Genomic DNA, 144,179 nt, shown 5'->3' on the forward strand with positions numbered 1-144,179 from the left:
CTATTCGGGGTCTTTTTTGGTTCCATATGAATTTATGGAGTATTTGTTCTAGGTCTGTGAAATATGTCATTGGTATTTTAATAGGGATTGCATTGAATCTGTAAATTGCTTTGGGTAGTATGGCCATTTTGATGATGTTGATTCTTCCCATCCAAGAACATGGTATTTGCTTCCATTTATTTGTTTCTTCCTTAATTTCTTTCTTCAATGTTATGTAATTTTCAGAGTACAGGTCTTTTATCTCTTTGGTTAAGTTTACTCCTAGGTACTTTATTTTTCTTGTTGCTATAGTAAATGGTATTTTCTTTTTTGTCTCTGTCTCTGCTATTTTATTATTGGTGTACAGAAATGCCTTAGATTTCTGTATATTTATTTTGTACCCTGCGATTTTGCCAAATTCACCTATTATATTGAGTAGTCTTTTAGTGGAGTTTATAGGATTTTCTAGGTATACTATCATATCATCTGCATATAATGAAAGTTTCACTTCCTCTTTCCCAATTTGGATTCCTTTTATTTCTTTTTCTTGTCTGATTGCTGTGGCTAGGACTTCCAACACTATGTTGAAAAGGAGTGGAGAGAGTGGACAACCTTGTCTCGTTCCTGAGTTCAGGGGGAATGCTTTCAGTTTTTGTCCATTGAGTATGATGTTGGCCTCAGGCTTCTCATATATAGCCTTAATTATGTTAAGATATGCTCCCTTTATTCCCATTTTGCTGAGTGTTTTCATCATAAATGGGTGTTGAACTTTATCAAATGCTTTTTCTGCATCTATTGATATGATCATGTGATTTTTGTCTTTCATTCTGTTTAGGTGATGTATTATATTTATTGATTTGCGAATATTAAACCATCCTTGCATCCCTGGAATGAAGCCCACTTGATCATGATGTATGATCTTTTTGATGTGTTGCTGGATCCTGTTTGCCAATATTTTATTGAGGATTTTAGCATCGATGTTCATCAGTGATATTGGCCTGTAGTTTTCTTTCTTTGTTGTGTCTTGACCTGGTTTGGGGATTAGGATAATACTGGCTTCATAGAAAGAGTTTGGGATTTTCCCTTCTTCTTGGATTTTTTGGAACAGTTTGAGGAGGATAGGAGTTAGTTCTTCCCTGAATGTTTTGTAGAATTCGCCTGTGAAGCCATCCGGTCCAGGGCTTTTGTGTGCCGGGAGATTTTGGATTACTGTTTCAATTTCCTTCTTTGTTATTGGTCTGTTGAGATTTTCCACTTCTTCTTGATTCAGTTTTGGAAGGTTGTATGTTTCTAGAAATTTGTCCATTTCTTCTAGATTGTCAAATTTCTTGTCATACAGTTGTCTGAAGTAATTTCTAACTATCATTTGTATTTCTGAGGTATCAGTCGTGATTTCTCCTCTTTCATTTCTGATTTTGTTTATTTGTGTCTTCTCTCTTTTTTTCTTGATTAGACTGGCTAGAGGCTTGTCGATTTTGTTGATTTTTTCGAAGAACCAGCTCCTAGTTTCGTTGATCTTTTGGATTGTTTGTTTAGTCTCTATGTCATTTAGTTCTGCTCTGATCTTGATGATTTCATTCCTTCTTCTTGCCCTAGGCTTTGTTTGTTGTTGTTGTTCTAGTTCTTGTAGTATTGTGGTTAGGTTTTTTATTTGAGATTCTTCTAGCCTTTTCAGATATGCCTGTATTGCTATAAACTTCCCTCTCAGGACTGCTTTTGCTGTGTCCCACAGGTTTTGGGTTGTTGTGTGCTCATTATCATTAGTTTCTAGAAATTTCTTGATTGCTTCTTTGATGTCATTGTTAACCCATTCATTATTTAATAGCATGTTATTCAATCTCCATGAGTTTGGGTGTCTTTGATTTTTTCCTCTGAGGTTGATTTCTAGTTTCAAGGCATTGTGATCTGAAAAGATGCTTGATATGATTTCAATTTTCTTGAATTTGTTGAGGCTTGTTTTGTGACCTATCATGTGGTCTATCTTTGAAAATGTCCCATGTGCACTTGAAAAGAATGTATATTTTGCTTCTTTGGGGTGAAAAGTTCTATATATATCAGTTAGATCCATGTGGTTTAGTGTGTTGTTCAATGCCTGTATATCCTTGGTGTTTCTTTGCTTTGATGATCTGTCTATTGTTGATAATGGAGTGTTGAAGTCCCCTACTATGAGTGTGTTGTTGTTGATATCCTTTTTGTGGTCTTCTAGTATTTGCTTTATGTATTTGGGTGCTCCTATGTTGGGTGCATATATGTTTATCAAAGTCATATCTTCTTGATGGATTGTTCCTTTAAGTATTATGAAATGTCCTTCTTTGTCTCTTTTTATTGTCCTTGCTTTGAAATCCATTTTGTCTGATATGAGAACTGCTACCCCGGCTTTTTTTTCCGGTCCGTTTGCTTGGAATATTTTTTTATATCCCTTTACTTTCAGTCTGTGTAAATCTTTTGTTTTGAGGTGTGTTTCTTGTAGACAGCAAATATGTGGGTCCTGTTTTCTTATCCATTCCGTTACCCTATGTCTTTTAATTGGAGCATTTAATCCATTTACATTTAAGGTTATTATTGACGTGTATTTATTCATTTCCCTTTGTACCTCTGTTCCTCTCCTCTCTTGTTTTTTCCTTCTTTTTTCTTAGAACAGTCCCTTTAGCATCTCTTGCAATGCTGGTTTGGTGGAGATGTATTCTTTCAGTCTTCCTTTGTCTGAGAAACTTCTTATTTCACCTTCTATTTTGAATGAGAGCCTTGCTGGGTAGAGTATTCTTGGTTGTAGGCCTTTGTTTTTCATTGCTTGAAATATTTTTGACCATTCCCTTCTGGCTTGTAATGTTTCTGTTGAGAAATCAGTTGATAGCCTTATCGGAGCTCCCTTGTATGTTATTTGCTGCTTTTCTCTTGCTGCTTTTAGGATTCTCTCTTTGTCTTGGAATGTCGCCATTTTAACTATGATGTGCCTTGGAGTGGGTTTTTGGGGGTTCCTCTTGATTGGAACTCTCAGTGCTTCTTGGACTTGCATAGCTTTTCCTCTCATCAGGTTCGGAAAATTTTCTGTCACTATTTCTCCTATCAGATTTTCAATTCCATGTTCCTTTTCTTCTTCCTCTCGTATTCCGATGATCCTTAAATTATTTTTCCTAATGCTATCCTGTAATTCCCTTACATCTTGTTCATATTTTTTCAATCGTTTTTCATTTTGCTGTATTGTCTGGGAGTTTTTCTCTACATTATCTTCTAACTCACTAATCCGATCCTCTGCTTCGTTTAGTCTGCTTTTGACTGATTCTACTGTGTTTTTCAGTTCAGAGATTGTATTCTTAAGTTCTTCCTGGTTCTTGTTAACAATTTCTATGTCTTTTTTTATGCTGGTGTAGTTCTCTGCAAGTTCCCTGTAATTTTCTTGGAGCTGCTGGTAACTTCCTTGAAGGTTGTCATAGTTGATTTTAAGGATGTCAAGTATATTGAGCTTCTTTACCACCATTGTTTTGAATTCCATGTCTGACATTTGGGCTATGTCTATTTCGTCTATCTCTCTTTCTGAGGATTCCTCTTTTCTTTTCATTGAGGGGTTATTTTTGCGTCTTACCATGTTGGATTCTTTTTGTTTTTATTTATTTATTTATTTATTTATTTATTGGGGGGGTAGTCTGCTTTGACTTCCCTCCTTTGTGGTGTAATATTCTTTATCGAAGGTCTGGGAGTTTCAGTGGTGCAGTCTCTTTGATATCCTGAGCTTGATGGTCTTGAGTTACCCTTTATGTTGTTTGTTTATGCTGTTCGGTTATATTTCAGATGTTCTTTGATAGGATCTTCCTTCTGGCTACTTGGTTGAGAGTCACTCTATCTGCTTTGTCTTGAGTTCTTTTGTGGCTATGCTGTTAAAGACATAAACACACAACCCAGGCAGGAGACCCACACCCTCAGAAAGTATCCCCCACTCTATCCTGCTATCGTTAGCCAACTAGCCCGTATTAATATAAATGTAAAGAGATTTGAGCTTTTATACTATAAGAAGAATAGATACGAGTTGTTTTGGGGGAGGAAAAATATAATTTTTGATAGAGAGGTTGATAGATTAATAATAGTTGAGACTGTGCAAGCCAGTTAGTAATATTTACATTGTATGTTAAGAAAAATAGAAGAAAAGGATAGAAAAATACTTAGTATAGTAAGAAAGTGGGATTGTATTGTATTTGGGTTTATATAGTAATTATATTGTATTATTTAAAGTAATAGGGGGGCTAAGCTAGACACACAAACGAATAAACCACTATTAAAGAGAAAGGATGAGAAGGAGAGGTTATATGCAACACGTTAGAGATAAAGTTTGTTATTATTGGAAGAGGTGGAGGAAAAACACCCCCCCCAAAAATCCCCAAGAAAATAGAAGAAAGAAAAGAAGAAAAAGAGAAAGAGAAGAAAATAAAAAATTTACCACAACCCCCCCAAAAATACCCCAAAAGGTAAGCAAGAAAGGAACAAAGAAAGATAGAAAAGAAAGAATACAGAAGAAAGAAAGAAAAAAGAGAGAAAAGAAAAAAAAAATTGAACCAACAACAACAACAACAAAAAAAAAATATATATATATATATACCCCCCAAACCCCCCCCCAAAAAAACCCCAGGAAAAGAATAAAGAAAGAAGGAAAGAAAAGAAATTATTAAGAAGAAAGAAAGAACAAGGGAGAAAAAATTTGGGAGAAAAAATTTGGAAAAAAAAAATGATGTTTTTACTCCGTTTTAGCCTTGGTGTGTTGCCTTCTTTTTCTGGGTCCGCAGCTGGTCTAGTGTGGCAGGTCAGAGGTTCTTGTTCTTTTGCCGGACTGGTGTGCGCACCCGGTTGCCGCTATGGTGCGCGCCCGCGGTTGCCGGCACGGCGCGCTACCTTGCTGCCCGCTGTAGCCAGTTGAGGTCCCCTTGCGCGCAAGCCCCTGCGCGCTCGGGCAGCCCGAGAGTTTGCCCCGCAGTTGGAGCCCACTGCTGCCGGGTCGCGGTGGTTCCCCGTTCGCGCCGAGGTGTCCCTGCCTGCGTGGGCGGCCCGAGCGCTTTCCCCGGGATTGGCTCCTGCTTTCGCTGGGCCGCAGCGGTTCCCCGTTCGCGCCGAGGTGACCCTGCCCGTGCGGGCGGCCCGAGCGCTTTCCCCGGGATTGGCTCCTGCTTTCGCTGGGCCGCGGCGGTTCCCCGTTCGCGCCGAGGTGACCCTGCCCGCGCGGGCGGCCCGAGCGCTTTCCCCGGGATTGGCTCCTGCTTTCTCTGGGCCGTGGCGGTTCCCCGTTCGCGCCGAGGTGACCCTGCCCGCACAGGCGGCCCGAGAGCTCCCACTGACCCCGGGCTGAGGTGCTTTCGCGCTCGCGCGCTGCCCCGTGCCCTCAGTCCTGCTGAGCCGAGCTCCGGGAGTTGGTCTCTCGCCTCTTAGGGCAGGGCCGGGGACACTTGTGCTCAGTGGAATCGAGCGTCCGTGGGTCGCCGCCTCTCGCTGTTCCCGTGCTGCAGCCGCCCCGTTCCCTCACCCGTCTGGGTGGGCACAAACAGAGCCTGCGCTAGTGGTCTGCTTTCCGGCCTAGGGCCCTGCGCCCACGGGAGCTGTCTAGGGGTGTCTGTGCACAGTCCTCTGCGTGTTCAGTGGGCCCTCCCTGTGCCCGTTGGGGCACTGATCTTATGTCCGTTGGGGAGTGTCCGAGGGACGCCTGGACTCACGGCCCGCGCACCTGGGCCAGTGAATGAGAGCACTTCCCTATGTGCGCCCCCGCAACCCAATGGTAGGGTTGAGGAGTGGATTAGCGCGCCCCTGCGCCTGGGCTCCTCCAGAACGGCCTACCACCCCCAAACTTTCCTCCCCTCTCCACCGTCCACTAGAGAAAAATATAAAGGAGAATTATGTTCTCACTTGCCCGGCAGCACGCTGTCTCCTGTCCTTCAGCGCCAATGCCACTTGGTCGAGTCCCGTCTCTGCCAGCGGGCAGAGATCCGCTCTCCGCCTGACTCCTCTCTGGGGTAGCCTGTGGTCGCCAAAGATCCTTTGTGTGCTTCCCGCCACAGCTCGGGCAGCCGCCCCAGTCAGGAATCCCGTTTCGTCCCCTTTTTCTCCGCTATCCTCACTAAACAGGTTGTTCCCAGATGGATTTTCTCTAATCCAGCAGTGCCTTGGCTCAACTCCCGCCAATGTCCAGCTGCTCACTGAGATGTTCTGTCTGCAATTAGCCCAAACTGCAGACGGGTCTCCGGAGCCTAAAACCGCAACCTCTCCTCACTCCTCCGCCATCTTACCTCTACCGCATTAGGAATTTTATTGAATGATTTTTCTGCGTCTATTGAGATGATGATATGGTTTTTTCTTATTTAGTCAGTTAATGTGGCAAATTACATTGATCTATTTTCAAATGATGAATCAGTCTTAAATTCCTATGATGAATCAATCGTGCTTGGTTATATGCTGTTTCATCATTTTTTGTATTGCTGGATATGATTAAGTGAATATTTCATTGATTTTATTCATGCATATTCAACAGGAATATTGGTCTGTAGTTTTCTGTTCTGGATAGATCTTTTTCTGGGTTTGGTATTGAGTTAATGCTGGTATACTCTTCTTGTTTCTTCTGGAAAAGAATGTATAGCATTCATGGTATTATTTTGTCCTCGAATGTTTAGTACAATTTGGTATATTTTGAAAAAGTAATTTTATATAATTTTTATATAACATTCTATTTTTATTTTAATTTTTAATTAAGTGAAGCTTAGTTAATATTCAGGAAAGTTAAACCTATTCTTTGACTGAAAATCTAAATTATTGATTTAGAATCAGTTATCAAATATGCAAACTAGATTCACATCAACTTCGGGAAGCCTGAGAGGTGTGTAGCCCATCATTTTATGGGAGCAATCATGAATTGGTTTTATTTTTGACATCTCATAACATTCCTTTTCTTAATGGCTTCCTAGCTAAGGGTATAGAAATATCTTGCATGTGTAACATGTTATTAAGGAGGATGTTTTATCCAAGACTTTATGAATTTATTTCTAAATATATTTGTACAGAAATAACATATACTGCCTGGTTGTGTTTTCTTATACCTAGAAAGTACAAAGGTACTTGTTTCTGATGTGTAGAGCACAGAAGTGAACACAAACCCACTTAGATGAACTTTTAATGTCCTTACCTTGATCATTTTGATGTGATCTTGGTGCATTTCTCTGTGTCAGAGCATGAGGACAAAGAGGACATCAGATTCTCAGACTCATTTTCAGAATTCCCAAGGATAGTGATAGGGTTCTCAGGTTGAATTTGGGAGTAGAGAATGGTCGTGTTAGTTTGAATTGTCTTGTTTTGCTCAGAAATATAAGTGGTCTTGATTCTGGAATAGTGCTTCACTCATATTAAACTAAATATTGAAATATAACTTTTTTCTGCATCAAATAACGCAGGCCTTCTAGTGGTCATTTCTTATATGATCTTTCAAAGTATTTGACACATTTAACTACTTCCTACATGTGAAACACTTCTGGGTTTTCTCCTCATTCACTAGACACTTGCCCTAGCTCATTTGTTTGTTTTTTGTTCTGTTCTAACTCTCAATATCTAGTATCCCGGGGATCTGTCTCCACTTTTATTTCTCTTTTATTTCTAAACTTGGTGAATCATCATCTCACTTCCTCCTGGGACTTGAAATGCCATCAAGATTCCGGTGATTCCCAAATCCGTAGCTCCAGTCCCAACCTCTGCAGACTCACAGATACCATTTCACAGCAGACATTTCCACTTGGAAGTGTATCTAGAATCTCAAACTGAACATATCCCAAGTAGAATGTTTTTTTTTTTCTTCTTTCTCAGTCTTGCTCCTATTCCAGTCACCTCCATCTAGCCATGCCCTCAAGCTTAACACTCGGACATCTCTCTGTTTTTCATCTTGAGCCCTATCCCAGCACCCAATTTATCATGAAGCTTAACTGATGAATCTGTTCACACATTTCCATGCCCAGGTCCTGAATCTGTTCGTTCATTTTGACTTCCATTAGACTCTAATCCCGGCTGCCATCCCCTATTCCATAGCAGTTGACTTTTAATTGCTGTTTCTGCTTCCATGTTGCTTCCCTACTGTCCATTCTATACCAGCAGCCAGTTATTATTTTTGAATAAAAACCATATAATGCCATTCTTGTCCTAAACACTATCCATTATGTTTAGAATAAAATCTCAGCTTATCTTGGCTTCCCAGTCCCTACATGGTCTGGCGTCTGCCTGTCTCTACAACCTCATCTCCAACAACTCCGGCTGCTCCTCCCGCCCCCCGCCACGCCCCGTGCTGCTTCAGCCTCCTACTTCTTCTGTTCTCGAAACATACTAAGCTTTCTTTTTTCTACCAAGTGCCTTTGCACCAGCTGTTCCTCTGGCCCCAGTGCTCTTCCCATGAGCTTCCCATGGCTCTTTCTTTCTTGTCATATAAACCTCAGCTTAAATTTAGCCACTTAAGAGAAGTCTTCTCTGAAACCCCATATAAATTAGTTACACACTCACTGTCATGTTAGCATATTTTAGTTCTCCATATAACACCATTTTCAGAAATTCTTTATTTGTTTATTGGTTATAAGATCCGCAATAGAGTAAACTTATCTGTCTTGTTCGTGCCTTATCCCAAGTACCCAGTATAATTCCTGACATTGTAAACCTTAAGAAATATTTATTTCAGTGGCCCAACTATATTTACTATTTTCTCTAAATGCATATATTTAGTAACATTCTGCTTTTTTAATACAGGAGGAGTTATTCTCACTAGTCAACTTCAGAATAAATATCATTCTTTTTGATGATATTTTTCAGTGCAATGAATTCTGGTAATGAGCAGAGCTGTTTATATTTCTATATATATTTGAAGTTTCTTACATTTGTGTTACTGCAAATGCCTGAACAGATTAATTTTTCCCCTTCCTGGAAAATAACCTACTAATTGTCTATAAAACTTTATTCTTTCCTTTTCTTTAATTATCAAATGTGGAAGTGAGCCTAGCCCAAGTACTAAATGCCCTAACTGCGGCTGCAGATGTAGGTGGCCTCTGACATAAAATGTGGAAGTCCTTAGGTGAAGTCCTCGGGAAAGCTATTTCTAAGGTACTAAGGAATTAGGCAGATAACCTTTTACTCTTGCCTCTGTTCCTCTTGCTGCTTAAAAACTGGACCTGATGGCTGGAGCTGGAGCAAACATTTTGTGGTAAAAGGCAACTACAAGGAAGGAAAAGATGTAAGAACAGTGGAGAAAAAAAAGAAGACGAAGTCTGGGTTTCTAATGACTGAATAACTGTCATAACAGCCTTGGACTTCTAATCTCTGGATTTATGCATAACAGAAAAGTTAATTTTTATTGTGTTTAGTCCAATATTAGTTGATTTTTCAGCTCTCTACATACAGCTCAGGCTGATACTAATTTCTCTCCCCAGAGGGATCTATGACAACCCTTTGGTGCATATATCAGAACGTCCATTTTAGTAAACTGTTCCATAAAATGTTATTCCTAGTCATTTTAAATAAGTAAATAATTTGGTCTTAGGTTTTTCCCATAAAATGTTGATTTCTATATTCTTACTACCCTTTCTTTTGATAAAGGCACTGTGTCTTAGTGTGAAGGATGTAGTCTCTGCAGTCCTGATGATCATGAGTTTGAAATAGTCTTGTCAGTTATCGGACCTCTGTCAAGTTTCTTAACTTACCTGAGCCTCACCTTCCCATCTCACCCTATTAATACCTCATACATTCTAATGACAGTAAAGTGAGGTGCTAGAAACGGTCTATCTCCTGTGGAGAGTTGTGCTTCTCTGCAAGTGTCTACATGTGTAAAAAGTCATTGGGCTTGACATTTAAAAATTGCACATTACTTTATGTAAATTATATTTCAGTTTAAAAAAACCTAGCATAAATAAATATACCATAAATGGAGAAAGAAAAAGTAGCCCACATATGCCCATGATTTAACTGATTATCTGATTTCTATAATAAAAAGCACACAGTCATTCTGGGGAGTATATATAGGCATTTTAAGTTTTAAAACTTAGGAATTGATATGAATGCATTCTACTGGAAGTGTTCACATTTGATATTCATGTCATGCTGCAGTTTTCCAATGTCTGACCTTTTAGAGTTCCTTACCCTAAGATGGATGAGATTCACAATTGTTGTCAAGATGTGATGCGACTTTGTTTCCTGTGCTAAAGTTTCGAGGTTGGGAAGCAGAATCCAATAAGTTGGATTTTCCCTTAAATTAGGGAGTCAGTGTCCCCTTTCTTGGGATAAATACCAAAGAATGAGTGTTCAGATGGGAGGAGCGATCCTCGGATTTCTGTGCAAAAACGTTGGCCAAGGTTAACCCTGCAGTGGTGGCGCTTCCGAATGGAGCGCTAGAGGCCATGTGGATGACGTGTGTCATCAACTCTCTCTGTCGCAGAATTCCGGGTGAACTGCACGGCATAGGCGCTTGGCCGGAATATTTTGAAGATTATTAATCTGAGCGCATGCAGCGTTGCCAGATTATTGTCATCCACGTGACCACTCGAGGGTCAAATGCGTGGGTGTGACACCCTGTGAAGCTCACCAGGAGCCCTGGGTTCCTGCTCCCTTTAGAATCAGTGTGGTTTCTTTCCTGAGTTTGCAAGTAGTCATCCCTAAAGGTTTTCTCCTTCTCCTGTCCCTTGTCCCATTGTTCTCGAATGTACTCAGTCTCTCAGTCTACACATGTGGAAGCAGTTCCCCTCGTCCATTGGGAGGGGTGAATTTACTTCTGTGAGAGACAGGCTTGTTCTTACATTTTGTTGGCCACTCGTGAAGACTTAAAAACAAAACAAACAAACAAAACAAAACAAAACGCTGTGTTGGTGCCAGTTGCTCTGCTTTCAACCAAACAACTGCTGCTTCAGGGGTAGAGTTTATAAATCCTTGGAGATTGAGTAGCTTTTTGCCCACCCTTTTTGTGAGTTATGAAATCTCTAGGTTCTGAGCTATGTGCATCACTCCCACTTCTGACTGAATCACAGCAGATGATGTTCTGTGCTGGCCAGTTTAAAATGACTCATCCAAAGATCAGGCTAGGCAGATGTGTACGTGCACCAAGAGTTATATGAATCTGGTTATTCTCCTATTTCTCACCAATTGCACACCAGGCTAAAATTAGAGAATTTTTTGTTAGAGAAACACCTGTTTTTTCCCAGGTTATTTTTGAAGTGACACAGTGAGAATAGAAACAGGAATCCTTTTTGTGGAATATGGTGTTGAATGACATATTTTTGTCGGTGAGAGAGAGAGAGGAGGCCAAACACAAGTACACACACACACACACACACACACACACACACTCACACAGAACCATCTCACATGGAGTGAGATATCTTTATTTCTGTATTCGTGAAATAAACTCTAAAAACCATGGAATAAACTCCATTTATTTTTGCTCCTTTTACCTCCTCACCTGTACGCTGCACAGTAATTTAGCTCCCCAGGACAGCTTTTAAGATTCTAATCTTGTTCCTGTCCAGCACTTTCCTCACAGCAGTAAGGAAAGGATTGGCATTCCTCCACTATTGTATATAAAGGAGAATCTGTTCTCGGAAATAAGAACATTGTTTATGTTGAAATTCCCTTAGCTTAGTTGAACCTTCGATTATACCGCCCATTCAGATAACCAGATTTTTACCCCCTGTGGTCTGTTTCCATTCTCAGAGAATTGTCAACAATTTATTTCTGCTCTGTCGATTATTTTCAAGAGTGAGAGAGAGAGAGAGGGGCACATTGGGAAGATTTTGATAACTGAGTCATGTATATAAAACTCTAAGCACACTTCTAAAAGATACCGTGTGAGAAAACAAAAGCTTTTTAAAAAAGAAGAATTGAACTTAGTTATTGTTTAGGTGGCATTTGTAAGCTGTGACTATTTATTTATATAATTGTACTGTTAGCTTGACTCCAGATATCATGGAAAACATCTTTATTTGTAGTCCATATATCTAAAGAATATTATTTGAAAAAAGTCCAATATGTGTATTATAATTTCTAATGGTTCCCAAATGAAAACTATGAATAATTCTATTATTTTCATGGAAGATTGGGGAATTTTGAAGTAAATTCTATAAACTTAAAAGTGTTATAGTCAATTTTATGCTACATATTATTGACAATGCAAACCCGTAACCACAAGCTTAGATTTGTGATTTAGCTCTGTAACGTTTGTTTTCCCTGAACATTTATTTTATTTATTAGTCATTTTCTTCTGAAGCAATAGAAAGTTTGCAAAGACATGTAATGGTCAGTATATTTTGCTTAATGGAAAACACTTCTGATCATGCCTTTAGCAACTGGGGAAATGTTGCTTCTGACACTGTCATTTCCATTGCTGAATATTTACAAAAACCAGAGGCTATTCAAAGCAAATGACATTTTTTTATTTTGTTAAGTTTCATGTTTATGTCATTGTGTACAAACTACACAAAAAAGGCACTTTCTTATCTAGTCTGTTATATTAGAGAAGTTGATGCCCTACTCTTAGCATTTTCCAACACAGCTGTAGAGTAGTTTAAAGCCTATTTTTTAAATAAGTGATGCTCAATTTGTCTTTGATGATCCGAATGATTCAGGTGAGATGGGAGCACGGTGGGCCCTTATTTGCATAAAAATTAATCACATAAAAATGTAAATTGATAAAATTTTGCCTGGCTTTTCCCCCTATTTGAGAACCCATGGATGGCTCCCAGAAGCAATCATCTCAGCATGGGGCCGCATTGGATGCGGTACAAATGATCACATTTGTGTTGAATACTCACTCATTTAAATGTCAGCACTGATGGGGTGGTACATCAGAAGAAAAAATGAAAAATAAATACACAGCAGCTGAATACTATCAAATCTGTGGGCACTCTTTAGAGATATATGATCTAATGTGAAAAAATTGCAGATTAATTATCCTTTTTGCAAAATGGTAGTTGTTTTAGTATCACACCAGAAAAAAAATCTGCAATTTTCTTGGAATCAAACATAAACCAGTAATGTGAAATACGTCATTACATCATTGTGTTTATTAGAAGCCCACAATTAATTCCTAAGAATCCTTCGGTCTTAAAGCTGCATAAAATGAAACAAAAGAACATTGCTATTAATTTTCAAACAAATGCTTATCTTTCAAATAAGTGTGATTTCTGTGAAAAAGAAGGTAATGTTGTGAAGTTTGGTGGATAATGGGTATTAATTTCATTGTGAGGCTGACACTTTTGATAATATATTCACAGGTCCCGTTGAAGTTGTAATGTTAAAATTTGAAGGTTTTTGTTCAGTGGTATGTAACTTTAACTCACCATTGAAGAAGTTGTAAAGTGCTTTTTTAACAGAAGGTGCTTTAAGAAAACAATAACAGTACTAACAATGGGGAGCATAGAAACTATTTGTAAGACCCCCCCCAAAATAGAAATATTTTTAGATTCCTTTTACTGAGCCATTAACATGCATGAGTTTACACACAGGTAATTTAAGTGAATATTTGGATTAAGAATTTATGATTAGCTATTTTAGGGAAAATAACAAAGTCCTAAAATTTTCTTAAATAAAAACAGATATAAGCGATGTCATTTTCACTTTAAAAGATGGACGAAAGACATTATTAATTATTGTTATTGTCATTATTATAGTTTATACAATCCATTTATCTTTGTTTCCAAGTAACTGTGCTTGAGTCCTGTGTTCCAGCTGCGTTGGGGTCTTTAGTGTGCATGTAATTTGCATGTAGCATTCCCATACAGATAGAGGCTGGTTTCTTTCTCATTATCCTATAACTTTAGCATCGGTTTTAAATGATAGAAACTTTGAACATACATCTTCACCAGCCAGGGAAGACAAAGTTAAAACACAGCCTTTCCACCTCTTGACTCATAAAACTCCCATTGAATGAATGTTACATTAACCCAAATCGATTGTGGTAACACACTAAAAATATTTTGAGATAGTTGAAACCTGCTGTTATTACCAGAGTTGCTTTGTAGTTAGCTTAGAGAACAGCATCTAAAATTTAAATTGAATGACACTTAGAGACTGTGCCTGTTTTTGAGAGTAAATATAATTTGGCATATAGTAAGAATAGCTAATGCCATGTGTCACACACCATTTATGTCATTTAACAGTAACGTGACATTTAGCTGTCGAAGTCAGCCTTCCAAAGTGCTGACTATGAGCTGGACGCTATTCTGTTCCTTTACAAATAATGATGAATTTAATCTTTATAACAGCCCTCCGAAGTAAATATCTCATAATCCCAAGAGGTGAAGCCAAGATTTAATCCCAGGGACCTGACACCAGACTGCTTCCTCTCAACCACTTTGCTCTGCTGACAAATGCCTGGTGAGCACATCAGAGTCCTGATGAGAGAAAGTGCTTTATTTTGGAGAATTTAGTATTTTCTTTTTATAATTGAAGTTGGAATCTATTTTGATTTCAAGAGAGCATGTGTTGAGTGACACATTTTAAAATTTTATTTGATTGAGAACTTTATTTTTAAAACTTACTTTTTATGTAATTTTTAGGCTGAATGTTAAAAAATTACCTTTTGGCCACTTTATGATATCTCATGAGCAGTCACATTTTTCTGGAAAATGTTTTTACTGTTGAGATGGATCATGAAAAACACTGAAAGTGGTCCTGTCCAATCAGCTATTTATTATCAGAATCTTTGCAAAAGCCCATGTGCCCCCATTCATTTCTCTTTCCCTGATATAGGTCATGGATTCATGTAATGACATTGTTTTCATTCATTTATCTATCCATGCATATATTCATCCAGCCAGCCAGGCAGCCAGCCATTTATTCAACCAAGCCTGGGATAAAAGCACAGATGCCCTTGGCCTACCCACTTTCCCCTCACAGCCCCAGGTATATCTAACACACAATGGGCGTTCAAACGCAGAAGTAGCAAGACCAGCCTCTGTGTGCCATCTCTGCCCCAGACCAGACAGAGCTGTCTGTTGGCCATCTTTCAGCACTGGGGCTGCAGACCAGCAGCATGATCTTCAGTGGAGAGGAGGCTGTTCCAGTCTCTGGAAGCAAGTTTGGGGATATTCGGTCAGTGAAAACCCTGAGGTCTCAGAGAATTGTCTAGAAGTAGGAAGGAGGCACATGGACTCCAGGCAGACACTTCCCCCTGACCCCATGGACCTCCCCCCACACTGAGTAAAGTAGGAAGAGGGCAAAGTTGAGGCCCAGGACAGGACCGCTAATTGCCCAGTTCTGTAGTTGGCACTACGTTTTACCACAGTTTATTTAGTGCAGGTTCTGTCCCAGATACTGTTCTAGGCACAAACCCCCATGAAGATTACAGTCTAGTCAAACAGACCCATTTCTTACAAACCGAATGTTCTGTATCCACAGTATAACACCGTGACAAATCTAGGATTGTTCACACGTGTGTTTATTAAGAGTTTCCTTTGGATAACGTACTGCATTAGATGGAAAATATAAAGGACCATTTCGAGAGGCTTGGAGATGATGGGAAGTCACTGTTGATTCTTGACTATCAGAGAAAACTCACTTTTTTCACTTTCAGATTCAAGAGAAGAGTTATCTGGATCTGAGGATGGTAAGGGAAGCATTCTCTAACCTCCACTGGTCACAGCAATAAGAAAGAAAGCATTAAAAAGCATTGTGCTAAGTGAAATAAGTCAGTCAGAGAAAGACAAAGGCCATATGATTTCACTCAAATGTGGAATCTAATGAACCAGCTGAACTAACAAGCAAAATAGAGACAGACTCATAGATAGAGAACAGGGTGGTTAGGGAGTGGAAGATCAAGCAAAAAGGAATTAGGGCTCATGGACATGAACAAATGTGGTGATTGCAGAGGCAAAGGGGTCTAAGGGGAATAAATGCTAGGGGGAAAATTCAATAAAAATGTACATTTACAGAAATAAAGAAGTGGGTGAGATGCAGTGGACCATCCCTTGGCACGTGCTGGCTCAGGATTTTACCACACTTAAAGAGTAGTGCAAAGGTCCAAGATTTATACAACTTTTCATCAATTATTTGAGTACATCTGGGTGGGTCAGCTAACCCTGCTAAGGAATATCTACAAGATTTTAATACTTCCGCTATGGCCTAATTCGACATGAAAGCACTTGAGAGTCAGGTGCTTCTGACTTGCTGGATGCTGTGAGCTGGGGCCCAGAACAGGAAGGCACACGATGGTCTGGCAGCAGCCACAGGGACGGGGTTGGGAAGGAAGTGATCTGTGAGTTTATATCTAGCATTGCTCCACAGGGCTCCTTTAACACAATTTTTAGGGGCTATCTAACATTTAAACTTTTGCCCCTTAGAAGGCATAGTAAAGTGTGAAAATGAAGAGTCTTGTGTCAAGGTGACTAATATTTTAGTCATAAAGGAGTACAATGCAGACCCCTTTAGGCTATTGAGGACATTTATATGGCAGACACTTTCCTAATCCACTGGCTTATTAAATCATTCTTCAAATTTCCAATGAGATTTTTTTTTTTTTTGCTTTTCTTCAACTCATGAAGTATTCTCTCCTATGGAGTCAGTCAAATGGTTCTCCCTCATTGGTTCCCACCCCCACTCCCCTCCCCCACCTCAGCTTCTGACCAAGTCTCTGCCTCTCAGATCTTATTAATTTGTCTTATACTGTTTCGCAGTGATGAGGTGTTGAGCACTTCAACTGTGCATAGTATGACTGAGGAATGCATTTTTGCTTTAATTTTAGCTCATTCAAATTTACATTTAAAGAGCCCATGTGGCTAGTGGCTACCTTATTGGGTAGCACAGCTACGTTGTATCATATTTTACTGTGTATGTCCTGTCTTTCCATTGAAATAGGCTGCAGGCATTGCATTTTTTATACTTCTTTTTAAGTCCCCCCAAAACTTAGCACTGGGTTATATACATGTAGTATATGTAAGGTACTTGATGACTATGCTTGTATTTTAAAAGATTATAAGAAATGAATTACTTAAAAGTGTAGAGTTGGGAACTCTAACTGGGGTGTTTGAGCTCTGAACTAGATGACCGTCTTCACTAACTTTTATTCTTCTATTTATATAGGGAATATTTTTCAGTGTCTCCTCTGTCTCCTACGTTTCACAGACCGTGCTAGACTCTGAGATACAACCATGTGCAAGGAGCTCAAGACCTCTGTGTTCACACACCTCGCAGGGGAAGAGAAAATTAAGTGTTGCTTGTTGAAAGAAGTCCAGTATACAGAAGTACTGAATCCAGACAGGGCTGGGAATTTATCACTAAGTCTTTAGATCAGAATAAGTAGGTCACCTACAATTGACATGGCTGCCCATACAACTATTTGAGAATTTATTTTTATTTTGGTCACTTCCCAAATCTGAGTTAAATAATTTTGAACAATATAGCCCAACCATAGATATTAGCCAAATGACTTTTTTACAGAAAAGAATTCCAGTCAACCCTGCCCCTTTAGAAAACAATATGGTAATATGCATCAAAAATTTTATGTCTTAATATTCTTCGACTTAGAATTATTTTTCTAAATTTCTAGCTTAAGGAAGTACAGTTGACCCTTGAACAACATATGTTTGAATTGTACAGGTCCACATATACATGGGATTTTTTTCCCCCGATAAATCCAGTCAGCTTTTCATATCTGCAGGTTTCATATCCTTGGATTCACCCTCCTGCTGATGGAAAACGGTATTTTCACATTCCCAACCTTGGACCCTTGCACAGAGCAGCATAAATGTAGACGTGTGTTAGATGGTGGTGCTTCCCAAGACTGACTTTAGGCCAAAGAGCCTTTGTCATTGATTACGTTTGTGTACTTCCTATTGATATTTATTCTTCTTCTAGTGTGCTCATACCTTATCATTGCTCTTCTCTAGATAATGGCTCTTGTCCTTTTCATATGGAACCTCTACTGTGTTCTTGTTTCTCAGCTATCTCTTGGAATCTTTTTCTGATGCAGAACTAAAATGTTGCTCACAATAGACAATCTGTAGACCTTAATAGCTGTTTGGAGAAATATTTCTGAAGAGGAAATACTTACAAAAAGCTATCATTTATTTCCTCATGGCTGGCAGTCTCCAGGGACCCATCCTGTGTCGTGATGTAGTGATGACTAAAATCCACCCCATGATTCCCTGGGGACCCACACAGTACCATCTAGACCAAGTAGGTGGGGTCCATGTTTTCAATGCCAGTATTTCTGAAGAGCTATCACTTACTGCCTCTCAGAGCATTTACTGAAGAAGTCAGAAAAGGTCACCATTGGATAAACCAGTGGGTGAACAACAAAGGAAGGAAAAGACAGGACAGGAATGAATGAAAGTAGCAATAAGAATTAGGAAAGATAATTATCAATGGTGGCCACAACTTATGAAAGTTCCTCAGAAGTAAGTGACAGAGAAAGTGGTAAAAGGTTCAGAGAAAACACCGGAAAACATAGAAGACTGGAGCAATGAAAATAGCCAGGATTATACTGGAAAGCATGTAGGTTAAGCTGCACAAACACTGCAGAACTTTAGGCCTTTATAGAAGCTCATTCCTCTCTATACGACTGTTTATAGATAAGGTGATACTACGGAGCCGAGTAGGCAGCTCTGCCGTTATTATCACATGGCTTCCACCTACGGGTCTAAAGTGGCTGTTCCAGCTCTTGACATATTCCAGCCAGTGGGATGGAGAAAAAGGATTAGGGAGCACATGTTCCATTACTTTAAGGATAACGTCTGCAAGCCACATCCACTCAGCTCATTTGGCTAGAATTTTGTTTGGTATATGGCTACACCTAAATGCAAGGAAATATTATCTTTAGCTGGATAGTGTTGTGCCCATCTAAAAAGCTATTACTACTGAAGGGAGGGAGAACTGATTTGAGGGATAACTATTCCTTCCTGCTATGGAAAAATAGTGGCAATCGAGAACTTTCAATTGTGGAGCACTTTACTTTGAGCAAAAGAGTGGGCTACACATAACTGAGACGAGAAAATGAAAGGCTATAGGTATGAATCACCTTCTCTTTTAGCTAGAATTCTATGTCTTTAAGAAATATATATTTTGGAGTTGCTATATAATAGTAAAGATTATATTCTTCTTCATCTCTTGAAATGGCATCTGTCTTCTTCCCTTTCACTCTTCCAAACTCTTTATTCTTCATAACTAGAAAATTTATAGACCCTTCAAAGACTCTCCACTCCCCCATATTTTATTTTATTTTATTTTTAGGGAGAGGAGAATGGAGGGCAAAAGAGAGGGAGAGAAACATTGGTCAGTTGCCTCTTGTGTGCCCCTAACCGACCGGGTACCTGGCCTGCAACCAGGCTTGTGCCCTGACTGGGAATCAGACTGGAGACTTTTAAGTTCTTAGGCTGGAGCTCAATCCACTGAGCCACACCCGCCAGGGCCCAGCAGTTTCTTTTCATAATAAAAACCTCATTATTTTTAGTTCTACCTGTTATGTCTCCTATTGAAAGTGCCATTTTTCCATTACATATTTTTGTCTTGTTTTAAAAAACTTTCATATATATATATATATATATATATATATATATATATATATATATTCTTTCTTCTTCTTCTTCTTCTTCTTCTTCTTCTTCTTCTTCTTCTTCTTCTTCTTCTTCTTCTTCTTCTTCTTCTTCTTCTTCTTCTTCTCCTTCTCCTTCTCCTTCTCCTTCTCCTTCTCCTTCTCCTTCTTCTTCTTCCTAAAATGCCATAATTTTTCTGAGGAGAAAAGCCCTCTCCGACTTCCTGTGGATTCCCTTTAGTGCCTAGCATAGTACTGAGGACAAAAAGCAGGTTCTCAATAGATGTTTCTTCATTTGCTGTGTTTGCAAAACAGAAGAAACAAAAAATGACACAGAAACTTCAGATAGTGGATTCCCTAAAGATCTGAGATATCAAACCTATCAGATTCAAGGTGATAAAAAGATTCACGAACTCAAAGATTACATGGGGCTCGACCATAATCAAGTACTACTAAAGGAAGCTTTTTTTTTTTTTTTAACAAAGCTTGAGCTTGATGGAGATTTTACTGTAGTTGCAAAGACAGCTCTGCTTTTACACAAGTATGAAACTCTATGAGAGATAATGATAGGTTTTTAATGCTGAATATAGATTACTTCTATGTATCCAGAATCTAAATAACCAGGAAGCTCAACCAAGTAGAAAAACAAAACAAATAGAGCAGATTTATTTTAAAAAGCAAACTTGCAAGAGATGTCAGGTTTGACTTTATAAATATCTCTATATCCATATGCAGAAATGTATATTGTTGGTAATTACCATTAATGCACTATAGGTTTCCACCATATTTCACAACTGATCTCCTAAAGTAACTTTGGATTGTATTATAAGGCTTAATTAATGGTCTTCAATTGAGAGGAATATAATATAAAATTTTGGAAATTATTATGAAATCAGAATTGCTTTCAGCATAATTGTTGGAACCATTTCTCATTTTAGAAATTCCCAGTTATGCAAAGTGGAAACATGATCATAGAATTCTCCCTTTTAGCATTTAGTTGCCATTGAAATCCAGGCTCTATCCTGGTGGGTAGCTCTGTTGGTTAGAGCATTATCCCTATATGCCAAGGTTGTGTGTTCATTCCATAGTCAGGACACATATAAGAAGCAACCAATGAATGCATAAATAAGTGGAACAACAAATTGATGTTTCTCTCCTCCCATTCTCTCACTCTCTAAAAATAAAAAGAAAAGAAAGGAAGAAAGAAAGAAAGAAAGAAAGAAAGAAAGAAAGAAAGAAAGAAAGAAAGAAAGAAAAGAAAAAGAAAACTGAAGGAAAGAAGAAAGAAAAAAAGGAAGGAAGGAAGGGAGGGAGGAAGGAAGGAAGAAAGGGCTTTGTCTTAATTAATTTGCTAGTTATCAAAACAAAATAATGTAAAGACATGGGCAAATGGGCGTATATAAGAGAGAAGAACAAATTGCAAGTGCATTTATTAGTTTGTACAACATATTCCAGCAATAAAGTAGAATAGTATTTAATATGCAAAAATTGCTTGATCTTTGTGAATTTAGGCTTCTAAATTAACACTGCAGTCTTCAGTTTCTGTTAAAGTTCTTTAAAGTTTAAATCTTAAAAGTAATTATTTACATAGACTATTACATTTATTTTTAACATTCAGTGTAAATTGCAAAATAAATGTGGCCTAAATATTTCATACAGTGGTATTAATGGTAAGAGACTAGAGATTGATATTTGATGGGTCCAGGTGTCCAGCTCTGTATCTAGTCTTTTAACATTTATATAATGTTAAGATTAGTTTGTGTGCATAGTTAGTGATTTGGAACGATTTCTTCCCTATCTACAGTACTGACCTTTAGAAAGCTTTAAAAACAGTTCAAATCCATAGGAACTTGTTGGGCTATTATTTAATTCTATTGAAGCCAATAGTTTTTATATTATCATTGTTACAATAGGCTCATTTCTTTCTCCTATCCTCTTTTTTCCTGAGACTGAGAACTTAAAATTAACCTTATAAACTGATTTCTATCAAAATAAATCTATGGAGTGTATTATTGTTCTGTATGAAAAATGTGCTTTCACTGTTTCTGAGGAACCATGCAATTTTAAATTAATTATAGATGAATTCTAAGTGTTTTAATCTTGTGGCTTAGATAACCTTAAAAAACAAACAAACGAAAAATGACCAGTTAAATAAATAGGACGTAGTGTAAAGCAAAAAGAGTTTCTTTGACAGCTGTACAATGTGAATTGAATATTTACATGTGCGTTTGTTAAACATTGCAGATTTAGGTTCTAATTTGCCAGAATATTTATAATTTACTGTATCAAATTCAATTATATATTGTATCATTTTATTACTGTTCATTACATTTTTGAAAGCAGTATAATTTTGACCTCCTGATACAGTATTAAAAAAGACTGTATTTCTTCAACTGGGACACATTTAAATTTGTTTTTATTTTACTTGATTTCCAAGACAGCAAAATAATACCTTCTGTCAAAGGCACCGGACTCCAGAGAACATTATCTCAAGTGTTTTGTTTCCCATTTCTTTATAAAACTAATTGAACAAAGCACTCTGTTGCATCCATTATTTCATTAATTAGACTGAAATTGATATGATCAGTTCTGGACTTAGTTTCTGAGGGAGGAGATAGCTATTTGTCAATGAAAATACTGAAGAATTATTTTAAATTTTTGATCTTTAGGTTCAGATATATCTAAGAGGATATTTTTACCTTTGGTCATACTCTGGGGTAGATACTCATGAAGTATTGTAAATAGAATTTTACTTTTAATAGAAAGGCAGAGTTAATAAAGACATTATCTTAAATAAATAAACTTGCTTTTGAAGCTTATTTGGCTACCTTGTAGGGTATATGTGTTTTCAAGTAAGTTTTTCTAAAGCATGAAATATTTTGTTTTATAAAATCTTTCTATTAAAATAATGATTGTTTAGCGACACCCTTTTTCACACTGAAGAGAAGAATGGAAAATATTAAGTAGAAATAAGTTCTTGAGGGACAAGAAAAGGCTGCCTGCAAGCATGCATGAATCACTGTCTCCACCTAGTGCTGGCTTTCAGGAATTAAGATTTCAAATGTCCTTACTGATGTTGTAAAGTTCTAATTTATATTATGCACATGTACAGTCATTTTAGCTGGGCATGCTAGTGCCATTACAGTTAAGGGTCTTTCAGTTCTTCATTTATAAAACAGGATATTAAGAGGCCTATTGCTTTTACATAAAAGCTCATGCTGGGCTGGAACTCTGCAATCAAATAGCCTTTGCTCTATATGAATGTTTATTAGCAGTATAAGTTGAACTTGACCAGTTCCTTTTAAAGATACCCATTGATGGATTGAAGTTATATAGGCACTGCAGCCAGGAAGATGAATCTTCTCATCAGCAACCTGTCCTTTACCTTACAGCAATGCATCAGACAAGTGGACGTCTAAAAACTTGATTGATGTGGCAGGCCCTGAATTTCCAGAGCATTGATTTCAAACCCTCTGGCACACAAGAGGAGACTAACAATTTTGGCTACTCACCTGGGAGAGAAACCAGGAGGCTGTGGTTTCACAGAAGTCAAGTGAAGTCAAGTCAAGAAAGTGATCATTTGTGAGCCACTGCTTTTAGTTCAGGCTGCAGAAATGACCTTTGATTTTTGGTAATGTTAAACCTGATGGCTTAGTTTCATTGGAGTTTCAGAGGTGAAAATCTAATTCAAACGAGTTTATGAGGAAAAGGGAGGAGAATAGGAGATGAGCCTTTTAAGGAATTGGCTGTAAAGGGACACAAGAAATAAGACAATAACTGGAGGAGGATGTGGAGTATAAAGTTTTTTTTCTTTTTTAAGATATCAAGCTATCACACATTATAGGGATGAAATGACTCAGAAGAGCAGGAAAATGATGACTTCTAGATGAGAGAGGACAAGAACCTAGGTACAAGCAGAAGTGTTGGCTTCAGTCAGAGCACAGCTAGCTCTGCAGTGTGGAGAGGCAGGCTCTATGTTGTTAAAAGACAGGTCTTTCCTGCCACCACCACCTCCTGGTGTACAGGCTCTAAGAATTTTCAGCAAGCTTAGGGGAAACCTGGGCCCTTGAACATGAGTTTGGGTACTACAGGTGGTTCTGATGAGGCTGAGAAAATGTTCAGGCCCAGGTGACCATCATATTGCTAGAACATTATGGGACTGCTCCTGTGTTCTCAAACTTTAATCAGTGATTTATTTATTACATTAATAAATGTCATTATTTTATTTCTAGACTCAGTATTGCTTAACTATAGTGGTTGTGCTCTTGCCATAATGTTACATTTTATTGGTTAATATTGATTTAAATTTTTTACATCTTTAATTTTAAGTGATTTCTGTATTACTTTCTAAATTGCCAGTAACTGACTTGATTATGAAGCTTATCTCCCCTTCATGAAATGAATTAGCTAGTTTTTTGTATCTTTACGGTTTAGAATAGTTTATATTACATAAAAATGATCTGTTCCATCACCTGTGAAGTCCTATGAGCAAGGCCATATTTTCTGTTTTATATTTCATCTATGAGATTTTTTTTTAATTCATTTATTTTATCAGAAATTTAGCATTGAGCCCTGGCCACTGTGGCTCAGTTGGTTGAAGCATTGTCCCGTAACTGAAAGGGTGAGGGTTCAATTCCTGGTCAGGACACATACCTAGGTTGCGGGTTTGGTCCCCCTTCAGGGCGGGTACCATCCCTGGTCCAAGTGGATAGGGGAGGCAACCAGTTGAGTCTTGCATCAATGTCTCTCTCTTCCCCTTCCTCGCTCCCTAAAAGCAGTGAAAAAACATCCTCGGTGAGGATAAAAAAAAAAAAAAAGAAAGAAAGAAAATTTTCATTGATTAACATACACATGCAAAATATACCCTTGTAATCTTCATGATAAATATTTACCTAAATTTTTTCTACTCAGTTTGTATTACATTTTTATTAATCTAGACTTATATGCAAAAGTTTGCATATTTTTATTTCAGAAACATTACTTTATAAAAGAAAAAGAAAAAACAAATTTTTAAAACCATTCTACTGATGTTCTATTTTTTAAATTATTTATTTACATTTTAATCTTAATTATTTTCTTTTATTTTGTTCCATAAGATAACATAAATAAAATAAATTGAGTTGAAAGCTTTATTAATTTTCCTTCCCTAGTTCTTAATAAATAAGCATTTAACATTATGAATTTGCCTTTGACTATAGTTCTAGGTGGATCTTTTAAGTTTTCATGATTATTCTTTTTCTTGCTTTCTAAATAGGTATTGGTCTTTTATTTTATTTTTCTATGTAGTATAATAGTATTTTGGGAGGAGAATCTGTTTTTAAAACTATCTTCTGATTGAAATAGTAAATTTTAAACTTTCATTTATTTCTAATTTTATTCTATCATTTGCCACAAAGAGTGGCTTGTTCAATTTTCACTTTAAAACTGTATTGAAATTTACTTGGTTAGTGACAAATATTATAAATATTCTAAGAATTGTTGAGAAAGATGTATTTTATTTAACAGACTACAATCTACATAAAAAATCATACGCTTTTTACTTATAACAGTCAGATATTTTATTTTTCTCTTAGTCATATTTCTTTCTTTCTTTCTTTTTTATTTTTATTAATTGTATTGGGATGACATTGGTTAATAGGATCATATGGGTTTCAAGAGTACATTTCTATGATACAGAATCATATATTGCATTGTGTGCTCACCACCCAAAGTCAGATATTTCAGATCCTTATTTATTACTTTAAAAAATATTTGTCTAGTAGATTGTAATCTGTTGTCTAGGTTGGTTTTCTCTTTGAATGTCTAAAAAGTTTTGCTTGAATTTTTTTTTGTTAGTATTGTTATATATGTCATAGTTATTATGAAATGACTTTGTTATTTTAATTGGCCTGTCTCAAATTCCACTGTCAATTATAACATTGCCAATTCTTCCAGATTTTTAAAAATTTATTATTTTATTTTAATATTATTTTGATATGTTCTCTTGTATGACACAGTAAAGCTATCAGATTTGGGTTTTTAATTCTTTGCCTAGCTCATAGTAAGTACTCAATAAATATTTTGAGAAGTGATATTTTACTTCACTAAATTTCTTTTGTCTTTTATTTTGCTTTAGGTGGGCCATAAAACATGCAGGGACCAGTAAGCCAGGCCAGTGGAAGCGTTCCAAAGTTGAAAATCCTCTCTGGAATAAGCTTACCTACATGTGGCCAGTCCTTCCCAGCGGCCAACTGAATGAGGTTGTATTGCTTAGTATAAGACGTGGTTATTGATACTTAAAGTTTTAAGGCCCAGTCAATGTTTGTAAAAATTTCCATGTAGCTTTTTGATTTTCAGCTGTTAGGTGCAAGAAGTTAATTAATTCTGTTGTTCTAGCAATCAATTGGAAACGTTCATTTGAGTCTTCTGTTATGGAAATGAATTTATTTTTTCTTGTATGCTGTTAAGTTTTATTTTATGTATTTTGAAATTTAATTCTTAGACACTCACACATGCTCAGAAATATTGTATCTCCATGGTGAATTGAAATTTTATCATCATGTATACTCTCTTGAGCTTTAGTAAAAGTCTCAATTATTCAATACTAATAGAAATATTTTAATTTTTTTGGTTGTTTGCCTCATATTTCTTATTTTTATCTTTTTAGTTTATTTGTATATTCTTCTATTTAGGGGGTCTCCAATAATCAGTATATAGTTCATTTTAAAAAGTGGTCTGATAATCTTTATCTCTACATAAGGATTTGGTCTTTTCTATTTATTGTAATGACATATATTTAGGTTACTTACTTTATATTTGTTCTGCTTTTTATTTGTTTCATTTTTTTCTCCATTCTTTTTTTTTTTTTTTATTAGAGTTGTGTCCTCATATGTTTCTTATCCCCTACTTTGGAAATTATATCCTCTATTTTTATCTTTTATTTTTGTTATTCCCAACATTTTAACTTGCATATGTAAATGATCAAAATCTAACATTAACAAATATATTTACTCTTCTCTCAAATAACTGAGAACATTAGAATACTTGAATTTCAATCATTTCATTTGTAACTTACACGCTATTATTGTCATGTATTCTAATTTTATCATTTAAAAAATTTCCACAAGATATTAACATTGTTGTATGTAATCAATATTTATTTAGATTTAACCCAAAGTTTTCTTCTTTCTTCTTATCAATTCATCTTATGTCTCCATCTTTCCAGCTGGGGTTACTTGCCTTTTGCCTAGTACACTCTTCTTTTATTTATTGGTAGGAAACTTCATTTCTACTTATCTGAACAAGTCTTAATTTTGCCCTCATTCTGAGGACATCACCACTGACTTCTACCTTTCATTGTTGTTACTGAGGAGTTAGCTATCACTCTAAATGTTATTCCTTTGAGGGTAATCTGTCTTTTCTCCCTGACAGCTTTTAAAATCTTTCCTTTTCTTTTGTTTCTTAAGTTTCATCATAATATGCCTGAAAGAGGATTTACTTTTATTTCTCCTGCTTGGAGTTCTTGAATTTATGGATTGGTATCTTGCATCATTCCTGAAAATTATCGCCCATTACCTCTTCAAATATTCTTTCTCCTATCTCCTTTCACTCCATTTCTTTAATAAAAAAGCTCTGATTAGAGTTATGCTAGACCTTCTCACTTTGACCTCCATGTCTTTTAACCTTTCTTTTATACTTTCCTTTTTTTTGCCTCTTTCTGATGCATTTTTGCAACATGTTTTCAAACATTTTTCTTTCAGATTATTAATTTTCTATTTATCTTTATCTAAAGTGTTTTATACTCCAAGTGATGGTGGTCCTGTAGCGTGAAGATTATTTTTTTCTTCCACATAGAGAAAATGTTTGAGATGGTCTATTTTACTTAAACCACCTGGAGAGATATTCACTCTCGTTTTCTTTTTAACGGCATTCATCTTATGGTGATTTTGCTTTATGAGGGGAGAGATTCTACTCTTAGGCTTCCCATTTTTGCTGTGCCCTGAAAATTCCCTCCTGTGCTCTTCTCCTGTAAGACCATGGAAGCAGAAGTTCACTGGAGTTTGGAAAATTCCCTTAAGATAAAGTCCAGCTTCAGCACTCTGTTTGTCCCTCTGGGTCTCTAGTATCTCTTGCTTTATTCCTACGTCAATGATATGTTCTAAAAGATTTTTTAAAATATTTATCCCAATTTGTTTAGTTGCTTTGTCATATTTTTCGGTTTAAATCTAGGTTTTTCTTTTTTTTCCTTTACCCTGAAATTACAATTCCCTATTCCCGCCCACTGACTGAATCAATGAGTCTTGGCACTTTAGGGGAAGGGCTGATGGGGTCTGAAACCAAGAAGTCATTGCTTAGGGTCCCAAACACCAATCTCTTTAGACTTCAGTGATGCAGCAATCTAGAAAGCTTAATTTTGTTGAAAGAGAAAGGAGTTCTTCAAAATACCAAAGGCTGTGGGTTGGGTAACCTGAGCCCATGGCCCAGTGAATTGTGTGTCTAAGATTCAGGGTTTGCAGCAATAGTGAGAGCCAATGTGGAAGCCAGAGTGGAGGGGTGGCACAGAAAAACCAATAGACCCAGCATGAGACCAAGAAAAAAACAACAAGAATTGTGCTAATTATAAAATTTTCTTCAGCGATTCAGGAAGGGCAGAGGCCCAAACCCACGGAGTAGAAAAGATAACTTACTCCTCAACTGAGGTGAGCAGGTGCCAGCAGGTGGCCCGGTGGCCAAAGAGGTCAAGAGGCACATCCTCAGAGGCCTATAAGGGTCAAAAGCAAGTATCCACCTATAGACTATGGTCCCCCTTTCCCAATGGTATATGGGTTATTGAACTTTCATCTGTACCCAGAAACCATAGTGAGAAAAGGGAAGGGAAAGGTATATTATTGAGGACAAACAACAATTCTGGTATAAAGTTTGGGCCTTCAATTTGATTGAATATGTATATAAAATATAGAGCTACAAACAAACAAAAAAGACTTTTCCAAGTTGGCAGGAACTAGGGTACCCTTAGTTAGACTATCAAGCTTCCCACCAACTTAATGGGATGGAGAAAGCAGGGACGCCTCAGAAGTAGGACACTGCCTTACGTAGGAAAAGAGAGAAAATTATAATGACTGCAAATTTAACAGATATTGCACTTACATTTTTTAAACCTTGATATACAAGTAAAGTAATTTAGTTAATCAGTTAATTTAAGTAATGATGGTAATTATATTAGGAACCTAAGTTAACTGCATTCCTTTTAACATTTACCTTTAAAAATAAAATTTTTGCCAGTAGTCTGGGCTTTGACAATTAAATGACCTTAGAGATAAAAATGGACTACTCCAAAGTTCTCGAGCAATTCAAATGGAACAGTAGTTTTTGGGTGGAGTGAATAGGAAGTTGGCCTTCACTTGTAAACCGAAGGGAAAAGTCAAAGGCACAAAATTAGCTAAGATGAGACAAATTGATCATGTGTTGCAAAAAGACCCAGCCTAAGAGTTCTGTTATTTCTCTAAATATTTAAGTAAGAAAAGAAAATACTTACCAAGCAGAAAAACTCAGTTGTCATTCAAATTCAATGTGGTCTATTTCAATTAAAATCTGAATCTATCTTATCTGAAGGAACCACATTGTCTTTCAATTCCATTTCCATATCATTTATTTCTTAAGCAAAAAGATAATTTTATTTGTGTATAATTAAATGCAATTACTGTTTTGCTTAGAAAGGAGACTTTCCGTTTAAATAAACGGCAATTAGAAATGTTACATATTGTGGGATTCAGAACACTGTGGTCACTGTAAGCATATGCATTAATTTTATTCTAGATTCAATCTTCCAACTTGACTCTAATACTCATCTAATCATTATTATATATTTAGGCAGTGCAGATAGAGCAAGGAAGGAGATGGACGTGGTCTCTACCTTCATGGTACTGACAGTTTAAGAAATATTGGCCGTGAGTCAAAAGGAAGGACTGGAAAAGGAAGAAGGCAGACTTCGTGAATAGAGCACAAAGATTGGAGAAAGAAGAAACATATAAAAGTCTAGTGTCCCAGAAATCAAGGCTGTTTGTTGAGCCAATTCATTACGTTATAAGGTCAGTATGAGAAAAGTTAGCCAGGCTAAGAAAACCATCTAAGAAGCACTATCCTGAGTGAGACTCACATTCTCCCATTAATTCCTTGATCCAAACTTTTCAAAGCAGGATGAAAACCAAGGGAAGATTTAGGGAAATATGGACAACAGGGGTTATTTTGTGGGGACTGAGACTACACTGATACCAAACTACTTACCTCTCAGTGGTGACAGCTGGTCTGAGGACTGATTTCATGCTGTTCTTGCTGTTAAATATCATTCATCCTTAAAGGCAATTAGTACTATGTTTTGAAAGCAAAGAGCATTTTATGTCTTAGGATATCAGTATTTTAAAAATAGTCAAAACCTTCTAAAAATAAGATTAAATAATTATTTTGTTTTTTTTCTGTGTTGAAGTTCGCTGGAATAATTTCCAGGAACTCAAATTATTTTCTTGGGGAAATGTTGTAAATTAAGAAGTTGTACTTCTAACTACTTAAAGGTAAGGAGTAAAAGATTTTCAGGTTCCAGAATGAAATCATTACAAAAACTGAACCTGAAGAGACTTAAGATTTTGGAATGAGCCACTGGATAGCGATTTTAAAATTTCTAAGTTACTGAATTAAAATATATGCACTTGGAGGGGCACATGTTAAACAAAAGAAACTTACAAGCAAACATCGTATTAATCTGTTAAGAGATGATGATAATTAATTGTAACTAAAAAGGGGAATAACAGATATGTAGGAAGGCCCAAGAGAGAAGATTAAAGCATCTTTAGTTTATTAATAATAAATAGATGAAGGAAGGCCAGTTGGATTAAGAATTCAAATGGCTGGTTAAGAACTGGACTCCCAAAGAAGCACAGGGGCCTCTGGTTATGAGAGAGGGATGAAGAAGCTAAAGGAAAATCATCCATTCCCGGGAGGGAGCACCATGGCCCAGCAAGGTCTCCTACGATGCAGCTGTGCCATGGAGTTGTGTGAACACAGAGAAAATGACTAAAGAAATGAATGGGAACATAAGAATTCCAATGGAGAAAATGGAGGGTGGAGGAAATAGCATTCAGTAGGTTGTTTTTTTTTTTAAATAATTTATTTATTTGTTTGTTTATTTTATTTTTAGAGAGAGGGGAAGGAGAGAGGGAGAGAAACATGACTGTGTGGTTGCCTCTCACTCGCGCCCCCAACTGGGGACCTGACGTGCAACCTAGTAATGTGCCCTGACTGGGAATCAAACTAGCGACACTTGGCTCACAGGCTGACGCTCAATCCACTGAGCCACAGTAGCCAGGGCTTGCACTCAGTAGGTTTAATCCATGTTTTTTATCGTCCTTCATTTTCTTGACACCATATTTCTCTTTCTATGAAGAACCTTCCATAAACCAAAGACCAGACACCTTGGTCTGTATTGGTCTAACATACCAGCACATCTCTCCAACCGATACGTACCTTTACTTTGGTCATGTCCATTGGACCTGCCCGGACACTAGGACCAGCTCTGTAGTGATTGAGCTTTTTGCCTGCTCAACATGACTTGCCCCTTCTTTGGGTATTTGTACCCATATTCCCTTTAGGAAACTTCTTCCGCTTTTAGTTCATGAGATTATGATGCCTTTGCTTGGGCTTCTCAGAAAGCAGAGCCTGCAGCAAAAGGCTTCTGTGCTACCACTTCCTTAGAAAATGCAGTCCCAGGGAGCAGCAATAGGGGCAAGCAGGGAAGGAAGGAGAGCCAAAGTGAGAATGTGTTATCAAACTGTCCTCCAAGGAGCCACTTAAAGTGTTCTTAGGAGAGTCTCTCCTGGAGGAGAAAGAGGGAAGAATTTATCCATCAGCTTCCATCTCTTGGGTCAAAGGTTTGCCCAAGGTCACGCACTCCGTGATGGGTCAAAGATTCAAATGCAAGAATTCTGGGTCCCAGAGCCCAAGCTCTTAGCCATTCACAAGGTGTTCTCATGAACATTAGTCAGTGTTAAAGAGAAAGTAGAAGCAAGGGGAGGGGGTAGGGAGTGCTGGGGAGTGGGGCAGGGCAGGGCAGGGTTTGGAAATTTTCAATTGACCTGGGGAGGATTCTTTTAGGTGATAGTTGAATAAAGACTTAAGGACAAGCAAATCCAGAAAACAAGCATGCCAGGAAATGCAGAGGTCCCGAGATTGTGTTTTTGAGGAGCAAAGAGGTAAATGTGGTAGCAGCAGTGTGCCTACGGGGAGAGCAGCAGCAGACAAGGTCACAGGGAAAAGATGGGTGCGGGTCACGCAGAGCCACCTCGGGCCCTTGTAAGCCCCTTGGCTCTTACTCTGAGATAGGCAACCGTTGGAGGGTTAGGAGCAGGAAAGTGATATGATCATTAGAATAATAGGGTGAAAGGGGGCTAAGTTAGAAGCAGGAATAGGCAGTTGGAAAGTTTTTGCAATCTCTAAGCGAGAGGAACTAATGTCTTCACCCAAGGTGGTGGAGCGGAGGTGATCAGAAGTAGCTGGATCCTTGATATGTTTTGAAAATGAAATCAAGTTTTGCTTCTTATTAATTTATAACTAAATAACTAAATAAGTAATTAGAAAAAATCTTATGTTGGTAAATTTAAAAAGATATTTTAACTAACTCATAGGCCAATGAAGAAATAATGAAAAATTTAAAAGGAAATGTTTAGAACCAAACAAAATATGGCTAAAGCATACTTGAAGGAAATGTATAACTTTAAATACTTACATTGAAAAAGAAGAGAGGTTAAAAATTAATGAGATTGCATTCAACCTGAGAAGTTAGGAAAATAATAGCAGAATGGGCTCAAAGAATTATAAGAAAGGAAATATGATAGTAAGTTAGGGGAGAAATCAATACGTGATACATATGAAACAGAATCAACAAAGTCAAAAATTGCTTTTTAAAAATATTAATAACATGGATATATCTGGCTAAACTTGTTAACAAAAAAAGAGTAAAGGTAAATATATTGGGAACAATATGTAAGTATAGATGCTAAGAGATTTAAAAGTAATGCAGAGATGTTATAAATAGCTTCATGATAAATAATATACATAAATTCCTGGACAAAAGTAATTTAACAAAATGCAATCAAGAAGGATTTGAAAGCCTGAATAGTCAAATAATCACAGAATTAATAGAGTCAATAGTTAAAATATCCCCACAAGGAGAACACCATGATCAAATAGTTTTATTGGTAAATTCTACTAAATATGTAAGAAACAAATATTCCGACTGTTATAAAAGAAACAAGACTTCCCATTTTATGAGGCTAAGATAAACTTGACACTAAACCATGATGAGGATAGCACAAGAAAATTATGTGTTAATTTTATTTATGAATGTACATGCAAAAATCCTGAAGAAAATATCAGCAATTGAATTCAGCAATTTCTTTAAAAGATTATACATTGTGACCAATTTTGATTGATTTAGAAATACCAAATTAGTTTAAAAAAATTTTTTAATCAATTAATATAATTAACACATGGCTGATGAGAAGGTAGGTAATCATATGAGCACATTTCAATAAATGCAGGGAGAAACCTTGACGTGATCCAACACACATTTCAGAAAATAAATCATGAGATTAATAGGAAATTACTTAACCTGCTACAGAGTATTTATGTCCCAAACAAGCTTTTAAAAACTAACCATGCTGATTCTTAAATGTACATGAAATAGCAAAGGGCCAACAAGAGCCAATTTCCAAAGAAGAATAGTAAAGTGAGGTTATTTGCCCTCCCAAATATCAAAACTTACCAGATATAATCAAGGCAGCATGGTACTGTACTGGGATAGAGAAATGGACAAATTGAAGAGAATAAAACACACAGAAACAGACCCATACTTAACGTAATTATGATATTTTACAGGGTGGTTACTGCAGATTAATGGAGAATTAATTGCTGCCAGGGCAATTGTTTATAGAGATAGAAAAAAAGAAAGAAAGAAAGAACTTGGACCTTGTCTCACATCATCTCTGATCATCCCTTTCCTCATTTACTCCTTCCACAGACATCTCTTTCTGAGAATGGTAATGCCAGTCACCCAAACTACAAACCTGGGAACCATCCTTACTTCTGTTTATTCTCCCAAACATCATGTTGTCTTAAGCCTCACGTCTGATCCATACACTGCCCCATTATTTGAACCCTCTTTTCCTACGCTAACTCCTTCTAAGGCTGCTGGTGAGTTACATGGCATTTCTGAGTTAGCTTCTCCTCCTGGGTGGTCCCGTCACACCTCAGGCATCCCCTGTTGCTATTCTACATGCACTATTTAATGGCCAGTTTATTTTTAGGTAAGTTCCTGAGCACCCACTAGAAATTCCTCATGGAAGAGTGTCCTATTTTGTTCATAGTTTTATCTCCAGTGTCCAGCACTGTGCCTGGAATATAGTAAACAACATTTGGATAATGCATGAATTAATAAGTCAATGAATATATGAATAAATGAATACAAATTAATTGAATCTTACACCCGAAACGTGAAATTTAAGTTTTATTATCTCACTATGCTTTTTGGAGAGTTCCCCAAATATATTCTTCTTTGCCAAATAGGTTTAGTTTAGATAATATTATCTTTTACACATTCTTACTTTCCTCATATTAAAGATATTTCACACATGAACAAAAACATTCCAAGTTAATTCAGTTCTGTTTTCTTAGAATGATGTTTGTCTGAAAGGGAATAAATCTTCCATGTTGTAACCCAACACAGGTTTTACATACACTTAAAAAATTACTATCCTTCCTCTTTATTAATAAAACATTAATTAGACTTGTCTGGAATATCTTAGGTGCCCAATACATGTTTCATGGATTAATGAGCAATTCAAAGTATAAGCAGTGTGTTACACTTTTATTATATCTAGAAGTAACTCTTCTTATTTATTGTCAATTTTTGTGTCATTTCTTTCTGAAGGAGTTTGATTGGCCAATAGAAGGAATGCTCGTTCCAAATAGTCCTTCCATGAAGAAACCCATCTGTAAGTCACCGGAGCAACACGTCTCTATAAGACTCAGAGTTTTGAGGAATGGAGACAAGAATACAAACAGAGCCCTTATTATCATCAGTCCAGACACCTCACCTGGACGAAAAATGCAGTAAGAACAGCATGTTCATTTTTCTCATTAAATACACTTTCTAATGTCTACAAATTTTTGTCTTCTTGAGTACTGATATTTTTCTATGAGAATTCTGTGTTTATTTTTTTATTGAGTACTGATATTTTTCTATGAGAATTCTGTGTTTATTTTTTTATTGATATTGGGAGATGAAAATAGATACTAAGAATCATTTAGTTCCTTGATGTAGATTAGACATGGGATAAAATGAGTTCGAAATGAGTAGTTCTGAAAAAAGTTTTATATCAATGTCTATTTTGAATTAACAATTTTGAGTTTTATTAATGTATTTTGAAGCAACTGAGCTCTTAAGTGGCTTCTTAAATATAATTTTACAATTCCTTATTAAAGTCATTATACAGAATTATTTGTATTTATATCTTTGGTGTATTTCACAACTAAATATAATTTTCAAAAGATAACTATATAATTTTATATCCTTGACTTCATCATTGAAAGGCATCAATCTGCAGTTTTGCCTACGTTACAAGATTTGAATTAAATCTTCCCAAACAGCCAATATTTCTCTAGCATTGGAGGAAAATTACCTGCTATATTTTCATTACATTTTATGACAAAAGGAATCATAAATTAGGGAAGAACTCTGATATAAAGAATGAGTTAAACACATTGTTTCTCATATGATTAGCAGTGATATTACCTCTTGACCTTTCTTTTGAGATGTTTAGAATATTTGAGGCTGCTGATAATAGTTTAATATAACTTTCTTCAAATTGATTAAATATACTTCATACATCGCTGAACAATGAGTAACATTCAGATCGCTGTCCACTGAACTGCCTTGTAAAGATGATAAAGTTAAAAATTAATCTTCAAAGTAAAGTCAAGCCTGAAATTGAAATCTTTGACGCATACGTTTCATAATTAGCTCATTCTGTGAGATGTAAAATGTAAGGGTGAAACCCTTAAAGTAGTGCATGACTTTTTTGGCACACAAACTTAACAAATAATTTCTGTCCCTTCCTACATTTATTGTTTTCTTATTCTATATCTTTAACTGTGGCTCAAAATTATATATGGATTTTGTCTTTTCTCATTAATGTTTTAAAATGCATGGTTCCGTAAGGTAATCCAAGCATAATTTGAGAGATTTGTTCATTTGGACAGCTATTCTAGCAGAGAGTATGTGAAATTCTCTGCTGTCTAAGCTCATGGCACAGTGTGTCCTGGTTAATCAAATATTCACTTTATTCACTACATGAATTAATTATTCCCAAATAATTAAATTACACTGCATACACTTGACTCTAAAACTCCACTGAATATGGTTTAATTTTTCTTGGCTGATTCAGAAAGTTTTCTTCAGCGTCATCAATAGCATTTTCCCCCAGAGCTGTGTGTTCAGTCCTGGTAACAAAGAGTTTAAATGGGAAGAGATGTGGCTGACATTACAGGGAGGCTGTGTTCCCCAGCCCCAGTGGCCACTGTTCACATTGTGGTCTATATGAATGGCACCCCAGAGCTGTGCATGGTGGAAGCCCTGCTGTGCTCCTGTCCATATATCCAAGTCAAATATCTTCTCTTCTACAATAAATAAATGCAAATGACATGTAGGGGTAACTTGCTTGCATTAACCTGAAACTTATTTATAAGAAGAAAGAGGGTTGGACTCGTTAGTGCCTTTACAAGCAAAATCAGGCTAGAATAATGAAATATAGATCCATTTTAACCAAATCCTGCTTTGGTAGCGTGCTATCCTTTAGTTATTTAATAATTCATTCTTGACAGTTTGAGGAGCTTTTGTCATTGATTTTGTTGATTCCTCCATTGACAAAGCCAAAGTAAAATCAAATAGCATTTGTTCATTACTTAGTTGTTGATTATCTTAGTAACAAAAATCTTGTCAAATAGTCTTGATAATGGTTGTCAAATTTATATAAATTAAGGCCATTGTGATTTCTGTGTCACAGGTAAATTTCCTCTTTCTGAACTGTAAACAAAGTTAAACAAAGGACATTTTGCAATTGATATTTTAAGGAATTATAAGAGAAAAATGCTTAATTTGAAGCTATATTTTAGATAATTTTAATGGGAAAGTTTTTAGTAAGTTATAATCCCTGGATTCATTCAAGATCCTTTTATAGCCCTTTATGACCTGTCCCTGCATATTTCTCTAGCTGCATCTTTTATCAGTGCCCCCTGCCCCACAGTTTTTACTCCCCAACGCTTCCCATATGCATCAGTCATAAAGGTCTTCTGAGAATAAGTTTGGACTTCACTGTTAGATGTTGACTCTGAATTTGACACTTCCCTCCCCATCCCTATGTACTTCCTTGCTTTCCATCATCAGCACTCTTATCACTCTGTGATATGTCTGCTTATGTCTCCATCCCAGAGATAGAGACCCAGGATGTGCTCTTCATCCATATGTGTACGGTCTGCTGTGGTATGACCATGGAACAAGGTGTCCTGGTCAATCAAGGATTAAGTCACTTTATTCACCACATGATTTAGGGAACACAATAGGCCCTAAATCAGTGCTTATTAAATGAATAAATTAATTAATGATTAATTTTGATTACTATATTAATAAATTAATGAGTAAACATCTACATTTAACTATTTCTTCCATTTAATAAAATGTAGAGATTTTAAAAATACACAGAATAGTTTCCTAACTTGAAAGTTTGAGGAGATGTGTATTCCAATTAAGTATCCTTTTTTGATGATCATTATTATGTATTTTCCATTTTAATAATTTTAGGTGTGGATTGATTGCTTATGTTATATAAATTATATATGAATAAACATATGACTATGAATAATATATGAATAAAACATCCCAGGAAAAAATAAACTTCATCTCTGCATTTTCTTTAAACTTGATAAATTCATATCTCAGAGTGCTCATTAATAAAACAAGGTTTCAATATTCAAATTTATTTTCTTATATAAATTGTTATAATATAAATATTCATGAAGTTTAATATTTAATTGTGATAGTTTTTGAAACCTTGTTTTTCAAAGAAAGACAGATTATTTTAGGGAAAATTATGATAAACTAAAACCATGATTTTTTCCCACATATTTAAACAAGTTGAAAGATCATTGGCAATACATATTGACATTATAATCAAATCTTGGATCATTTGTTTCAGAAATGCTGACACTGAAATGAAAGAGAATGTGCAAAACTGCGTCACTAAATATTCTGAAACAGAAAAAAACCAGAATGTATTTCATCAACTTTTGGAGAGGTAAATACTTCCTATCCTAAATGCAAAGATATTTTCCATTCAAATGCCTGAATGATGATGTGTAGTGCAGAACACAAAATACATACCTACATAAGAAAATAGTTATTCATATACTAATTCTAAAGTTTTTAATCTGTGAAACACATCAACTGAGTTCATGATACCAAAGGCAATTAATGCATTTCCCCCAAAATTTCAAGGCAATTTTCCCTAGCTTCTGAACTACGAACTTTGTAAATATAAATTATTCCCATTTAAAATATATATTTTATGTATTTACAGCACTTTCCTTTGGTTTATAGTTGAATTGATGGCAGGTATTTAATTACTTTAAATCAATTTTTACATGTCACTAACATATATCTCATTTGTGAAATGTTGTAATTTTTATTTTGAGCAATATTTCCTACCAAAACAAAAATTATTCTCATAAAATTTGATATGTGTTCAAGGTAGCACACTTGGCATAGACTTGTTTGCAGAATATGTCTTGTTCAATATGAGGAGGCAGTCTTACAAAATTTAAAAGACATTATGCTATCCTTTAATTAATAATTCACACAAGACAATTTTGAGGGTCTTTTTGTTGTTATTATTGTTGGTTCTTCCATTTACAAAGTCTAAGAAGGATCTAATAGCATAACAGCCCATTTAAAAATAATAGACATAGAATGTTCTTGTTGATACCTAATGTTGTGGGAAACGGGGGGTACTGGAAAGACTATTGATTAAGAGTAAAGGGAATTGATTTTACCCTCAGCTTTGCCATTAACTAGCTGGAACACTTGAGCAGAGCACTGTCTGTCCTGGTTTCATTTTCCTCTTCGTTGTTAACAGGATAGTTGAATAAAGATCTAAGAGGAAGGCAAGAAAGAATTTGATTTCTTTTCAATATCTGTTGTGTTCATATCATGTGCGTCAGCCAGCCTTAGATACTCTGCAGGAGATGTTTTTTTAAGGGCAAGACGTTCCTTGCTCTCAGGAAACTCCTAACTTGTTGGGAAGAGAGTTTGCATATTGAAACAGTCAGAAAGGGCAGTATTAATTGTACAGACATGGAAATGATCAAAGGATCACTTTATCTATAACCAGGAAGGAGAGAGAACCTCATGAGGGGCAGCTGTCAGGGAAGGCCATGTGGAGAGGGGAGAAAATGAGAGAGATATAAAAATAGATAGAAAGCAAGAAGATAAAAAAGAAGGCACATACCCCCAGCATTTTGTACATTTTGTTACTGCTTTAAATAACTGGAAGAATGTGGTGGGGTTCCCGGGAAGCGGGTCCTCCCAAACGGTCGGAGGAAGGAAGGCCCCGCTGGTGTAGACCTGTAACTATCCACAGCCCCGGAAACGCAGCTCCTGCCTTCTCCCTGCCCTTGCTCTCAGGGCGTCTGGGTCGTCCTGAAATACAGTCGCAGGGACCAGCACCATTGTATGCCCCTCCTCCACTCCAGTTTGAGAAAGCAAAGTGAAAGTCAAGACACTGCTTTTCTGGACTCTGTAAATCCAAGCAGGCCACATGATTACCCATCCTAGCTCCTGGTGTGAGATTTGGAGGACTTTATTCCCAGGGCTTTTGCCTGCACGTAAGAGAGAAATCCTGGGCTGCTTGCTCTGCATCCTAGCCTGTCTGCTCTGTAGATCTAATCTTATTCTGTGATGGTGGCCTCTCAAGAAGGCCATATGATGTCGTAAAAGACACAGAGAGATTTAGGTTTGAATTCTAGCTGTTCTTCTTACTAGTTATATAACCTTGGGCAAGGAACTTAATCTCCAGGCTGTTTCCTCATCGGTAAAATGGGTCTCTCAGAACTAAATGAGAGTAGACATGAAATGCTTGGCTCATTGTAACAATGTTGCTGATTTTTATGTGCCAGGAGCTGTAGAGGTATCACACATTTAATCTGTAAAATAGCCCTATTAGTTAAGTGCTGCTATAGCTGTCTTTCACTAACGGAGAAAATGAGGCTCAGAGAAGTTTAGTAGCTTCTCCGAGCTTGCGCAGCCAGTGCATGAGAGGGCTAGAATTTGAACGCAGGCAATCCAATTCCAGAGTCCACATTCCTTATAGGCACTTAGGAGCCACTTTTTCCCTCTCCTCTTCCCATTTATATTGGCTGACACTTGAACTAATTAGAGAAACACGGAGAAACAGCGTATTCCAAACCTCTCCAGCCCACCTACATGGGCCAGTCAAATCCAGCACTGTTAAAACGAGGGTTTGAAAACAGGAAGGAAAAACGATTCATCATCCATCACCTCCTAGTGTCCCACTTGCTGTCCTAAAACCGGATGCCCCCCTAGTCAAGACACTCTCCTGGGGAAATTTGGCAGGAGCAGAGATGATGACGTAACTCTTCTCAGGTCAGGCTGGAACTGCTTGGATCGGAAAAGACACTGATCTGGGGAAAGTAGAAGGAATGAAGTGATGTCTTTGTTTGATACCCAAAGAGAATCAGGCCAACCTTGTGCCTAGAGCTCAGTCCTCTGACAGGCCTTCCCGCTCCCATCCCACCAATCCTGCCGCTATGAAACACAGCCCCGGCCTTGGCTCACCAGCTTCTGGCCTTGTGACAGGAGAAGCAGAGTTAGTTCCCACTGGCTTATTTCCTTCAAAGACCTCTCAGGGAAATGGAGGCCTGATTCTCTGCTCAATTTCTTCTTCCCATCTAAGGAAAGAAAATTGAAAAGTTACTCTTTGTCCAGCCCAGTCTTCCCAATGAGCCGAAAGTCTAATTCATTTGCTAGACACAGTATGTTCCAATATAAAATCTATTCAGCAAGAACCTTTCACGTCCCTTCTTCCAACGGCAGGGTCATCTCGACTACATGCTTTAGAAAAGCCCCTCCACTCGCCTTTAGCTCGCCTTCCTCACCCCGGCAACCCCCTCTTTCCCTCTGACCTAAGCTGGCAGTGGAGATTCCAGCCTCTGCCACCTCTAGTCCATCTTTCACCTTTCTGACAGGCAGCTTTCTATCATAAAAAGCCGGTCTGATAACACCACCCCTCTGCTCCATTACCTATAACGACTCCCTGCTGTTTATGCAGTAGAGGCCAAATTCATTAATTTGGTAACCTCAGTGCTTTCAATCAGTTCCTATTTTCTTTTCCAGTTTCATCTGGCTCCTCCTCCTGTCCATATCCTCAGCTCCCGCCGTAAACAACTTCTCAAGGTCCTAACCCTGCTGGGTAAAGGCCTCTTCATCTGTCGAGGCCCAACCCGAACTCTACTTCTGGGGGCAAGTCTCCACTGACGGAATTCACCGTTTCTCCCACGTGTTCTCACAGTCCTGGCCAGGCACCCGTAACAGCACCCACTACTTCATATTACACTTCAGTTGCTGACCTGTCTCTCCCAGGGACTAGAGAAGGAGTGCCTAAGAAAACAGGGAAATGATCATTCATCTAGATATCCGCAGGGTTGGCCCCGTGCTTATTTGGGGGTGGGGTGGGGGGAGGAGATCACTGTTTAATGTGTAACCAAACAAAAAAATCTTATTTCAGAGGAAGTTAAAGGGCTATAAAGATCACTTCTGGAGAAGGGAGATGAGGAACTGCTTGGTGATGAGGGTCATTTGGGAGGCTTTGGTGAAAGAGTAGAACTTCAACAGAAAAAACTAAGAAGGATGTTTCAGGCAAAAGGAAGAGCAAGAAAATAGGAGAGTACGGGGCATATTGAGAAATAAAAAGTCACTAATGATATGTCTACCTGTTTATCCTGTCTGGCACTGTACTAAGCACTTAAAAAAAAATTAACTGGTTATCCTCATAAAAACCATGGAAAGTAAGAAATTTTGGCCTAGAGAGTTTAAATAATGCCCATGTTTTACACTTGGAAAGGAGAAGTAAAACTCAGCAGGGGTCTGATGGGTTCCGCTCTTGACACACAGGATCCTGCAGACAGAGTTGCCATTAATGATCCAGACCCTTGGTTCCTTTTATTTCTCTCATCTCTGCTGGAAGCTGTCTGTGTGCAAGGTCCATTTTTGTGTCTCCTATTTCAGGTGTACTGAAATTTTAGATCTACCTTCTGCGGCTCGAAGATTGTTCAATGAAAAGGGGAAGGAAATCTTTACCCTAAAAGATCTTCAAAGAGATGAACTGGTAAAACATGAATGAGAAACTCAAAATATTAATAGAAGAATAATAGTAAAAATGTTTTAAAATATAAGACTTCAAACATTAACCCTCTTTCCTCTAATTTTTTTTTCCTCAGAATTATCCTAACTCATCCAGCATCAAAGAGTAACACTGATAGCTAACAGTTGAGCGCTTACTATGTGTCAGGCATGATGTTCAGGGCCATATATGAATCAACTCATGTAATGCGCATTGCAACTTTATGAAATGGATGCTCTCATTTTATAAATGAAGGAGGAAACTGAAAAAGACCAAATTATTAACTACTTATGATTTCTATCCTACTTTGAAGGAAGTAGATTCTCTTCTCTTTTTGAGGCCTTCAGAATGTGGTTAACGATTTATTACTTAATGTTACCTTTTCAGAAAAAATAATTATATCGAGGTTTTCACACACTCTAGTTTGGTGGCTGGAGAAGGCTGAGAAGGACTTTAGCAGCCCAGTTTTTTCTCCCACTTAGGAGATTGAAGGTATCAAATTTGAAAAGAAACCCTGCCTTGACTGATACCTGAAATTCTTTGAACAGAGAACAAGCTCCCACAATATTATCAGAACTCCATTCAGGCTCTGAATGTGAAGACCCTTTGAGGGTCTCAAACAGAAGTACCCTGAGCAGTATCAGGCGGCATAACAGGGTGGAGTCTATTGTTCTTGGAGACTGGCAGAGCTTGTTTTGAATCCTAATGCTATGTATATAATTTGATGCAGTGCTCATTAATTGTGTTTGTTCAGAAAGAGTTTAAGGTAGACAGATTTAAAGACAAGCAGATGAGGCCACCAGGCGAAGGAAGCCTGAGTGTTGGCAGATCAGTTGGAGCCAGGAGTGACTTACAAGATCCTGTGTTTTTGCTGGAAATCAACCTGTCACTGCATTGAGCAGCCAACATGAAGTTAAAAACATGAATAGTTACATGATTAAGTATGTCCATAAAAGAAAAAAGAAATCTGGTGTTCAAAAAGAAAATACCGAGAATGTTTTTTCTGAGTCCTCATACAATGTATGTGGGTAATGACCAGTGAGTGGCTTCAAAAAGGGCAGCCCTGCTTTTCTTTTTTCTATTACCGACCCTTTCTCAATATATAGAAATATCTCAGTAGTTTTCTTACTTCAAGAAATGATGTATTTATTTAAGGACATTTATGAAATACATATAAGCAAAACGAAGCAGAGAAAGTATCATTCGTAATCTCAGTATCTCAAAATATCCACATTAGCATTTTGGTACATATACTATAAGTTCATTTATACCACCTGTTATCAAACTTTTTCTGTAAAGGGTCAGGTAGTAAAATAGTTGCAGACTATATGATGTCCATTGAAACTCTGCCATTGTAGTGTAAACGCGGTTGCAGACAACATGTAAATAAACGGGCATAGCTGTATTCCAATAAAACTTTATTTAAAAACAGGCAGCAGGCCAGATTTGGGTCTCAGTCATATTTTGCAAACCCCTGTTTTATATCTACCTACCCTTCCACTCCTCCCTCTTCCTTCCTTCCACCCTCCTTCCTCTTCCTACCTTCCTTCTTTACTTTTCTCCTTCTTTTAAAAAATTATTATAAAACACTTTTTATTTTAAAATAATTATAGAGTCACACAAAGTTGCAAAGATAGTATGGAGAAGTACTTTTTCCACGCAGAACTCTTGAGATGCATCAAAGTTGTTGCATTTATCAATAGTTCATGTCTTTCTAGTTACTGAGTACTATTCCGTTGTGCCACAGTTTAAATTGTTCACCTCCTGTGGGAAGTTTTGATTATTTTCAGCCTTGGCTATTACAGATGATTCTGGTGTGAACCACTGTATATGGGATCAGAGGCTCATTGCTTTGTAGGTATATGTTTCGTGTGGAGAACATTGGATCAATCCTGATGTATCTATTGCTCATCAAAAGAAGCAAATCTTCCTGAGAAACTTAACATCAGATATTTCTAAAATTCAAACCTTCTGCAATACACGTAAGATAGAGGGTAAGCATCGTAATTATTTACCTTAATATATACAGCCAAAATAAAATACTTGAGGATATTGCTTTTTCAAAAAATTGTTGGCTTAAATGGGTCATATTTTATTCCTGCATCTTGCTGTGTAGCTCTTTAGACTAATGTTTATATTTAACAGAGCTGTGTATTCTAATTCACACTACATTTTGGTTGTGCCCAGCAAACATTATTTATTTTGCCTTTAACAAATTGGGTCTTCTTTGTGCAGCCCATGCCCCATCCCCCCATCAAGGAAACACAAATGTTCAGTTAGGTTTAAATTTTATCTCATACGTTAACTTAGACAAGAACAGGCACATTCAGGGTGGTATGGCCGTAGACTCATACATTAATTTAAATAGTCCCTTTGTGAGGGGTGTGGGGGCTTTCAGATTTGCCAGTTTTCAGTCTCACTTTAGCTCCTTTCTAGGGTGGAGAGAAGGCCCTTGGGGTGCAGATCCTCAGCTTTTTGGGCCCTACCAGCTGAAATCCATGGCGGGGTGGTCTGTTCCGTTCTTTAGGCTCAAACAATGCTTTGGGCGGGGACTGCTTCCTGCTGCCCAGCCTCTACTCCAGTCCCCCGGGCCCTCTGAAGCCTGGTTGCTGTTGGGTGGTCACCTCTGCAAGTCTTTGCTACAGGACTCCTTGACCTTTGTTTGGCAACCTCCTCTGGAGAGTATCCCACTATGGCTCTCAGCAAATCCTGGGTCATGGCTGCACCTCCCAGGAACCACTTCCAGGTTCAGATTTGAGTGGCATATTGAAGACTGACCAAAAGGGGACTTGTTGCTGTGTCCTGAAAATGAGTAGGGTCCACAGTATTTCCTGGCTGTAGCTAAGATACGGGAAGTGAAGTCTGTAGGGGGAATCATGGTACCCATACTGGGTCTGTAAAGATCCTAGATCAGTCAGTGCCAACCTGACTTTCACAGCCATTGTCTTATGCTCTGCCTGAAAGTCAAAACTATCTTTGTACTTTTGCTTTCCTTTTATAAGATTTCTCATCTCCTCATGGTCTTCCTCTTTTCCTTAAGGCTGCCTCAGGCACCAGGACAAAGGTCCTATACATAGAGCGGCAAAAAACGGGAAGTTATTACTATAGCTTATAACATGACCCTGTTGCATATATTGAGCACTGTACAGTAAGCTTTGCATGTGTCTTTCAAAGCATTGGGGACTTTCACTGAGGAGTTTGGGACTCCAGGGAATGATTTAGAGACATACATCCAAACAATGTAGCCCATTAAAATAGTTAGAATTTACAATAACTTCCTTATTTTGGGAAAAACAGTATTTTTTACTAAGAATATCTTGAGAGGAAAGAATCTACAAAACTAAATGAAATCCAATGCATCCGTTGTAAAAGCAACTATCAGTTTACTCTTAGGATGTGTTCTTATAAGAAATAGCTGGAAATGTTCTGCATTTTTATTTCACCATGTGCTTTCAAATTCCTTGCTCTCTGCCATTCTAACTGATCTGTCCTTGCAATTTGTACATTTCTGCTCAGCTCTGGCTTTAGAAGTCCAAAGTGACATTGTGTCTGGAGCCAAGCTTGCTGTGTGTAAACCTGTAGCAACTTTTGAAGAACAGAAGCAAATTATAGAACCAGAGGAAAACCAAATGCAAAAAAATGCTTTAACAATGGAAAGTGCTTCCGGTAAAATTCTGTAAGTAATCGGTGTGGCCAGAAAAGCTACCTGCCTAGTATTTAAATTCAGCTCATTAGCTTGATAACAGCACAGAGCGCATGCAGAGAACCCATGCCAAGTCTATGCAAGGGTGTAAGGTAAAGGGCTGGTATTCAATTAGTTTCCTGGCAAAATAATAGAGCTGGAGCTTCAGCGTTCAGCCATCACAATGATCTAGTTTCCGTGATTTTGTGTAATGTTTCTAGTTTTTAAAGACCAGAATCTTAGAATTGCAGACATTTATTTGAAGAATTCATCATGGTTTGTTTCCATAAATGTGGACTTCAGAAACGCTTCTCCCTAATGTAGTTCAAGTTGGGTACATGTTAAAGTATAGCTATCATCCTGGATCCATGAAATAGCTTTCTGATGGGTCTTGATCTCCATAATCTCCTTCTTCAATTCACCTGAAGTTCCATCTATGGACAATTACCTTTCCAGAAAACAATCCTCTTTATACAGTTCTTTAATGGCTACCAATGCAGACAGAAAATATATTTAGTCTGGAATCCCAAGCCCTTCTGACCATGGTCCAGACCTGTCACTGTCCCTCATTTGTCCCTTCAGGCCTGCCTCCAGTCTGCATTGTTTTCTTCCTGCCACGTGAGCTCCACACTCCAGCTCAGCAGCTATGAACTGTCGCGTGGATGTGGCGTGCTCCATTTATGATCGATTGTAGGTCCATGAGTCACGCATTCTTTTCTCTTCACCTGAAGTGCCTTCATTTGCCCCATCGTCATCTGTGGAATGATTTTTTGCCATTGAAATCAATCATGGCAATGATTGTAGGTACCAGTGTTCCACCCCACTTACCACCCAAACCACCATCAACCTGGGACTTCCTTGAGGGCAAAAACTCTGTCCCTCATCTTCTGACTAGAGCAGCATAACTGACTCTAATCATCATTTATTGAATAAATAAATGATTGAGTTTTCAAATTATAAACCCAAGTAGCTGATAATTACCATTGCAATAACTGTGAAAATTAATTTATATATCACTGTTATAAACTACTTAAAAGTCTGTTTCTATTCTTAATTATAAGAATATCAACTTTTATTTTCGGAATCAAATCTCACATTTTCTGAGTGATTCATCTGGTCCTATGCCCTGACACTCGAGAGGCAACAGAAGGCCTCTTTCAGAGAGAATGATTTGACATAGATGGTATCTTCCTCAGTGGCTAGGAAACTGACCACAAACTTTCCCAACACTCCCTTTCATTCTTCTAAAAGAAATTCGTCATCTAGTCTCTGAGTTGTTAGAAGGCACTCGGAAAAAGTAAACAGAAACTAAGAAAAAATAAAGTACCTCTTTGAGAGCAACGATTCAGTGTTTTGTAAAAATTATTTATTTGTTTGTTTGTTTGTTTATTTTTAGAGAGAAGGGAAAGGAGAAAGAGAGGGAGAGAAACATCACTGTGTGGTTGCCTCTCACTCGCGCCCCCAACTGGGGACCTGACGTGCAGCCTAGTCATGTGCCCTGACTGGGAATCGAACCAGTGATACTTGGTTCGCAGGCTGACACTCAGTCCACTGAGCCACAGCAGCCAGGCTCACAGTGTTTTGATTCATAGATTTCATTCAGGCTTGGAGTCCTTGAGGTAGAAATGATTTGACTCCACTCAAAACATAATCCAGGAATCTCCCTCACATTCCAGGCAGACCTTGTAGATACAGTCTCTCTTGAATTCTCCTAGTAACAGGGAGATCACGGTTGCACAAGGCAGTCCCTTTTAATGTTGGAATAATTATTTAGAACATCTCCATGCTATGATTTCATCTGTATCTCTGTACTCTGCCCTATCCCTCTTCTACTTAAAGGTCCCTAAAATATTCAAAGCTCACCACCATTAGCCCACAGAGTTATCTCTTTTCCAGTCTAACTTTCATTGGTTTTTTGAACCATTTCTGATGACTTGATTCTAAATCCTCTTACATTAGAAAGTTACTATAAGCTTGCCCTAGATTTCTTAGATATGCTTGTTTGACAGTTTTCACGTATTTGGGGAGGAGGATGATTTAAGAAGGGACATCCAGAAAGTAAGAGACTAGAATATAAGTCTGGAAGGTACACTTTTGATAGCTGGGCTCTATGTACAGATCTATAATTTTTAAAAAATGTTAAGAAACACAATGAACAAGAAACCAGGAGCACGGACCTCTGCTTGGACGCTTTATGGAAGAAAAAGCTATCAGAGCATGGCACTTCGGGGCGGAAGTGGGGGTGAGGGTGGAGAGCATGGCACTTCGGGGAGGGCGGGGAGGGGGATGGGGTGGGGGACCTTTCTCTTTTCCTCACTGCATTACAGACAGGCCCTGCCCACCTCTTAAGCTTCTTCTACAACCTTCCTCCTCACTCTCTGCATACCTGTCACACCCGTGTCTCTGTTCCTTAAGTGAAACAAACATATTCTTGCTTCAGAGCCTTTCTTGCCATTCGTCCTTTTCCCTGCCCGGAATGCTCTCCCTCCAGATCCTCACATGGCTGTCTCCTTCCTATCGTCCAGGTCTCAGCTCCAACGTCCTCTCACAGAAGAGCCTACTCTGACTCCGTTGTTAAGCAGACCCCACCCCAGCCAATTTGTATCACAGTATCCTGTTTTATTCCATGTATGGCACTTACCTTGTTTATTTATTCACTTACTTATCTCTCGTCTTTCCATTATAATGTAAGACCCATAAACCCCGATAATTTATCTGTTTATCACTATATTCCGAAACTTAAGAACTCTGCATCTATCATGTTGTAGATGTGCAATTAATATTATTCAACAAATCATGAATAATTACTTTTGTGAATGAATGAATAGGCGAATGAATCAAGCAAGATGGATTTTTAAATGGCTATTTTAAAATCGACTTGACTATACTTCATTTGTCTGGAAACCCAAGAGCATATGGATAAATTCCAAGTTATAAAATGAAACATCTGGATTTGGAGGAAGAACTTTGTTTACACATGCTAAATATGTTAAAGTTAAAAATGACCCTTTCCCCCCCTCTTTTCCTCAAAGAAATGGAGTTCATGGGAAAGCTGTTGTGTTTGGTTTTTTTAATTTTCAACACAAGATGGCACTGTTGTTTTTTAACAGTTACTGAGATTTTTCTTTTGAGAAGCTGCTTGTGCCGCAGTTCTGAATAAGGCCGTGGTTACCCACCAATTTTATATCCACATGTAATACTTTCGTTACATTGGAAAAGTGTATGGTCCACTCTGCTAACGCAGAAATTGCCCCTGAAGATTTTGGTAATTTGATATTGCTTACAGTTACATCAAATTACCGCCAGACCTTGGTGATCACAGCCTCCCCCAGAGAACTTGATTTACACATATGCATGTTTAGACTGCTGAAATATGCTTGCTGCTTTACCTGTGTATTTATCCTGCCTTCACCAAGCAGTTCTCATATTACGGCACGATCCCACAGAAGGCAAAGGTGCCTAGACTGTGAACCTTATACTCGTGTACAGATCTGTATGGCGGCCACGCTTCCGTGCGCATTTTCATCTTAATAAGCCAGAAGGTTGGCGCAGTTCTTCAAATGTTGGCTGCTCTAAGTGTTTTAGTACATTATTCTCTATCAAGAGCTGGCACCTATGTGCCAATGCTATTTGAGTCTCCCTCGATTTCTCTGTTGAGAGGAAAAGTTAAGTTAATTAAGATTCCTTTAACATCGTCTAGTGAATAAGCTTTATGAAACCCAGTAATCTAGGCTGTACTGTTCCAGACAGAAATATGACCCATTTACGGGGTGGGTACAAGGAGTCTTGTTATATGTTCGTTATGAGTTTCTTAAACTACTGAGTACTCTTAATCTGATAATTTTTGAAATATAATATATGGCCCCATTTTTTTTCTGAGTGATTCTAACAAGGATGAATGCTGCTTATTATGTGATGGAGGAATTTTATTTGTGATTTTATATTAAAAGATCTAAATTCTGTATTACTTGGATATGGATTTGCAATGTTAGGCGCCATAATGCAAATACGATTTACAGATCTGCCAATATCTTTCTCAGGAAGTGATCAGAGGAATTTCCTCAGAGGAAATTCTGTGAGTAAAAATCAGAGTTCTTAGATTTGTTTTTGTCTCTGAACCTTGATAGGGATTCACATGCACGAGCCCATCTCCGCATGAAGGCTAGTCACACGCCTCTCAGGTATGCCTGGCAGGAAACTTCTCATAACCTTGATAAAGGCGACAGTACTCCAAAGAAAGGGGAGGAAAAGCTCTTTGAACATGTGGAGCCACAGAGGAAATACAGGTAAAAAGTTGCAACAAATTCCAGTTAGAGATTTCGAGCTGGTCTTAGATTTTCTTACTTTGGGTTTTCAGTCCTGTTAGCTGCTATTTACCTCGACCTATGCATTTTTGTCTATCTTATGTTTTTGACTGAAGTATATGCAAATACTGAAGGGAAAGTTCTCACTTTCTCTATGTAATGTAATTTCCTGTTCACTGGAGTGTCTTTTCTGTTAAAGCTCATCTACCTTTGCCTCCTGAGAACTTAGCACAGAGCTTATATATTTGTTGAATAAATGTGTGAATGAACTTATGAATAAACATGCAAGATGCCCTGATGTCTTTAAGAAATTAGTAAAATGCAATTTCTTTTTTTATTTTAATTTTTCTAGTCAATGTCCAGTGAAATGATAGGAATCTATAGTGCTTTTTGTTGTTCTATAGTCTTTAAACATTTGCTTCATGTATTACAGCAGCTTCTATGTATTAAATAGTTTTGGCACTTCAACATTTAGCATTAATCTGTGCACATAGTAAGGGCTTATTAGGTGTTTATAAATTAATTTAATGTGATGTTTAGAATGTTTAATAAGCATGCTGAATCCCTTAAGATCCTTAGTAAGAGATTCCTTTAAGCTAACTTATTAGTGATTATTTTCTATTATGATATTGAGTTGTTAGGGAAAATTGACAAACTTGGAGAATAATATTCTATTCGCCAGGGATTCTATAGATAGAGGAAAGAAACAATAACGGTTTAAACAGAACTCCTTTATTTTTCTTAGTTTTGATTTTACAATATGTATTCCCTCTTTTCCAACTTCTTTTTTCTCTTTAAATTATCTTTTCAACTGAATGTCTTTTTTCTTTGCTGGTATGTTTCTCCTATTCTCTTGGATAAACATTTATTTATGTTGCAAAATAAACTCATAATTCTACTTCTTACATCAGCTTGGCAGTACAAACAGCATTGCTGCTGTCCTGACGATAATGGCTCACCATTATAAGTGACTCTGTCTCGCGATGGGTCTCCCGACAGCAGCACTTGCAGTCTCCAGGGCATCCCGTGCACGGGGCGTTTTTCTGCACCTAACGAGATTTTTATCTACCTCAGCCATTCTCCAAAGCACAGTAAATTGCGGAAGCTTTGCCACCAGCAGTTTGAATACAGAGATGGGCAAATTATAAGCTACGCCTCTCCTCAGCTAGTTTTGGGGGTGCAAGGTCCCGACCTGCGTTCGGGCACGGAAGTGGTTTTGGTGGAGAAAAAAGCCAATGACAGTCATCAACGCTGGATGCACAAGGAAGGCAGCAGGTGAACCTGTTATATTTGGGGGTTAACATATGAAAAAGTGAATGGCAGTCTAAGAGATTTCACATGGTCTCCACAGAGCAGGCTGGCGTATATATGAGGACTTTAGATTTTCAATTTAACATAACCAATACTTTTTAATCCAACTCAAAAAAGAAAAAAAAAATGAGAGCAAATGAAAATGGTCTGTAGACTATACACAACTTATCCACTATTGATTCAGATAAGAAATGTGAAATCTGACTTAAAGGGTTTATAGTTTTAACTGGCCAGTTAGGTCAAGAGAAAACTGAACTCTCACCTAATATTATTTTTATTATTTGAAGGGATCAAGTAAGATTATTAAAAAGTACTCATTTTTAAAAATTTGCTTTTCATTTCCCCACATGCCTGCCTTCCCTCCCCTTTTTCCATCAAATAATGAAACTGATATGGCTTTCCCTCACACAGTGAAAGCAAATTCCTACCTTTACAAATATATCAACCCACTCTAATGGATGCTCCTTGTTTGAATACAGATTCAAACCAGCCATTGTCAAACAGTTATTTCTGAGGGAATCAGAGAAAATTTAAAGCAATCTCAGTACCATATGTGTGAAGAAAGTATTGTTAATTTTATTGGGTGTTATAATGGTGTAATGGTTATGTGAAAAAGAAAAGTGCTTATCACTTGAATATATATTATAGCACCTATAGAAAAATTAAGAGGTATCTCAGATTTTCTTTAAAATAATCTAGCAAACGCAAAAACAAGTAAAATAGGGAGGAGGAATGCATGAAACAAAAATGGCAGAAGGTTTGTAGCTGTTGGGTCTTTGGTGGACCGACATTTCTCTCTGTTTTTGTGAATGTTTGAACATTTTCTTAAGAAAGAAAGTAACTCCTTGGGTTTTAGATTGGTTTGCTTCAGATTCTACCATTAGTGTAATATGGTGGGTCTCCAGGGGCCTCTTCAATCTTTTGAAATACTGTATAAAATTTGTGTTTGTGTATCTTTGCAATACATTTTTTTTTTTTTTCTGGAAAGGAGCTGTGATTTTCATTGGATTTTCAAAAGGTGTGTGATACAAAAGCCTTAGGAATCTCTGCTTAGAGAGATTGCATAAGCTTCAGCAGGCGGCAGCAGCCGCCCCGGGTGGGCGGCAGAGAAGCTAGCCTTCATCTGCTCCCTGTCCGAGATGAGCAAAGCTGCCAGCAAGGAATACTTGCTGGGCTTGTTTTAGAGAAGGCTGAAAAGCTAACACGTAGACAGACCTGGTGAGTGTGTTCCTTGGCCCCATTCATTCTAGCTAGCTAAGCCGTCTTGGAAGTGGGGAGCTAGGAAGCAGGCTTTTGCCCCTGCAAATGGCTTGCTGTATGGGACCAGAATGCATTCATCCAGCTTCGTTTTGGATACTGGTGCTTTAGCAAAGAACAAAACAGATCAGTATCCTTGCCCCTACGGAGCTGGTGCTACCCCCTCTCTACATTTCTAGACTTGGGCAGTACATCTCACTGCCTTGGCTTTCTGTTATCGTAGAAGTCATGCTTGAGCCTCAACGGGGATCCAGGCATGGCTGATGAACTGGGATGAACACACATGGGGAATAAGAAGTGACCTTAAGGCAGGAGGAAGACAAGAATGATGAGTTTAACTCAGAAACACTTGATCATTGAAGGAGAGGGCAGTTTCTGGGTCCTCCTATCTGTCACTGGTTTTGTTTTTCACCCTGAGTATCATGGAGAAAGCGGGTAGAGAAGGCTACTTAAGTAAAAATGGAAAGAGAAGTGTGCCTAAAACTGAAATGTTGGACTATGACCAGCACTGCTTTGGAAAAATCTATCCACATGTAACATAAAAGAGGAGAACGGTCTCTTCCAATGGCCTTCCACTTTCTGAAACACTCTGCTACTTTGCCATCTTGAAGGCTCCCCATGTCAAGCTATAGAAGGGAAGGACAGTTGGTGGGGGGTGGCAGTATTGGTGGGTTCCTGATCGGAAACCTCGGAGTCTGGAGAGAAGAGATGGAGCAGTGAGAGGGGAGGGCGGGGGGGCAGGACTTGTTCATAGGCACATGGGTCACCATCTAGAGAGTCCCACAAACACTTCAGCAGAAGTCTTGATGATAGTTGTGGGCACAATTCAGAGGAATTTATGTCCGATGGCAGAAGTGTGTCTACATAGTTACAGTAATTTTGAGCTTCCGCATTTTCCCTTGGCATTTCACTTTTTTTTTTTTTTTCATGTAAGTGGATATTGAAACCCATTTGTTCTGATTAACTGGTGAGGCCTGGGGAATCTTGGACTGTACTGTGTAGCAGAACCTATAGTAAATTAGTTTGTATGAACCACAGTCTTCCTATCCTCCTTATTCTGCCCAGGCAGTAAGTGTAGGGAGGAGGCAAAGGCCCGTTCAGAATTCATATTAGAGTGTAGGCACAGTAGCTCACTGCCAGCATCATGGGAGGTACTAAGTGGCTATCACTGCACTGAGCATTGTCTGCCTTTAGTCCTTTCCCTCAGGCCTTGCTGGGATAACACATCGCCTGGGCTAGAAAGGCAAGAAATGAGCAAGGGGCCACGGAAAGGCAGAGGAAATTGCCAAAACATGCTCACTTGGATTCCAGCCCCACGGAAGAATGGTCAAGATCAACTTTTGAGATAATCTGACATCCTCCATTTTCAACTCTGGCATAATCTGAATTAATCATTTGGTCTCTAAAGGGAAATATGAAAAATTATGAAGAAATCCTCAGGGAGGAAAACCCCTTCAACAGCACTCAGGGTTACGGAGGGGGGAACAGAGCAGCATGGGAATTCAGAGCTGAAAGCAGCCTTACAAATCGGCTAGTCTTAGTTACATGATTCCAAAGCAAGGTAAACTGAGGCTCAAGGAGGTTCAGTGACTTGTATGCACTTATAGCATGGGTTAATGGAAGAGGCAGTGGTATCATGCTGGCTATTGCCAAGACATGAAGTAATTTATCACTCCATTGTTTGGCACACAGCGGGTTTTATGTGGAAGTCTGCGAGCTCAAACTTCCTGTAGAATGCACGCATTGTGCGATGGGCGGGTGCCAGATGACTGCGCTATTCCAGAAGGAAAAGGAAAAACAACACCATAATGGCTGAGCATGGCCCTGAAGCCTGGGGAAGCTGCTGTATCTAGTCTAGCCATTCTGGTCAGCAAAAACATAGAGATAGCTAGCTAACTAATCTTGGCATCTCCATAGGTCGCTGAGAAATATACACTCAGTCATTCATTTGAATAATATTGAGTGCCAATAAGAGTGCAAGGTGCAAAGTATGCAACATGCTGAGGCTGCAGGCATGAACAATATAGAATATCAGCTCTCTTGCTGTGTGCAGTCTTCCTAAATGCTAAAAAGGTACTTGATAAAATTGAGTGCCCACTTTGGATTTAAAATGACACTTCATTAACTAACAATAGAAAGAAGAAATACACTCTAAGATTAATAGTGATTATCTTGTAGAAGTCATAGTAATGTTTAAAATTCTGTTATAATTCTATATTTCCCAATACTTTGTAAATTCATTACAATGAGGATATATTGCTTTATGTTCAGAGATTTGAATTAGATACCTGGAATTTTTTTTCAGTCTTGAAAGAAAAAATAAATTACTTTTATAACAAATCCTCTCCCACTGCTCCCTTTCTCTCCACTCCCACATTATTAAATTCTATATTCAGGAGGAGTTATATATTCCACAGCAGGAATACTGCTGCTGGTCTGTCACGTACCTCTGTTCACAGATGTGAAGAACTGGCTTTTTCTCTACAGACAAAAGCCTTGACTAGTGGGTTTATTTGTGCTTTTAAGTGAGGCAAGGAAATAAGTTCAGGGTTTTAGCTCAATAGTTTGCATTTTGTTTTTCAGTCAAGGAGGCCTTCTGTTAGCTCCAATATAAAATCCCATGAAAATATTCACTATGTATCTTGGATTTTTAGGGAAAGCTCCTTTAGAAAAAAGATTAAGGGAAATCTATTTTTTTTAAAAAAGCACCTCACAACCATTAATAATAGTAGCTAATACTAAATACTATATAAAGACAATATATATTTTTCTTTTTTACAATGTGCGGTTGCCTCTCACACGCCCCCAACTGGGGACCTGGTGTGCAACCTAGTCATGTGCCCTGACTGGGAATCGAACCAGCGACACTTGGTTCGCAAGCCGATGTTCAATCCACTGAGCCACAGCAGCCAGGGCCGTAAAGACAATATTCTATGCATTTTGTGTGCAGTAACACATTTATTCCACAGTGGTCCTAGGAGACATGCTGTGTTGTCCCATTTTCCTGATGAGGATCCTGAGGCACAGGGTTGTTCAGCAGAGCCATAGAGCTACTGACAGGTGGACCCAGGACTCACACTTAGGCACTGAGGCTCCAGAATCCATGCTCTTAATCACACCAATACACTGGCTCTTGTAACAATTAAATGTCTGAGGAGAGTATGTCAGTCTGGGTACAATCTGGAGGCAGAAACCATACACTGATTTAAACAGGGGAAGTTTAATATACTTACTAAACAATGATAAAGGAGTACTTATTGAATAGTTAAAAAACAGATAAATGCTTTATGCTACCCTAAGGCTGAGGGAGAGCATGCAAGAAAGGACAGACTTGGACTTGGGCCCCTCCCAAGGCTGGAATTCAAAACTCACTGGGAAAGGTATGGTTGCAGCCCACTGGGTGGCAAAGATATTTGCTGGTCTGCCCAGCCAGACCTGGTCTTTGGTTGCTGGGCCAGCAGGAAACAGCCATCCAGAACATAGATGGGGGTGCAGCTGGTTGCTGGACACATGGACACATAAAGGGGATGGGGGTACTGGTGTGGCAGAAGGCCTGGTATGTGCAGGATCTGTGTCAAGAGAACCACAAGCAGACGATCACGAGGCCAGCTCAGGGCTGTGAGGGTGCTGAGGGCCCAGGCATTCTGGGCACCTGACTGGGGAAGAGCATTGCTGACTATCTTGCTCCTATAGCAACCAGAAGGAGCGGGAGAGCCCCTTGCTCCTGCAGTGTTCTTCCAGCACTGTGAGAAAGCATAAACATTGCGCTTGCTGTAGAATGGAAGAAATGCTTAAGGACTCACATCCATTATCACAGAGCATGTATGGAGATGAGAAGTAACATGCTAACAAGTGGCACGGAGGGAGCTCTTCGCTGGTCATGCTACTTTGTAATGTGCCTCCTCCTGTTTTCCCAAGGACCTTCCACTTGCTGAGGAACCCAGACCTTGTGCTGGCAGTGTCTACAGTGTCTATGACCAAGACAAGCAATGAAGTCTGTGGCTATCCAGTTATTGTTCAGGTAAGCCATAGATAGGCTAGAGAGTAATCGTAGCCCTTCATTTAGTCGAATGCAAGTAAAGCTCCAGGCCTCCTGATTGTGGAGAGAGAAATCGGATGTCATAGGATTCTATCTTGAATGCCATGGCTAAAATATTTACAATAGTCTGCTTAGATTTCAGACTGAGCATGTTCATGTAGCTCTTTATTTAGTTTAACCCAACAGATGGTGATTGTGGGCTTGCTGCATGTCAGAAGCTATGCCTGTTACTTAAATCAATTCCAATGGCAAGCATGAGCAAGTGTCCCCAATGCATTCATGTAGCTCACAGTCCCAGGGGTGTATGCAGTCAGTGGAGTGGCAGTAGACGCTCCACGTGTTTTAAGTTCAATGATCAGAATGTATGCAAGGTCCCTTTTGCCTGGCAAGTGGAGGCAAAGCCCATGGTCAGAGGGATCTTCCCGAAGGATGTGAACTCAACAGTGTTGATTCTGAGACGCACACACTCATTTGAAATTACACTTTTAACATACTTTTGCAAATGCTTGCAGCAGCCAAACAATATTTGGAGACTCCAAAGACAGCTGGCTTCATTCGAGTTTTAGGCAAACACCTGGGCATTATTTTTCTATGTCTGTCCATCATCCTCACTTACTTATAGCCAAGGACACTCTTAAATGTATATATGTTTATGTGGTTTATTGTTAGGAGGAGAGACAGTTTAGGAGCATCCCTACTTTGCATTTACTTTTTGTATCCCCCACAATATTAACCATCTTTTTGTTGAACAGAATATATTGTCTCCAAGGAACATTTGTTTTATTCCATGCTTTTAATAGCAGTGAGGCAACTTGCTTAGCAGGTCCTGAAGCCAAAACTGGGACATAGCAATCTGGACAAATATCAAAGCTTAATTAAGTCTTCTATCCTGATGATAAATATGGGCTTAAATTTTGTTCTAGGAGACACAGTATATATAACATCGCATTCTTTCCTGTCAGGTGCCTCTCTGGCAGCGAGATAAAAACCTCATGCAGATGCAAATTTAGTACCTTAATCTGTTTCATAAAATTATAAATATGGATGGTTTCCCTTAAGTTTTCCATTTTATAAGAAATGAGTTTGATCCCAGGGTAATTTGTATTACCTTTCAAGATTTTTTGTTGTTGTCGCTGGTATTTTATTTTTATTTCTTGAAGCAACCAGTTTGTGAGAAAATATTAAGGTTCGTGTAAATTATCAAAAATGAGGCATATCAGGTTAATGTTACTAGGCCCCCTCCCTGTTCCTTGAAATATAGTCTTTGTTTTCATATCTCTGAGGGATGCTCCATTGTCCAACCTGTTAAATCACTTCTTAAGGCTCATTTATTTTCCTGTTTACTATCTATCTCTCCTTGGTAAAGTGTTATTCATTATAAAGGTCCTTCAGGTGTCAGGATATGTTTAGTTGGAACCAGTAATCTACTGGTTTAAGTTCCCTTAAATCATAACTACTTATATCTTTACTTAAGCTTGAGTCAAGTTGTATAATTTGAATAAATATGCTGTTTCTATTACATATAAAACTGAGTGTGCTCATATTTTAAAAAGTCCTCCTTGATAACCACTGAAATTAAATTAAAATACCAACAAGGTATTACTTTTCATTTACTAAATTGATGATCGTTTGGCAAGAGTGTGAGGAAAAGAGGCCGTTTCATATGCTTTTGGTGGAAGTGTAAACTAAACCTTTCTAGAAAGTATTTGGATGTGATAAAGCTTTCTATGATATATCGTAATATTTTTAAATGATTTTCTTTTATCCACAACTCTACTTGAGGAGTTTGTTCTAAAGAAGTTATAGATTTGCACAAAGATTTATCTGTACAGTTCTTCATTGCTCTTTCACTATAGTATGGACAGTTTGAGAATCTACATTTTTCATTTTTGGAGAGTGGTAAAATAAGCCGTCCCTAAGATCAAATAGTATATATCCTTAAAAATGTTCAATAAAGATTCATGGAATATTATTAAGTAAAAACAAAAACAAAAACAAAAGACCCAAAGCTAATGCAGTTACCAAATTTATATATTTTGTGACTCTATGACTGTTGTAACCAAATCATAAACTCTCCCATTCGACTCCAGATATTGTCTTTCTCTTTTTTACAGAAATATAAACCCTACAACAATGGGACTTCCAATCAAAAGTGGAATTACATTGAACATATGAAAGCTTTTATGGCCTTTCATAGCACTGTACTGGATAAGGAAATCACAGCAGCAAATCGTGCTGGAATTTGTACATCCTCCGTGGTTAAAGAAGAAAACATTGATCAACCAGTAAGTGGTTCCTTCCTACTAAGAATGAATGAAGAAAAAAATTTAATGGGGTAATTTGATAAAGCAAGAAATTATTGTTGTAGAAAACCTATGTTCACACAAATTGAGCACTGATTTGTGAATGAAATCTCATGGACTCTGGGATTCTGATTAGGAAGGAATGAAGCAATATTGATACTACTCTCTACTTATATTGTTTGGACGGCTCCCTATCACCAGCACCATCTTTGGTTCATCATCAGTTCACCAGAACATGCATGAGGGAGGACAGTCACACCTCCCACCCGCCCACAGGTTTGCCTGCCTCACAGCTGCCACTCCACTCCAGAAAGTGTACTAACATGCAAACAAGTATAAGTGACTTCAACTAAATTAAATTATACCAAGCATAGGCATATATATATATATATATATATATATATATATATAATATTTACCTGGCTGGTTTAGCTCAGTGGATTGAGCGTCAGCCTGCGAGCTAAGTGTCGCTGGTTCGATCTTCCAGTCAGGGCACATCAGAGAAGGAAAACTCTGACTCCAAAAAACCTCCGCTGCCTTGCGGCATACCTCTTCAGGGGAAAGGCTAAGGGAATAAACCCCGACAGAAAATCTGGAGCCGGAGTCCCTAAGGCGGTTTGACGTTGTAGTCAACACCGGCAACTCCTGCGGCGCACCTGAAGCCAAGCTGTATTGACTCCGTCTTTCCCTTGGACCCTTCAGCTGCGAAGAGAGGGGGGGTCTGCTGCATGGGCAGCAGCAGACCCTCCATATCACCCTGCCCAGTCTCTGTAGCTTCAGCTTCACTGGAGAGGACACTCCGGCGTCATCACAAGATGTCGATTCAACACGGGAGGAGACAGATACCGTGTCACTCCCGAATCGGACTGCACAGCCATTCTCGGCAGTGCAGATAGACTCTTAAGAAGCTACACCATCGTCTCTCGAGACGGACGGCTGCCGAGAGAGATAATAAATATTTAATAAATATATTCTAATTTATAAAGAAAATAATTTTTCATTTGGTCCTTTGATTTTTTTAAAGATTTTATTTATTTATTTTTAGAGAGAGGGGAAGGGAGGGAGAAAGGGAGAGAAACATCAATGTGTAGTTGCCTCTTGAGTGCCCGCAGTCCTGGCATGTGCCCTGACTGGGAATTGAACCAGTGATCCTTTGGTTCACAAGTCGGTGCTCAATCCACTGAGCCACACCAGCCAGGGCCTAATTTTTTTTATTAATGAGGAATTACTTACACCATACTTTAGAAATAGGCCCTTGGCTGGTTTGGCTCAGTGGATTGAGCGTCGGCCTGCGAGCTAAGTGTCGCTGGTTCGATCTTCCAGTCAGGGCACATCAGAGAAGGAAAACTCTGACTCCAAAAAACCTCCGCTGCCTTGCGGCATACCTCTTCAGGGGAAAGGCTAAGGGAGTAAACCCCGACAGAAAATCCGGAGCCGGAGTCCCTAAGGCGGTTTGATGTTGTAGTCAACACCGGCAACTCTTGCGGCGCACCTGAAGCCAAGCTGTATTGACTCCGTCTTTCCCTTGGATCCTTCAGCTGCGAAGAGAGGGGGGGTCTGCTGCATGGGCAACAGCAGACCCTCCATATCACCCTGCCCAGGCTCTGTAGCTTCAGCTCCACTGGAGAGGACACTCCAGCGTCATCACAAGATGTCGATTCAACACGGGAGGAGACAGATACCGTGTCACTCCCGAGTCGGACTGCACAACCATTCTCGGCGGTGCAGATAGACTCTTAAGAAGCTACACCATCGTCTCTCGAGACGGACGGCTGCCGACGACGACGACGACGACTTTAGAAATACCTGAGATATTGTGGGCCAGTGGGTCACGCTTCCTTGCTGTTGTTGATGATCATTGGCTTACCTGAAATCTCATAAAGCACTTATGAGACCCTCTGAGACCCTCTTTACTCTTCTCCATAGAGTTTCTAAGCAGCTGCTGCTTCTTCACTCATCATTCTCTAGTTCTACTGAATAGGAGATCCCCAAGTGTACCATGCCATTTTCCATCTTGGTTTGGACTCTGCCTCTTTCTGCTTTGTCTATGAACTCTTACCTAGTAAGGTCATCTTAAAGCAAATCAAATCAACTTGAAAGAGCTCCCACTATCCAAAGATGGACCATTTGAACCATCAGTAGGCTAATGAGTACAGTGCATTGACATATATCAGGTATTTTTAAATCCATATGTTCATACTGATATTAAACATTAGTAACATTTCATTGATCACAATTAAATGATGATATGAAACCAACTCATTAAAAGAGTGGGAAATAAAAAAATCAAGTATTTCCTTTATGGACTGTATCTCAGGGTAGCAAAATATTGGAGGAGAAGACTTCAGTTTATAAAAATATCCCAGCCAATAAAGGAATCTGCACACGATTAATCATGAACCCCATGCTTTTCTATCTAAATGATTCCTCATGTAATATTCATTTAGTTCCATCTAAGAGGGGATGTTTAATTTTCTGCCTTCCAGTAACTTGTAGAAAAATGGAAATCAGATGTGCATATAGAGAAATCCATAGTGAAATTTGAGAATGACTTCTTCAAAAGTATCATCTAAATGTTGACTTTGAATTGAGGTAGCTCTATGTACTTAAATGGGGTAGTTGAACCAAATGGAAGAGGCAAAACAGCCAAGAGGTTGCAATCAGAAGTCACAGTTTTATGTTTCAGCTCTGCCATGTGCTACTTGGGTGTCCTTGGATAAAAACTTCCCTCTGAACTTTTGTTTTCTCTTATGTCAGCTGAGAATGGTGATATTAACTCTGACTGTACTTAACTTTTAGCCTTGTGAGGAGCAGCGCCAATTAGAGAGTCTTATGTGAAAGTGCTTTAAAATTTTACCTTGAAAATTTCCATGCATATTCAGAAGTAGAGAGACTAGTACAATGGATTCTTGTATATCTATCATCACAATTCAGCTGTTATCAAGGTTTGGAAACATTTACAAAGCCCTAGACATGATACCATTTCACCTCACACTTAAGCATGCACCTCTTACATAATCATTGTCATTACCACATCTAATAGAATTAACAATAATTCTTCAAATGCCCTGTTCTTAATTATATTTCACAGGTCCTCCTAAAAATATTCTTATGATTGGTTGATTTAAGTTAGGATTCAAACAAGGTCCCTATGTGACATTTAGTTGCAGAATCTGGGTCCTTTGTCCTATAGAATGCCTGTATTTGGATTTCTCTGTTTGCTTCTTGTGACATATTTTAACTTGTTTCTCTAGGCTCTGTAGTTCCTGTAAAAGAAACTTAGCACTAGACTTTTTAAAAAATTTATGTTCAGCTTTTTTTTTTTTACAAGAATCTTTATAAATTTTATTGCATTTTCATATTTATTACTTCTGTAGGCATACAATGTCTCGGTTTTCCATTTTTTGTGATAACAGTTATCAATGGGTTCAGATGATTACAACCTAATCCCACATTTAAAAAAATTTCCCAGTGACTTTTTTCTAGTGCCTGTCACCCTTTGGTGATCTTTACCTAAATAAATTATTTTATTAGGAGTTTCAAAAGGGTCAGTAAGCTGGGGTCCTTGTTTCTCATCAAGGCTTCTTGGACAGACTAGCTTAAGTGTGTTCACATTGAGGTGTCAGGGTTCTAATTGCAGCCAAAGGATAACAAGCTTCAAAGGCGAGCACTTCTTCTGCATCTGCTCACATCACATTTGCCAGTGCAGCAGTGGCCCAGGAAAGTCACATGACCTTGCCCAGATTCGAGGAAAGGAGAAAGAATCTCTATTTCTTGATTGGAGGAGCATGCAAACAAGGATGGGATTGTTTTATTGTGGGCACCTTTGCAAATAAATTGCCACATTTTCTAATGGCCAAATTTCAGAGTTACAAATTGGTGCTCATTTAATTCTAATGGGCTCCAATAAGTTGTGGTTTTGTTGTGTGCTAGGGTTTTTTGTTGTTTTTAGTTACATTTTTAACATTATTATGAACTCATGGGATTTTTACATGTTCAGATATATTCTAAGTGTTTTGGTTATCATTCTTCTTCTTGCTCCCAAATTGTCCCACTTTGGACCAGTGGAGTCCCTTCATGCTGGCTCCTTGTGTTTTTGACATGATTCCTTTACTTTTAGATGGCTACTTTTTTTTTTTTTCTGTTACCACATGGCATCCTTTGCTTATCTTGTGTACTTCTCCCTGCAAATATGGAAGTAGTCATTCCACCAAGAACCCCTGATTCTAGGAAAAAGTTATATACATGATGTTGAATTTTTATTGTCGCTAAGCCTTTTTAGTCAACAGAGTTTGGAAATATGTTTGTTTTACACAAACACACACACGCATACACAGTCTGTCCAGAAAGTATACAGCCTTGTACAATGAAAAATAAAGACATTTACTGAAGAAGATACAAGAGACAGGAAACATTGTACATAGGACAATGATGCCTCAGTCCCCTTCAAAGTAGGCACCTTGGGACCTCATCTAGTTCTAATCACCATCAGCTGCCCCATTGTATTTTCCTGAATCTCATCGATGTTTAGAAATGTCTTCCCTTTCAAAGGTGACTTTAGTTTTGGGAAAAGCCAGAAGTCGCAAGGCACCAAATCTGGTCTGTAAGGGAGCTGAGTCACCTGGGTGATTTGGTGTTTCACCAAAAAAACTCCGCACAGATGTAATACATGAGCAAATGCATTGTCATGATGAAGCTGCCATCACCAGTTGCCCATAGCTGCAACCTTCTGAATCACTTGAATAGTTTCTGTGGAGAAATGTTCAAGCTGAATGCAGAATTTGATGTCAGTTTGTTGTTCTACTCTCTCAGTAATTCTGAATGTGACAGCCACACAGTACACATGCTCGCTCAATGGCATCTACCACCCCCACTGACTAGTACAGTGAAGTCGTCATTGTTCATGCTTGTGCATTCCAGTCCACTCTCCTTGGCTGCCAGGTTAAATGATGTCATGCAAATCGTTCTCGTTATATTAACAATGGTTGGACTTTTTCTGGACCGACATATTTTAAATACACACACATGTATATACATATGTGTGTGTGTGTGTGTGTGTGTGTGTAAAATTATTAGGAGCAAAATAATGCATTCACATTGAGATTTCTAATTTAGCATCTGGGAATTATAAAATTGCTTTATTTGTATTGTAAAGTGCTTTACAAAAATGCTATTGTAATTTAGATATGCCTGTGTAAAAGCATCTTTGTCCCTCTTTTTAGGGATACTGTTATCTCTCACCTGCTGGGAAGAAAAAAATTATGCTGTGCTTGGCATGTGGACAATCCATGGGAGCAGAGAAGGGACTGAAACAGTTGCTTCCAGGGCTGCCGTTCCTCTGTGCTTCGGGCTCTGAGACACAGAAGCCCTTCTCACGAGGGCCTTTCAAGGTCATTAATGTGACCGAGGTGTGTAATGATCTGAGCTCTGCTGATACTTATGTGGTATCACTTTGGAAACTTTGATGCATTCATTATCTGCCTTGCACTCAAGTTCATCTCCACTCATCCAATTCATCTTCCTCTGATGCACCTTTACCATTTCACCTGCATTGATTTCCTTTTTCCCATTGTAATTTAAAATACATTGTCTATTAATAGTTCGATACACTCTTTGAAGTTAATTGGGCACTTCTGTGGCTTTAATCATCTGCTGACACTTTCCTCTGTTCTCTGTGTTGCTTTTAGATGGGGAAGTCACCGCAAATCTTTACTTAGGAGAGCAGCTTTTCGCTTATATCCACAGGGTGATCTCCTTTTTACTGGTATGGAGCATTTCAGGGAGATTTTGACATGTTGTTGTCAATGACTCTTCAGGTTAATTTCCTGAATTCACGTAACCATGTCTAATATTATTTATAGCTTATGGAGAAAAAAAATCTCTGCTGCTCTCCAGTGATCTTAATTTAAAATGGCACCATTTTAAAAAATTTTTCTTTCAAGTTTAGAAATGAGAAGAGCTAAGGGGAATTTACAGTTATATAAAGAGTGATCCCTGAGAGGTGGGCAACCTTCCGCCCTGCCCTGGTCTGCTCAGTGGAGCTTGCCCACCCCATTCTTGTCAGGTAACTCTTGTCTGGCCCCTCAACCTGAAATACACTGCAGGGGAAGGTAGGGGATGGAATAGCAAGAGTCACAATAAACATCAGCTGAAACAATAACTGCAGGAGAAAAGAAGTCAATCCTCTGGGAAAGTCTGAGGCATTTGCCTTTGCTCCAGTGACAGTGAGGTAGTGTTTAGGAGGTGGTGGTGAGCTGATTGGAACAAATTCCCAATATCACAGCCTCTCAGACAGAGCTCTCCCCACAGGGCAGCATCCTAGGTAGGGCTAGGAAGGGAAAGGTAAAGTGTGGTGTTCGCCACAATCATTACCATGTGGTTAAGGCTACGCTCATCCCTTTCCACATCCATCAATATCTGCCACCAGAGGAGGGCATCATCCTCAAGTTAAAGACCAGAGAATATCTGTACTGCTGTTAGCCCTTCAGCCCAGGCTCTCTCTGGCCCTGGCTTCCTTCACCATCTCCTGTCACAGGAGAAGGCAAAGTAGAAAACAGGAGAAGGCCAGACACACTGCCCGGGGCCCAAAGTTTCCTAGAGACTCAGTGACAGTCTTGGGAGGGAACTGAGTTCTGACCCAATGTCCTTCCCATTCAATACCTATAGCACGTGAAGTGAACATTTCAAAATTCAGATGATACACATATACACACGCACATATTGATCAAATTGAGAGACTAAAGTATACCAGAATCACAAAACTGGAAGAAATAAAAAGCTTGAGTAGACCAATGACTTTTTTTTTTAAATCAGGTTGATTTATCCACTTATGAGGCTGAGAAAACTCTAAGTCACTATAAAGAACATCTATTATCTTTACGGATGAAGACCTGCACACAAGTTGCATCTCATAGTGGGATGGCAGCTATGCACCAGAAGGCAGTGAAAATAATTGCATACAAAAATGGAGATGGATATCGAAATGGAAAGTTAATTGTGGCTGAAACATTCCCCATGGTAAGTGGCTATCACTTAAATGCTTGCATTCTCTGAGGTAATGATAATGGTGATTCTTCTGACAAGACCAGGAGTGGTGGGATTGAATGATAAATGTCCCTTGTGAGTTTCACCAATTTACACTGATAAAGATCAAGATCTCTATTTTCTTCAATACCTTCTTTTTGATTGTATTTCTTTGGGTATGATCTTAGGAAAATGAGAAATCAGAGTATGGTTTTTAGATCGGCTCCAGAGCAAAGATATAATATAAAGCAAGGGGAGAACAAAGCTACCTACCACATTTTCTTCATTTTGAGGATAGAATACCTTTTTGCCTTCCTTCCCATTCCAACTTCAAGTTGTATGTCCTCTGCATATTTTAGGAGATGGCGCCTCATTGCCTCATTTATCACTGGAGAGTCTGAGCAATTTTTGTTGGTAGGATGAAGCTGGGGTTGTACAAGGAGGAAAGGTGTGGTTTCTATCCTACAGGCTGCCCCCTATAGTCATCGGAACTGAAGAGAGCCCCAAAGGTCCGAACCCAGCTTTGTCCTTCTGTCACGGGGCAATTGTCTTGTCAATACCCTTAACTATATTAATTTACAAGTAACATTATATATGACATGAAATTGCCCCACAGACTTCCTTGCAAACACTCACATACACATATACTTGTTAACTCACCTCTTTGAATATAAATAGATTTTTAAAATTAAGGTGTTGTCATTCAATTGAACAAGCAAAGTACAAAAGTTAGCAACTCCAAGATTCTTCCTGGGGTTCGCAGCTGACTTTTGTGATCTTTGGCAAAATTATTCTTTTAGCCTGTTTTCCCATTTGCAAAATGGCAAGAGTAATAATATGTGTCAGCCTTTGGTTTGAAAATCAACAACTTATTTATTTTAAATCAGTTTATGAAGATGATGACAACTATTTTGTACCTTATGAAGCAACAAAATTGAAAGTGGATTTCTAGGTTGAACATTTTTTAAAGAAATGCTCTGATGGTAAAATGTAACAACATACATCAGCTACTGTTTTAAATGGTTGGAGCTAAGGCTTTTCACAGCTGGACTGGACTCACATTGTGAGATTAGATAAAACAATCTAATATCAAAAATTGTCTCTAATCAAAGATCAAATTGGTAGTTATTCAGCTTTCTATTTTCTCAAATTAAAGGATTTTCTCGGATTTCTAAAATAACAAGCTCTTCATGATTATTCCCAGTGCCCTCACTATTTCCTCTCAGTTCCTGACAGCTGGTGTTGTCTAGCTTCTCACAGAATGCACGGAACAACTTGGCCTTGCCCGAGTAGCCTCCAGAGTATATACCAAAGATGGAACTGCAGTCTTTTCCTTGCGTGATCTGGTTTTATGGGCTCTAGATGAATCTTCTATCCACAGAGACGCCAAGGAACAAAAGAACGAGGTAGCCCCTGTTGGAACAAAGGAGACAACTATTAAAAGTATGGAAGGTTGGTTAGATTCTATGAGATTTCCCTGATTCTGCTTATGTCTGGTCATAAAAACGGTAAATGTGATTCTTTCACTCAGTCACCTCTTCTAGAATTACAAAATCATGGGAAGATACTCTTATATGAGATTCTCATATTGTTTTTACTTTGTAGGATCATAAGAAAAAATTTAAAATAACATAAAACTATAAAACTGGTTTTAGCACCAAAAAAATAAATAAATTGCCTGGGATTTATAAAATATGTTCGACAGCTTAGCTGTTATACTTTATGCAACCTGAGCAGATTTTGTTCTTAAATTCAGAACCCAAATCAACTGGAGACCACTTAAGAAAGTGGGGCTGGATCAATGCAAATCTCTTCCTACTATAGAAGAGAAGGTGGCCAAACCTTCTGCTTTCCAGGTTCCCTTGCTTTCCCCTGCCCATTTCCATTGCTTTTATAAGCTCCCAGAAGCTCCAGAAAATGTTTCTCTATTGCAGCTCCTAGCACATTGTATTATTCTAATTATCTGTTTACATCTTTGTGTGTTTCATGAGAGTATGTGCAACTTGAGGTTGGAGACTGTGTCCCCAAAAATAGTTTGCTAAATGAAAAAGAATCTTGCTAGCAATGATTCAGCAGAGTCACCTCAGTTCTCTGTTATTGTTATATTGGCAGGCATGGTTCAGAGGTTAAGAAGTTGGGTTTGGAGCCAGAATATCACAGTTCATGTCCTACCAATCAATTGCTGGTGGAATTATCTTGGGCAAGTTGCTTAACCTCTCTGTTCTTCAATTTCCTCATTTTTTAAATTAGGACACTAGTAGTCACTCATTTCATGAAATTTTTATGGGGACCAAATGAATATTCATATGAATATATGCTCATTTTGTTCTCCTAAGTATGAATATGTATTCATAACAGTATTTAAATATGGATCTCTCTCTCTCTTCTTCTCTCTCTGTCTCTCTCTCGTATATCACTTAGAAGAGTACCTGGTTAATGTTTACCAAGTAGTCAATGAATATTAGTTACCATTATTACATGTAGGGTTGAGTAGGAACAACCCGCTCCTCTTCCTTTGTGTTTCTCCTTTATTCTCACACTATTATCACACTCAGAACCAGATGATTTTTTCCCCACACCAAGCAATTTTATGACACAAGCTGGCTGTTCTGCAATTTCACTAAATTCTGACACTGTTTACCTGGAGACAGCATCAGACCCCACGGGTGAAGGGCTCACTCAGTTCCACAAGATGGTCCCCTCCCCACTTCAGATACCAATCGCAAGTCCAGGTTGGTACCTGTGTTTGGACAAGTTGGCTGTAAATCGGAACTTCCTACCACTCCCTCCTTGGCTTCAATTAATGTGCTAAAACAACTCCCAGAAATCAGGAAAACAATTGACTTATTGGTTACTGGTTTATTATGATAGTATATAATAAAGAATGCAGATGAACATTCATATGGAATGTTACTGAACAACAATTGGTTTCCCGCTGCCCGCCACCACCCTCCAGGCAAAATTCTAGAGGCAACGGTTTGGTGGTAAAGAAAGGAATCTTTATTCAAAAACTTCACGATTTTGTAATAACGCCTTCCATAATGATTAGTCCCTTAGGCTCCTCAAGGCTCAATTCTAACACTTGGGTTCTCCTAGCATTTTCCCTGTTAGTTTTAATTATCTTATATCTATAGGTTGAGTTTTTTAAGTAAAACAGCGTAAGATACAAAAGAAGAATGTTGGAAGAATGGCAGGCTTCTGCCTCAGAGGTTGTCCCCTCTGGAACACCAAAAGAATAACCCTGCCAACCACGGCCAGGCCAGCCCCATCCTAGGCTATGCCCAGAGTTCCTTCCCATTCAAAATAGCATCCACCAGGAAACGCAGGCAGCTGCAGCACCATCATCCAGGTGTCCTCGAGGAAGAGGAGCCCAAAAACCAGAGAGAGCTGATCCAGGGCCTGAGAGCCCTTCTGTTATTCCACATCTTTTTGCCCATAATTCCATGCACTCTGGCCAATCCTGTCCTAGACTGTTTACCCTTGCCTCTGCGAACTCCTCCTACAGCCCCTCCCTGCTTCTCCCCAGTGATGTGATGAGCTCTCTGTATCAGGATGCATAATGTAAGGGTGTGGCATGAAGCGTGGGGTGTCCATTGTCTTCCCAAGCCCTCCATTGTCCTGGAACCTTCACGTGTTCACCACCCAGAAGCTCTTCTAACCCTGTACTTTTGGGATTTTAAGGCTGACTTCATGACGTAGGAATGACTGTTCATTAACTCCATTTCTAGCCTTTCTTCCCTCTCTGGAGAATGAGGGCTGGGGGTAGAGTAGAAAATTTCAAGTTTCTAATCATGGCTTGGTCTTTCTGGTGACCAGCCCCATCCAGGAGCCCACCAAGAAGAATCATCTCAGAAAAAAAGACACTCCTATCACCCAGGAAATTCCAAAGGAATTATGAGCTCTGTGTCAGGAACCAGGGTCAAGTCAAAGACCTAATATTAAAAAAAAAAAAAAAAAAAGATGCCCCTAGTGTTCTTATCACTTGAGAAGCTAGAAGAGTTTTAGGAGCTCTGTGTCAGGAACTAAGGGGAGAGACCAATACACTCTAAGAGTATATTTTCTGTTGTTTCACAATGGCATTGTTTTCCTTTCTAATGAGTTTTTAAATATAATTATGTAAACATATATTTTTGTCTTTATTTGGCATATAGAATGTTTTATTTCCAGGTTCTGGAAGATTATGCTCTCAAATACTCTTTTTTTCAAATTTTTATTTAAAACCTGGCTTTCATGCAGTACTACCAAAAGGGTATGGCCATCCCTTCCATTTTGTTGTAAATTCTAAAGGTTGGTTATTCTTGATCAGGCAGGTTCATCAGCAGTGATTCCCTTTACTGAATTGTGGTTTGGTATTATGCCATCAGCTTGCATTGAGGAACTTTAAAGAAATAGGCATCTATCAGAAATAGCATCGTGCTTACAGTGGAAGCAGTGGTTAAAGGCACATGCTCTGGAGGCCCATGGGCTGGATTCTAATTCTCTCTCTGCTCCCACCTAGCTATGTGACTATATCTCAGTAACTTTTTCTGTAAAATAGGTGTGAACCTAACACAGAGTATCACTTTGAATATTACATGAGATAATCTATGTAGACGTCTTGGTAAAATGCCTAGCATATATTAACTTCTCAGTTTATGTTAATTTCTGTTGTAGGGAGTTATTTGCTATGTCACAAATAACTCCTTTATAAAGACCCTGGAATTGCTTCTCTCAGATCTCAGGACCTGAGGAGGTGTATGTTCTGAAGAATTTCTCTCTCTGTGTAGGCCATGTGAATCTTGAAATTGTGTTTTCCCCTTTGCTTTGGCCACTAGGATATTCAGAGCCCAAATTGTGCCTTTTCTCCAGCAAATCAAAACAATGTGGTATTCATACCCATTCAATAATAAAAATATTATCTAGCATTTTTTGGAAGCTTGCCCAATTAAAAAGACCAAACTAAGTGCTTTCTTTCCTTTTTTCTTTAATCGTCCCAGCAGCAGATTGAAATAGACACTATCATTCATTTATAAGATGAGGACACTGAAGCACAGTATCTCTGGCTTTAGTCTATTCCTATATTCCTTTTCCCTCTTGCTTGGGTTTTCAATCTCTTTATATTATCCCCTTTCAGAATAGGTATTTTTATTAGCCACCTCAAATTTCCTTCAGAACTAGGTGAAGTGTAAAAAGTGAATCAGAATGCATATTTATAATCAGATCCATTTAAATTCTCAGGCTGCTTTGAGATTCTCATTGAATTTATATATTGGCATTGGTTTTGGTTATTGCCTGTTTAAATCAAGTCATTAATGAAAAATGAGATATTTTGAATAAATTAATTCAGTAAGAAAATTTATTCATTATTCATTGAGTGATGGTAAATGTGTCATTTGTTTTCCAGAAAACCCAAGACTGAAGGTGGAAAACAAATTATTTCCAAAGTCTGTGACATCCGACAGTTTGGATGGTATAGATGCGTCTGTTTTCACCCTCATTCACAGAAACCCTATTGCCGTCTGGGTATCTTGTGGGGAACCATTTTTATCCCCAAATGGTAAGTTTTTTGTTTCTGCTTTCTTTCAACCAACTATATGAAGGGAGAGAGAAGCAAATTTATAAGAAAATGAATTAAGTGTGTATAATGTCAACATAACATCACAGTTATGCAAGTAATGGGCGGTCCATCGGTTAACATGTGCGCAAGGAGAACTATACTCCTATATTTGCACAACTGCTCATTTTTTTTTCTTCCTGGAATAGAGTATTCTACGTGGAAAAATGTCTAATTTAGTTGATAAAGAGATCCTTGGTCTATAAAGACTGAGAATAATGGTATACATTAGAAAATAACAAATGAGTTTAATTCACACTGAAGACAACCTGTCTGCACATTTTCATTTTTAAGAATTGCACCCTTTAGGCAGTAGGTGGATGTTTAAAAAATGAGTGGTTCCAAGCCAGAATTTCATCACCTCCAAATAGTTTGTGGAAGTGGAAAATGAAATATGGCTATTGCATATGGTAAATCTATATAATAAAACAGCACTGTTCTTCTTTTTCTCCCCCTGCATTCCATAAAAAAAAAAAATGCCTTCAGCCCTGTCATCTTTCAAATGAGGTTTCTTTTAATGACCCTTACCTTTTAATTACTTACTTCTAATTGAATCTATTTCTTGGAGCAGAAATTTCTTTATAAATTATTGGCTTGCATGATAAATTACTGTTGATAAAAGAATGCAAGATAAAACATCATGTATTTTTATTACTCTAGCTTTGCAGAAAGCAGAAAAATTAGAAAAACAGAACTGGCTGAAAAAGGACAAAATTTTGGCTGATTTAGACATCATGAAACACAAAATGAGACAGTTAAAAGGTCAGTATGAATTAAATCAAGTATCATCGTGTTTAATTCTAATTAGTTTTTTTTTTTTTTTACCATTAGGTACCAGATGTCTAACTGAGCTGTATGTTCAATATGTATACATACAGTGTTACAAAAGTCACTTGAGCAAGCCTAAATCCTAATAATATATCTTTTCAGTACTGATTTTACAATTGTAAATTTTACATTAAAATGTCTATCACATTTAAAAATTAGGAAGTTGTCTGGATTATAGAAACACCCCATTGGTTTGAAACAGTCCCTGAGCTGGCATTGTATGGGCTTTGAAATTAACCCTTAAACAAAACTCGCTGGCATTCCTGGGGTATTGCTATTGAAGAAGTATTTAAAATAATCTGAGGGAAGAAGCACTAAATTCTTCAAAGATCATTGTCAGTTTCTCAGAAGAGCTCCTTATTGTCATGCAGCATTAAGATATGCTATTCATAAAGTGATCGATTGGCAATTGATTTTCCATATATTCTTTTTTTTTTTTGTCACAGCACTTCAGATACCAGATGGTTCTTGGGGGAGAAACAGTGCATTATGGGCTTTAGTCTGGGAGGAAATATTTGTCAGGCTATTTAATTGTCACAGCAGGGTTTCAACTCCTGAGTATGTGAATCTTACCTCAATAAGCAACACAACTAGTCCTAAGTGCACCAAACAGAACTCCAAGTTAAGAGACTGTTACTCAGTTTTTACCAAAAGAATTGTTGCGTCTAAGAGAAAAGAATCTATTAACTATAGCTAGAAAATTTTACTTGACTGTCCTATGGGCAGGTCCAGAACTGAAGTTACTATATCACCCCCACACCAGTACCTTCTTCATTTCTTGTAACAGTGGGCACACCACCATCCGCCCAGTGTTCCATCTTACACATCTGGGAATCATCCTAGGCATTTTTTCTCTCACTTTCTCTTTAAGTCTTGCTGCTTTGAGTCTATTAAGTTTATCTCAAATGAATTCCAATAGCCATAATTTCCACAATCATTAGCCAAGTTAAAGCTATTGTGACCTCATCTTTGAATTACCAGGATGGCTTTCTAACCATTCACTCCAGTGAGTTTCCTCGCTCTATTTCTGTATCAAGATAAATAAATACAAAGTAATATAGTGAAAATACACCTGGCAGAGCTGCCTTGAGTTTTCAGCTTTTACTATAAGGAAGTATTAAAAAGGCTTTTCAAGTTCAGGTGGCATCATCTATAATATCACTTTTGAAGATTCTATTCAGTCAGATAATGTCCATTATGGAGAAACCCACTGATGTAGTTTCTCTTAGAATTTAGTGCTAAGATAAATCTTGTCTCTATTGACAAACTATTGTTCTCTACTATTAAATGTAAATTCAATACATGCTTATAAAACACCTGCTCTGAGGAAGGCCTTTTCTAGTTTTGGGGATTATGAGGATAAATAAGAATAAATCTTAAGTTCAGTGAACTGCAGTCCCTGTTGGATTGTGAGTTTCTTGAGGACTGGATGAAAGAAGAGGTATGGGAGGTATGAATAGTGGCTGAATTGATTATTTCCTATTGTTAAAGCCATTGGTAAATGCAAAAAATATTTATTGAGCCTGTACTATGTACAAAGTACTGTGCTGAGCTGATTTTACATTTCATTTGTAAGCATGACCATTGCTAATATTCATCGTAATACTAATAATACATTTTTAGGGGTTTTATGATTAAGTAACAAATGCCAGCACATAATAAATACTCAGTAACTGTCAGTGTAGGGGTTCTTGAGAAGGCAGCCCACGTTCCCATTTGGGGTCTTAAGCACTGATAAATAAAAGTAAAGAATGGCACATCAAGCCAAAGTATCACCTTTATTATGTATAAAGACAATGCTAGAGCATTTTATCTGATGTGATACTAAATGGAGCTGCTAAATGAAACACGAAATTAGGTGGACATACTCTCCCGGACACAGATGACATTGGACCAGGGAGGGCCTCCCAATAAGGGAGAGGTATGAGGAGAGCTGTCGGGGTTTATAGTCTGAGATTTATAGTCTGAAAGAACAGCAAAGCACTCATATTTGCCAGCTTTCCCCATTAATAGTTGGCTGTTATCAAATTACTTTCCCCTGATCTCATGTGAAATAAAAGAGAATATATAGAAAATGTCATAGGGAAATAGAAATAATTTATTCAATACATTTTTGCTTGGTTTCAATAGTCCTACCTGCATAAATAACAGTTTGTTATAAAAACCATTCCCCAAACCAAAACCTTTTGTGATGACATTATGTTGCTTTATGAAAATTATAGGGAAAGGATATTCATATTCCTAGAACCATTAGAAGCAAGTTGACAAAAAACAAATTAATGCATAATGGGTTTTACTCTTTCCTATATTCAAATCCTGGTTCTCAATAGTATAAGTAATAAACTATTGCAGAACTCTCATTAATTGAACAAAATTTTAGTGTTCAAAATGCATTGTAAAAATATTTATTGAAATAATACCCAATAGAATGTGTATCATAAATTAATGTTGTCTGCACCTTATGAATAGAGTTGGCTAAAAACTATGTTTAATGCATAAATTTCTGCTTTATATTTTTCTGGTACCTCTGTGTTTTCTCCAAAAAGCAGAGAATGTAATGGCATTGCCATCGTAACTCATTGGCTGACTGACTCAATTATGTTTTCTCCACACCCACAAATTGCATATGAATGCTTATTTGGTACATAGAGTTCAATTTCTATGAAAGTCATTGCTGCCACTTATTTTTATTACTGAATCATTTTCCACAAACTTGAGCTACAAGAGCACAAGTGCTTTGTCCTCTGCAAGTACTGAATTATTTTCAAAGAGTTTTGTTCATCATCATATTCTGAAAGTCTACCCATTAAGAGTCCCTTGGCAACCCAATTAGGACTCAACTTTGTTTTAGTAATTTTATTATTATATTCACCTAAGTGTAGCTGTCTCCAAGAAGCCTTCTCTGAGACTTCAGACTAGGTCAGCATCTCCTGTTACACATGGACTTGCCTGGTGCAGAACCATTGCAATCAATTACTATTTTAATCATTCCCTTAACACCTGCCTTTCCCACCAAAGCATAAGCTTTTGAGGCAAGGACCTGGTCTCAAACATATTTGTATTTGTATCATCCAGCACAATGCCTGACTCATAGCTGGTGCTCCACATGGGTTTCTGGGAAGAATGTACAGGAAAAAGCATTATTTTTACTCAAGAAATATAGAGATCAGTGTGAGACTCAGTGCTGAGTATCTCTTCAGCACACAAAAAATTCATAAGTATGACTTTTAAGCCTCTAATGATTGTAAGTGGTCTAGCTGAAAAAGTGTATAAATTCAAATCACCAAACTTATTAAATTATGCCTGTGATTCTTTGGAATAAAGTATTCCAATAAATATTTTCTCATACCACAGCTTTTTAACAGCCTAAAGGGCACAGCAGAGGTGTCAGAAACTAATCGTGCTCACGGGGAATTAATAGGTAGGGAAAAAAAGGCCTCCTGTCTCTTGGGTTAATATTATTTTAGAAATACTTAATCCCCAGGCTGCTAAGCTAATTGTGGGGGAGAGGCTTATTATTAGTGTAGAGAACAAAACATATGTTCCATGACTGGAAGAGATGATGGGGTATGTAGGTCATGGATTCTATTTGACTAAATTACCGCTGAACCATATCGCGGATGAGAGGCTGGGGCCAGCGTGGAAGTCAGCGTGTTATCTTTCTTTTCCATCTGTGCAGCGAGTACGCGTGTCCTGGCTGTTTAAAATCACAGGCTCCCATAGGAAGAGGCATTGTTCGATATTATTACCTTAGGCATTTTAACTTTTATGATATATTTAGTATTTTAGCCTATGCTCCCAAGTAGAATGATTTATGCATAGAAAGCCAAACCAATTTATTTGAAATCTGAAAGCTCATCATCAGAAACATTTCCAGAGACTTCTTTCCCCAGGGCGGCGAGTAGCAACATGTCAGCCGGCCACCATGATCCCCAACAAAAGCCCTGTGCAGCCAGTGGTGGTGGAAGGAGGCTGGACTGAGCAGACTCAAGAGGAAATTAAACTCATGGAACTTATAAGACATACAGAGGTGTGTTCTTTAGGACTCAAGACATTAAAGACTCTGCCTCTATTATAAGCTTTCAAAACCACAGTACTAACTTTTAAAATCATGCTATTAATATGTTCTCAGCATCAGATCAGTTATGAACCGCATAGGCATATGCCAAGCCTTGAGTTGGCATTTGAAGGGTAGCTATCTAAAAGACACCCAGCTCATATGGAAGTCTGTTCTGTTTGAGTGGAGACCAGAAATTGTGACCTTAGCCAAGAAGAGAAAAAGGCCCAGTGGATATGTACAAAGGTGATTATAATACGTATAGTCAGGTTGAACCTTATGGCTTCATTGCTCATCACTCCTAAGGGTATGTCTCAATAGGTAAAAAGAGCAAGGAGCAAAATACTAATTGCAATGGAGACCTTCAGGAGTGAGGAATTCAAAACGCTGTTTCAATCCAATTGCTTAATCAGTCAGGGTTGCCAGACATAAAAAAGGCGAGAAGAGAAAGGTCAGCTGTTGAGAGAGGACTGCGGATAGAGACCTGGGAAAACTTTTTGCTTTGTGAAGTTATCATTACAATGATATGTTCTTATTTAATAGGGTTTTTCAAATTGTGAATTGTGTTCAATCTAAATCTTAGGTGTGTGCCCAAGTCAAGGTTACTAGAAAAAAGAAATTGACATTGCCAGAAATAAGACTTCTTGCCAAATTAAGAAGGATAAATCACTGACCAGGGAATGAATGCAAAGCATTGAACTAGGACGTGCTTGAAGTGGGATGAAAAGCTGCCTGGCAGGGACCTGGCAAAGTATAAGATGGCTGCTGTATTTTAAATGACAGAAAGTAGGGACTTAAACAACAGTCCTGCACACTCCCTTAAGTCTTTCTTGGTTAAAGGAAATGATGTTGTAATTCTAACCAAAAACTCATTTGTTAGATGCAGAGAAGTTTCTCACTAGGAGAAGCACCATGCAGAAGTCCAAAAACACATCTCTATTCATTACTTCAAATTATAAATGAAAGCTAAGTGCTTTGCCAAAGCAGTGCCTTATAATGATCACTGCAATGTTTATTACTGCCTTCAGCCATTCATTGAAGCAAAAGGGAAATTTACAGAAGAGCCAGTGGCAGGAAAGGGTAATGCACTTCCTAAAATTTTTTTCAATGTGATTTACAATTATAGGATTTCTGTCTTTCATTATATTCTTTACACACACTGGACATACTATTCTCTAAACATGGTATTCTCTGGGCTTTTCTTGACAGGCACATCTTTCTGAAGTCCAAGAACAGCAGTCCAAGAGAAATTCTCCAATTGCAGCTAAATGTGCCACAATCCAGCAGAGCAGGCTGTATAAGCAACCCAACGCCAAACGAGTCTGGGTTTATCTAAATGGGGGCAGACCCGAGGACGGCACTTACGTCTGGGGCAGAACTATTCCAGAGGTAAACCTAGTGTGAAAGGAGAGGATTTACAGGGCTGGGTTCATACCCCAGCTCTGATATTTCTAGATGGTTAAGTCAGACAAATGACCTCTCTCAACCTCTTTTTCTCAACTGTAAAATGGGAATAATACTTTCTTCACAGGATTGATTTGTCAATTAAATGAGTGTGTATGAGTGAAAAATGTGGAGTCCAATGCTGTCTGATGTATGTGTGAATCAGAATATGACACTCGGCCAACAGAGAACAATGACAATTAAACCCACTGCAGCCAAAGACTAAAACCTAAACTTTGGAATATTTTAGAACAATTTTCCTATTCTGTTTTAAACCCAGTTTACAAAGGAATGATTTTTTTCCCCCCGTCAGGTATTATTCACTACATTTGTTCTCTGTAGAAAAAACAATACTGTCCATTAGAGAACACCTATCATGGTCTTACTACCCAGAATCCTGAAACTGCAGCAAACTCTTCACTTTCCAAAGTTAAAAGATCGACTAAGGAAAAGATGAATAGCAGTTTATTCATTGCAATATCAAAGACATGATTTTAAAGTTTGGGATTTTGTCTTGGTCTTTAAAAACTTTAGGCACCTAATAAATGGGGTAGACTTTTAAGCAGTCTTACCTGTTTCAGTGATATCTTAAAAAGTTATTGGGCTTCTTTATTTTGTGAAATATGTTTTATAAATTGTGGAGGGACAAGAGTAACTCACATAAAGTTGAGATGTTGGTGGGAGATGGAGGGAAAAACAAGATGATGCAAGAGACTGGCAGGTTCACGCAGGAGGAAGAGGGTCCTGGGGTGTTAGGGGCACCTCTGAGGAGTACTGCCCAAAGACTGGCCCAGTCTCAGAATGTGGCAGAGACCACTCCTCTTTGATAGGGACTTTGAATAAGAACCGTGAAAGCACTCACATCTCAGAAGCTGACAACCAATTTGCTGTACTTGAGAAAGGAGATTTAAAAACATGGAAATGTACTCAAAACTAAGAATGCAAGTGAAGACACTTGATATACATAGAAAAAAAAGAAAACGGTATGTTTCTTCCTTGTTGGTTTCATTGAAAATATCAGTTTGTATTGCAGATGTTATCTTAAAATCCATTGCGACTAGAACTGATACATTAGTGAAGGAATGTGGAATGATTAATATATAGGTACAGGGTAGAAAAGGAACTGTAGGATTAAAGAGTGTATAAGACTTAGGATAGCAAAAACTTATGATAACTTTTACAAAAATTATATTTATATGGCGGAAGAATGACTTTTTGACTTATGTGACTCCTATGTAGCATATAAAAGTCATTTCATAAATATTATTCCATGATCATGAGATTTTTTAAATAAACTTTGTCCATGAAGGACACTGTGTTAGATGCTGTAAGGTATCATTCTTATTTATGTATGTGAAAATACTTTGAAAACTTTATAGTACAGTATAATTCACAGGTTAATATCAGTAGTAGTGGTAGCAGTAAGAGGGATAAAGTAGTATGTGGCCTATGCTCTCATTAAGTTAATATTTCAAATTGGCAAAGTATTGAAAATGTATCAAGGTTTACTTGGGTGTGTATAGAAATAGTCACTCTCATGTTGACAGAAGTACAACTTTTTGTGGGACAATGTGGTTATTTACATTATAAGGATACCCTAAGGATATTTTAATGAAATTATGCAAGGATTGTTTAGTAAGAATATTTATCACAGAGCTATTTATAAAATAGATAGATAGATTAGAAATAATTTAAGGAGTCATAAATAGGGAGTTGGTTAAATGAATTATAGTACATAGGATGGGGTGTTATAACTCAAAATCAACTTTAGAAAGAATAATGACAAAAATTTTTGATATACTAAGTGAAAAAAGCAAACTCTAAAGCATATAGAATTGAATTCTATGAACATATATACACACACCTAGAAAAAAAAGACTGGAAGGATTTTATTTTTGGAAGTATTTCCTGGATGGTGTTATTACTGGTGACCTCATAAAAGTAGTCTTTCTTGTGTGTTTTTCTATGTGTTCCATATTTTGTTGTCATGAACACAGGTTGTCTTTGTCAGAAAAATGCATTTGCTAAGGGTGCTAATGTTCTCCTTGGAGAAGTACTAACAGCGTGTGATATGGTCAAATTAATAGTGTAGACAGAAGTCCAGTAGTTCAGAGGGGACCACAGCCTACCCAGGGCGAAGGAGAAAGGCCCCACAGAGGAGTCAGTCAGGACCACTGATGAAACTGGAGAAATGGTAAGATCAACAGCTTAGGCAGAAAATGCATTAACAAGGATGAGGGGTACCACACCCAAAAATATGGCTGTTGGAGTTCATAAATCATATTAGGTAGATTGTCCTTGAACTGACAAGTAGGGAGAGATACATACAACCTGAGACATTGTTAAAAAGCATACAGTGGAGCCCAGATGATATCTGCATCAATCTACTTCGGCTTCCATAACAAAGTACCACGGACTGGAGGGGCTAGGACAGAAATTTATTTCTCATGGTTCTGGAGGCTGAGAAGTCTAAGATCAAGGTGCCAGAAGGGCTGGATTCTGATAAGGCTTCTTTTTCTGGTGTGCAGACAGCCTCCTTCTCCCTGCTATGTGTCCTCATGTAGCCTTTCCTCCATGCACACGTGGAGAGGGAGAGAGAAAAGGCTGTGGTCTCTTCCTCCTCCTATAAAAGCGCAGTCCTATTGGATTAGTGCTCCAACCTTTATGGCCTCATTTAATCATAATTACCTTCTTAAAGGCCTTTTCTCCAAATATAATCACATTGAGTGTTAGGGCTTCAACCTATGAGTTTAGAGGAGGACACAGTTCAGTCCATGACACTATCCCAGACTCAAGTGCTTGAGCCATTGGTTGTCTCTGTAAAAGCGATGTCTCGGAGCGGGTTAATGTGGCCTCAGTGTGTAGAAAGATACTTAGGAAATGCTTAGAAAATATTCTGCATGTAATTTCTTCCTTTGCTTTATTATTATTATTTTTTTTAAGTCCTTGCTTATCCCTTTCCTTTCCTTTGTCTATGCCTCTTATTTTTGCTTTTAGGGACAGCCTCCAGTTCTTTGTGCTCAGTTATGAATGTACCATTTCAGGCTATCAGGCTGTAAAGAATACTTCTGGAGAGTGGACTTGTGTGTGAAACAGACAGACAACAGGGAGAGAAGGTCCAGATCTCACTGGGGGAGTCAGACTACTGTCACCAATCCCAGAGAAGTGAAAAGTTTCGGTGGTTGGCTCTTTTCACCAGAAGAATGAGGAACAGAACACATATCAAAGCTCTTCACTCTCCTTTCTGTAATGAAACCCCCAGACAGCATTTGAATCCCATGTAATGCAGACTTTCCCGCAACTTCTTTCACCGCTGTGGCCATTCTGGATGATTTAACCACATCCTTCCTACCCACCCCTTGGCCATTGCTAGAGCAACTCTCATGCTGTAGGCTCATCTGTCATCGACACACCGCGGTGGCTTCCTCACCAGATTAGTGGCTCTTTCTTCGGGGCCGACACCTTTCTCTGATTGATGATTGCCCAGGCCCCTCCTTCTGTTGACCAGAAGCATTTGTCTTCGCCCGTTCCTGTAACGGCTCTTCTGCTACAGAATTTCAAAATTAACGTGTTCTCTCTCAGCCAGGAATAGTTCCAAAGGTAGAAATGGAAGCGGAATGAATGAGAAACAGGCCCCTTTGATTTGTAGACGCAAGTACCACAGGGTATATGCAATGGTTCCGTAATGCCCGTGTGCCCTGCCTAGAAGGTTTAGGAAAATTAAACTCACAAAATAGACTGTGGGGGAGAATTGATGCATGGACTATTGTTTGTTTATTATGAGCTTTTGTCATTGTAAAAATTACAAATATTGAATTTATATTATCCACTTTAAAGATGAAACTTCAGTAAATTTAAAGTCATTTGAAAAACTGAGAATTAAGAATGTCATTAGAGTTTATAAGCAGACTAGATATTTTAGAGTCTAGTTGTACTGAAAATGCATTTGCAAATTTATTTTTCAAAGAGTTTTGTAAACTCACTGAGTTTGTCTCATGTAAATAGATCTTTGTAAAAACCAAGTGAAATAGCGATATATTTAATTCACATTTTGCATTTAGTATATATTTTTACTAAATAATGTTTATTTTTATGATTATGAATTGGAGACATGATCTCTATAGAATAATGACATTTGGTGGTAAAGTGGGAAAAAATATTTAAGAATTACCTTTTAGTGGGATCTTTTCAAGCTACACAAATTTCTTCCAGAGTCATAATCTATATGTATATTTCTAGGACAGCTCCCAGCCAAGATAGAAACTCAGATATCATACTCTTTGGTTGCATTAGAGCAGAAAATAAATTAATAACTTTTATGGATTGAATAGTGCCCTCCCCCTCAAATTTAATGTTGAGGCCATGACCCCCAACATGACTGTATCTGGAGGTAAGGCTTCTAGGTTATATAATGTCTTAAGGTTGGGCCCTAATCTGACAGGATTTGTGGCTTTATCAGAAGAGAAAAGGAGAGAGGTTCCTCTCTTCTCTCTCTATGAGGGCACAACAAGAAAGCAGTTGCCTGCAAGCCAGGGAGAGAGCTCTCACCAGAAATGGAATCAGCCTGCCACACCTTCGTCTTGGTCATTGCCTCCAGCACTGTGAGAAGTAAATTTCTGCTCTTGAAGGCACTCAGAAGATGATATTTGTTTTGGGAGCCCAAGCAGTCTGAGGCAGTGACTACTGCTATGGAAAATTTAGAATATGAATCTATTGTAACTGAAGTTTTTGATTCTTTGAGTAACATTCTGTTTTCTAATTATAACACAGTATATAGTCATTGTACTAGAATTAGAAAAAGCACCAAGAAGAAAATGAAAATTCTATCAAAAACCACCAATAACCATAGTTATTATAATTTTAGTAGATATATTTCTGTGATTTCTATACAGTCATAATTTATTGTCATTGTGATCATAGTAGATCACAGGGTACGTACAATTTTGTCATCTGCCTATTCGCCTAAAAACTATTGTAATGTTTTTTATTCATATAATTTAGCATTAGTTTTAATGGCATCATTATTGTCTGTCAGATAAGTGGATTGTTAATTATTTACCCTGTTTTCTGTTGTTTGCCATTTAAGTTGTGTTTAAATTTTTTGCTATTATAAAGCATGCTCCGATGAACACATTTAAATGTAAATCTCTAATTTTCTGAGTATTTCTCCCACATAAATTCTTAGCAGAATTGCTAAGTCAAATTATATAAACATGCTTGAGAATTTTGATAGCTAGTGCCACATTGTTTTCTAGGAAATTTCAGAAGTTTTTGCTCCCATAAGTAGTGAGTGAGAGTTACCACCTACCTGTGGTATGCATGAGATATTAACAATGCTGAGCACAGTTATTGAGAAGCATGTATTTTCAGATTTGACAAGAGAAAATGTTATACCCAGGATTTATTTTATATGACTTTAATACATTATAAAGTGATTTTTTTTGCTTTGTTTTGTTGCTTTACTATTTATTAGTCATCTGTGATTCTCAGTTCAATCTTTTACTATTTTTCTATTAGAATTATTTCTCATACTGATGTAAGATTTTTTTGATCAGGTAAGGCTATTATATGCAGGTTTATTGTGTCAAATTTCTAATTTCCCATTCCATCTTTGTTTTTTTAATGAACAGAAATTAATACATTTTATGTTTGTTCATTGCTTTTAATGTCCAAATTGATCTTTAGAATCCTGAGGTCATGTAAAGACATCTGATTTTTCTTAAAATTTTTATAGTTATGCTTTTTCAAATGTAATATTTGAGTGAAGCTATTTTTCTTCTTTATGTGCTTGGCTTAAAATTATCATTTAAGCTCTATTTACTTACTAAACATTTTTTGTTCTCCCCACTGAGTGAGATACAAGCTTTATAAAATACTAAATTCATATGTATACTAACTTACATTTTTAAAGCTATTTCATATACCTAATACTTTTAGAGTTATTATAGCTTTATAATATATTTAATATCTGATAAAAGTTTCCTGTTACTGCACTTTGTTTCAGATTTTACTTGAATACTCTTGACTGTCTATTCAATGAATGAATTTTGGAATTACATTTCAACACCCTAAAATCATCCTACAGGAGTTAGACTATATTAGGCTATTAATTTCATAATAATTTATGCAGTTTCCAATATTCAGTCTTTGCATGTAGAGTGAATTCTTTTAGATACTTATGCCTTTTTCTTGACCCTCAGTAAAATTTTATAAGGGTCTCACATTTTAAAATAATTGTTATTCCTAGTTGGTTTGGTTGCTGGGATGGATTTCTCCCCACTATAGTCTCTAAATTTCTGTATTTGATGAACAACAAAAACTACTGATGTTTTATAATTTATTTTATGGTTGGTCATTTTATTAAACATTCTTCTTTTTGTTATTAGTTTTTCATTTGATTCACAGAAATTGTCTAAGAATGAAATCATATTAAATTCATTAATCATGATGATGATTTGCCTATTCTTTAGAACTATTTCTCTTTTTCTGATTTTACATTTTATTTCACTGGTTAACAACATAAAAATAAATGTTCTTAACAGAGGGGAAAAAAGAAGAAACAGCATCTTTTGCCCACATGAGTACCTAGAAAGTTAGAATTATTTGTTTTGTTTTTTCCTTGCCCACATCCCTTTTTGGTGATATTTTACAATTTTACTTTGTTCTTTGCTCTGTGAAGACTCATTTAAAATTTTTTAATTTTTAATTTTTCTGACTGTTTTTGTAGCAGTTGAATCATGTTCTGGTAGCCTTACTGCTTAATGTTGGTCATTCTATATTATGATTTTCCCATAGTGAAGGAATTTCATTCAGTTCATAATAATCTGAAATGTATGTGACTTTTTGTATTCATGAGGATATCTTTTGTTTCCCAAACCAAAAGTAATAATTTAGCTAGATACTGAATTCTTATGTTAAAAAACCTTCTCTCCTAAAAATGTCATAGATTCTGTTTCATTTTCTTAGGTATTCACTGTTGCATAAAACTGGTCTAAACATAACTGAAATTTCCCCCATGTCTGAAATCCATACTTTTCACCCATTTATATTTAAATGTTAGTCTTTAAAAAAATTTTTTTTTCATTAAATTTGACTTATCCTGCATTAACCTATTTGATCTGAAGACATGGGCCTATTTGAAACAGAAAAGTCTTCTTCTAATTTTTGATCACTGGTTAAATTTAATTTATTCTGGATTCTCCTCCAGTACCACCAAATTGTATACATTTACTATCTGATGTCTTGACATTCCAGATGTTTAACTTTCTGTCATCAATTTTGTATCTTATCCTTTCTCTGTATCCTGTGAGATTTTCTCAACCTAGTCAATTTGTCCTCCCCATACTGAGTCTGCTTTTTTTTCCTGCTTCTAAGACAGATTTTAATTCTACTATTGAGTCTTTTATTTCCTTCCCTTCCCTCCTCATTCAGCTCTCTATTCATCCCAACTTGAAACCCTATTCCTTCTCTTACTAGCTGTGTGACCTTGGTTAGGATATTTAACCTCTCTACTCTCCATTTCTCTCATCAACAAAAGGAGAAAATAATTATTTCCAGGAAATGAAAATAACATATCCTTGAAAACGTTTAGAGAAGTTTTGAGCTCATAGCATAGTGCCAATAAATTTTATTGTTGTCATCATTGCTGTCATCATCATCACCATCATCATCCTCTCTGCCTGCATCTCAGCAATTCTCCTTTTCTGTCATCTAATATCTATGTGCATGTGTATTTATGGAAGTCATATTTTATTGAATTTGGGGGGAACAAAATACAGATACTCTCTAAAATGTACTCCTGCTTAAAACCGTTCTCTAAATCTTCATCTTGAGTATAATTATACCCCCATTTACATTGTAGAATATTTTCATAAGCCTCATGTTGTTGCTGTTTGTTAATTTTTCTATTTATACCTCTTTGTACAGGGTGAGATCTCTTGACAGTAGACAGGATAAATCAGTTCTCTTTCATTCCCTTAAGTTTTACCCTGGAAGTCATCAGGATCCTTCCCGCCAATCTTAAGAGGAGGGCTGGTCCATATGCACAGTGTTTACTCAAATTGCTGCTGACTGGCTGCTGTGTAGCAGGAGGGGTAGGGCTGCATTTAGCACCCCTCTCCTGCTGCCCTTCGGTGACTGTCCCACTGTACAGAGGGGAATGTATTCTTGGATAATTTCAATTATTATTCAATCTGTTCATCCCTTGCTCAAAATAGCAGATGAAAACTTCACTCTGTGAATTGCATTTTCTCATCACTCTCTTGTCTTGCTTCACATTACTGATTCATTTTCCAGATGTGAGATGTCATTATGTGCCCAGTTCTGCCCCCTGCCAGGCTGCATGGCTGTGAACTGTAGTGCCTGAATAGATCTAAAAAAGAAGTATTGATGGTGATATGAGGCCTATGTGGACCTGGCTCCTGCATTTTAGGGCAACAGGTGTTTGGTCTGTATAGTAGGTGAAAGTCATATGGAAGGTGTGTAAAATCCTCTTGTTTTCTAGCTGCTTGTTTTCCTTATCTTATCTTGAAGTCTTGTGCACACTTTAATGGAACTTCCCTTAGGGGTCTGGAAGCATGTTGACTAATCTACATAGTGCCTTTGACTCTTTGCATTTGTACAAGTGTTTTTATGAATATTTCAAGAAAACTTGAGAGAAGTTTAATAAGGCCCCTTCAGATAGTTTTTAAATTTACCAATTAAAAAAACTTTCTAATTATAGAATATAGAGTCAGAGAAGCCTTTTCAACCCAAAGTTTGATTTTGTAGTTGAAGAGATTGTTTCACAGGGAAGTTGCCTGACTTGTTTGAGATCAGACAGAGGCCAGAGCCCAGGTCAGTGTTTGTTCCTTGTTGAAAAAAAAAAAAATGTTAAGCTATTCCATCTAGTCTAGATTCTCCAATTAGTGTTTTTCATAGTTATGCGTTTCTTAAACAGCAAGAAGTCTCTTACCACATGGAAAAATAGAGGACTAAAAGGGAAAATCCACCGAACAGCACCAGCGTTCCTCATTGTTCAAGGACTTGAGCGAACTTTTTATGTCTTTCTTCCCATCTCCTTCTGTACTTCTTTCTAACAATTTATAAATAAAAAGAATATTCGAATTGGGATACTAGTTCTCTTTAAAGAATTCATCCTTTGATACTTAATTATGTTTTGACGATCCACCTTCTAAGGTCTGTCCCTTGGTGTTTCAGCTGCTGGATGCCTGCTCTTCTCGCCTGAAAATGGCCCGCCCAGCCAGAACCCTGTACACCCCGGATGGAGAGCCGATTTGGTTGTGGGACGACATAGAGCGAGACATGGTCATCTGTGTGTCCCCGGGACATGGCTTCATAACCCAAAAAGGTATGGTGACAGTTTCTTTTCCATCAAATTTCTGAAGAATTAAAGCATTCATTCTTTTCTTCAAAGAACTTACCTTCATCCACACTGTTCTAGTCCATGGTACTAAAGTTACATTTACTTGTCTATGTGCTAGGACCTCACTGTTGACAATGCTCTATAGAATTCAGAGTTCTGTCAGTCTTGCTCCTTATCCAAGGGGCTCATTTGCAGAAATTCTGGAGGGCCTGACCTGAAGGTATTTCCTTAGCATGAACCCTGACGAAAGTGAGGCTCCACTGACTTCCTACTTTCAAGTTATTAAAGCTTAGTGTTTTATTAACAGCAACTATTCAGTTTACAGATTTCCCTTATGCTCTTTTTATCATCTTGTCTGCTCTTTGATAATTTTCTTTGATAAGTGATAGCAGTGGAAAAGAACATGTGTTAGTTTTTAAACTGCCTGTTGCTCTTTCTCCTGTTTATCCTGAGGAATTTAAAGCCCTTTGGTAGGTGGACACATACCAGCAAAGACATTATTTTTAGGAAACTGAAGAACATTGGTATTACTTTAAAGGAAATTAAAAGATTAAGAAGCGAATTACCTGGGATTTCTAAAATAATAAAACTAGATTTCTTTTTAAAAAATCACCATAAAATTATTATTGCTGTGTTATATATAAGGTACATAAACCAAAAGCTTTTCAAACTGTTGCAGTCGTATCTTTACATTTAGTCCAGAAGGGACAAAAGCATAGGAATGAAGAATAAAAGGTTGGAAAACAGGAATTTATTGGGAACCTAACCCTGTTCTGAGGAATGCTACAACTACTCCTCCAGCACCTTCCTACATTAAGGAAAAGGCTCCAATCTTGTACCCTTTGTATCCTCTTGTCCCCCTCACTCACCATTGCCCAGCACCCCAGCTCCCGGAGACCCTCACTATATGGTTCCTTAGCAGAACAAACCAATGGTGGAGTTTTTAGCACCGGTAAGGATTAATTGACAGCTCTCTGTGTTCCCAAAGTGCACAACCTATAAAAGAAATCTTGCAGGCTTCTTTCCCTGAAAGAATTTTTAATCTCTTTAAGCATATGAACACACTTGAAATACTACAACACAACTGAAGGGCAGGAAGGACTTTCCAAGTCCCTTCATTACTTATGCTTCACCTTTCGTACTCTTGGGGTGGCCTTCTGGTGTCTGGACCTCTTCCTTCTGGCCTCACTGTGTTCATTGGGCCTTTCTGATAAATAAAGCTAAGTGTGCTTCAGTCAGCCTAGCCAGAAGGGTATCCAAAATACAGTGAGAAATGGAGGCTGCTTTCCCAGAGGTGGGCTCATTACCAATAAAAACTGTGACAGGAAGAGAGAAAATTAGAAATGCAAGTATTGCTCTCCCTACCACTTCCCTCAATGCTAGCTCTGTGAACCTGTGACAAGGTGTCTAGACAAATGCACATTCTTCGGTTTTAACCACATGGATTACTAGGATGTGAAAGTTGATTCTTTTCTTATGAAAGTTAGGTCCCTGTATTTCCTTCATGTGGTGAAAGGGTTAGTGGTTTTCTGCAATTGTCTGAATTCTTTCCAGTAAGTGATATATGTTCTAAAAAACATCTGATTGATAGCAGACTTCTAATTTAGTTGCTCTTTAGAAACTTATTTTACTATACGAGTGCCATCTCATTGTGTTTTTCTGAAATAATTAAGTTAAAAATGTAAATATTCAGAATACTTAAAAAGACAAATGCTACTAGCATATACATACTTACTAAAGGACATTTAATTAATTACTCATTTCACTCATAATTTTTCTGTGAGTTCCTGGCTTATATGTAGTAGAAAATAAGACAGCCTGGGAGTTTCAAAACAAAGCGCTTTATAATAACTTATTTCATGTATTATAATGTAAAAACATTTAACATGTGGAGGTTAGTCAACAAAGAATCAAACTGGGTTTTTGAAAAAAATTGTATTTTGGCAAAACAAATCAGACACTGTTAGAATGGTTTCTTGCACACTAACCCCCAACAAAATTAAGTGTACTTATACCATTTGTCACGACATCTGAACATTGTTCTCACTGCTGTGTTTACCACCATTCCAGTGGGTTCAGTTTTTAGACCACTCCTAGGTCAGCTTCCAATTCAGGCTTTATAAAACGCCCGGAAGGAAGCCCTCTGTAGCAACTGCCATTCCAGAGAAATCCAGCGAATGCCAACACAGATGTGATGTGATCAGCAGGTCCGGTGTGCAACGAGAGGGTCCAGCGTGACAGTCCAGGATTTCTTAGGGGACTTTGAGTGTTTCATTATCCTGGATTTCGAATTACTTTCCATTAACTTGTCTCTTAAAACAATGTTTTTAACAGAGTTAAAACAAGTGATGAAGGTCAGAGCAAATTATGCCAGAATCCGAAGGCAGCAGGGCCCCGAAGCCACAGACGTGGTGGTGTCCCCATCCAAGAAGCTGCAGTCTCTGGTACGTCGACACAGTTTCTAGCAGAGCCATCATATCTTGTGCTGTGTTTTGTTAGTATGGCATATATATGCGTATATATACTTGCTATGATCTGCCCTGGCTGGTTTAGCTCAGTGGATTGAGCGTCGGCCTGCGAGCTAAGTGTCGCTGGTTCGATCTTCCAGTCAGGGTACATCAGAGAAGGAAAACTCTGACTCCAAAAAACCTCCGCTGCCTTGCGGCATACCTCTTCAGGGGAAAGGCTAAGGGAGTAAACCCCGACAGAAAATCCGGAGCCGGAGTCCCTAAGGCGGTTTGACGTTGTAGTCAACACCGGCAACTCCTGCGGCGCACCTGAAGCCAAGCTGTATTGACTCCGTCTTTCCCTTGGGCCCTTCAGCTGCGAAGAGAGGGGGGGTCTGCTGCATGGGCAACAGCAGACCCTCCATATCACCCTGCCCAGGCTCTGTAGCTTCAGCGTCATCGCAAGATGTCGATTCAACACGGGAGGAGACAGATACCATGTCACTCCCGAGTCGGACTGCACAGCCATTCTCGGCGGTGCAGATAGACTCTTAAGAAGCTACACCATCGTCTCTCGAGACAGACGGCTGCCGACGACGACGATGACGACGACGACTTGCTATGATGTGATTATTGTTCATCCTTTTTAGTTTTATGCTTTAAAAAGTTATTACCCTTCACGGTTTACGTAGAACAGCATTTGATGCCTCAAATCTGTTCTTGGAAAGGCAACAAAACTGGACAAAGCAATGCCAGTAAAATAACTACGTTAAATATATTTTCTTCCAGAAAAACAGTTAAACTACTAGTTATTACTGAAAAACAATTTAGTGGTGTCAAATAATACATATATATTTAAATAATAACATAGATTCTTTGACCACATAACATTAAATTTGACCCAGACTGACATTTTTCTGGCTCAGCCATGATATTTTCCAAACCTCCATGTTAAAATCCTATATTTGCTGAATGAAAATACAGTGGCTGGTGGCCACCATGTGCCACATGAGCCAACCTTTCCTCTTGCAATTTCCCCTCAGTTTGGCCTGTAGTAACAGTGCCAGGCTGACTATATGGGGCCCCGCTAGATGTGCTCACAAGAGTGAAGCTGGAATATTCCAGACATCAGCTCAGTAACCAAAAATCATAGACTATGTCCTCAATACAGAAATTCTCAGCGAGGATATATGCACTATATGAAGAAAAAGTCATGTAATGATTTTCTATATATACATAAAGGAATCAAGGGATAGTCTTAGCAATATTAGGTGTCCATTTCTTCCTGCGTTGAAGAAAGAATCATTAAAAAAAACAGCAGTGACCAATCAGAGTTTAGTTTTCGGTCCTTGTGGAAGATTTCCAGAGAAATGCTCTTTTCCTCTCTCTTGCTCTGAAAGCCACTCACAGCTCCGTCTGAATGTCAATTGCAGACTGTCTAGGTGTGTACAGATTGGCTCAGCTGGGTTCACTCCTCCGTCCACCGCTGTAATGTGAGGCAGGAAGGCAGTAGATCATTTCTGCTGAAGGGGGCTCTGGGTAATCACTGCAGAAGGCCTCCTATTTACTCCCAGCCTTCAGATCAGTAGGGCTGCATGAATAAATTCCTGCTGCCGCCAACACCGCTGAAAGCAGGGCACGTTGAGATGAAATTTCACATGTAACATCCACGGCAATTTTCCCTCTTGCAGACATTTTTTCTACATATTATGCGGTTTGTGATGTGAAGGCATTCCAGAACAGCTTTGTGATGCGTAGAAGGAAAAGGTTGTGTTTTTTTTTCGGGGGCTTATGTGTGTGTGTGTTTTAACAAGAAAAATCCAGACAAGAAGTGTTAAGGAACATGCTTCAGGTCATGAAGTGGGCCAACAGGATTTTTTTTAATTAAATTTTTTTTTCAACTATAGGTTCATTCAATATTATTTTATATTGGTTTCAGGTGTACACCATAAGGCCAACAGGATTCTTAGCCTGCAGGGCCTCTCCTTAGAATGACTGGATGACAATCCCCATAGACATAGAGCGTTTTATGTTTCTCCAAAATATCTTGAAAACAAAGGCATTTCTCTAGGTGCAAAACTACCTGTCATTTTGCTGCCAAGGATAAGTTGATTTGCTATGAAAATGGCATAATTTCACCCTGGATCAAAGGTGCAAATTCTTGTGAAGTCTTCACTGTTGCATGTGAATGTGCCTGAAGCGAAAATTGGTAATATCACACAATGCTGTATCAAGCACCAGGAGACATAAGGCAAAAACTCTTAACTGAACTTTTCTATTACTAGTAAATGGGATTTTAGATGTAATATAACAGTCATCAACACATCACGTTTTACCAGCAAGGCAGTGACACTTACTCTGTTGCTGACGTCTTGCCCAGGGTGTGTTGGCAGTTCATAGCCGCTTTTAACTTGGACTAAGAACAGCACTGCTCTTTCCTTATTATTGACCTTCCTCTTCGGTTGGCTGGAAGGTGGACTGGGGAGTAGTTATTCCACCGTCAGCAAGGACTGTAGGATAAGACTATTGCAATTCTGTTCAGCCCTCCAAGGCTTTTAATAAACCTAGTAATTTCCTTTGGGGACCTGTTTATCAAATTTAAATCAGCCTCATATGTATAAGTCACATTTCAATATTTTTCTATCAACTGGAAACCATTTATTGTTAAATACTATAGCAGCCATCCTCAAGCCCGTGGCTTTCTCCAGAAATATATTTCCTGCTGGTTCACAAACACCCTTAAGGTAATCCAGATGTTAATGAAGGGCGTATCAGCATTTGCAATTGTTGTCTGGTGAAGGGCTTTTCTAGAAGTTTCTGCCACACCTCCAGCTTTGGTTGCCTGATGAAGTGTTGGAGTGAAGCTGTATGTTTCTAAGCAAGCTAACTAAAACCAATATGCCTGAAAGTTTGACAGACATTTTGAGATTAACTGACAGCATTTATAAACAAGAGTCATTTTGTCGTGCTATTTACGCCAGCTTTATAAAGCAGGACACGTTAGTAATGACTCAGAAGGCAGAGGTAGCTCTTTAGAGCAATAACGTTGAATTTCCACTTTTACTAGATTGTTCCTAAAAACCAAATTTTTTTGTGGGTCAAGAAAACAAAGCAACAAGTAAACAAACAACAACACAAGGTAAAGACGAATCTGTTCTCTTTGAAGCGAGAACCACTCAGAAATCGTGACCAATAGCTGTGGCAGCATTTGTGAGCTTGCCTTTCATAACAGCCCAGAGGTGCTGAGTGTCATTGAGATTTGTGATTCACCAAGGCAGCAGGTTTTTTTTCTGGCATCATTTGCCAGAGAGCAATCAAAAACCCCCAGGCCTGCGTTTTTCTTGGGTGTTACAAAATCAGATGCAAATGTCCTCAGTTGACTGGAATGTAGACCCGATGGTGCTCCTCCGTGGATATTATGACACCTGTGTCCCCCGTCCCCTCCTGCCTCTGAACACATCTCAGCCCCTCCCAAGGCTCTGTAAGCGGGAAGAAAGAGCAGCAGTTTTGCTCTCCACGCAATAAACTAGAATTCGGCATAGATGTCGTGATTTGGGGCTGCTCGGCCAGAAGCAGTAGCAAAGCAAGATCAACAAAGCAAGATCAGGGGAGGGCTGATGAAAGTAAATGGACTGAGTGCGGACAGGGGATGTTCCGTGGGTGCCTGCTGCCAGCTGAGTATTTTCTAATTCTCCCATTCCGTAATGTGAAACAACTACCCATAGGCCGTCACCCTGTACCGTGTGCGCAAATAGAAATATATGAGGAGAGAGGAAGTGCTTTCGCCCATCGTGCAACTGGGTCGGGGGAGGGAGGAAGAAAGGAAATGGGAAGTCATATTTATACGCAAGTGAAAGGGGGATTCTGAAGGTTCAGTCAACTGCTGGATCCATTAGGTCCTGGCTTATCAGTCCTGGAAGTTTCGAACCTAGGAATTCACATTGGGGTTTCATTCTGGGCGAGGACGATCAGCAATGTCAGCTCTGTCAGACTAACTGAGGCAGCTGGACAGTCATCTCTAGCTGCCACCACTGGCAGCTGTTTTAAGGGAATTGCCCAAAGGGACACTCTATCCTTAAATAAGCCTGCAGAGTGTGCTGGAGAGGAATAGAGGAGAAGAGGGATCCCCAAGAAATGCTAGGGTTTGTGTCTCGCCAAGCATAAGATTTGATTATACTCAGAACATTTTTTAAATTTCGACCAATCTTTCTCCTCTTCCTTCCTGTATTTTCCCCCCTTAGCTTTTGACCTCTTCTCAGTCTTCCTTTCTTTTCTCTTCTAAGGGCCTTTAAATCCCATCTTTTATCTTAAAAACAGTTCTCTCTGGAGCTATTTGTAGACCAGCAAGAATGCTTCCTTAAGATGCTTCTCCAGGTTTAATGTGCACACAGTCGTGATTAAATGCAGAGCTGCAGGCCCGGAGGCAGAGATTCTTGTTGAGGACGTGCAGGGAGTGGGCCTTCAGAAGCCTCTGGGACGGAGAGGGGCAGCTGACCACACTTCAGGGAACTCACCAGGGTTTTTTTTTGCCCGTCAGCTGGGTGGGGCCCAAGCACTGAGTACCATTTCAAGAGCACTGTGGGCGCTTTTATTCTCATGTTCAGGAGCTATGAAGGCAAAGAAGCCCTTGCTGTGTGTGTAAGGGTTTGTTTTGAGTTGAAATGTCCTCACGTTTACTCATCACCATTTCCTTGAGAAATAATGGAAATGTCCTTGAGTCTGGACCAGCCACCCAGAGATTATAACCAGGACCCAGATGTTGGAGCAAACGAGTGAGTCCGAGGTGCTGAAGCTTCCCATGTTAGTTAAGCTGCCCTCAGTGCTGATAAAATTGTGCTATTATAAAGGTCATAAGAATAATGTCAGGGTTAGGAACAGCCTAATTTTGAGAGTAGGGGAAATAGCCAGCTTCCTGGAGTTGGCTCATGCATTTTTATATGTACAAAGAGAAAGAGCTGTGGAATCGGGACAGGGAAGGGTCCTATTTGTCAGAGTGACCCTTTTCCACTGAAGGAGCTTCTTGCTGGGGGAAGCTAAGCCTCTCTGTTCTATGTTTGCTCTTAGTCCTGGCAGGCTCAGCTCACTAACGAGTGCTCTTCAAAAAATTAATATTCAAGATAGCTCTCTTGCCCCATAAATGGAATCCATGTAGACAGGAGACAGATATTTTCCTTAGAAGATGGAAAGTACAAAGAAAATCAGTTTTTCAAGTAACTAATTCATATATAAATAAAGCCAGGCACTCACTCTTCTGGGAACCAGGCATGCAAAGTTGTACACAATAGGTGTGTGTATGTGATAGTGCAGAGGCCTCAAATGTGGGAATGATGGGCATGAAGTGAGGTGGGGGGTAGGCATGAGCTGGGTGCTGGAGGGCTTTGTAGATCATGCTAAGGAGGTTGAATTTTTCTTTCTTTTTTTTTTTTAACGTGCGTTTGGAAGCCATTAAAGGGAACTAGATCTTTTATATTAAATCAAGCTCACTCAGGTTAGCAAGTTATGAAGACACACTCGATTTACCTCTGGTGATGGAGGTTTGTTCGGAGGATTAGCAAGGCAGCAGAAAGCACAGGAAAGCCCAGCACACAGGCTTCCTGGTGAGCTCCAGTCAAGATGAACGGCTTGTTGGTCCGAATGGCCACCCAGTAGTCTGCTGTTTCCGCCCTTGACTTCCCAGCTTCTCTGTGCTCCTTGCCTCTGCCGTGAAATTTCTACTTTTCCACGGGCTCTTCTGCTCTCTGCTGAAATGTTCACTTCCCTACTCATGGCTTCTGCTGCTTCGTGGCTTCTGTTGCTTTGTGGCTTCTGTTTCCTGCTTTCTTTTTATATATTTTTGGCTCCACGGCCACTGTACCATCTGAATTACTTTTCCTGTGTGTCTTCTAATGGAAGAGTGACTAGCTGAAGGCCAGCCGATAGCTGCCTTTTGCTCATTCTTTTACGTTAGGATGGGAGGGACCTGTGATATATAAAGCACAGTTTGCCTGGTAAGCAATGGTATGGGTTGATCTTTCCTTGGGAAGCTGTGTACAAGACTGGCATTCGGGGCTCCGTGGCATTTTCAGGATGGGCACATGCATAGTCTGCCATGGTTATGATCCTTTCCTCTCTTCACCATTGAGAAATGAAATTAGCAATGGAATCAGCTAGGCTGTCACTGTTCTCTTCAGTCAGAGACAGGCTTGCTCTTGAGTATATGCTCTACGCTGACCTTGATGGGGCAACCTTGGTGATCTTTGCTATCCTGGCAACACAAACCTGAGGTTGAAATCTGTGGCTGTGGTTAGAGTATCAGAATGGATACCAGGTGGACTCTTGAGTTACACTTGCAAATGCAAGTGGATCTTGCAGAGACACTTTGGCAAAACTCAGGACACCCTGGCATCCACGCAACTTTTCCAAATCAATTTGGAATGCCAACCCCTTTTTATTAGACCTTTTCTTGCCTCTTATTTACTGAGGTCATTTTGATAGGCTGAATTCCATTGTGGATTTTAATTTTTGTTACCATCTCTCCCTCTCCCTCTCCCTCTCCCTCCACTCTGCAAGGCCAGCCTGGTTAACAAATTTCTCAATGTACTTAGAAGTTGTTTACTCACAGTGACCTACTTCAGACCATTGCTCATTTGCATAATACAGATGGTTTTCTAACTAGTCATCGTACACCCCCGGCCTTGCTTCTCTCCCATTCTTTATTCTCCCTAGTATGAAAATCATGTTATGTTATTCTCTTCCTTAAAAACTCGTACCGGCCTTACATTGACATCCAAATATAGAACAGACTCCTCCAGATAGCACCTGGCGCCCTTGGGAATGTTACGCTTCCTGAGCCGGGCAGCCTCAGCTTCCACACCCCTTTGTTCACAGAGATCTGCTCCCCACTCATCCTAACTGCTCCCTCAGTTTTCCCCAAATCAGGTATTCTCTCTTCCATATCTTTGCACAGGCTCCTCCTATAGCTTTCTCGGGAGATCGTCCCTGCCCACTGCCCACACCCAGCTCTGTGAGGAGCCCCTTGCTCCCTTTGCTTACCTTCACTGTGGGACTCTCCACTGTCAACACACCTTTCTTCCGCTGTAAACCAAGTAAGACCAGGCTTGTTCCCACCAGTATTCCCAGGGCCTGAATATTCCTTACTACACAGTATACAATAATGAATGTTTGTTGAATGAATGTAAGATTTGGGGAAACTGGTTAAAAAGGTGTACTTCTTTTTAATATAGGAATTGAATCAGGATTTGACTTTTTGTAGAAATTTCTTCTCCTCACATGCATTGTTATGTACTGAATATTGTTGTCCTTCCCCTGCCCCCAAACTCATGTGTTGAAATTCTGTACCCCAGAGTGATGGCATTAGTAGATAGGGTCTTTGGGAAGTAATTAGGATTAGATATATCATTAGGATGTAGCCCTCATGAATAGAGTTAGTGCCCTTATAAGAGTTGTAAGAGAGCTTCCTTCCCTGCTCTGCTCCCTGCCACCAGGGGATACAATGAGAAGCCAGCAGTCTACCATCTGGAAGAAGGCTCTTACCACACCTAACCATGCTGGCAACCTCCTCTCAGACCTCCAGGCTCTACACCTATGAGAAATAAACTTCTGTTGCTTGTAAGCCGATGGTACTTCATTATAGCAGCCCGAGCTAGGACATGCATCGTCACATCAATCCATACACTAATACACAACTTCCTTATAAAAGAACTCTTGCCATTGTTGATAAGGTAGTACAGACTGACTGAATTTCCTCTATCACCAGGCAAAACAAAGCAATGCTGACCATGATCCCTTCTTGCTAGCTGTAACTTGGAAAACATTCCTAAGACCTGAGAGAGTAGAAAACTCTTTTCTCCTTAGTGCCCAGATGGACCCTTAACTGCTCACTGCCTCTGCTCCAGGCAGTCAGGCTAGGAAGGGACGACGTCACCCCCTTTCACAAGTGTGATGATTTGTGGCTGAGACGGGAGAGCCTGCTCTCTGAACCCCATGCCCCCTGGTGCAGGCAGGCTCCAGGAAGATGAATGGCATTATAAGACAGACATCTGAATGTTTCGTATTAAATTAGTCCCACAGAGCGCCCAGAATTCTCATTCCATAAATCATGAAGTAAAATAAACTCACTCCCCGGTTAGATTGCTGTGACTTTGGCCTGTGGTGTCATAGATAATCGGAGAACAGTTAAACATTTGTCTCAAATAGTAATAATTTTCAGCATATTTACTCAGTGACATAGAGGTGACCCAGACTGATCTCGGTTGCCAGAAACAGCATGTAAATGGGAGTCAGCCAATTTAGGAGATTTCCAAACAAGAGTCACTGCTCCTCCATGCCTCCACCTACTCTGAGACGGCCATGGGCTCCGAAAGGGGCTGCTGGGTGCTGGGGGCCGAGATAAGCAAGCCTCCCCTCCCCTCCCCCTCCCGAGAGGAGCTGTGAATGAGCACTGACGTGCCCACCCCTTCACTACATTACAGTTGTGGCCCCATTTTGAAATCCACCTTCACCTTGTCTTGCTCTAAGCCTTACAGAGCTCGGGAGCACCTTGATTCCACGAAAGCCACATTTCTCTTCCATGACAAACGTTGATTCTGAGAATAATTTACATCTCCTTGGACCTATTCTGGTTCTTCCATTCCCGAGCTGCTGCTGTCACTACTGGGACCTAATAGAATGGAAGGAACATTAGGCTGCAGTTTATGAGATTGTTCAACTCGATGCTGAGTCGTTGCGGGCCCATCTGCACTTCCGCTTCCTCTTTCATCTCTAAAGTCCTACCCAGCTTTCAAAGTCTGATTCTGAATCAGTAGCAAGATACGACTGGGCAGCAAGGTCTCCAGGTGACATTGGGAAGCCTAACTCTCTAGGACCTGCCGGCCATCTTGACCCTCAGAAACCCAACCTAAATTTTATCAGTGTGACAGAGCTCCCTCTGCTCCCTGTGCTCCCATGGCACAGCTTAGTGTTGGCCAGGACTGGAGGTGGTCCCTCCAGGGGAAGACCTCTGGGCTTGGTGCCAAAGGCCTGAATGGAGTCTTGTCTCCTGTCCTGTTGGGCAAGGGCTTTGGTATGAGGATCAAATAAGAAACACGGAAGGAAAAGGGCACTAACACAGCCTAGTGTGAGGCCCCACGTTGGCCTTTTACACTGCTGTGTGTGTCCTTCTCTACTCATGAAGTAGGTACTTTTTCTACTTCCACTTTTCTGTTTTACAAATGATGAAGCTGAGCCTCTGAGAGGTGAAATATCTTGCCACCAACCAATAAGTGGCAGAGCTGGTATTTGAACCCAGATCTAACCTCAAAGCCTGTGCTTTCTCCATTATTCAGTGCAGTAGAAATATCAGGTATGGTTATTGGTAATTCTGAAACTGAGTTCACTGGATGCCTTCAAGGAATCATTGTATGGTCTAGTCACTGCCTACTTGGAAGACTTCCCTGATGATGGCTAAGTTAGGCAAAGTGAGTTACACGTGGATGGTCAACCCCAGGTGGGAGGAGCACTGCCAGGTACATGGGAGAGGCCCTCGCCAGCCCGTCAGGACACAGTGAGCCATCTGCAGTCTCACGTCTTACCCCAATGGCTGTCTGAATCCCTGCATTAGCTGCTAAGGCGGAAGTAGCAAAGTACCACAAACCGGGGCCTTAAACAACAGAAGTTAATTGTCTCATAGTTTTGGAGGCTAGAAGTCCACGATTAAGGTGCCAGGAGGGTTGGTCCTTCTGAAGAGTGTGAGGGAAGGATCTGTTTCATTACTCTGCCCCAGCTTTTGGTGGTTTGCAGACAATCTTTGGGGCATATCTTAGCCTATAGAATCATCACCCGACCTCTGCGTTCATCTTTACATGCCATTCTCCATGCATGCCTGCCTGTGTCCAAATTTCCCATTTTTATAAGGACACCAGTCATATTGGATTAAGGGCCTGCCCTAGTCCATTATGACCTGATCTGAACTAATTACATGTGCAGCGATCCTATTTCCAAATAAGATCACATTCTAAGATGCTGAAGGGTAAGACTTCGGCACATGAATTTTTGGGGAGCACTTTTCAATTCATAGCAGTTGGCAACAGAAGTCCCCACCCTCACTCACATAAGCACTTTTGTCTGAGCACAGCTGCTCTACCATTAAAAATCACAGCGTTCTTTCCTGATGGCGTGTCTCACTCCCTTTTATATCTTTCTTGTTCTTACAAACACTGAAGTATGATATTAATGGAAAAACCATTAAAAAAACTATTATCCTATGAAGTAAAGCGAATGCACTCAACTGTAAAAGGAAGACTTTATCGATCAATTTCAGGTAAATCTTGCTTGTCAGACACTTTGCAGCTAAGGAATGTGTTTTTATTGCCTGGCCAGGTAGTTCAGATATCCGGTCCGTCTTAGTAAAGACCCCTTTTATAACATTGATAAAATTTTATCACAGAGCTATGAAAACAAAATTAGATTTCATAACTCACATCAGGCCTTGAAGGGGATGCCTCTATAAATTTTACAAACCTTATCAAGTTTTAATGCACCTATTCTGATAAATATTTTAAAAATAGCAACTTCTGCTAAACTTCATATACATGTATGTGCGTATATAAATAAGTGTGTGTAAAAATTTTTTTCTCACCCTCTATCTTACAGGAAGAAAAACTTTCTCCATCTACTTGTAAACAGAAGACTGTTAACAGAAAGTCCAATTATTTAGATTAGATTGTGGAACACTCTGAATGTAGGCAAATATACCTCCATAAAAGAAATCTGTGTAGATTATTTAAAAATTTAGCCCTAAAATTTATCATTCAAAATGACTGAATTTATCATGGGCAGCTTTTGAAGAATTACCAGCACTAATTAAATCAGCTATAAATTATCTACAAGTTCCTAGTAAGACATCATAATTAAGGGCAGTGCTAACCATAGGGATTTTGTATTCTAGTGAAAGCCTGTATACATTCTTTAGTTTTTCTAGTTTTAAGTGTGGCCTATTGGGGAAAGAAATTGAATATATATTGAGCACACATCTTATCTCCCCAGCTAGATGGTTAGGACCTGGAGGGCAGGAACCCTCGTTTTCATTCACTTGGGCCAGGGCTGTGCCCACAAGGACTCAGATGATGCTGAGCAGTCCCAGTGCCAGGAGCAGCATGATGGGAAGATGTGGTTCAGCCATCTTTCATTCTCGTGCTGGACCACAAACGGACCTTCCAACTGTACAACAGGAATAGAGGATCTGCTTTATTGAATTTCATTTCAGTCAGCTGTGCAGGAACTGAAATCTTCAGAGTCAAATGAAATATAGTTGGATAGTCCTTTCTGCTTTTTGGAGGAGAGAAACACTTCTCCAATTTGTGCAAATGAAATAAATGTCATGGTATAAACTAGGCCTCTTATACTCTTGAAATATATCTTTGAGGACTATATATTTTGGTTTCAAATGCCAAGTTTAAAGAAACATTCATAAATTATGTCAAATTTTTATAAATTAATTGACAACATTCAAAACCTCTATAGACTGTTGTAAAAGAGTTCTAAAACTGTTTTTGGTTCACATACCCCTTTGAGAATCTTTTGAAAAGCCATAAACTTACAAAATGGACCTACAAAAAATGTTTCTTTCATAGCATTCCATGGGGCTCACAGTCCTTCCTGAAAAATATCTGCAAACTCCAAGCAAAGAACTCCTGATAGAAGATATTTAGGAGTTCCATAATCTTTAAGGTTTGGGGGACATAGGATCTGTATCTCTTAATGGAAGAATACAAAATACATGCCAGATGAAACAGCTTCTACCTTTTACTGTGGTAATATGTTATGTTGTTATATTCAAAAACAATAAACCATGAAGATTTCTTATTATGTTTAAGGTGTGATTTTGCATTTATGAATCTTAAATAAGAAAGGAGAAGGAAATATAAACTTCTTCAAACAGTGTTGTTAACTTTGGGCATTCCTTGGAAAAAGCACTCATTACCTGGAATAAAAAAGCTAAGTTGACATTTCTTACTGTCACAAGGCCATTTTCCTTGCTGCTCTTACAGGCAGAGGGCATACATGCTGTTTCCCTTTCGTGTGTTAGGAGAACAGAAGGAAACACTGGCCACCCAGCCATTAAGTAGGAGAGTTGCCACAGACGTGGGAGCCTGCTTGGGAATCAGTTGCTACCTGGCCTTGGGAAACAGATTACTTTGGGTTGGAACTCCTGCTGTCTCCACTGCTGTACGCGTTAGTGCACTTATCTTTTATATAAGGTGGTGATGTTTCCACACATTCAGATAACTTTCTGATCATTTTATTCCAAGTCATGTTACAACTCTACCTCAGTTTATGTAGTTAGTGCTTACTGTACTCAGTCAGAAATGATATTAAAATGCCTTTTAACTCCCTGTAAGGTATTGTTTAGAAACCTCCTTCAAATTGTTACATTTTTTATATAAAAAATATATTGGATTATAACTTAATGGCACTGTCCTTGGCTAGAGTTCCCATATTAGAAAGGACACCAAACTGAGAGCCAAAGACACCCTCTGAGGCTACTCTATCTGTTCTCTGCTTTGTTCCCAGAGCCCAGCACGGTACCGGGAACACAGTGGGTGCTCATTAAATATTTGTTAAATATCAAATGAGGATCTGAGTTTCAACCCTGGCTGTGCTTCTGACTACCCATGGGACAGATCTACTTTCTCATCCGTGAAATGAGAATAACAATATTTCCTTCTACTTCCCCCCAAAAGTTGTTTTTTTGCATCAGATGAGATAAAGCATGAAAAATTATTTTTCCTTCGTTTATGAAAAAAGATAGCCTTCAAGATTAGGCATATGATCTCATGCAGATCTAAAAGAACTAAGTACCATTCTATTATTGTAAGGGAAAGAAAGAGATCACAGATTTAGAATTCAAAATAAGGTATTTTATTTTATAGAATTTTAATGTTATATTAGAAATTAGAGGGACCACCACACCCCAGGGTTTAATGCCTCAAAATTAGGAGTTTTCTTTCATTCGTATGTGCAGCCTAAGACACCTCAGCGCTGCCTTGTGGCCGGTAGGAGAGGGGCTAGGACACTCATATTGGCTGTGGAGAAGGCAACTTCTGATCCTCAGCAGGGAAGGGGGAGGCAGATGCTGTAGTTGAAAGTTAGCAAAAAATATTTAAAAGGTGCTGGTAGCATGTGTTTTTAGGATTGTGGTTTACTCAAGTAATTGAGAAGAAATAAATACTCCAAACCCAGAAAAAAAAGGCATCAGTTATTCATGTAACGTATTTATGGAATTCCTGTGATACGCTCTCACTGCTCTGGGAGCTGGGCGACAGTGCTGAATGAGACAGAGTCTTAATTCTCATGGACCTTACTGGCCTTATCAGGGCCCGGAGTTGATAAAAAAGGGGAAACAAATAAACAGGTAGGAGAACAACTAGAGACAAATGCTACGAAGGAAAGAACATTGGGTAAAAGGATAGAAAATGACTAGACAAATTGTTATTCAACACACATAGTTGTCGAAAAATATTTGTTGAGTGAATAAGGGAATGGTGATATAAAAAATAACATTTGCAGAGGAAAATAACTGCAATTATCTACTTCGGAAGCACTCTTTTATGGGGTTAGGGAAAGAGATCAGTAGAGCCGGAGTTGGTACATAAGGAATGATCTCTGCCATACTCATCAAGCTGTGCGACCTTGGGAAATTCACCTGTAAAGATCTGGCTCATCAGAAGACTCAAATTTTTTTTTTTTTTTAATTTTTTTTTTTTGGTTTTTCAATTACAGTTGTCCCCTTTTCCCCCAATTTCTCTCCCCCACCCAACCCACCCCCTCTCCCGCAATCATATCCCTCCCTGTTGTCTATGTCCATGAGTCTTTTATACAGGCTCTTTAATTAAACCCTTCCCTTACTTATCCCCCTTCTCTCCCTCTCCCCTCCCCCCTATTGACTGCTATTCTGCTCTTTGTTCTATTTAGTTCCTTTGTTTGTGTTGTTCTTTAGTTTCCTGTATTAGGTGATATCATATGGTATTTTTCTTTCTTTGCCTGGCTTATTTCACTAAGCATAATTCTCTCTAGCTCCATCCATGTTGTTGCAAATGGCAGGAGTTCCTTCTTTCTTTCTGCTGCATAGTATTCCACTGTGTAAATGTACCACAGTTTTTTGATCCACTCATCTACAGATGGGCACTTAGGTTGTTTCCAGCACTTAGCTATTGTAAACAGTGCTGCAATGAACATAGGGGTGCATAAGTTCTTTTGAATTGGGGTTTCAAGATTCTTCAGGTATAATCCTAGTAGTGGAGTCATTGGTTCAAAAGGCAGTTCCATTTTTAATCTTTTGAGGTAATTCCATACTGTTCTCCATAGTGGCCACACCAGTCTGCATTCCCACCAACAGTGCAGTAGGGTTCCCGTTTCTCCACATCCTCGCCAGCACTTGTTGCTTGTTGATTTGTTGATGATGGCCATTCTGACTGGTGTAAAATGGTATCTCATTGTGGTTTTTATTTGCATCTCCCTGATGGCTAATGATGTTGAGCATTTTTTCATGTGTCTATGGACCTTCTGTATGTCCTCTTCGGAGAAGTGTTTGTTCAGGTCCCTTGCCCATTTTTTAATTGGGTTGTTTGTTTTCTTGATGTTGAGTCGTATCAGCTCTTTATATATTTTGGAAATCAGTCCCCTGTCTGTGATGTCATTGGCAAATATGTTTTCCCATATGGTTGGTTTCCTTTTCATCTTGCTGATGTTTTCTTTTGCTGAGCAGAAACTCTTCAGTTTGATGTAATCCCATTTATTTATTTTTTCCTTTATTTCTCTTGCTTTAGGAGATGTATCCGTGAAGAGATTGTTACGTGAGATATCTGATATTTTCTTGCCTATGTTTTCCTCTAGGACTTTTATGGTGTCACGGCTTACATTTAAGTCTTTGATCCATCTTGAGTTTATTCTCGTGTGTGGTGTAAGTTGGTGGTCTAGTTTCATTTTTTTGCAGGTCCCTATCCAGTTCTCCCAGCACCATTTGTTAAAGAGGCTCTTCTCACTCCATTTTATGTTCCTTCCTCCTTTATCAAAGATTAGTTGACCATAGAGGCCTGGGTTTATTTCTGGACTCTCTATTCTGTTCCACTGATCTATATGTCTGTTCTTACGCCAGTACCATACTGTTTTGATTACAGTGGCTTTGTAGTATTGTTTGATATCTGGTGTTGTGATTCCTCCTGCTGTGTTCTTCTGTCTCAAGATTGCTTTTGCTATTCGGGGTCTTTTTTGGTTCCATATGAATTTATGGAGTATTTGTTCTAGGTCTGTGAAATATGTCATTGGTATTTTAATAGGGATTGCATTGAATTTGTAAATTGCTTTGGGTAGTATGGCCATTTTGATGATGTTGATTCTTCCCATCCAAGAACATGGTATTTGCTTCCATTTATTTGTTTCTTCCTTAATTTCTTTCTTCAATGTTATGTAATTTTCAGAGTACAGGTCTTTTATCTCTTTGGTTAAGTTTACTCCTAGGTACTTTATTTTTCTTGTTGCTATAGTATCAAATTTTTGATAAACTGGCTTCTGACAGAGACAAGAACATAAAAGTTTTTGAGATGACTTCAGTAATGTTATGGAGTTTATATTTACCTCTCTTGGGGCCTTGGGAAAACATCATCATTCTCATCACTGTTACCACCAAAAGTGTCAGGTGAGGAAGTGTTCCCAGTAGGTAGGAGCTCAGGTGCTGGACACAGTAAATGTTAACTAGGATGTCACCTGCTATGTATCAGGCACTTTGCTAGTTCTTTTCATTCATTAACCTGTTTGGTCCTCACACATATTCTTAGCTCGGTTTTGCAGATCTGGAAACTGAGGCACTGCTGTTTAGTAACCAGCCTGCGGTCACACAACTAAGACGAGTCTACGCAAAGCCTGGTGCTGCAAACCCGGGCGCTAAACCCCTGCACTAACTCTTGTCTCTTTGTTCATGCGGGAAGTATTTATATATTGAGCACCTACTACATGCCCAGTACTTGTTTGATCAAGTTCAGTTTGACATTAAGCAGATAACCGTTTTTTGTGTCAAGAGGAACAGGAACAGAAGAGGGGGCTGGGAAGGAAAAGGTGAGCACAAAGAATGCCCTACTTGTTCCTTTGCTTGAACTCGGGAGAAACAACATTTGTTTCCCTTCTTGCTACCACTCTCTGAGCTTCTGGAGTCTCTCTGCTCTCTGTTTGAACTTGGGAAAATATAAAACCTGTATTTTTCTCTGTTCCCGGAGCTTTCAGAATCCCAAAGCATTTGGTTTAAATTAAGTCCGTTGACCGAGGCATTAGAATTCGGCTTCCACAGAGATGATCCCATCAGCCGTCGCCTTATCTAACCCAGCGGCTTATTACAGTAACACAGGGCACTGTCTGGGGCAAGGGCAGGGCTGTTGGGAAGAAGGTCACTCGGGTTGAGCAGCCACATGTAAGCAGCAGGGTGGTGTCCTTTCAGAATCAAAAGGAGCAGATTCATGAAACCCAATCAGGAGCATGTGTGTGCATACGCTTTTTTCTTTTTTCCCCCGAATCTAAATTATAGTGATTTTAATAGCTTCGGTAATTAGACAAGTATGCACTCAACCCCATTATGTGCCTGGGTAATATCACACTCCCCAGGGCCCACCTTCCCTGCCTGCTGGGCTCCCTGCGTGGGCCCCCTTCCCCCTTATTTTCTACCCTAGGAAAGCACTTTCCTTTTCAAAGAGCTCAGTGTTCACATTGTTTTTGTTCCCTCAATCTGGAGGTTGGATTTGCTTTCTCAGGGGTTTCACCATGGCATTGCCCATTGTGTAGGTAAAGGACAGAGCGGGGTCTGGCCGCTGCTGTGCACCCTCCGCGGTGCTCAGGGCACGCTTGGGGTGGCTCAGTGGGAGCCACAGCGATCGAGAAGGCACCCAGGGCAACAGCTGGCACAGAAGAGACACTTCAAAATTGTTTACAACTGAGTCCCTCTGACAAACCCTTCAGTGTTCCATGACCGACCTTAAAGGAAACCAAACAAAAGGCAACATTCACTGTCTTCAATCATGGGCTCTTTTTTTTTTTTTTTTTTTGTAGAAAATTGCCTTTCCTTCTACCTCCTTGATTGCCTCTCATTATTTTTCCTCTCTTGTTTTGTAACTTTCTATTTTCCATAGTAATATTTCACGTTATCAGCATAGATAATCTCCCTGCAGGTGTGGAGGACTATATCTTGAAATATATTGGACAACCTTGGTTTTTCCTTATTGCTGGTTCCTCTACAGCTACAAAATGAAAATCTCTTGGTGATTTGAAATTAAGGACAGGATGCGCTGTGTCATTAAAGCAGTGCAGGTTAATCAAGAGATTGAAGTGTTCCATATGCACACACATATTTTCTCAGGGGCAGTCAGAAAGCAGCTTTCAGCGCCATTTGTTTTTACGAAGATATTACCAGAGAAAAATGTGTGGAGTTGCATATCCTGAGGTCACCTTTTCCTGTCTAGTGACTCCGTCAAAGGAGAAGAAGAAAGAAAAGAAAAGGGAAGAGAAAAATCTGAATTAACTATCTTTTCTTCACTGGGATCTGAAAGTTGTTCCCTGAAGGCAATTCTAGAACTCTATAAATCTGGCCTCCAAACTGCTTAAAAAGGGGGGAAAAAAAAATAGCATAACATCAAAATCTTATCATTGACTTCATTGTAATTGGCAAACCGAAACTCTCTTTTCTCTCTAGAGTGGGTATGAGACACACGGAAATATAATAGTAGCGTGGGCCATGGTAGGAGACTCGAAAGTCAGGTATGTTTTCTAGGACTCCAGCTAACATCTTTTCTGCAGAGACAGGTAAAAGGATAATGAGCTGAGGTCTTCCTAAAGGAGTCTCACAATTTACAACTCAAGTAAATCTTTTAACATAGGTGTGTGTTTTGGGTTCTAATGGCTACAAATGTTAAACTAAATATTTTGCTTGCCCCCGTGAAGACCGAGGGGGCACGTGAGCACACAAGGATGTGAGAACCGCCCCTGCTTGGCCTGTTGCTTCGAGAAGAGAATGGCTAATTCATACCCTAAGCGTTCTTGTCACTCCTTGGGAGGAGCCCAACAATTCAGCATTTTGCTTTCTGGTCAAGATTGATTCCAGATGTGGGAGGTAAATGCTAGAAAGGGTTTGGAAATGGAGTAGAAATGAAAAATCCCTCAGGCCATTCGAGTGTTGATGACAGATGAGGTAGGTATTTTCAGGTAACTAATGAACTTGCTGGGAACTTGGAGAGCATTCAGTCCGGTAGATATTTAACAGGCAGGAGAGACCCAGCTGAGGGAGCAGGGCTGCCCTGTGCACACAGAACAGGGGGCTGGTGGAGTCCTGATGGGACCACGTGAACAAAAAGTGAGCCGAATATTATTAGTCTTTTTCTAAAGCTAGTTCATAATTTGTAAATACATTTTTAAAAATTTTACCTATTATTTGATTTGTCGTGGTTATTTTATTACTGAAAGAAACACTGAACCCCTGTTTACTATGTGTATGTCAGTGAGGCAGTAAGAGACAGAAGAGAGTAATTACAAGCTCAGATCTTGAAGTGACATGAATTGGGTTGTAAATATTGACTCTGCTACTTCCTAACTTGACTTTGAGTAAGTTATTCTAAGCCACAGCTTCCTTGTCCTTAAAATGGGTATATTAGTATTTATTTTAGAAGCATTGGTGTAAGAATTAAATGAAGTGATATATATATAAAGCGTGTAGCCTAATAATTAATGTGCAATAAGTGTAAAGCTAGCAATAATTATCGTTATTCTAGGAATGGAGGTTGGACCAGCAGGTGACACGTAAACCCAGCATGGAAAATTACATCCTAGTAGTAGAGATGTTGATTCACAAGCCCTTTATAGTGTTAATAGATGCTTGCTATTTTCAATTTTAATATTGATTTTTCAATTAGAGTTCTTAGTTGCAAGCACCGGAAAGTTACTATTGACAACATAAGCAACCAGGAGGTTGCTGGAAGCTAACAGAAGATTGAGAGAACTGAAGGGATGCCAGAGGACATACCTGGGACATAGGAAGCCCAGGAAGCAGAAGGCAGGCAACAGAGCAGGAGATGCAGCAGTCTCTGGTACCCAGGGCAGCCAGGCCTGTGACTGATTCCATATTCCCTTTAGAACCAGGTCACTAGTTCAAAACTCCAAGTCCCAGGAGAGGATTTCAAGTCCATTTGGCCAAAGTCAGCTAATATACCTAATCCCCAACTGTATGGTGGGAGCAGGGAGAAGAAGCAGCTTCTTCTTCAGTCAGTCCCTGCAATTACACTCCTACCTCAGTCACAGACATAAGAGGAAATTGGAATGGTATAAAGAAGGGAGCTGTACGCTGGCAGCCAAGACCCATAAATGTCTATTTTACTGATCCAACCTTCTATAATGCATTCCATAGCATTTTCACTTGTCTTATGCCATGTGCTTGTGGATATAATGATCATGTTGCTCACGCCACACTCCCAGGTCCTGGGGGCTGGAGAAGACTTAAAGGCGATCACTGGTTTGTCAGGAAATTTACCCCCTTCCCAGACAGCCCACTCAAAGGAAGATTCTTCCATACACTGACCTGAAATATATACACTTATAATTTCTATTAACCCTGATTAGCACTATGTCAGGGCTCACAGGAACAAGCTTAACCCTTCTTCCACATAACAGGGCTTTCAATAGTTCAAGTCCAACATGCTGCTTCTCCAAAGCTCTAACTTTCTCACTTTGACCTCAGACAACACAATTTCACAATATACCTGATCAAAAATTCTTTGAATTCCCTTTCATTTGTCCTAGCATAGGCCTCTTACAATGTGTTATCTGGAATTGAATGCAGCATCATTCAAATAAAGCTCACTGTAGTGCTCAATGTCAGTAACCATGAAGTCATAATAATAATAATAATAATAATAATAATAGCTAACTGAGCTAAATTTAAAACTTACCATAAGCCAGGCCTTGTGATAAGCACTTTGATTGTGAGGTTTAATCCTTACCGCAATTCTTTCAGAGCTGCTGTTATTATCCCCTTTTACAGATGAGGAAATAGAGGTTCTGAGAGGTTGTCTTCAGCCAAAATTTCCAGCACTAGTACGTGGTAGTAAAGGGATTCAGACCAGGGGTCCCTGAGACCAGAGCTCACCTTCTGTCCACTTCACTATACTTCTCTTAATTAGCATAACGAAAAACTCCGTTAGCTTTTATTTTGCTGTTCTTCCTCACCTGTTCTTACCAAGATTTCACAGCCTTTAACAACCTGTCTGATGACCTGCAGCGCTGGGTCTCTCCTTATTGGTACGTTTCACTTGCATGAAACATTTTTCATAGAAATTATATTGCTGGATCCCAAGACTAAGAGTATATCAAAAACAGGAAAAGGCTGTGGGGAAATAGAAAGTGTCTCGCCTGCACTTTTATTAATTCTTTACTCAAAGCATCAGGTTGCTCTTTAGATTTAGATTCGTGGGGAGTTTTGATGTCATTTTCTGCAGAATGACTTGAGGAGCCAAAGATGAGCTGAGGGTCATTATTGCTTCAATCAAGGTGACAGACAGAAGTTCAGATCAACCTCCCTAACTTCTCTTTCTTCATGTATAATCTTGGGGAGTTACCTGGATTAGACTGTAGACAACTTGGTCATTTTGGTGGACATTGGTCCTCTCCATTGTCTGAAGTCTTTGTAACTGCTTGATGTCTTGGCCCTCTGGAAATAATTCAAGCACTCCCTAAAAGGTGAGCAACTCTCAGCCAATCCCAGGTGAGTACAAAGAATTCTCCCAAAGTCCCATGACAACAAGATGGTATCATTTATCTGATCTTTAGTCAAAGTAAAGATAAAACTGCCTCAACAATTTCATTGACATAGATGTAATAAATTTCCTGAGAGTTCTGAAATTCTGGAAGATCTATGAGCTCAAATCATCTTAGCAGAGCTCTCTTTGGCTTTTAGTACCAGAACAATCAATTCTGTTAAGATTCAGAAAACATGGCAGAAGTAGTGACTGTAAAACTAATGCTAAATGTAAAGTTCAGTTGCAAAATCCAGAATGTTCTGAAGTAGTATCTCTCTGCTTCTTCAGGTTCTTCTCCAGTTTTGCTCATTATTCTATTTCAGTATCTAGCTTAGTACTCAGCACACAGTAATCAATAAATGTTCTTTGAACATCAGCCCTCACTAAATGAACCCAGAGGTGCATTAAAGACACCTAATCCTGTAAAAGGTTGTGAAACATAATGTATGTTTAAAATTATCTACTTTGAATTCTGAAGTTTGGTTTCTCTGTTTGCTCTAAATCTTAACCATCTTAGATAAAACAGGCTATTTCATTTAGCATCAGCTTCTCCTTTCTCTTACCACCAGCAATAACTCAAGACCAAGCCCTTTGATGCAGGTATTTTCTGATACTCTCCCCTTCAAAGACAGACTTGTACTGGAGATAGGTACGTAGATAGAGCTCTATCTTTTTAAATCTAAAGATTTCACTAGCTAAGAAGGTTTGCCACTCAGACTTTAAACTCTAGGACAAAAGTGCTAGATTCTTACTCGTAGCGGAATAATTTTACTTTTTATATACAACTTAGTCCACTAGGTGGCTTCTCAGCACACAGAAAGCTGGATCTATGGCTTGGAGAAGAATCCACTACACTGGTTTAAAAATAGGTTTTAGATCGCATTGAACTATCTGGTTGTAATAGTAGTGAAACTTTCAGCATTTGGGAACTGGGAGATTTAGTGGAGCAACAGGGGAAAAACTGGGATAACTGTAATAGAACAACAATAAGGTAAATATAAAAAAATTATAATAATAGAAGTTTCAGTTCTATGCCCCACCCCTGAAAGTCATATTGTATTGTGAAAGAACATGATAATGAAGGCTATATGCAAAGTAAAAAAAGAAAAGAAAAAGAAATGTTCTAGTAGAACCTGCTGCTCTTTCTGCTGGATTACCGTTCTGAAATTGCACCCAAGGGTGGAAAAGTTGGTATGAAGGCGCTCCTTTCAGGGAACTCCCCTTGCTGTGAGGTGTGATTAAAGGATACAGAAATAAACAATTAACAGGCTAACTGGTGTCTTTTAGGCCAGACTTATGAACACAATAAGGTCAGGAAACATCCCCATGGGTGGAGAAAAGAATGTTCCCAGCATGACTCGTCCTCAGGTGGTGGCCCTTAGATCAATGTGAAACTCCCAGGAGTGGCCTTTATCTTACTTGGATAATTAGACATTTGGCCAAGAGGGCATTTTAAAGGCCTCTTGCCACCTTTCAAACTTAATAAAAGAATCTTTAAGTTAATAGCTATATGCTTTACGAAGGAATGTTTTACTTTGACCTAAAAAAATTTCAGGTCTTCAAAAATGTAAACCAGGGAACCTAGAATTTATAAAGTCTTCCTTGACTTCTTGTATTTCTGCCATCATCAGCCCTGTAACTACCTGTCATTTAATGCTTGTCTCTCCATCCAGACTGTAAGCTCAGTGAGGACAGAGAACATGACTCTTTTCTCGAGGCTGCATCCCCCGGGGGTCATAAGAGTGCCTGGAACTCAAAAAATATTTGCTGGAAAAAAAAAAAATTCTAGGGAAGCAAGGAATGTGTTGACTTCTAAACTGAAAAGCCGTCAAGCCTTTGCAAGGGCCACTCACAGCCATTCCAATGAGAGTCACTCCTCCTCTCCCTGCATTCCCACAGCTACCAGTCCCCATTCATGATGACGATTCTGACCTTTTGCTTTAAGTCACCACACTAGGAGCAAGGAGCATCCAAAGGCTCCTATCCCAAAATATATCTTGGCTGTGCAGGCATAATTGAATGCATTAAATTAAATTAATATTTACTGACCACCAGTGGATACGAACAACCAAACTTTTCATGCAACATTTGGTATTCAGCCCTTACCAAGGTGTCCCCATCAAAAAAGCTTCTCATCTTTCTTTAATTAGATACAGATGGATATACAAGAAACAGTATACATTGTAGAACAAAATAATTTTTGTTACAAGACAACCTTGCAAACAGGAATGGAGCTTTGGGCTGCTTCTAGCTAGGAAATTTTATAAATGAGGTTTCGTAGCAGAGGTCATGAGTTTAGACTCTGGCGTTGTATCAACTGAGTTGTAATCCCAGCTCCACCACTTCCTGTCTTGAGACTTTGAGTATTTTATTTAACATTTCCATCTATTTTATAGGATTGTTGGGAGGATTAAATGAAATGATGTGTATGAACTCTTAGCATAGTGGCTGGCCCAAAGTAAGAGATCAATAAACATTATTATTTTATTATTATTATTAATTATATAAGTAGTTTTTCTTAGAAACCCTTTGTATCAGTGACAGCCAAAATGAATATTCCATAGGTTCCCTCATACATCTTTTGGTCTATCTATTAGATTCTGACATTGTAGCTGTAAATAATTATAAATGAGCCCCTGGCGTACCTCAGCTTCATGTATTTAAATCAGGAGCCAAAGAATGATGATCCACCTTCTTTTTCCTTCTCGGACTAGGTTTTCTTTTCTATTCTTTCCAAGATTAGGTGTCTAGCCTCTACCCCCACCTCCGCCTCCATTTATCTACTCATCTACCCGTCCACGCAGTAGATATTTATCACTAAGTCCTAGGGGATGTTCATCCATGGATTCAGCCTCAGCAAGTTTGCAGTCTGGAGGCAAAGACGAAACACGAGCACACGCGTCACTGTGAGAAGAGTCCCATGCAGTGCGGACCGGAAGGAACGGCCATCACGCAGGACAGTTCCGAGGAAGTAGAGAGGCATGCTATTTCAGCACCCACACTGTGAGCCCGACAGACAGATGCTGGTGAAGACACTAAAAGAAAAAAAAGGAAAGCCATTGTTCTGGTGCTTAAGAAATTTGGAAACTTGGAGGGAGACAAAACCGAAGAGAGTTCAGGCTGCATCCCAGCATTAGCATCATGTCTGACCCTTTGTAGACCCTCAGCTGAAGATAGAAAAATACCCCAAATGGGCTGCTGTAAAAAAAAAAAAAAAAAAAAACAGTCATGCTTTTGCCTGATAAAGATCCTTTAAAGGAAGAAAATGGAGGCAGCACTTCCTGCCTTACCACCAGGAGCAAGACAGGCCTGGAGAGGCAAGCACAGGATGCTTTCTGGTCCCCAAGTGCCTGGCTTTTGTATCAGTTTGCTAGGGCTGCCATGACCAAGTACCACACACTGGGTGTTCGGACAACAGAAATGGGCTGTGTCACGGTTCTAGATGTTGGAAGTCCACAGTCAAGGTGTTGGCAGGGTTGGTTTCTTCCGAGGCCTGGGAAGAAGGGATCTGCTTTTAAGAGAAGGGTGAGCTTGAGCAGCGATATGGAGTAGGGAGATTGGCACATGAATCGAGGTGTGATTGAGTTAGCGAAGTACTTTTCAAACTTTATAAAACCACAGAATCTTTCTTGGAGTGACAGTCTATGGAGACCAACACAACATTTAAAGCAGAGCTGCTCTGGTCTAAAATCCTGGCTGCTTTGAAGATCCATAGAGCCTGGACGAAAACCCGTGGCTGGTGACTAGAGCAATGGGAAGTCAGCCTGGAAAGACAGGCTGTGGTCAGCTTCGGGTGTGGCCGTGGCCTTAGTGACAACGAGGGCAATGAGGGCTTTCTGAGCAGAGAAGTGACTAGATCAGAGAACTGACTGGACCAGACTCCTTTGGTGATGATGATACAGTAGTCCCTCTCTATATCATGGTTCACTTATCACAGCCTCACTGTATCGCCAGATTTTTTAAAATATTATATTGAATTATTTATCACAGATTTTTTGCTATATCACGGGATTTTGTGGTACTGTATATGTATGTTGTTAAAGTTATGTAGGTTTAAGAGTGTAGAATAAATGTAAGGTCCCTACTTCACAGGGGGGTCTGGAACATAATACCCACAATAAGCGAGGGAATACTGTACATGAAATGGGTTGGAACAGAGAGAAATAACTTTGTCTTGAACAATATAGGTTTATAAAAATTTAATAAGGAAATTATATATCATTGTGTATCCAAAGAGCCCTAGAAAGTGACCAAATCCCCTGCCTTGGTTTTTATGAGGCTCTTTGCGGCATCCTTGGCTGTTGAGAACCCACTCCAAGCTGCAGTATAGATTTTGTATTTTATGCAAAATCAACCTTGATTCGTCTAGATTGATAGCAAGGTAATTGAAAGCATGGGATTTAGACTCACCCAGGCCTGCATTTGAATTCCATCTTCTACCAAAGTTCCTTACACCAGAGTGTCAATGGTCTCATCTGCAAAACAGAGTCAGTTATATAAACCTCGTATGATTACTGAGGGAATTCAGTGAGGTCATGTATTTGAAGTGTTGAGCTTAATGCTTGGCAATAAGGATCACATTCACAATGTGATTATTCTCCAGGACGAATTAGCCAAGCACACTGAGGGGAGGGGAGGATGCTAGGTGCACCCAGCAGAGCCATTCACAACAAGGAGGCCACTGGCTTTCCCTGAGCTGGACACATCCTTCCTTTGATTAAGCAGAGCTTCTGATCGCCAAGGCTCATTGCTGCGGCCTGTCCACAGTTCTCCACTTCATTCTCACCCTCCTTTCGTGAAGAAGCTTAGACTTCTCTTTCCCACATACTGGTCCACAGAGCTCATTTAGTGGGTTGTCTACAAAAGGATTCCCAGGTAACAAAAGAGAGAAATCTCTTTGTCCACACTATCAAGAAGCCTGCTTTGTTGGTACTATCAAGACAGATTGTGCAGACAACTGGTGAAGGCCACCCAGCATGTCAGAATGTATGTCGCACACATTTGGTATCTGGGCGATCTCCCAGCAGACAATGACGTCAAGAGATAAACACCACCAGAAAGGATGAACTCCAGATGCATCCAGGACAAATGTCAGGCACGTGCCTTGAGGAGTGTAGAGACATTGACTGCTGTTCCCATTTTCCGTGAGAGAAAGACAAGAAAGGAACTTTGTCAAAAACCACCTCTGTGCTCACATTCTGCATTTTTAATTAGGCTCAGAATTTTAATTTCCTTGGATGCCCCCTGAAGGTGCACTGCTGGCTCCCACCCTGGTGTTTCCTGGGGGTGTCCAGGGTTTCCAGCCAACTGCCCTGCGGATCTGTGATTCCCACCCCCAGGGCTGACTCACCAGTGTCATTCAATGTCTCTCACCTGGCTGGTGGCTGCTGATGTATATTCAACAGCCGCCAAAGGGATGATCATAAAGGTACTTTCAGAAAACTGAGCGAAGATCTCGTTCTGCCTTAAGAATTTGTTCATTTGGTGTCCTTGGTTCAGGCCTGTGTGGATGGGCTTTGACTGGATTTTAGACTGGAGACAGAGTTCCTGTGAACTTCACTGGGAGCTAGAAGAAGAATGTAGTGACAGAGGGACTGCTGATCTTTGACCCCAGCCCATTGATGGCTGTTGTCATCACTGTTGGTGGCTGCTCTGAACAAGAATGCATTGTCTCTCCTTCTATTGTGGACCTGCCTTAGTCTTTGCAGGATGTACCCTTTAATCAGGGAATGCTCTTCCATTTAGGGCAAAGGGTGGAAGAGGAAGGCCAGTCAGCCAGGGTTTCTTTCTCACTGTCACCGAAAGTCACGACTTGAGAAGGAAACATCAGGCAGGGGAAAGTATAATGTGCTTAAGAGTTAAATGTTAATATTGATTAAATAGTTACTATAACAGGAGTGGGGAAAAGTAGGTTAATAATAATAAATAATACAATAATTAGTAAGTAGCAATACAAGAGTAAATAAACTCTGTCTCATGTATTCACAACTGTAAGCCTACTTTTGCTGGCCCCTGTATTGTATACTTAACATTGGTTTTCATTTAATCCTCTCAACAACCCTGAGAAGTAAGTGTTCTCCCAGTTTCAGGTAAAAAATCTGAGGTTTAGTTTATATATATATGTATATATTTTCCAGGTAGATCTGTGATTCTATGATTTGACCTCAGGCAATGAACAATGAATCCAGAGTCTAAGAATGTAAGACCTACTTGGTGTTACCTGCATGAATCAGGAAGGAAGCTGAAATTCAAAGTGGCTTTAGAAGCTCTGCTAACTCCTCTGGAATAGGCAGCTGAATGCATCTGTGTGAGAAGTTTCTTTGGTTCCTTTCTGACTCTCCAAATATGCACCATCTTTTAAGACCCTGGGCAGGGGCCATTCTCTATAACTGCTTTATTGAAAGATTTTCTGAACCCCCACAATTTTTCTATAACAATCACTTATACCCCAATTATCTTAGGAATTCCTCATAACAAAGCTATTGCTAATTCTTTCCATTGTATAGATTAAAAACTGAGCTTAGAGAAAGTTCACCTAAGATCATGTTTCGAGGAAGTAACTGAGCTTGGGTTTAAAGCCAGGAGACCTGACTTCATGTTATACTGTCTCCTCTTAATTAGAGGCTATCTGATACCCTACTTGCTCCCAAAGAATTTGCTATCTAGTAAGCGATGACTTTTGTTTAGGTCTTCTTTGTGTAAATACACTATCAGCACACTAGGAATTTGGGAGAAATTGCAGAAGGGCTTATAGCAGCCAATGATGATTTTAGGATGAGTGCTTTGTCATGACCTCCTCTCTCATACTAGATGCCTGTTTCCTGGTTGGTTATTTGCCTTTCTTGCTTTCTTTAGACTCCTTGATTCACTTTGCTATTGAAAACCAACAGAAAAGAAACTCCCTCATGCTGAGAGTGGGGAAGCATGTCATATTTTTCTTGATTAGAGCCTATGGCAGTATTCTGTTCTCTTCAAATCAAATCAAATCACATTTCCGGAGCCTACCACTATAAAGTGGTGAAAGAATTCAGTCTTGGTATTACCAGAATCTTTTTCTCTTTCAGAATAACATGCCACTTGGGAAGCTTTCTGGTCTGGAAAGTGGCAGGAGGTTGAAAGGGGAGAGGGCTGGAGGACTTCTGACTTTCACATGTAACAGATAGAAACCCTGCAGGATAATGACCTCTGGATGTGATACCCAGGAGAGATATTGCAGGAGCACATGCACTTCTGGGTCTTTGGGTAGAAATGGGAGAAATATCTCTCCTAAGGATCCATTACCATAAGCCCACACTCTACCAGATTTAGACCTGAAAAACCACAAGGTGAAAATATAGTTTAAAGTTATCTCAGATAAGAATGCTCTCAGATGTCTGGCAGAAACGATGGAAATACTATTCAGGAAACTAGACTTTAAAGAATTCAGAAGAACTGCCTTGGATAATCATGCTAAGAAAAATGAGCCAAGAATCAAAAGTAGCTGCAATATGACTGAATAACTGAAAGTCAGTTGAAACAATAAATTGTAGAGTCTGCTCTGCAAAGACTGCAGATGTTGGAGTTATCTGATATAGAATATAAAATAACAATATTGTTTCATATTTTATGTTTAAGAATAGAAGGTGGTGTCAAAATTTTGAGAAATACAAATGATGCAAACTGTAAAAGAGGTTTAAGAAGCATGGGAGATAGATACCTGTAAATACCTGTTGGAGTTCCAGAGTTGCAGACAAAGAGAATTGGGGAGCCAATATCAATAAGATAATGATGGACAGGCTTATAGAATTCATGAAAGATGCCAATGATCAGATTCAGAAAGGCCAATGGACTTTGTAGTGAAACTGTAGAATATCAAAGACAAGGTGAAAACATTAAAATAATCCAAAAATCAAAAACTAATTACAAAGGCACAACAATTAGAATCTCATACTTCTTAAAAGCAACAATAAAATCCCAAAGACAGAAAAACATGATCTTTCAAAATGTTGGAAGAAAATTATTGTTGCTCTAGAATTCTATAACCTGCAAAGCCATCTTTCAAGAATGAACATGATGTACAAATGTTTTCAGGTAAATAAAAAATGTGTCCTGTCAACAGATGCTCTCTCACTAAAACAACTTCTGAAGAATTTCCTTCTGAGAGAATAAAAATGATCTCCGAAGAAAGGCCCATCATGTCAGAAGTAATTGTTAGAAAAGAAAATATAAACATTTGGGAAAATCTATAGAAGTCTTGATGTATAAAGTAATAATAATGTGTAATCTGTTGAGCTAATAAAACAAAGATGTAATGAAAATGCTACACAATAGTGTTTCAGCAAGAGGAAATGAATGAAGTTAATGATCTAAGCTCTCTCGAAATCAAAGAAGGGTGAAAATATTGATGACGTTTAAACAAAATTTTATTTTTGACCTTACAGAAGAGTTGTAGGGGTACTATAAAAAACTTTATCCCCCTGTACCATTCGAGGGTAAGTAGCAGACCAGATGGCCCATTACTCCTGAATATTTGTGTATGATTTCTACAAACAAGAACATGTTTCTACATAGCCGCCATTAACCATAACAATCAATAAATGAACATCAGTACATTGCTACATCTAATTCTCAAACCTATTCAAATCGAATTAGACCAATTGTCCTAGTAATATCCTTTACAGCAAAAGGATTCTGTTTAGAATCACATATTGCATTTAGTTGTTATGTCTCTTTAGTCTAATCCAGTAATTTCTCCCCTGACTTTTATGACCTTGACACTTGAAAATTACAGGCCAGTTATTTTGTATGAATGTTACTTCTTTGGATTTGTCTGAGGTTTCCTTATGATTAGATTTAAGTGAATGTATCTTTGGCAGAAGTGGCATAGAGGTGATGCTGTGCTCTGTTGCGAGCTGTGGCTGTTGGTTTCTGCAGATGCTAATCTGATCACCTGATTGAAGTGATACCTGCTAAGCTTTTCCATTCACTCTGAAAAGGCTACTTCTTTTTTCTCTTGGTAGTTAGTAAGTACTTGATGGAAGGTGTAATGAAACCACATAAATAGCCCCATTGCTCATTGACCTTTCAATTTTCTATTTATGTCATATGGACTCATGCCTTATTTTATTAAGTGGGTTATAGTCCATTATTTTACTATTTCGGATGCTCACATTACTTTCAACTTTATCATTAAGAGCCCCTTCAGGCTGATTTCTGTGTTGTTTTGAAATTTCACCAGTATTCTTAGAGCACTTACCTACGTTGTGGCACAGATAGGTATTCCAAGTTCATCTTGTTTCTTCTTTGCCAACCCCACAGGAAGATGTCCTTACCCTGCCTTGGCTCCGACACCTGATGCAGGGCCACCATCTTGACCAGGAATCCTCCTTAACCCTTAGACTGCTTTCTCACATGAATAGTCTCTTCACCCCTCTCGGACTTCTGTACCCTGAACCAGATGCCTGTCCTTGTTCCCCACCTCACCCCTACCGCCTGCATGGTTACCTCCTTGCCCTGCTTAGGTCTTAGATCTTCTTCCAAAGGGTACACCCAACCTACCCATTCAAGCTCCAGTACCAGTCACCAAAATCCCCTTCTATGGGGTTGCCCTGCTCATTCTGGTCAGGCTGTAACACCTTGTTCCAGGCAGGCCTCCTACTGGGACACCCTCCTCCTGCACATGGGCTGTCCCATCATGTGGGCTGTCCCTGCTCCCTTGTGGAGAGACCTTTCCCACCTCCATCCTGGTGGGGACATCTCCCTTGTTAAGCCCACCTGATGGATTTAGGGTGAAATTACTTGGAAAGGGAAGGGAGGGAAAATTAAGGAAATGGAAGAAAAGGGAGGAAATAGGGATGGAAGAGGAGGGAAAAAATAGAAATGAAACAACTTGAAAGCATGTTAAACTAAAAATGCACATTAAAAATTTGAGGGTAATCCCTAGAAGAATAGAGGTATCAAAAACTAGCAAACTTTCCCTAGGGAGAAGGGAAAAAGAAACTACATTAATCTCAGAGAAAGCAAGAATAGAACAAAACAAAAAACAAAGAAGGGCAGGAGCAAATCAAAAGTACTAAGTAAACTGGTACAATTGAATCTAAATATAGTAATGATTGAAATCAAGGAAAATGATAGTTAAATGATAAAGATGATCAGATTGGACACAAGAACAGAATCCCTCTATATGAAGTTCACGGGAACCAGACCTGGAACGTTAGGATACAGAAAGTTTTGAGCGGGGCCTGGGCTGTTTCCCCTCAGACTCCTCTCCTCATACTTCTGCTCTGGAGAAGAATGGAGGCATCGGCATCCAAGTGGTAGAGGGGGGCTCTGCTTGGGGAGGGGGCCTTGCATAAGGTGTGGGAGCCGGAGCAGGGTGAGGAAAGTCAACCTCCAGGCTTCACAAAAAGAGCAAGACAAGCCCTGAACATCTCCTGTGTCATAAACTAAGTGCTCAGAAAATGCTGGGGACATGTCTAAAAGACACAGAAGCCAGTGTGAAAGGGCATGCACTGCTCAAATCCAAAGGATGCTGACTCCCTATAGCTGCCCCCTCACCCCAGATTAGCTGGTGTGTCTCCATTGCATCTAAGGGAGGCTGGGTTTGGACTGACAGGGAAAGGCAGTGGCCAAGGGTTTCTGCCCTCCTCCCTCAAGTCTCCAGCACAGGGGTGTCTTCTCTGTTGCTATAGCCCTTTCTTGGTCTCTGGGCTGCCACTTCTGCTGGGTGGCCGTGACCCTCAGGCTCTGATGTCATTGCATCTCCCCTTTTACTCCTTATTCCACATGACGTAGCAGCTGCTTGCTGTTGCTCCTCTCCAAGTTGTCACACCACTCCTGTTGGGGTTCTCAGATCTTTGATTATGTATGCAACCCATTTCCTGAATAAAATTCCTTGTGTTTAGATATGTAAGAAGGTTTCTGTTTTCTTCATTGGACCCTAACTGATAATCCAGGCAAATATTGGCAAAAAAGATAGAAGGTGCAATTGTATTAACACTAGACAGCATAGACTTTAACGCAAAAGGCAACAATATGATAGAGAATATAACATTAATAATTCTAAATAGTCGTCGGCGGCGGCAGCCGTCCGTCTCGAGAGACGATGGTGTAGCTTCTTAAGAGTCTATCTGCACCGCCGAGAATGGTTGTGCAGTCCGACTCGGGAGTGACACGGTATCTGTCTCCTCCCGTGTTGAATCGACATCTTGCGATGACGCTGGAGTGTCCTCTCTAGTGAAGCTGAAGCTACAGAGCCTGGGCAGGGTGATGTGGAGGGTCTGCTGTTGCCCATGCAGCAGACCCCCCCTCTCTTCGCAGCTGAAGGGTCCAAGGGAAAGATGGAGTCAATACAGCTTGGCTTCAGGTGCGCCGCAGGACTTGCCGGTGTTGACTACAACCTCAAACCGCCTTAGGGACTCCGGCTCCGGATTTTCTGTCGGGGTTTACTCCCTTAGCCTTTCCCCTGAAGAGGTATGCCACAAGGCAGCGGAGGTTTTTTGGAATCAGAGTTTTCCTTCTCTGATGTGCCCTGACTGGAAGATCGAACCAGCGACACTTAGCTCGCAGGCCGACGTTCAATCCACTGAGCCAAACCAGCCAGGGCTTAATTCTAAATAGTATGCACGTAATAATCTATCAAAATATATGCAGCAAATGTCAACAAAATTACAGAAAAAATGAACAAATCACCATCAGACTAGGCGATATTTAGCACTTTTCTCTCTGTAATTGATAGCTCATGCTGTCAAGGAATAAAATATAGATTTGTACAGTATAAATAAGAAACTTGATCTAGCAGATGTTATGAAACACCATACCAATAGCTGGAGGACACACATTTTTTTCCCAAGCATGCGTGGAGCCCAGAATACAGTTAGGCCATAAAGGAGGCATCACAAATTTCAGAGTATCATGCGGACCACATTCCTGACCATAACACAATATGTTAGAAACCACCACGAACAACAAAAGATTAAAATAACCTTATACATGGGGTGGGGGTGGGGCATGGGTAAAAGAAAAAATCATAATGGAATTTTTAAAATACTTATAACTAAAAAATAATGAAAAAAGGAGAATAGTACTTAGAGGGAGGTTTAATGCTTTGTGATATAAACACACAAGAAGAAGGAAGGCTGAAAATTAAAAACTTTAAATTGAGAACAGCAGAATAAATCCTAAGAAAGTAAAGGAAAGAAAATGTTAAAAATGGGAGCAGATAATAAAAGTGAAGGAAGAGATTGATACATTTCACAACCTTAAAATTAAAAAGTTCTGTTCATCCAAAAATACCACAGAGTGAACAAACACTACATGCTGGAAATGGCATGTGTAGCTTGTATTAGCAGCCAAAGATCTATATTCAGAACTTAAATAGTTATTTCCAATCAATAAGACAAACAACCCAACCAAAAATGGGCAAAAGAAAGAAACATTTTACAGATGAGGACGTTTACACTAGCATATGAGCATATAAAAAGATGCTCCACTTTATTAACAATCAGCTAACTGCAAATTAACTCCACAATAAATTTCCACTTGGCATGCAGAAGAATGGCAAATGTTTAACATATGACAATCTCAAGTTTTGGAGATGCTGTGGGGCAAAGGGGACCCACACACCGCTGAGGGAAGTGTACATTGAGACAACTATTTTGGTGAATAATTTGCCATTACTTAATAAATTTGGGCATGCATGTGCCATAATCAATTTATTTTCCAGGCATTTCCAAGATTAATTGATGACCTTATCCACCAGTAGGCATGTACAAGACTGTCTGCCGAAATGCTACTTTTTAAATAGACTTCACTTTTTAGAGCTGTGTGAGGTTCCCAACAAAACTGAGAAGAAAGTAGAGTTCCCATATGCTCCCCACACTGACACAAACACAAACACAACCCCCCCCATCAACATCTCTTGCCACAGAAGTACATTAGTTTTGACCTATGAACCTACGTTAACATGTTACTATCAATTAATGTTTATAATTTACAGCAGGGTTCACTTTCGGTGGTGTATACGCTGTGGGTTTTGACAAATGTATAATGACACGTATCCACCACTATAGTATCACACAGAATAGTTTCACTGCCTTAAAAAGCCTCTGCACCTCACCCATTTACCCATCTGTCCCCTGGCAACCACCGAGTTTGTTTGTTCTTACTGTCTCCATAGTTGTTCCTTTTTCAGAAGGTCATATATTGGAATCATACAGAATATAGCTTTCTTTAGATTGATTTCTTTCATTTAGTAATGTGCATTTAAGCTTCTCCATGTTTTTCCATGGCTTAATAGCTCACTTTTTATTAGTGTTAAATAATACTCCATTACTTAGATGTACCACAGTTTAATTATTCATTCACCTACTGAAGGGCATCTTGGCTGCTTCCAGATTTTGGCAATTATAAATAATGTTACTATAAACATCCATGGAACCCTGGCTGGTTTGGCTCAGTGGATTGAGCGTCGGCCTACGAGCTAAGTGTCGCTGGTTCGATCTTCCAGTCAGGGCACATCAGAGAAGGAAAACTCTGACTCCAAAAAACCTCCACTGCCTTGCGGCATACCTCTTCAGGGGAAAGGCTAAGGGAGTAAACCCCGACAGAAAATCCGGAGCCGGAGTCCCTAAGGCGGTTTGACGTTGTAGTCAACACCGGCAAGTCCTGCGGCGCACCTGAAGCCAAGCTGTATTGACTCCGTCTTTCCCTTGGACCCTTCAGCTGCGAAGAGAAGGGGGGTCTGCTGCATGGGCAACAGCAGACCCTCCATATCACCCTGCCCAGGCTCTGTAGCTTCAGCTTCACTGGAGAGGACACTCCAGCGTCATTGTAAGATGTCGATTCAACACGGGAGGAGACAGATACCGTGTCACTCCCGAGTCGGACTGCACAGCCATTCTCGGCGGTGCAGATAGACTCTTAAGAAGCTACACCATCGTCTCTCGAGACGGACGGCTGCCGACGAAACATCCTTGGGTAGGTTTATGTGGCCATAGTTTTAAACTCCTTGGGTAAATCCCAAGGAGTGTGATTGCTGGATTGTATGGTAAGAGTATGTTTAGTTTTTAATAAACTGCCCAACTGTCCTTCAATGTGGCCATACTATTTTGTATTTCTACCAGCTGTGAGTGAGAGTTCCTGTCATGCCACATCCTTCCCAGCATTGGGCATCATCAGTTTCTGAATTTTGGCCATTCTAATAGGTATGCGGTGATACCTTGCTGTTGTCTTACTTTGCGTTTCCCTGATGACCTGTGACATGGAGCATCTTTTCATATGCTTATTTTCTGTTTGTATATATTCTCTGGTAATATGTCTGTTAAGGTCTTTGGCCCATTTTTTTAAAAATTGACTTGTTGGTTTTCTTCTGTTTGAGGTTTAAGAGTTCTTTCTATATTTTAGAAAACAGTCCTTAATTAGATGTATGTTCTGCAAATATTTTCTCCCAGTCTGTTCCTTGTCTTCTCATTCTTTTGACGTGGTCTTTCACAGAAGTTTTTAATTTCAATGAAGACCAACATATCAATTATTTCTTTCATGAATTGCACCTTTGATGTTGTATCTAAAATGTCACTTTTATACCCAAGGTCATCTAGGTCTTCTCCTATGTTATCTTCTAGAAGTTTTATTATTTTATGTTTTATACTTTGATCTGTGATCCATTTTGAGTTAACGTTTGTAAAAGGTATAAGTTCTGTTATAGATTTTATTTTTGTATGTGATGATGAATATCATTTGTTGAAAGGACTCTGTTCTATTGTATTGTCTTTGCTCCTTTGTCAAAGACCACTTGACTATATTTATATGGTTCTATTTTGGGCTGTCTATCCTACTGAGTTGATCTATTTGTCTATTCTCTTGCCAATAGCACACTGTCTTGATTATTGTAGCTTTTTAGTATGTCTTGATGATTTTAAGATTAATAGTATCAGTATTCTGACTTTATTTTTCTACTTCAATATTGAGTTGGTTCTTCTGGATCTTTTGCCTCTATTAATGCTTTAGAATCAGTTTGTTGACACTCACAAAACAACTTGCTGGAATTTTGATTGGGATTCTGTTGAATCTGTACATCAAGTAAGGAAGAACTGATATCTTGACAATATTAAGTCTTCTTATCTGTGAACATGAAATCTCTCTTCATAATAAATAAATATCTTTATTCAGCTCATCTTTGAAATCTTCCATCAGAGTTTTATTCACATAGATTTTGTACATATTTATTTAGACATATACCTAGGTATTTCATTTTTTTTTTTTGGTTTGATGTAAATGATAATTTTTTCAATATCAAGTTATACTTATTTATTGCTGTTTATAGGAAAATAATAAACTTTTGCATATTAACTTGTATTCTGCAACCTTACTATAATTACTTGTTAGTTTCAGAAGATTTTTTTTGGCAATTCTTTAGAATTTTCTATGTAGACAATAACGTCATCTATAAACAAAGACAGTTTTCTTCCCCATCTGTGTACTTTCTTTTCCTTTTATCATCTTACACCTGTGCAAGGTAAGTAAGCAGAGGTATGGATGAATCATAAAAGAAGTTTTAAGTTATTGACAATATTTTTTTCTTAAGCTATTTGGTTAGTGCATAGATGATTTTTAAAGTATTGTTACTATTTAAAATGTACATATATGTTACATGCATTTTTGCATGTATTCTGTATGTTACCAGATAATTAAAACACAATGCAGTAACAGCAAGTGCAGAGTTAAATTTAAGTAGATGACACGCATTCAGAGAAGATGCGTCAAGAGGAGGACAGGAGGGGGGCCAATTTGGAAGGAGGCACAGGAGTTTACAAGATAGAAACAGAGAAAGGCAATTTCTGTTGATGGTTCATACACATAAAATAGCTTGTGCTTTGGAGGAACCGTAAGAAATTCAATATGGGTTCGAGCCAGTGTGGGGGAAATGGGAGCTATTGATTCTTTGTAAACACAGAAGGATTAAATGGCAAAAAGAGGAACATCATTTCTGTAAGTTTCCTCTTGGTAAGCTTTATCACATGCCTAAAGCAGAATAAAGTGATCTGAATTTTATTTTTGACTGAAACTGCCACCCCCACCTCAGAGCTTAGAGTTCTAATCCCTGGTTAAACAAGCGGGCAGTTCTGCACGCCATCTGCATCTACTCAGCCTTCTTTCCATTTGGCCTTGCAAAATTGTTCTTTCTCAAAGTTCAAGATTTTTAATCCCTCTGGGCAAGGCTTCACTAATTAAAGCCCAAACAACCTTAAAAGCAAATGAGCATTTGGGGCCACTGGGCACCATTCCATGGCTCCGGATCCATTGTTTTTGTTTCTTAATACTCAAAAAGACTTCTTTGTTTAATTCTAAGCTTCCATAAGTGCCCTTTTTTCTCACTTTGAGTCTTTTCCCTCCCTTCTGCCTCTAGCGTAGCTCACCACCATCAGTCAAACAAAATTCCACCTGAAAGAAGCTCATCACTTGTGAGGTCACACGATTTGATTCTCTGTAAATACTCACTACAGGTGCCTATTCCTTAGCTCTCAAGCTACGTACAGTTGCTTCACACTTAGAATGTCCAAGACAGAAAATGCAAATGCAAAGTGCTTGCTACGTGCAATGAGCAATGCATCCATGACAGAAAATGAGACTTGGAAAATAACCCTGGGTGCGCTCTATGGGGATATTTCCAGGAAGTCAGTTCGTAGGAGAGCCTTTAACTCCCTCCAGTTTCCACTGTTATACCAGGGAAACAAAAGCAGAAGCACTAAAGAAAGAAGCAGGCTATTTCTATAGAAAATTTGATGATGGGTCATCAGTAAAATACAAGCTTTTGACACTGGCTTGGTGGTTTACTACCAAAAAAAAAAAAAAAAGAAAAGAGAAAGTAGAAGCCAATCTGTCCTGGGATGGCCTGACCTCTTTAAGGGTTAAATGCATTACATTTGGACCATGTCTGTCTCATTTTCCTCTGTGACAAGCCTTAACGTTTTTTTCTGTGATAGATAGCATTTTCATTCAAAGATTTTTCCATTGTTGTAAGTTAAATTGTTTCTTAAAAGTAATTGCCCTGTGCTTAGCAAATCAATAAGGAAAAAGTGCCCATCATGTGGATCTTTGTCTCCTTAAGAAGGCAAGTAGCATGTGTTATACAAATTAACAAAGTTCAAAACAATGTAATAGTTTTGTCTCTCTTTTCCCTCGTGATCGTGATTGGATACAATCAAAGCCTCCCTAATGAATTCTCTTTTTAGATCTAGGTATTAGTTGTGTCTTTGAAAGCAATTGATAGGCTTCTGCATAACAAGATCTCCTCTCCTTCCCATTCAGAAAAACCTCTAAACTAAGTTGACTCGGGCGCCCAGGAGGCTTCTGTGTGTTATTGCCACACGCAGGGAAGCAGCTAACACTACTTGGATATATTAATCACCCACCAGCACAGGGCCAATGGTCAAGGATAAGGTTAACATCTGAATTGACTTAGAATGGCGAACTTTAGTGGCTTGCATACCTTTTGAATCTTAAAAATAAACAGTGTCACACAAAGAATGGCCAAAGCTGAGTCACCTTGTTTTAATGTTTCAATTAAAATGGTTCAAGACCTCACTTCTCTAGTCAATAGGAAACCTGTAACAACTGATCCCCTGCCTGATCCTCTCAATGTCCCTGGGGACTCGGGGGCTTCCATTTCTCCTAGTCACTTTCACTCTTGCTACCTCCTTCCTTTGAATCCTCTTTTTTTTTTTTTTTTTTTTTTTTTAACAGGTTTCTCCTTTGTGGCAATTGGGTTCTTCTTTCGGGGTAACATAGAGGTTAAAAGCACAGCATCCATGGTCAGTTTGAGCTGGGTAGCTGGGTGGCTGGGCCATCCACTTATCTGTTATGCTTCAGTTTCTCCACCTGTAAAAATAGGCTAATAGAGACCTCCTCAGAGGTTCTTCTCGACATTAAATAGCAGAAAGCCCTTGGGAGAGAACTGGCACCCAAGAAACACTCTAGAGGTGCCAGTTTTCACTCTCCTTGGTCCTCACCTACCCAAAGGGACACTGCTCTTTTCCTCCGCTTCCCTGAAGAAGCCTTTGCAAGTACAATGTTCGACTCAAGCCTCAGCTGTCATAGAGGTGAGTGTTTGCAGCCTGGTTTTCCAGTGATAACAATCTCTCTGCCAGTCCCGCTGAGAACAAGCTTTCTGATGTACCTGCCCATGGTCCTCCCGGCTCCGGCTCGGGTGTGTGAGCTGCGCTACCGTGCCCCCCTCACTCGCTCCTCCTCCTTCCTTCTTTTTGGCCCCTCATTCCTTCTCAGGCTCCCCTGGACCCTCCGAACCCTCCCCCTGTTTTGCATGATGATTCAGCAACGCTCTTTGCTTAGATGCATCTTTCAAGGCACCACCCCTCAAAAATGTCAGCATTTAGATCTTAAGAGGACTTGCCAGGTATTTTCGTAAATAAAAAGCCCTTTCAATAAAGGAAGCATGCCCTCCCCCCACCACAGGGCAGAAGCAGCTGCCAGCCGTTGAGATTTTTGAAAGCCACCTTCTCTCCATTTACTACTAATAAAAATAGCAGTGGGTAAAGGTGATCTAAAGGTACAAATCCCATTTATAAGAAAAACAAGTCATGGGGATGTAACGTACATCATGGCGACTGTAGTTAACAATACCGTATTGTGTGTGTGGAAGTGGCTCAGGGAGTAGGTCTTAAAAGTTTTCATCACACACAAAAATGTAAGTATGTGAGGTAACCGTGTGTGGTAATTATTTTTATATATATGTATATGTATATGTATATATATATATATATATATATATATATATATATATATATCACTCTACAGCTAAAACCATGTTTATGTGTTAATTACATCTCAACAAAACTGGAAAAAATAACTAGTGCCCATCCTGTGCTTTGCAAACATCACAACGGCTTCATATCTATCATTATCAAAGTCCAGTGAAAGATTAGTGAAACTTTCTGAGTCTCAGTCTCCTTATCTGAAAAAATGGGGAAAATAACAACCGCCTCACAGGGTCGTTGTACGAATTTAATGATGTGATACCAGCACAGCCATTAAAGCAGCGCTTTGCACTTAGGAAGCAGACGTGCTTCATTACTGAGAATCATTACCCTTATTATCTCCATCTGACAGGTGAAGACCTGGAAGCCGCGTGCTCTTGGGTCCCTTACTCTTGGTTATGGAGGGAAAGAGGGGGCAAGCCAAGATTTTGTCCCAAGCTGCCAGCTTTAAAGTCATCTTCTGCTTTTTGGAATCAAGAGCTAGACCCAATAACAGGGATTAAACCCACATGTGCGTTTTCTGAGCTGAGGGATCTGAATGGAAGGTTCAAATCATTTTTTAAAAAGTAGCTCTGAATCTCTAAACATGAGCACGTTTTACGTAAAACAATAGGTTTGGGATTTCTCTTTAAAAGTCTGACGTCATTGGCACACATTCCGAGGGTGGAAAGTGCGGAGGGGCCAGCGGAGGCTGCTTCTCCCGCACGTGGCTCCTGGGGGTGCAGCCCGCGCCACGCCCGGCTTTATTCTCCTACCCGCCTGTGCCCCACGCCCTCACTGCGGCCGACCTAAGTGTGTATCCTGCATTTATGGGTCACATTCAGTAATCAACAAATCATCCCTTTAATTGATTCAGCGGAGACTTTGGGAGACCCCGCCGAGCCGACTCTGCGGTGCCAATAACAAAATGTACAAAATTCCTTCCATACCACAGTCTTTCTCGGCTGCTTTGGAATTGCCGCCCTCCTCCACGCCCCTTGCCCTGGCCACTGTCACGTAAGCGGAATTGAAGCCCACCCCCCAATTGCTCAGGTCATTTACTCTGAAAGCTCGACAAAGATTCTAAAACTTTTCTAAACATGCCCACGATACAGGTCTGGACACAGCGAAGGAGTCTGTGGTCCTACTCGTGACAGGTCTGCTTAAGACATTTTCCAGAGTGCGTTACCTTGACTCACGGCAACAGGATGCTAACCAGCCTCCCCTCCGCCAATTCCCACGGCTTCAATTCATCCTGGATTCAACTGACAGAATAATCTGCCTCCAACATCAATCTTATTACAACCCTCACCTGCTCAAGACCCTGCCGAGCCTCCTACTGCCGCTGCCTGCATCCAATATGCCCTTTACAGTCTAGCATTCAAGGCCCTCGTCAATTATGCCGTCCCTGGTGGACCATCTCTGGCCTTATCTGAATTTCTCCTTGACCAGGCCTCTCCGCTCCAGATAGAGCAGCTTATGAGCCCTCTGTATTCTGGGCTTTCATTCATGTTTCACCTGCCAGCAGCCGTCCCTGAGCCTCCCTTCAATCGAATTACACCTTTTGTTCTGTGTTCCTTCATCATGTACATATTTAATAAGGATTCTGTTCCTGATATTAGCTCAGTTTTTGTGATTTACCCATGAAAGCATATCTAAGCTTATGTCATTTTCATGTTTTATGTGTGTACACAGAGAAATTCTATACTAACATGTGACACTCCCTACGCTTGTGCTCATAACAGACATTACTAGTCAATCATGGCACAATTTCACACTGAGCTGTTTAGAGCTTCTGTGTCTTTTATATTGTGCTCCAGGTAACTACATGTCAATTGGAGTTGGATATGACAGGCAACCTATCTGCCATCCCTGTTCTAGGTTAGAGCACCATCACGGTTCTAGATGATAGAAATGGGGAAGCTCAGCAGAAGGACTGGGGCAAAGAAGAGAGCCTTATTTTCCCCCTGTATTTTCCCCCTGGAATTCAGGGCTCTCTTTGTGGGATGAGTAGGTCACGGTCAATAGAATAGTTGACCTCAGGAATGGTGACTGGCCCCCGCCAATGCATCTCAAACTCTTCACAGACTCTCCTCCCAGCAACTAAATGGCTGCAGCTGGTTCAGTCCCTTCTATGTCTTGTGAGTCTTATGGTCAGTGGAAAACAACCATCTTCTTTTCCCAGAAGTCAGAGAAGATTTTATTGCATCTCGTTGGCTCCTCTGATTGTCACATGATCATACCTGATCTAATCCCTTTGATGTGGGGATGGGGGGTGCAACATGAAAGGCTGTAATTGGTCAGGACTGAGTCTTATGTTGTATCCTTAACAGCATAATCATGCAAAGGAAAGTTGAGGGTGTGGAAGACTTGAAGGAGGCTGGGTATTGTATAAAAATATGTATTTATTTAGTCTATCACATAGGAGACATCAGTCTAGGTTTGGGGCATACAATAGTGAACAAAATGAAGTTTCATCATCTTGGTGCTTATTGTCTAGTTAAAAGAGATACCTATACTAAACAAATACATGTGTGTATAATAAGTCAAGTGGAGATAATTGTTGCATAAAGATATGGAGCAGGAGAAGATAGTAAGGGTTGTGAGGCAAGGGGAGTGGAGTTTATGTAGAGTGGTCAGAGAAAGCTCTTTTGATAAGGTGACACTTGAAAAGGAACTAAAGGAGGGGAGGGAGCACACTAGACAGAGACACCTGAGGGAAGAGCATTCCACATGTAAGGAACAGTAAGGACAAATGTCCTGAGTGGGAGAATGCTTGGAGATTTGAGGACCATTAAGGAGGCCATTGTGGCTGGAACAGAGTGAGCAAATGGGAGAGAAGTAGGGGATGAGATCACAGGCTGAGAGGTGGGAAATGCTGTGGGGAACAGACATTGGAGGGTCTTTAGGGCCACAATGAAGTCTTTAATTTTTACTGTGGGTGAGATGGGAAGCATTGGAGGGCATTGAGTGGATGTTGTTGTTACCTAATTTATACCTTTAAAGAATTGTTGTCATTTCTCTGTGCATCTAGGGTGGGTGGGGGGGGCGGGGTGGGAGTAGGGTGACTAGTTAGGAGCCTACTGCAATTTTTAGGAAGAAAATTGTGATGGCTTGAACCAGGGTGGACTTGGGAAATATTTTGAAGGCAGGACAGATGAGATGTGCTGACAGACTGACTATGCATGGAAAGAGGGGAGGCAAGAATGATTCCAAGGTGTGTGGCCTGAACAAAGGGATGGATGGTGCTGCCATAGGGAAGATGGAGGGAAGATCTGGGTCTTCAAAGGTGGATTTGAATATTTTAAATGCTAAGAAGACATATCAATTCAATTACAGATATATAGTCTTAGGTTCAAGGGAGAGGTATGGGTTGGAGATGTAAGGCTGGGAGTTGTCAGCACCAAGATGATATTTAAAGCCATGAAAAGAAATATGAAAACCTATGACTTTGTACAGGTAGATTAGCAAAGACATCTCAGGTCTAAGCCCTGCAGCCCTCCAGCAGGAAGTGGCGCAAAACATGTCCAGTGTTCTGAGTGCCACCTGCCCTCCTTCCCAGGACTGCACAATTAGAATCATTTTTTCCCTTTGGTTTGACTTTTTGCTGAACTCCAATTTTCCCACTTGAATAAGACTTTTTTCTTTCATGTTAAACTTTGTAAATGTTTTTCCATGCTGAGCCCCCTAAATATTGACACATCAGGAAGGTTAGCCTAAATTGAACTGCTAAAGCAAATGCTGAGATAGCCAAGAACAGAACTCGGGTTTATCTTAGAAGGCAGGACCACCAGGCCTTGGCTTTCAAGGCCAGACTGACCTGCACGAGAACAGAGAAAGCACCTGGCACAGGGGGAATGATGTCACGGCCAGCTGCCACCACTGCATGGGCACTTGAATGGAGCATGGGAGAGTCACTTGGGTCAGGGAAGCTGTACCAGAGCCTCTAGGAATCTGGGTCAGCATCCTGGTGATTGGCACCCAAGAGAGAGGGCCAAGGGGCTCCTCCGTCCCCATTGGCCACTCTGATTAATCTGGCGCCTAATCAGGCCTCTTTGAAGGGAGGAGGGGAGGATAAAAGAGCAGCACACCTGTTTTCACTTGACTCCAATCCTGAAATAATTCTGTGACTCCTACAAGATTTGAAACAAATTAAATTCGCAGGGGCAGAGAGGGCAGCTTTGAATAGTTGGCTCTGTTAAGAAATGTGGGTTTTTGTTCCAGGAAATGACTTAACTGACCGATTGCATCCCCTGGCCGTGGTGGCTGGGTGGCTCTTCGTGCATGACCGTGACTTGGGTGTTACATGCTGGGTGCTTTTGCTTTGTTATTTCTGGACTTTAATAATGTCAGAGATAGGTTATAATAGTATCTACGAGAAGGATGGATGTCAGGAGGGGAAGGTATTATACATTGCTTGGGGAATTTGTGTTCTGTCATATGGGGCAGCAGTGACAGACATGATGGGAGATTATGGTTGAGCAGGACCTTCACATTAATTTGGCGCATCCTTTCTTTTTTAACAAATAAAGAGACCAATGCCTGCAGGAGTTACTGTTGCAGTAAAGCTAGAGTATCTAATGTAGGGGTTGCAGGCTGGAGCTGTACCTACACTTATCTTTCAAGTGGTTCCCAGGATACACAATGTGAAGCATTGCCAGGAGAGTCGCAGACCTCCACCTGCCTCCATAAGAACCCGTATGCCTTACTCAGGCTGTTGGAAATGGGGAGCAGGAGTGGAAGAGATGGAACTTCTCCCCTGTGAACAAAGGCCCAGGAGCTGCAATGATGGGAAAGAGAAGACTCCCTGCCCAGCGCCTGCCCACGTCTGGGAAGTAGCAGATCCCTCCTTCTTCCACTGCCCACCCTTGAACACAGATGAGTGCGGAGCATCCCTCAGGTGCCAAGCTAAGGTGAAAACTGGCCAGTGAGCCTCTCTCACACTTATATGTCTGTCACATTGATCTTTGTTATAGACACATCCAGGTGTGTCCAGTAGGGCTACCCACCTCCTTGACCTATTGCCAACTAGTGCTTTGACAGAGAAGTTGAGAGATAGGCAGTTACCATTTTTTACAGTTTCTGTATCAGTGCTTCCCAGCAGCAGGCAGATTTTTCCTGCCTGGGCCCTGGGGCAGCTGATGCAGCACCCCTGTGAGCCCTGGGTCTAGTCCTGCCTGATTGGAAGGCCTCCCTGCATTGCCTCCACAGAAAGAGAAGCTAGAAGACCTGATTGGAAGACCACTTTGACCTTCGCATCGGGGTCCTTGTAGACCGAAGCATTTCCGTCAGGCCAAAGCACAGAGCCCTCTCTAATGAGAATGTGTCAAGACCTTCTGTTTGATAAGGCGTGGATTCTGTGTCTGTGTCAATTTTCCTTCTCACTGATGTTCCTGTGGCCTTTGATAGCACAGATCACACACACACAGGTGTGTCTTTCATGCTTCTGAGCCTCGTGGGAGGGGGTCTGCCAAGCCATCATTAATATGTACCTCAGTGCAGCCAGTGGGGAATGTGATAAAAATAAAAGAGCTGAGTCTCCCTTTATGTGGGCTCAGGAAACCCACCATACACATGAGATAACATAGAGATAGTTCTCCAGAGAAAAAGTGACCCATAGGACAAATTGTCATCACTTGTGTCAGGGTATATCAAAGTTAGAAATATTTTCTCCCTTCTTAAATATAAAAGATACTCCTTAAACATCACCCAGTCCTATACCCTCTTTTCCCATTAGTCACTATATTGGTGAGGGTTTGTTTGTTTGTTTTTTGGTTGCACACAACAGAGGCCAATTCTGGAAAACTTAAGCAAAGAGAATTTTTGGGAGGCTGGAGACGAGGTTTTAGAAATAGCACAGAAACCAGTGCCATCTAGATACTGACAGAACTAATTACTTAGCCAGTGGTGCTAAGCACTACTTCTGGAATAAAATGTTCTACACCTCTTTTTTTCACCCTTCTGCCATCCTCAATTTTTACACAAGGACAGAGAGGCTGTCGGGCCCATGTTGGGTGATGTGGTTGTTCCTTGAGTGGTGAGGGCCAGCATGTACAATGAGAGATGTAATTCTTCGGGGCATACAGGTGGCGGTGACATTCGCTAGAGGGACGGGTTGCCAAACAGTCAAACAGGTCCCCGCCTATGGAACAGTCAGCCAGGCCTAGTCACTCCGTTTCCTCCTTAAATCTGGATCTTTCTGTCCCGTGCCAGTGCGTCGTGATGAGGGCTACCTCAGTAAGCCTGCTGTAAGGGCTAAAAGAAATAACATTAGAAATGTCCTATCATAATGTCTAACATTTAGCTGAAGGATATTGTTAATTGCATTTGAATTTGAATAGACGTCCTCAGTGATTTCTACCCCCTGTCTCTCTCCATCCCCATTCTATCCTCCAAATCACTTCCAGAGTGAACCTTCTGAAATGCAAATCTAATCAGGTCATGCCCCTCCTCAGAAACCCCTGATGGCTCCATTCCCCACAGAATAGTCTCCAATTATTAGTCTGATATAAGACTGCATATTGACTCTTTTATGCAAAAGTGCTCCCTCTGGTAAACGTTTAATAACCAGTGCTCTGGGGATCAGAGGCAGGACATTTACGCATATATACATTCATTCGTTTATTATAAATTTTACTGATATATCAGGTATGGAGCATACTCTTTAAAAATGATAATAACAGGAAACTCCTCAAAGATGTGAATACCAGAAGATGAAGATCATGTGGGACCATCTTGGAGTCTGGTGACCACACCCGTTAATGGTTCAAAACCTGATTGCTCTTTGGGCCATTGGAGGGGAAAGTGAGACCTTTCAAGTTGCTTCAGATTTGGTCTTTGTAAATTCAAGTTTCCAGTATTAATGACTTTTAGAAACTGTGGTGCTATAACGTAAAATTTAGCTGCTAATGGAAACATTCTTCCTGAGCTAAAGTGAAATTAAACTTTGCTGGGTAATCCCACAGCTTTCCAAATCTAATATATCTATTAGATATATAATATATAGAATCTAATCTAGCTAGCTAGCTAGCTTAAGGCAAGTATATATTGCACAAGAGTAAGTAAAGCCCAGGGGGCCCAGTTTTCCCTTGGAAAAGTTGGTAAAACTGACATTATTTTCTTTTTATGCTCTACGGTTATTTTCACCTGGTGACAACTGGTACCACCTCCTTTGCTCCGAGGCATGGCAACACTTGGACACATGTATAGCCTCATTAAATTGGAAACGGCTCAGGTTGGATGCTTTTATCATTTCTCTGGTGTTCTCCCTTTTCTCATCAGGCTTATTATCCTCTCACTTCCTTTAATTCTGTACATAGCCAGGGCCAACATATAATTTAGATTAATTGACAACATGCAGGAATAGGGCAGCACTGTAGGATCTGGAAAACAGCCCCATCCCAAGCTGTCCCTCAAGTCCTGTTCATCAGGTCTCCCCTCCTATGGTGCCAGGCGTGAATCTTAGGGAAGGAAGTTCAAGGCCATCAACATTTAAAGAAAAATATTATGTTGGACTGTAGGCTCTGGGCATGCACTTTTACTTTATGTTATTCTTTTATTTTTAATTCTGAATACTTGGTCTGAGATTTCCTTACAACCTTTTGTGAGCATCACTCTTCTTCAGGGATCATCATCACTTTATTTTAATAAGCATTTATGAAGCACCCACTGTGTGTCAGCAAGTGTAAGGGGCATTGGAGATATGAAGAGCTTGTAGTTAAGTTGAGCAGATTTCAGTAGAATGTTAATGGAGACTTTTTAGAGGAGATGATACATGAGTTGAGCCTTTAAAGAGAAGAATATTTCACCAAAATGGGAAAGTGATTGATAGGATCCCCATTACCTCTAACATATCCTAAAACATAGAGATATGAACCCAGGAGGCATTTGGAAGCAAAGGTAAAAAGTGAACAAAAGAGAAACAGAATCATGGACACATGAAACAGACTGACAGCTGTCAGAGGGGTGTAGGGAGGGGGCGACTGGATGAAAGAAGGTGAAAGGATTAACCAAAGAACATATATGCATAACCCATGGACACAGATGACAGCGTGGTGATGATTAGAGGGAAGGGCTGCCCAGAAAGTATCCAGCCATATAATATGAAAAATAGACATTTATTGAAGAAGATACAAGGTACAAGAAACATTGTACACAAGACAATGACACCTCAGTCCCTTTAGAAGTAGGCACTTGGGACCTCACACAGTTCTCCCAGTTGCCATCAGCTTCCCCATCGTATTTTCCTGAATCTCATTGATGGTCTGAAATCCCTTCCCTTTCAAAGGTGATTTTAGTTTTGGGAAAAGTCAGAAGCAGCAGGGCACCAAATCTGGGCAACAGGGGAGCTGAGTCACCTGGGTAATTTGATGTTTTGCCAAAAACGTCTATACGAGATGTGATGCGTTAATGGGTGTGATGAAGCTGCCAATCACCAGTTGCCCATAGCTGTGACTTTCTGAATCATCCGAATAGTTTCCATGGAGCAATGTTCAAACTTAACATGAAGTTTGATGCAGACTTGTTGCTCTACCCAGTCATTTTGAATGTGACAGTCACACAGTATGCATGCTCACTCAGCAGCATCTACTGTCCCCACTGACTAGTACAGTGAAGTCCTCATTGTTCATGCATGCACATTCCAGTCCACACTCCTTGGCTGCCAGTTTACATTGATGTTGCTCAAACCATTCTTGTTATATTAACAATGGCTTCACTTTTTCTGGACAGACCTATATATAAAAAAATGTAATTAGTACATATATAAAATATATATACAATATGCGTACACTATATATGTACACAATAATATATGCAATAATCTATACATGGTATTTATTACAGGAAATGGCTCATGCAGAGGTTGGAGAACCAGGACTCTTGGTGGTGTGATTCAGTTTGAGTTCGAAGACCTATGAACCAGGAGCACAATATCTGAAGGCAGCAGATGGATGTCCTAGCTCATACAGAGAGAGTGAATTCATCCTTCCCCTGCTTTTTGTTCTGGGTCTCAGCTGATTGGACACTGCCCACCCACATTGGTGAAGGTCATCTTCTTTACTGAGTCTACAGATTCAAATGCTAATCTCTTCCAGAATCACCCTCGTGGACACACCCAGGAACAATGTTTCACCAGATATCTGGGCATTATTAGCCCTGTCAAGTTTACATCAAAATTAATCATCCCAGAGGTTATTGTGCTAGTCCAGGCAAGGTTCTTTGGACTTTGACAGAGGAAACCAGCCTCCATTCAGAAGCTTATCAGCCTCCCCAGCTGAGAGCCTGGGGCTCCCTTCATAATCTCTCATTATGTGACTTCCCAGACCTGTGTGAACCTGCAGGTGATAAGAGACCCAGGACCACCTGCTGGCTTGCTTTACCTATGGGCTTTACTTCTATTAAGATAATTATGGCTTGGCAAAGCTTCCATCTGTTTTTTGAGTTGAGGAAAAAACAAACACTTTTACAATGGCAGCCTTTGCATGTTTCCTTGTTTTTTCAACATTTATGAAGTTCTCAGCATATGCCAGGCACTGTGCAGCCGAGATGCAAAATGAATAAAATCTTACCCTCAAAGAAAGTACTGACTCTTAGGGGTATGAGAAGTCAGACTCATAATGATTAAGGAGTAATGAATTCAGCCTGATTTTGGAGAAGCCAAAAGGAGATTACATTTACTTGTTATCTAAATGAGTTGGATTTCATTTTATGAACAAAAGGAAGAAAAATGGTGAGGAAAGAAAGGCAGCACAGGCAGAGGGGACAGCATCAGCATTCACAGAGAGGACAGGTGTCTGTGGAAAGTCCATCTTCAGGCTCCACCTCCTCCTCTTTGAACCACTCAGTCTATGACGTGACTTAGAGTATGCAGAACAGTTAATTGTGTCTGCAGTCAGCCTGCTTGGTTCATCATTCAGTTGTTCCACTTTTTAAGCTATTCAGTCTGTAAAACATTACCTAAACTTTCTCTGACTCAGTTCCTCACCTGTCTGTCAAATGAGAATAGCAATGGTACCAATTTTACCAAGTTGTAAAAAAAAAAAAAAACAAGTTAAATCCACATAGAGCAATTCATGCAGAGCCTGGCACACAGTAAGCACTCCATAAGTGTGATCCTGGAGTCTGGCATGCTTTGCACATGCAATAGTTATGAACAGCAGGTTATAGGCTCCACAGGAGTGGAAGAGACAGGTTCATTTGGAGGTGGGGGCTGGTTAGATGCAGAAGGTGAGAGAGGGAGAAGAACTGAGATTCACCCTGGTGACCATCTCCACCCCAAAAGGGCTATGACTTTGGTTTAACCTGGTTCCTGTTGGCAGTGGGCCAAGGGGCCAGGTCAACACAAATAACCTGTCCTGTCACTCCTGGTTTCCCAAGGACCTTTTCCAAAGGTCCATTGAAAAATGCTGAGGCTCGGGAGCAAGTTGTTCCTCCAATGGCAGTTGGAGTTCCTGGCACAGGGAGCATGGATTCCAGGAGAAGCCACAGAGAGCTGGAGCTTCTAGGGTTGGCATGTCTTTGAAGTTAAAGCCTCTGGGCATCTGTGCACTTAGGCGGAGGCCGGAGGCCACTGGGCTGAGCAAGGTCAATGCTATCCCAAGCATGAGGACAGCATGCCCTTCTGGCACAGGGGCCAGCCTGAAGCCCTAGCCTCTGTCCCTTAAGCATGGACCTCAGGATTCAAGTAAGGCCCAAGTGATTTTCACTGTGATATGGTAGAGTGAGCACTGAAGCCGGAGCCAGAAGACCCTGGGAAGTGTTAGAAACAAGGACATAGTGACTCCCAAACCAGTAAAAAGTCATTAGTAACAAAAGGCAAATGTAATTAAAGGGTCTTAAGGGCAAATGTAATTAGAGCGTCTCTGAGAAGGGAGCTGACAGCACTGGCATATCTGCAAACCACAGAAGGGGCATTTAGATAACCGTGTTAGATTGTAACTCTGGAGTAACCCGTAATGGAGAAACGGGGAAGGAGAGGGGAGGGGGAGCTAATTGCGTTAGGGCGGGAAGCTAATCGCTCTCACTTTAGGGCAAGGAAGATAATCACTTTAGGGTGGCAATTTTAGAGTGGAGAAGATAATCACTTTAGGGTGGCAATTTCAGGGTGGAAAAGATAATCACTTTAGGGTGGCAATTTCAGGGTGGGGAAGCTAAGACTATAAAACCAGTTTCCTTTGTCTACTTGGCGCTCACATTCTCCTGGCTGTGAGGGTGCGCCCGGCTCTGCGGACTCGTAAATAAAGGCCTCACTTTACTGCTCAAGTCCTGTGTCCCAGTTTTTATTGTGAGCGTTTCTCACAGAAGGATGATCTGCTCTAGTCATTTATACTCTGTGAGTCTGCATCTTCCTTTACTCACCTGTCTATCCCAGTGTGTGACTACAGGGGATCAGATGAAATAATGGCAATGAAAGTCCCTGTAAAAATGGGAGGTCATGCAGTTCCTGCATGTGCTCTTGCCTCCTAACCTTTATCTATAGTGCTTTTCTATCATGTTATTACCTTGTTAATCTCTATCTATTTTTCTGTTCTTTTTTACTTCCTTCCTGCCTCCCTTCCTACCTTCCCCTCCTCATTACCTTCAGTCTTTTGAATCTCGGCTTAGAGCTTGCTTACTCGGAGAAGGAAGACTTCCCTGTCCTGAAGACTGAGCTAGGTACCTTTCCAAGGTTTTTCCACATAAAGCCTCCTGTACTTTCATGATCACAATACTTTTTACACTCTTTTGGAATTGCCTTTTTAACTGTCACAATGACAAGATTATATTAGCTCCTTAAGGGTGGAGTTATATCAGAATCTCTGTGGTAATCCCAGCACTAGAACAATCTGGGGGTGCACATTTGAGTGAATAAAGGAAGGAATGACTAAATTGTGCAGATGTAAACAGTTTATGATAATATTGTTTAGCAGACATTTAGAGTGTGGCTCTGTTGTTTCAGATTCTGTATTAGAAGAGAGAAGAATCTTTTTTCTCCTTCCCATTCACAGCAGAGCAGGAAAGACTGGCTCATAAATGGATAGTTACCGCAGAGTGCGGCACAATGGACCGTAAGAGCAGATGCTACAGAATGCATCGTGCGGCAGTCTGACGTACAGGTATGACTTGCTGGCACTGCCTTGTAGTGTGGGGTCCCAGAAGGAGCATCAGATCCTTCTGTTGGCTGGTGAGATTGGAGTCCACCTCTGGAATCAGCCACGGCTGCGAACTGCCCATGGTGGCCAGGTGAAGAGAGGACTGACATTACAAGACTATTTCTAACAAATGCAAACCACCTGTCTGTCACTGGGGAAAACTATTTTATAATTATTTCAAGCACCTGAGACAGGATGAAAGTCCCTCTTGTCTAATTCTCCCTACTACCTCCTCCCTCCAGAAAAGGGTTTTATCTTTCTTGCTTCTCCTCCTAAAATGGACTCCAGGAAAAATGATGAAGTCGATCTATTTTAGAAAGAATGCCAGGGTTTCAGCGTTCTCCCATTGACTTGTTTCCATTCATGTAAATCTTCTAGATCTTGTTTTCTCTGTGACTTTAGTGAGTTCCTTCACCCAATCTTTTTGCAGAGATGGAATGAGCAGGGAACCTTTTCTCTAAGCCAAACTGTAATTAGCTCCATGAACTTTGACAAGTCACTTAATCTCCTAAGAAGATTCTTTATATTTAAGTAAGGTCTTTGATTCTAGATATGATTTTAATCAAACTTACTATGAGGCCTAGAGTCATCCATACCGTCTTATTTCCTAACCATTACTTTTACCTCTCCACAGACATCATATACAAAATTTTAATTTTTCACTTACAATACCCTCTGTAATCATCACATTTTTTTTCAATCTCCAAGTTTAAGATCTTATCAAGTAGCCATCATTTGAGGGCCCTCTCAGTAGGCCCTAGTAAGGGAGAGGCAGGAAGGGGCAGAGTCCACAGTAACCTGTACAGGGCTGTCCTTGAAGACATGTAGTTATGTAGCATTGATTTGAGAACAGAGAGCATCTGGTGTTGGCACAAATGGCAAAAATCTCAGGAAAACCTATCTTCATACAAAGTCTTAGTCCAGCCATGGCCCGTGGATCAATTCACTGAGGTAATACTTTGAAAGAGAGAAAATGAAAGAGAAAAAAGAAATGAATGAGACAGGAAAGGCTCAGGGTTTCATAGTCCTTGATTCAATAAGGCCTCGCAGCTTCCTAGGAGATGTGGATTATTATCTACTTTATGTACTTGACCCAGAGCTCTTGAAGAACATGCAGGATTTGAATTCAGCTTTTTAAACTCAGGGTCCTTTGTGAAAGGTAAATAAATGAACAGTGTGACATGCACTAGAGATTCTCCTCAACACTGGCACCATAGGATTTTTTTCTAATCTACTTTCAGGAGAGTATCAATCCTTTGTTGGCTCAAGCTGACATAATGCCATCTTTCCTCTGTTTCTTTTTTTAAGAAAGAAGATAGGTCTCTTATCCTGGAATGGGTAGGAAGGTTGTTTATTTCTGAGTCATATTTGGTCAGGTGTTCATCCCACTGGCTTTTGTTTTTCATCAGACCTCTTGCTTCTTATAGACCAGATTTAACCTTATACTAATTTGTGCTTCAGTCTCTGAGGCCAGACAGGTACATCTGATGCATTCTACCTGCATTTTCAGATGGGAGTTAAATTAGGCATTGAAATATGGTCACATACATAAGAGCACCTGCATTTAGTCATCTTCCCGTTTTCAAATGCTAGCTTAAAGTCTTGGCTCTTATCTATATTTAAAACTGACATTGTTAAATGCATAAACACATCTGAATTATTTATATTTAGGTTTATACAGTCTCCAGCTGCAACCGTATATTTCAATATCTTTAAATTCCGCGTTGCCATCTGGACCAGATTGCTGCTAAATCAAATCAGATAAACGTTACCTTTCCACTACCTCTGATTTATATCCACCGTTCATTTCCAAAAGCACAGCACTGTTAAATTCAATCTACTTTCAAAAAGCTTATGGAATTAGCTTAGTTTTGAGGATTTGATATTCTTTCTCTGAAGCTTCAACTCTGAAAAGGCCATTTGGATAGATAGAAAAGCAGCCTGGAGCCAGCAGAGCTAGGAACACTAGATTTCATTGATTATTGGGCAAATCTTCCGAGCCTGACTTCATCCAATTACTCAAGACTCTTCTCTAATCAAGTTATTGTGAGCCAGTTCATAGACCACAGAAATAGAATATGCAGGTTTTAAAGTGTTAGGATGTTCCCTATAATTTAATCTGGCACCTGAGATGGAGGAGGGTTTTAGCCAAACACTTAAAAGGTAGGTAGAGAGACATGAACTTTTAGAATTGGATTTTTGTAGTCACTGTACGCTGATACTTCTTTTTCTGGAGAAGAAAGGTGCAGTTGGCAACCAAACAAATACACATCAATCACTTTCTTTTTTTCCAAATTAGAGTCCACGTCTGAGATCCTTATTTATTGGTGAAAACAGTAATAGCATATATATTTGTCAATAAGCACAATCAATTGATCTATGCTTCAACTAAAGTACCAGAGTGATTTTATAGTAAGAAAGAGAGAACAAAAAAAAAAAAAAAAAAAAAAAAAAAAAGGAAGGCAGGAACAGGAAGGAAGGGAAGAAAAAAGGGAAGGAAGGAAGGGAGGAAGGCAGCCAGGCACCAAATGTAGTAAAACATTAAGGTTATAGTTAGGAGCCTGCATGATATACACACATTACATTTATTTATATACAGTCACCTACAGATATTACCTTTCTCTTTCTCTACCCATATAATTCCAAGTCTGAACTCATTTAGCAAGTCTAATGACTGGAACATGAAATACTTTCCAAATGGCTGCACCGAATGAATCTGCAGTCCATCAGCGCACGGTTGGAATGATGTCATAAATGGTTACATTTTAATCCTTCCTGTATTTTCTAAATGGGGATGGGGGGGGGAGCTGAGAGAAAGTGGCTTGCATATGGTATTCTAAGCCTGAATAACTAAATACAAATCCTAAATGTAGGCACAGAAAA

At 39.4% G+C, this 144,179-nt stretch overlaps 1 protein-coding gene across 1 annotated transcript; it reads left to right on the forward strand.

The window, feature by feature from the left end:
- Positions 1 to 25,689: 25,689 nt before the first annotated feature.
- Positions 25,690 to 89,651, forward strand: DCDC1 (doublecortin domain containing 1). Its single transcript, XM_090267269.1, has 19 exons — positions 25,690 to 25,725; positions 34,443 to 34,624; positions 37,765 to 37,863; positions 41,868 to 41,967; positions 43,841 to 43,976; positions 45,499 to 45,658; positions 49,792 to 49,950; positions 51,043 to 51,243; positions 56,455 to 56,557; positions 58,690 to 58,860; positions 64,101 to 64,286; positions 65,692 to 65,895; positions 67,152 to 67,353; positions 71,285 to 71,437; positions 72,155 to 72,256; positions 76,216 to 76,352; positions 77,589 to 77,768; positions 87,021 to 87,171; positions 89,521 to 89,651. Exons 1-19 carry the CDS (start codon positions 25,690 to 25,692, stop codon positions 89,649 to 89,651), a joined length of 2,793 nt encoding a protein of 930 aa, XP_090123395.1.
- The last annotated feature ends 54,528 nt before the right edge of the window (positions 89,652 to 144,179 follow it).

This window comes from Furipterus horrens, unplaced genomic scaffold, assembly GCF_987537825.1.
Source record: "Furipterus horrens unplaced genomic scaffold, mFurHor1.1.pri manual_scaffold_2, whole genome shotgun sequence".
Lineage (NCBI taxonomy): Eukaryota > Metazoa > Chordata > Mammalia > Chiroptera > Furipteridae > Furipterus > Furipterus horrens.

What these genes read in the sequence shown, in the direction of transcription:
- DCDC1 (XM_090267269.1), top strand. Translation starts at nt 25,690, where the DNA reads ATGTGGCCAGTCCTTCCCAGCGGCCAACTGAATGAG. An exon ending in AGTGCTTCCGGTAAAATTCT is followed by an intron (nt 45,659 to 49,791) that starts GTAAGTAATCGG and finishes GAACCTTGATAG; the next exon opens with GGATTCACATGCACGAGCCC. An exon ending in GGGGCAGAACTATTCCAGAG is followed by an intron (nt 77,769 to 87,020) that starts GTAAACCTAGTG and finishes TTGGTGTTTCAG; the next exon opens with CTGCTGGATGCCTGCTCTTC.